Source organism: Vespa velutina, chromosome 11 (genome assembly GCF_912470025.1).
Source record: "Vespa velutina chromosome 11, iVesVel2.1, whole genome shotgun sequence".
In the NCBI taxonomy this organism is placed as follows: domain Eukaryota; kingdom Metazoa; phylum Arthropoda; class Insecta; order Hymenoptera; family Vespidae; genus Vespa; species Vespa velutina.
In genome coordinates this window covers 5,323,298-5,467,476 of record NC_062198.1, presented here as the reverse complement: position 1 = coordinate 5,467,476, position 144,179 = coordinate 5,323,298, and the positions used below count along the sequence as shown (strand labels likewise).

Below are 144,179 nucleotides of genomic sequence, written 5' to 3'. Positions count from 1 at the left end.
AAGGATCAATACCAGCGGTGCATATGGAAGGGACTTAAGCGATAAACCCCTTTTTGCCGTCGCATTTTAGCTCGTACAAACCGTGAATCGCACATGGCCGCGATACTTTGTCACTGACGTATTGCGAAAAAGCGCGGATGACACATGTCGCGATATGTTACTGAAACTCGAACACGTACATCAGCAAAAGTCGAAGTTTTAACGGAGTGTGAAAAATCCTTGTCCTTTTAACCTGTAATCATCTAGAAATATCGAGATTCCTTTTATGTTTTTTTTATTAAAACGTAAGAAAATCGATTTGATAGAAAATTGTTGTTAATAGTCTCTCGCTAAATCATATTCAAATCTTCGAACATTTTAATCGATCGAAATTATTAAGTAATATAGCGATTGGATAAACGTCTATGTACAATTATATAGGATCGATGACATAGCCTTATTATTCGAACACTCGTCTTTCTATTAAAAATACTTTTTTTTTTCCTGTCGACAACGTGTCGATGTCGCAAACGTGATCGAGCCCGAGTTCTTTTACGTTCTTGTCCCTATTTTATTCTCGATTCTTTCGAACCTTATAAAATGGTCGCGTCGTACACAGTTAAACGAAGGTTGCTACCCCTTGAAATATCAGACCTGGATTAAGCTAAAAGTGTGTGTGTGAAAGAAAGAGAGAAAAGAATAAGAGAGAGAAAGAGAGAGAGAGAGAGAGAGAGAGAGAGAGAAAGAGGTCAAAAGAAATAAGAGAATATCAAGGAAGGCAATGCACCATCTTGCGGAATAAATTGACAATCAAGATTGCAAAATGTAAATAGGATTATAAAATAAAAAAAAGTATGGCAATTAAGTGAACGTTCATGCAAATTGAGGTCCTTGAAAACTCTTAAGGATAAAAAAGTTATTTTCTAAGATATCGAGTATAGGACGAGGATTGCGTCATTTGCTCTTGGGCCCTTGAGTGCGCCTCTGCGTTATGACTCCATTGAAAGCTAGCGTGGTAGCGAGTGCTATGCGCGCGGAAGGAGTTAATCGACGATATTCGCTTGGGAAGTTTGCAACTTTCGCACCGCCTGTCACGAACTCAATGTGCATGTGTGCTTGTTTTTCCTTGTAGATGTATTATGTGTGTGAACGTGCGCACGCGTACAGCTTATACCTCGTAGAGAAGGGAAAAGTGTCACGAACTTTCAGATTATTTACGATAGAATTCCTGTTAAATAAACTCTTGCCAGGCTGTTATGAGTTCGCGATAACAGTGTTAATTGTTCACAGTACCTCGTATGTTCCTAAAATTTTCAAGGTAACAATTTGTTTGTTGAAGTATTCTCATTCATTCATTTGTTTTTTTTTTTTCTTTTTTTTTCTCGCGTGAACTATAAATATTGTCTTGATATAAAAAATTATGAACTGACGATATGATTACGATTATTCATTTACTTATCTGTGTTCGATCAACATCACGATTATAGAAATAACAAATTATTCGAAGAGACGTTTACGTAATTATTATAATGAAATAAATAACAGAAAGATACAATGCATCAAGATCCCTCGATTTTTCCTAAAGTATTTCTAATTGTTGAAAAGATAAAATCCCATCGTGGGACCAAGATTAATCGATCTCGTTTATTAATTAATTTAAAGAATCACGCGACTACCGTGAAAAGAGATAATCAAATAGATAGATATTAAGTCGCGACTTGAAGGAAAAAAAAAAGGAAAAAAGAAAAGAAAATGAAAGGAAAAAAAAAAAAAGAAAAAACGTGACAAGAAAAATAAAAAGTAAGAAACAGAAATCTAAGTAGAGAAAACCATCTACATTGAACATGGTGCTGGTAGACAATCGGTCTCGAGATCGTTGCACGATATAGACTCGAAAGAACAAAGAGTGAGATAGTGGGGAAGGGGAATGAAGAGAAAGGGGGAATAGAGAGTAAGAGAAAAGGAACTCTCGTTGGAGAGGTCGTCGATGGGAGGTTAAACATCGTCTCGTTGGGTTCCCCGATGGCACGACGCGACCCGTACAGAGCCACGTACATGCGTGTCGGGCAAGTTCGCGTACAAGCTTGCATACTTACCTAGCGGTATAGGTGGTAGGCTAGGGAGTAAGCGAGAGAGAAAGAGAAAGAGAGAGAAAGAGAGAGAGAGAGCTGCAAGAGGGAAGCAGCATCAGCAGCACCAGTGCCGGGAGCACCAATGTTGCTGCTGCTGTTTGCAAAGCGGTGTATTATACTGTCAGCCATGTCGGGGATTAGCAAACGCAATACATCGGGCTTCGCGATCGTGCTGCGCATCTGTTCGCCGATCCAGCCAGCCTCCATACACTATCACGTACGATTCCTTCCCCCTTTTCCTCCACCTACCCCTCCCCAACTCTCTCTCTCTCTCTCTCTCTCTTTCTATCTCCTTCTCTTCTTGTCTCCACCCCCTTTTCTCTCCGAAGGCACCTAGCTCCGCACTATCGCATGATCCTCCGACAGGAGATGCATTGCAATTGAACCACGCTGCATGTTACTGCCAGCCTGCGATTCGAAATAATCGTAAGAACTGAACGCCTGGGCTGCCGTCAGCATGTTTTTCTAACATAGTAAGTCCCTTTTGCTGATACCGAATCGTCTAAGGTGCATGTGCACGAGTGCACAGTCTCATTGGGAGACTTTAACCGTAAAATTGTTATCACTCGATAGGGATATGGTAATGTTTAAGGATGAACAGTTATTGGAATTGTTATCTGAAAATGAGCAAATGGTGTTAAATGTGTATTAATAGCGAACGTACATTTTTCTTAAACTTTTAATCCTACAGATCATTTATTTTCATTCAAATGGAAAAACAATCTTATCATGATTCGTTCCTTTCTTAACATGTGTTTGGTATATTTTACGTGTTTTGTTCAACTAACGATTCTACATAAATTGGGACATTGAAAAGATCGATTCTCACGACCGTTACAAACGAAATACGTACCATTCTAATAATCACTCGACATGGATTTGAAATCGGCCCTTCAACGAATTGTCCACGACCGGATGATCCCCATGATGTCTAAACAATGCGAACGAACTCCTAAGGAGACCAAAGAAAAGTGAAAAGAAAAGGTAAGGCGTGCGTTGACATAAAAGCAGTGCACTCGAAGAACGAGATCGCAACGTGTGCACCCGATGAGATCTACTTGAAAATTCGGTGAACCAGATCGAGAATCGTGATCGCAAACGTACAAAGCTTACGAACAATATGCCATTCAAAGACAAACGTACCTACAGAATCGAATTGAATACGACCTGCTTTCTATCTCTTTCTTCCTTGGGAGCCTTTATTTGTATATGCGTATGTTTGCATACACTTCATGCCCACCAGTCATAAAAGGGCCTGAATAGAGAACTCGAAGAGAAAGAGATTTTTCCTGGCTCCTACGATAGCTCTTGGATCAGAATAGTTGCTTGATATATACCTATCTTTGCTATAAAAAAAAAAAAAAGAAAAAAAAAATAGACCTAATAAAAATAAGTGGAATGAATGAGATCTCTTACAAAAAAAAAAAAAAAGAGAAAAAAAAAACTAGATGCTTTTAAGGCTTCTTTTGGGATGCGATTGTAAATGCTTAAATAAGTTCTCATTTTTAAATGAACAATCCATTTTTTTTTGTGATGAGCTTTATTCATTTAATTGCTTCCTTGTTAATTATATAACACCTTCGTTGTCTTACTTTTAATTTCTTGTTTTTATCGTTGAAAAATTTTTTAACGTTAATGTTGATTGTATTCGATGAAGCTCGTTCTATTACTACGCTTTTATGAAACGGAGGATGAGATTATTGTTTCTGGTAGAGATCGGTTCCGGGATGATAAAAAAGTCTAGACGTAAGATCGATCTTGAGCAGGATATATTTCCACGTGAGTAAACCATCCCGATTCTTATCAGATCGAGCAAAGCGAACGGATCTCTTGGTTTTTCTTCCGCAATCGCGATCTTCCGCGGGCATTGTCCACGTATCAAAGGCGACACGAAGATGGCTCGTCTTTGAATTATCTTCGGATCGCTTGGTTTCTTTCGTGGAAAAGAGTTTCCGGTCGAGAGAAATGTCAAATAATACGCCAACGAATGGTCTCAGTTTATAAAAGGAAAACTCTCTCCCTCGTTTTGAGGATTCAAGTTAAAATTGTTCGAGAAGGTAGACGAGAGGAAAGGGTGACATATAATTGGGGATAATTAATTATTGCCATGTCTGAATAGTTTTAATGGCCTAAAAGGGGAAGGTAAGGGATTATAATGTAGGAAAGTGAAAGGAGATGCCTGGAAATGACATGGCTTTTATGGAGTCATCCTTTCGTTAGATCAATGGACCACGTGATGTGGCGTACAATCGAATTAACTGTTTTTAATACTTATCCTTTGCTAATATAACTGATGAAAGTAAAAACTTGTACATTATAAGATTGATTCAGCTATAATATAATTGTCAAATATATTTTTATGGAATTAATTGAATAGATCTAATATATATCCAAGAATATATATATATATATCGATTGTCTAAATAAATATTGATAATCTATTTGTAAGACATATATTGTAAAGACTGATCCGCTAATTTGTCTCTAAATTTATATGGCATTCATTAAGAAACGTTTCGACCTGATCAATAAATCGACTAACGAAGATATTTCCGTAACTGCTACTATCACAGTTAGGGGGAAATGAAAAATTTGCCCATTGTAGGCTTAATCCAAGCGCATAACTCTCAAGTTTATCTCTATACCACCTGGACCATCCGTTCAGAAGGGGGTCCATAGAACGGCCCTGAGAACGTTAGCTTCTCTACCGGCGGCGGATTCAGGAAATTACGGAAGCAGGTGTGTACGCGGCTTAATAAACAAGGAGTGATTAATAGGTAGCTCTCGGTCGTGCGTCATCGTCCCTCGAGGCGCCACGCGCGCTGGACGCGGTGAACATCGCGGAGGACGAGGACGACCGCATATCCGCCAATGCTGACCCGCGAATAGGACCTCTCTGCCAACAACGCCCTGTTCAGGATCTCCCTCCTACCAAACACCGGAAATTACATTTCGTCCTTGATACCGTAATAATGCGAATAGAGTCTATGCTTGCGATAAGGGTCGTTGGATAGATAAAGGTAGAGAGAGAGAGAGAGAGAGAGAGAGTAAGAGAGAGAGAGAGAGAGAGAGTAAGAGAGAGAGAGAGAGAAAGAGTGAGAGACAGAGAGACAGAGAAAGAGAGAGAGAGAGAGAGAGAGAGATAGGTGGATGGTGAACAAGATAGGACTCCTTTATGTTTTCCTCGTGAAATCAGGTAATATTTTATCAGTAAAATAAGAAAGGTTTTTTCGCGCCTTTTATTTTTGATATATATCAAAAGTTAATCCATCATATCCAGTACTTGACACTTTGTCGCAATTCCTCTTTGAAAGAGTCAACCTTTCCAAAAGAATTACAACTATGCAAATCTAAGGCGATATCTCTTCAATACTCTCTTTTTCTCTTTTTTTCTTCTTCTCCTAAATATTAATCCTTTTGAGGTATGAAAAAAAATTCTTCGTGGTTTTAATAATTAAGACATGGAAGTTAAATCATTCATGTACTTATTACATATTAATTGCATTTTGTCTAATGATATGATTTATTATTAATGAAAATTTTAAGATATAATAAGGTTTCAATTTGGATTGATAATCTGAACTTTTTTTTACCATCAACATGGAAAAATATTATTATAATCATTTTTATAAATTATTTTGTCGTTCGCAAAGAATTGCGTTAGATTAAACATGTCCATTCTGCAAAGTAATCTTAATTGCTGTTTCAGCTGATGAAAGTAATCCAATTTCTGGTTGGAAAATTCAACTTGGATGTTATCCTCATCAACGTTAGTTTTACGTCGAGCGAAATTTTAAATTGCTCTCGCGTGTACGTCTCTCAAATCAGTGTCCTCCATAACGCAAATTCGTATTAGATGAGCGAGAACTCGTTATTACTACGACTCTCTTGAAAGAGTTCCTCCTCCTCGTAACGCAGACTCTCGAGTGCTCCTTCTTTTCGATATTTGTTCGTTTGTCATTAAAAACTTTTAATGCACGTACATATTTTAGGAAAAATTCTAATGAGACACGAAAAGTAGAACTCGTTATTTTTCTACATGCGATTCTGTGTTGATCGAATAAGACATCGTGTGAATGATTAACAATAGGTATCAAAAAAAAAAATTAAGAAATAATAAATTACCTATTAGTGTAATTAACCAAGGGATTAATCATTAAATGATATTATTTTTTCGTATATTAATCAATTAAACGTTATATAAAAACTTTGTTCGGGATTAACAAAATTTTCTATCCACGCAGAGGTTCTTCTTTTTCTTTTTCTTTTTTTTTCTTTTTTCTTTTTTCTTTTTTTCTTGTGAACACAATCGGCATAGAAACTTGATCTGGACTCTAAAAGGACATCGACGAAAGTACTTCTATGGACTCGCGAGGGGGTTTTCGAGTAGTACATTTTGGCCGTTCGTATAACAGCGATCATCCGAGACCCTACCATTCCTCTTCTTCCTTTTCAAATGGAAAACGAGATGGCGAGGGGGAGTAAGGCAGAGAGGCAACGCGGTTCATCGAAAGACTCGATTCAGCCAGCTGTAAATATGTCGTAACATACAAGAACATTCAAGGGGTACCGTCGTCATCGTCAATGACGACGACGACGATTCGAATTCACGTCGATCGAACTTGTCCTTGTGCCATTAGCAGATTGTATCGCTCATCCTCTCTTCCTGTCTCTTTCTCTCTCTTTCTCTCTCTCTCTCTCTCTCTCTTTCTCTCTCTCTGTCTCTCTGTCTTTCTCTTTCTCCCTCCCACCCCATCTCTCATTCTCTCTCGGATCTTAATTAATTTCCAAGTTCCACTGACCCGCCAACCACTTCACCAATTACGTAAATGTGCTCGACGACGCGATGCGCATTTGTGTAGGTACGGCAAATCACAGAAGTGGCTACGATTATTAATGGGCATCTCTTGTCGCGAGAAAGGAAAGCAGAAAAAAGGAAGAAAGAAAGAAAGAGGAAAAAAAAAAAGAGAAAAAAAGAAAGAAAGAAAAAACAAAAACAAAAAAGAAATGGAAAAAAGAACGAGAGAGAGAGAGAGAGAGAGAGAGAGAGAGAGAGAGGAAGAGAAAGAGAGAGAGAGAGTTAGAAGGAAGGGAATGAGTTTGAACCATTAAAAGCACTGACAAAAGGCTTCGTTATAACGCTAGGAATATGTATAACGAAGTTCCATCATTGGAAAATTTGTCGCTCGCCGAACGAAAAGTTCTCTTCTCTGGGCAATACTGAATACATATACTTCCAAATTCATATGCTCACGGGTATTTCCATTGTTCTGATAGACTGGTATAATCCAAAAATATATCGCCAAGCGTGATCGTAAAAAAAAGAATTTTTTTTTCAGGGATGAAGGGGGGTATGTGTGTGTGTGTAGGAGAACGGGAGGCACGATTATAAATCATGCACGAGACGTAGTCCCGCTGGTGTTTTACCAGACGTAATTACATTCATTTATGGTTACTGACCATTGTGCTGAATATGAGAGCTCGTTATTAGCTAGGATTATATCGAACAGATAACACACATGATAAAAAAAAAATCCATTGCGTGCTTATCTTTGAGCATTTTTCTTTTTACTTTTTCATCCGTAATAATTGCATGCCTATTTAATTTATTAATGTCTATATATAGAATTTACCTATCTAATTAGTTTCCAATGTTTTACTTTTAAGAACTTTCCAATCGACTTTTAACAGACATCGAACTTCCAATTATTTCGACTATAGAATAGATGTTTCCAGTTATCGGATGAACAAATAGAGAAAAAAACATATTTTTTCGGACTAAAACCGATCGCCCGGACATCCTGCGAAATCCCTTACAATGTGGAATAAACGCGGGCGAGTTTTGCCGCAAGGTTAAAACAAAACAAAACAAAGCAAAAAGCATAAAAGAAAAAAAAGAGAAAAATAAAAAAGGAAAAAAATAGAGAGACCGCAAAGCCCGAACGACTCGGCCAGAAATCTCATGGCTCGCGCGCGATTTATAACGCCGCGTTGTAGCGACGTCGTTCGATCCAGAGAGTTAGAGAAGGGGGGATGAATGAGAGAGAAAGAGAAAAATAGAGAGAGAGAGAGAGAGAGAGAGAGAGAAAGAAAGAGTAGGTTCAAAAATCTCGCAAATCGATTACCGGTGAGCAGGAGAAACGGCGATATCACATTCGCGTCATAAATCACCGTCGAATACGAGGTAATCGAGCGCGTTACGTCGAGTGCACTGAGGGCAAGAGCCTCGCGGGGCAATAGCGACCGATATTAATTCCTTTGGCGTGCCGAGAAGGTAAGGATCGAAGAAGCAACGTGAGAGGTTCTTTTCAAGATTCGCGAGCCGCGAAAAGTGCCACGTACCATTCTACAAAAAAAAAAAAAAAATAAAAGATAAAGGCTCGAAAAATCTGCTGAAATCATTTCGTTCAATCTAATATTTCTTCAAAGTATCTTTTCATCCCTTTCGTCTATTATTTAACAAACAATACTGAATCATATTTGTCTCCTTAAAATTGCTTGATGAATCGACGATCGTTGACTTTTACGCGTTTTATGACTCCAATTATTATGGACCGCATCAAGTAATCAAGCATGCATTGCTGGTGCATGAAACATGATGCGATTATACTCAATACGAATAGCCTGAACATTTGTCAATGTGAAAAAATGATAGTATTCCATTAAATGAAATTAAATTAATATTTTATTAACAAAGCGACGTTTATTCATAACATCACTTTCGTTGAAACATTTATGTAAAAAAAGAAAATTGTTTTATATGATATTACTTATTGTATTGCTCGGTGTAATATTACCATTCTAGTATTTTTAAATTGTTCCATATTACTTTAAATTTTATATTACCATTCCTAGATTTCTTTTTCCTTCATTGGTTCGTGCTAAATGCACCTTGTTTTCAACGGGCTCCCTTTAGCAGTGTTAGCAACGATAGCTTTGCACCCTCGATGAGAAATTCCATCCACGAACAGACCCTTCTTTCTCCAACCTTCTCGATCAAAAATAAAAGTTCGCCTTTACGGTTTTTCTTTTCCTCTTTCACGATTATCGACCACTCACTTTACTTTTTCCATTCTCTCTCCCGCATTCAGAAAAGAATTTGGAGTTAAAGAAAATTTCGTGACAATCCTTGAAAGTACCTAAATATATATATATATATATATATATATATATATATATATATATATATATATATATATATATATATATATATATATATATATATATATATAGATTATAGTTTATTCTCGCTGTACTTGCGAATGTAATAGAATAATATTTACGTTTGAACGATAAATCCATTTCAATTCATATTGTTTTTCTATTTGTCCTTTTTACACAAGTAAAAGTATAATGTAACAAGAGAGTTATAACATACCTGGAAACAAATTAAAAGGTTATATTCCTTGGCAGATATAAATAAAGAAAAGCGAAAAGACACCTTTCGTGCGAAGCATAGCACGTACGTATCTCGTAATAGTACGTCGTCGTAGTGAGTTACGTGATCTACCATTAAGAAGATTAGCTATAGCTACGAACTGGTATACATCGAAGAGAAATACTTTCATCCCAATTTCGGTGTCAGCGAGTAGCGAAGGACTATCCGAGTCAAGGTATAAAGGATGGCCGTGGACACTTGGAAATGGTCCAAGTTGAACAGGGTCGCCGTTGTGTGCCACTGCCATCGGGCAATGGGCCGTGCTAATCGCTCTACTCGGAGCTCCTTTGTGACCTCTCTCTGTTCCCCCAACGGCATCACCCTATCTTCACTTCGAACCTGAGTTTCTCTCTCATTTCTCTGAGGTTCTCTCTCGATCGGCTACGATCGTCTCTCGAGGTTTCTCACGTCGTTCGTATCCTAACCCCTCTTATCGCGTGAAATTATATCATAATGTATCTCCGTGGAGAATATTTTTTGTTGTTTCACTTTAATAAGATAGTTCTTAAAATGTAACCGTGTCAAAAATAATTACAATAAATGATGAAAAAAAAAAAGAAAAAAAGAAAGATAAAAAAAGGAAGACAATGTATCAATGTATCATGGTTCTTACATAAAGATGAATGATCATATTGAATTGTTTATTATATATATTGAAATAATTGTGGGATAATAGATATATCGAAAGAATAGTATTTTCTTTGATTAAATATTCATTCGCCAAAGTTCAAAAATCCAAATTTATAGGCTGGGTTTTCTTAACCGATCCCAAGAGTCTAGGTATTATTCCACAATTTATTTCTACCGGAGGCTCCGGAGTCAGTTGAATTTCATAAACCGCTTGGAAAACCGCTGTGGGACACGCCTCTTTCCTTCTTCTAACGCAAAACTTCGGCGTAAACTTTTGTGAATGATAATGGCTGGCCTATAGTGGGATGAGTTTATACGAGCTTTTCGATCGTCGATCAGTCGTTTCTAGTAGATTCAAAGAGATTTATATTATCCGGCCAACCCCTTCGTTTTGTTCGCGAATGAAATCACCAGGCGTATCGGCGGCTCGAGAATTTGCACTCTCCCGTCTCGTTCACTTTACGAAATCCCTTAGCACCCAACCACCCTATTTCGAGATAGCCAAGGAAGAAGGATCTAATCTTGGTTTTGCTGCTTTACCAAGGATAATTGTCGCTTTGACTCTTCGAAGAAGTTCCTCTTCCGTGGCGATCCTCGATAATGCAAGATTCTCAAGGTTGAGAAGGGAAGCGAAGAGAAGGGTCTTTAAGATCCTAGCTGGGGTGTCGTCGATGACGATAAAATCTCTAAGGATAAATCGAATCGTGGGTTCAGCTCGATCGATCTCACCGACACGTTTCTTTGATCTTCAGAAAGGTCGATCCACCTTACACCTTGCTTAGGTCAAAATTTCTTTTAGTTCTTATAGGGAAACGTTTGACAGTGACTCGAGGAAATCGATGCCAATCAAACTGCGGTTCTATTCAAAAGAAAATCCTTCCTCTACCATCCGATTCATCGTAGCCCGAAAGATATAATAGATTTATCGTTCTTAAAGTTCATTAACGAAAAAGTATTCTTGAAATGAATACGTAGCATGGCCATTAACAATCATGGAATTGTCTTTAATTAATTAATTGGAAAATATTGGAAGATTTTTTTTTTCTTTTTTTTTTTTTTTTTTTTTTTTTTCTTTTTGTTTCATTACTTTTTAATAGAAATTATTTATATCTTATTTTTACTATTTCGCTATATCTTTTTAGAGAACAGCAAAGACGCCCATCGATCCACCCGAGTCGCTTCGCCGCTCGAGCTTGAAGATTAGTGTCGTTTTAGGTTTGAGTGCCAACAACGACGAGGCGATCCGTCCCCCTCGAACGACGGCGACGCTTCTATTGTGTCGACTCGAGGGAAGACAGTGGTGGCTTTGATTACGACATTGTGCGAAGGAAAGGTCCAGACGCGTCGTGACTTTGCCGCCTTAAGCCGCATTCACAATATACGACTATACCATGGATTTTATATACGATATATGAAATAAAAATATTAATTTAACGTGATAATATTGCGAACGTTATCAATGTTTTGTCGAAGTAATTAATTTATAATTAGTACATTTATTTATAGTATTAGATTCCTTTCGTATGCAATTTTACGAATTTTATCGTAAATATATATATATAAAAAATATTTTATATATATATATATATAAAATATTTTTATAGTAATAATAGAAAAAGAGAAAAGTCCTATTAAAACAGATAGATAAGTAGAAGTAAAAAAGCAACTTTCTTAAAAGAAAGAGGAAAAAGGGAAAATATGATGAAGATACCGTAGAAAATAAGAGTTAGAGACACAAGATGGGATGTGGTTATATGGAGTGTTGGAGGTGGAGAATGAAACGATCCCGTGGGACGTCCAGGATAATAGACGTGTACCATGGCGTGCCGCAGGACGTGTCCATAGTGTGTTACGTGTCGTACGATGTACACGAATGCCGCCACTACACGCATTATGTACTACATATATAGATATAGTATGTATTGAGCATGCGCTTATTGGTGAGAGGGTTAGAGGATACACGCAGCTTCACGAACGCGTTAGCAGCCACGCAAAATTCCCTCCCACGTAACAACCGATACTATAGAGACCGATACTATAACCATCCACACCTATATCGGTAAAGGAAAACGTGCCTTTCCCAACGGGATTCTCTCCTCCCCCGAATAATTAGTGGGCTCCTTGTTGAGAGGTAGGTTGAACCTTAATTATATCCCTTAAAATATCGGAGTTAAATTGAAAAGTCGTCCCCTTAATTATATTTCGTATACCCGGTATTATGAGCCAAAGAATTTCTTTATGTCCCTTTCGTTTTTTCTTTCATTCGACCTTTCAATATCGATTTCGCGAAAACCTTTAATTATCCTAGTCGGAAAGAAGACTCAAAAGGGGCTAACCACCTTCGACAATTTTTCTATCTCCCTTCTTCGGCAAATCGAATCCCTACGGTGTTCTTCTTTTTCAACTAAAAAGAAAGACAGAGATAGCAAAGCCGATCATGAATCACAAGCTTTCGGTTTAACGAGCCGTGTATTTAAAAAGTCTCTTTTAAGATTATGAATTCGGCGAGTCCTTTGTCTGCGGGAAAGAGACAGTTCCTTTCTCGTTTTTCAAGAAGCTCGATTTAAATAGTTGCTTACTTCGATAAAGGAAGAATAAGAGACAATTCCTTTTTTCTTGTTTATTCCTTCTCGCTGGATCATGGAAAACGTTTCTGAGCTCCAAGCGATAAACGTTGTTACTTAATCTCTTGAATCATTTTTGTCTCTCGACTTTTCATATTTTACGAGTCTGTACTGATGTCCGTTTAAAAAGCGATTCATGAAAAAAAAAAAAAAGAAAAATAAAGAAAGAAAAGAAAAGAAAAGAAAAGAAGTCCATTTTGGCGATGTCGTGGAAGTTTGAACAAGTTTAACAAGATTCCATCTTGTTAAAAGTCTACGAGAAGTTCTCTTGGGGCTTACGAAAAAAACAACGCCTTGCCACCGAAGGGCGTAATAAGTGATTAATCCTGACTCCGGCGTGTGCCTCTCCTAGAGTTTCTAGAAAATTTTATAAAATCGAAGATTAAGGGTAAAGAAAGGGTGAAGAATGGTGGTTAGGTTCGATCGTACGTGCCACTTTAGAATATTCATGCAAAACGTTAGGAGTTTATTGTATGAATATTTTTTTTCTACTTATATTAATTTATCCTTCTTTCACTTTTCTAAATGACTAAAAAGTTCGAAAAATGAATAGCATAAATTCTACATTATATTCATCAATTTCAATGGATTAAATCGTCACCCTTGATTTTATTTATTTAAATACATACATTCAATTATGAAGTATTATTTTATTCATAGGTATATATATTTATGGTAATACTTATTCTCTTAAAGTCATGAAAATCTCTAACTTCGATTTCTTCGCCAATATGACCTTGGGATTCCAGCATCAGCCGAGGAACACTCCATCATAATCGCTTATCACGGGTGGAATTTTCTCGATATCCAGAAGAATGAAAAAGTGGAGAAAAGTGTAAGAGAGAGAGAGAGAGAGAGAGAGAAAGAGATAGAGATAGGTATATAAAGAGAGGGAGAAAGAGAGAAAGGCAGAAAGATAGAGGGAAAAAGAATGAGAAGAAAAAGAGAAAAAGGACTTTTCGCCTTTTTCACCTTTTTACTTCCACCTCTTACAGTTCTTGCATTTCCGTCCCACTGTAAGCGCTTCTGCTATTTCGCGAAGGTATACTTGGCTTTAAAGTGAGTCCCGTCTGCGGGAATTAGTATGCTCGAAAGGAAGGGGGGCTCAGGTGCGTTAACCGACGACTCACTTCCTACCACCCTCTTTTGTCTACATCCTACCTCTTTTAGTTTTGATCCTGCTTTTGGTTGTCTCTCTTCTACCTTTTATTTTTCTATCGTGCTAAAAAATTTTTCTTCAATAAGTATATGTAATAATAACAGAGAGGGAATAGTTTTTATCATCAGGTACTTTTAACATTTGATATCGCCATTTTTATTCCCTCTTTCACTGGAATGTTTATTGAGGTTTTACAGTGTTCGGTTACGTACTCGTGTAATATAAGACGAGGAATATGGACTCCATCTGAATATGTCATTTTCTTTTAGATATCCATGATACGCAGAACGAAATGGAATTCCTTAGAGACACGATCCTGTCTTATTTCTTACTATCCTTCGGGTTGGCAAAAATTGTTATATTTATTCATCCTGTATCATTCAATAAGCTATATTCAATTGATTTTTAAACACCATACTATATGTTTTAAAATATGTTTACTTATGAGAGAAGAAAAAAGAATAAGAAGAAGAAGAAGAAGAAGAAAAAGTATTCTTTTAAATTCCTTCGAATTTTATTAAACTGAAGAAGCAATGGCTCTTCGGGGTTATATAAAACTAATATCCATCGACCAGACGAGAGTTAGAGCTTTGACAGGCCGACAACGATATTCCTTCGTAGATATCCAACGTCGTTGGCAAAGGTGAATATCTATCGGATATTTTATCTTGATCGTCGGAAGTCTTCTCTCCTCTCGACTTTTCCCTCCATAAGAGAGAAAGTAGCAGGTAGTACCTAAGAACGTAGGCGTGACGCGAATACTCACAGGCATTAAGGACGCAAGCCTGTTTCTCGTGAAGCTTATGGTTGATCCACATTATCCGAAATTGTTTGCAAATAGTTCATAAGTTAATCGTGAACGCACTAATTAAGAAGTTAGCGAACATATTAGCGAGCATGATGCAAAAATATTCGTAAAAGTTATTTTGCCTCATCTTCGTTGTAATCTTTGTTCGTTCATGTCTTCTTCTCTTTTTTTTGTTTTTCTTTTTTTTCTTTTTTTTTTTTTTATCTGTATTAGTGCTTTAACATAGAAAATACTTGGATATTTTTTGTTGAAAAAGAAAAAAAAAAAAAGAATTAATTAAATCTTATTCTATACTTAATTAATTAACATTAAACGTATGTAGTTATATTGAACAACGATTAGAGTTCATTTGTTAAAAATATCCGTATTATATTATTTCGTTATATTATTTCGAGAAAAATTTTATTTGTAAAAATCAGTGTGGATTTAACATTAGGTTCAACGAGCGGTTATAGCAGGTAGCAGGTGTCACGTCCTCGTTTCAGATCGTTCTTTCGCGATCTCGAAAAAGAGATACGCATGCTGGAGAACTCGAGGGACATTCTGTCGTCGCTTAGCGCCAGGTAGACGAGAGGAGAACTATTTTTTCCTTTTTACTTTAGCTCCCTTTTTTGTCGGAGATCGAGAACGATCGTCGAACTAACGTAATCGAGCTTGCCTCAGGGAACTATCATCGACTACTTCGTTTTATCGCGATAGGATCGTTCAAGATCATTCGATTCTTACAAAAAAAAAAAAAAGAAAAAAGAAAAAGGAACGCTTGTGTTACCGATATTGTCGAAAATTCTTTAAAAAACGACTAGAGATAATTCGTACTATAAAAGTTAGACGAAACGTTTCATTTAAAGGATTAAATTCGCTTTGTATCAAAAGATTTTTACCGATTCTCTTCAAAAGACGTTAAAAAGCAACGAAGACGAGATGGACACGGCCGCCGTTTAAAATCAAGAAAGACAGACAGACAGGGTGCGTGTATGAGGAAGAGAGAGAGGGAGAGAGAGCAAGGAGAGTGAAGGAGAGAAGAGTATGGCCGGCACGGACGATAAAATTATCGTCCGAAAGGGTCTAGCGTAAGGATAAAGAGGCGAAGGAGACCGCGATGGGAGCACTCGCGAGGCATCAAAGCGCTATAATTGGACGTCAGGTTGTAAGGGGGTCTATATTTAGGAGAACGCCCGCAAAACCGTATGGGAGGCCGCCCGCTGAAGGTACCACCTCGGTGGTAAGGCCTATGGGCGCAAAGGGCAGACCTCTTAACGTCACGAGAGCCACGAATTATTGCGCCATTCCGGTCACTTAGGGTGCGACTGGCCCTTATTACCACTCTACCTTAGTCTCTCTCTCTCTCTCTCTCTCTCTCTCTTTCTCTCTCTCTTTCTCTCTCTTTCTCTCCCCTAATATCCATCTCTTTCTCTTCTTTCTTAGTCTTCTTCTTCTTGTTCTATGTTGAGACTCGAAGAAGATCGACGAGAAACTTGGCTTGTATCAGATCGATCACAAACTTACCTACTACTTGTCGAACAATAGCGTATCTTTCTTGTGTTTGTGACGTGACGTGGAAACATAACATAATTCTTTTGAAGGAAATCGTTCGTTGTAAAAGAAGATCATACAAAGTAGGTAGAATTTCCCGATGATCGAAATCGGATTTTTCTTCACTTGCATAGAACGATCAGTCTGCCTGTTATATGGGAACCATTTTGAAGAAAACGGCTGAGCTATTCAGAGAAAGAGAAAGAGAAGAAAGAAGAGAGAGAGAGAGAGAGAGAAAAGAACTGCTAGCAAGAAATGCATATTTTTTCTCTTGTTCCACGTATCAGACGAAATCCCGTAAGCCCAACAAAATATATACGCTAGTATCCTTCTTTCTTCAGAGAACTACGGTATTTTAAAAGCAGATCAAAACGCGAATGTACCCCTTTCTTTATCACGACCTCTCGCATTACAACCACCACTTATTTTCTTCGTCGTGGTGGTGTGATACCTCTTAACGAGATTTTTCGCGTATCGTTTTCTGCATGAATATAACAAATCCTCATATCCCTCTGAAGAATTCGTCGCGACAAACGTGTCTCTCTTTTTCTCTTTTTTCTTTACGAAACTACATGATCCATTGAAACAGTCTCTTGCCCTACCGCAGACACCGTATTTTTCCTCATTAGAGATATTGTTCAGCATCCCACATCTTTCGTTTGTTCCCGGTAACACTCGAGATGCAGCATGGTAGTACTTAAAATTCGTTGTGATCAGCTATTTTTTAAACATGCTAGAAGTCCTACCGTGTACTCCGATCTGCCGACCTAACCCCTCAACACTTCAAGTACTTATCGTCCCATTGATAAACCCATTGATAATAATCAAAGGAACGGGATCTTTCTTCGCGAATAAAACCCTCATCTCGATTCTCCTATAGAGTAATTCAATATATACCGATGAGCCTACTCATTTTATAATCGTAACTTTGAATTACTACAGTGGTATCGTTCAATTATTTTTTTTTCTTCTTTTTCTTTCTTTCTTTTTTTTTTTTTTTTGAAATAAATCGAAAGAGACGATGGGGGAATCAAATACTTCGGAAAGAAAGGTGCAAGGAACATAAATAACGTAATATAAGAATGAAATCAATAAGAATGAAAAACAGGAAGTGGGGAAGAAAGAAAGAGAGAGAGAAAGGGAAAGAGAAAGAGACATTCGGAAAAACGATGCGGTCTTCTTTTTGTAATAATGTACACTCGCACACCTGAACCTCGTAACTCTCAGCGAAACGCCGAGTCTTTTTACCCCGTTCCAACCCCCCGTAAAATCTTTCTCCTTCTTTTCCAACTCCCACCATTTTCTTTCGCAAGTCCACTTCTGTCGCTCTGCTACCTTTTCCCCTTCCTCTTTCCTTCCTTTTTACTATTTTTATTTCCTCTTTCCCTCTCTCTCTCTCTCTCTCTCTCTCTCTCTTTCTCTCTTTCACTCGCTTTTTTTATTCTCTTTTTTTCTTCAACTCCTTTCCTCCCCAAGTATGCGTGGTTGCTTTTTCCAGCAAGATTCTAAATCCACGAGTACGAATCCGCGGTAAGCACTGCATCACGACGAACGCGGAAAATAAACGTCGTTCCTATTTCCCTCTCTTTTTTTCTCTCCCTTTCTGTCTCTCTCTCTCTCTCTCTCTCTTTTCTTTTTTTCCCTCAATCTTCCTCCCTACGCTTTTCGCCTTCTTCGCGCGGCGAGACTAGAGAGGGTGGAAAAACAATTTCGTTCACAGTCGAATCGCGTAAACTCGCGGATGAACGTTACCGCTCGCACGCTCTTGCTTTTTTTCCAAAGCGTCCTCCGCTTGCGAGGGAAGTAAAAAAAGAAAAAAAGAAAAAAAAAAAGAAAGAAAGAAACCAAAAAAAAAAAAAAGGAGGAGAGAGAAAAGAAAAAAGGAAGGAAGGAAGAATGCTTTTTTCGCTCTCCGCGCGATTATTATCCGGGTTGGTCCTGGCCCTTCTAAATAAAAAAGAAAAAAAAAGAGAACCGAAGAAAACTGAGTTTGCACGGCTTGGACGATGATGTGGCACGAACGACGAACGAACACGAACACGTGCTCGCGCATTTTTTTGCGGAAATCTGTCACGGACCGGACGAAATTTATCAACGCTGTGTATGTCTGTGTGTGTGTGAGAGAAAGAGAGAGAGAGAGAGAAAGAAAGAGAGAGAGAGAGTAGGAATTAAAATGAAAGGAAGAGAGAATGTGCAGAGTTCTTCGAGTTTTTCAGTATCTCGAGTATTTTAATTGTCGACCGGCTGGGACCAATTGGAAGAAGTTCCTCGTATGCGCGACGTATCGCGAATATAATAGGATCCAATCCTCTTAAATTAGATGCCGCACAAGGTTGCCTCAAATTCCCTCCCAAAGCAAATATCTCCTTTTGTATGTAACAAAATAAAAAGATACAAGAAGTACATATACCCATCTACCTAATCATAAATTTCGAGAAAAGCTCCAATAATCTATTGGTCCAAAATTCTATGGGTCATTAGTCACGGTTTGAAAGTTAATAATGGCGGTTGACGATGAGACAAGCTCTTTCCCAGTAGGAAGGTCATAATGCATGATTCATCGTAGAAAATCGCTTCTCATGACGATCGACGGATTCAATATAATTGTACAGGGTGTAACGATTAAAGGCGATCACGAGGCACGAAATTTTCATTGCCAATATTCGTCCAAGTTGGACGAATACATAAGAAATTTTCGTGTGTCCACATTATGTTACCCTTCCCCCTCCACCACTCCCATCTCCATTTTACTCACTCGCTCTTCTCTCTCGGGTTGGGACACGTCGGCATTTCCGATTGTTCTTCCTCGGTATGCGAACACGAGGTACGCGCGTGCTGCTACTAGCAGGCGTGCCCTCGACAATGCCATTGTAGCTGCCGGCTGGCATAATAGTGGCAGCATTATAAATGAAACGTCTGCAACTAATTTGGAACAAGCCGTAGCGGTCGGGGTTCCGCGCTACCGCTTTTCTACCCGTCTCACTCATCTTACGCCTCTACGAATTTAATATTTAACGGACTATCGAACGAACGAGACTGTACGTATAATCCATATGTAATTGAATCGTTGAGAACAGACTGAAGGTACTCATTTTCAAGAAACACATCATTATTCGTATATTTTAATTTTCATATTTGATTAGTAAGTAATAAATACGTACATTCGTGAGAAAATATATACGCGTAAGTAAATAATGAAATTTCAAATAATTTCTTTATGAAAAATAATTTAATCGAAATTATACTTTCATGATTGTCGTTTCGTTCGATCGCTAAACTTTCTCACGAGGAAAAGAAGGAAAAAAGAAGAAAAAAAAAGAAAAAAAGAAAAGAAAAAGAAAAGGAAAAAACAAAAAGTTACATCGTCGTTTAATATAAATAAGCATGCAATGTTTGCCGTCGCACAAGGGATTTCCGTTTCGTGTTTCGCGCGCTCAAAGAATATGGCACGTGATCATGACATCAACGCAGGCGCAAATATAGGAACGATTTGTGTGCGCGTATGACGTTCTAGTACGTACCGTACGATCAGGAAGAAGTACACGAATGACTTCCGTTCTTTGTTCTTGACGCCTCCGCAGGAACATTTTATCTACTCTCCTACAATTTTCCGTCTCTTCCCGGTATATTTCCACGATAAACTCGACGATAACTATCTGGATATTGCCAAGGCTCAACGTAACGAAGTTTCGCGAACTATGTTTTATTCCACTTGACGATTTTCCCCGTAGAAATCTGAAACTATAATCAAAGTTTAACTCTCCGAGGGGTTACGACCTTTGGCCCGTGACAAGGTAGACTTAGAGAGAGAGAGAGAGAGAGAGAGAGAGAGAGAGAGACAGAGAGAGAGAGAGAGAGAGAGAGAAAAGGAGAGATGGTCGTCTTTGGAGACTCCCGTAGACTAGGATAGATAATGCGGGCATACATATTGCATCGTCTTCCACGGAACGCTACCGAGCTCGTTGCATCTTTAGTTCTTGGAGAGACGACCTTTTACAAAGAGGTCTTCTTACTTACTACAACATTTCTCTTCGTTCCTATCTTTCTTCTCTCTTTCTATCGTTCATTCTCTTCTCTTCTCTTCTCTTCTCTTCCTTTGTCTTCTCTTTTATTCTCCTTCACGACAATGATTCGATTCCAGGTACATACTAAAATGTTAATGAAATGGTTGCTGGATAGTCTGCTAGTCAGCAAGATCACAAGAATTCATACTACAGGTTGGATTACTACAACCTACCGAAAATTTCGAATTGCATAATATCACCTTTCCTAGTCTATTCAGAGGTCAAGCAAACTTACGAATCGTCATACGACTCGAGCTATTTGAACTACAGAACATGCACGCGTCAACGGAAAACGTTGCTACGCTAGAATTCTGCAGGAAGAAAACCTTCAAACGTAGATTGCATTACCTACGAGAGAGAAAGAGGGAGAGAGAGAGAGAGAGAGAGAGACAAATCCTCATTACATGGAGTTTGTATCACGTGAGCTCGCAAATAGAGGTAAAGTCTAAATTCAAAGTTGTTTAGTTAGAACAAATAGAAAAAAGATTAATGTCAAACTTGAAAATTATTATATCGTGATTTTGTGTTTATTTTTATAATAAATTTTGAATATTTTTTATTTTCTTTTCTTTTTTTTTTTTTTTTTTCTTTTATATTGTAGAAAACTTTATATATTAGTCTTAACGATGTATTTATCGAAGTCGATTTGAACTGAAACAATGACCGAAATTCTTTAGGACGTTGACCCTTGATGATCATCACTGATAATTTTTCTAGTTAGTCGCACTAAGTGGGAAGAAAAAAAAAGAAAAAAAAAAAAAAAGAAAAAGAAAAGAAACAGAAAACAGAGAAAGAACGAGAAGAAGACTCGTTGGATCCTGTTTACCAAAGTTGACGCAACTCGCTCGCGCGTCTCTTTGTCGCTCATAGACGATTATCGGAAAGTGGAATCGCCTAAAGTGAAATTCGTACAAATATGTACAGACTGCTCTCTTCCTCGTCTAATCTCACGGTGCCGCCCGGCAAATACTGGCAGGGTGTCAATATTGAAATATCTTATCGTGGAAAGCGCCATGCATACCTGAGGAAACATTTTTCGAAAATAAACGCTCTACGAAACATCTTCCCTTCTCTCTTCTTCACTTTTTTTTATCTCTATTTCTTGCGTGACTCACAAAGCTCGATAAATAGCCCGATAACAACGTGTAATTTTAAGTTCCACGAGAACTCTCTTTCAAAGTCTTTGTTGAAAAGAATAATGGAAAAGTTGAGATATAGAAATGAAGGAAACGTTGGGAGAAAATAACATTTCGATTTTGAAATCGCGTAAAAGAGCGCGGAGAAAGGAGAGAATAAATTTTCTTTTTTCTTTTTTTTTTTTTTTTTTTTTTTTGGAGGTAAAAATTGGTCGATCGAGAAAAATCACGCACCAATGAATAAGCATTAAATTACGAAACGGTCAAGTATTATTTCGCGTGGAAAGCCTATCCAGACTATGCGAGCTTTTCAAAATGAGTTTTTTCTTTGGTTTGGAGTTTCATGCGTGAAGACACAAAGAATAATTCGACGAGTGTTATACCCGGTGAGTATTATTACGTTTATGCATTTCAAAGATTATTCTCTTATCGTTATCGTTGTGAACGATATAAGTCTTATTTATTTTGAATTTTATCGATATCCGTAATTATACGTAACATAAAAGAAAAAAGTAAAGTCTACCCATTATCGATCTGACAAGCGATCCGGCTACACACGTTATCACTGGAGACTCACCCGGTATACATATTCACGCAACGAATGAGTACTCACGCAGAAACGTGGGTCCCTGTTTGTCCAACGAACGCGTCCTTTCATATTCGCTCTTTTTTCTCGCTCATTTTTCTTTCTCTCTTCCTCTCTCTCTCTCTCTCTCTCTCTCTTTTTCTTTTTTTTTCTTCTTTTTGTTCCTTTTTTCTCTTTATTTTTCGAACGCACGAACACGCTTATTGGAGCGGATCGTCGGTTTTCGTATAAGAGGAAACCCACACGATGAACAGACGTATACAGAAATAGGAATACAAAGATAGATGAGAATATGAGAAACGCAGCTGCGGTCCAGAGATTTTGGCGAAATCCTTTTCGGACGTTAGAACGAGAAGACGAGGCAAGTACGAGCTGGCCAGTGGGAGTTCGCTCGGTGAGAGCAGCTTACGACGTTAAGCTCGCGGGCTTTGCCACGGCGTTGGAAGATCGACGGCCCGTATTTTCTAGATCCAGGACCTGGTCGACCTTTTGGATGGGCGGTACTGGAGGTTGCCTAGCCGTTCGTATCCTGGTCATCCCTCGTCAAATCCCACAGGACGTTCTCTTGCTATTCCGCGAATACGAGTCTCGCCTTGTTTCGATGTTTTCAAAACCCATAATCGTCGTCCATCTGTGACGTTGACCACGGAAGTTAAGTTTTTCCTAAGAAAATATTCTGGCATGGCCAATGAGCACGTTCAAATTGAATAAACCATATTCTAAACTTGAAAGTGATCGTTTGTCGTTCGAATTTTCTCTTCTGTGATTTTAACTTCAAGATAGATAGATAAAAATGTGTGAGGGCAACGTCACGGGGACAACGATCCCCATGCAACAAAGAAGAAACTCAATGATAACGATATCATCCTTGTACAAACTTACCAAGTTCGATGGATTTATAGTTGTATAAATCGAGGAAAAGATAATCCAAAATGCTTTCATAACAGATAAATAATTCCCCTGTGTTACCAAGTAGTCTTACTCTTATCCCTCTTCTGCCTCCCCTCTCTCTCTTTCTCTCTCTCTCTCTCTCTCTCTCTCTCTCTCTCTCTCTCTCTCTCTATTCGTCTATGTTCGAATTTTTCGTTCTCACGGGGCCTTCCGAAGAAAGGTCAGCCATTTCGGAAGGGTGAAGTCTCTTTTCTTCTAAGTACGCACAATGCCCTTTTTGAGGGAAGTAAACAACATTTCTTGGGGTTCGTGAATAAGTCGGCACGACTTCAAGGCGACATGAAAGAAACGGGAAGTATAAGGGATGGAAACCTTCAAAGGAGATTTCTACGAGACTAGCGTGAAAATCGGCTCTATCGTACAAACCCACACAGAGATATAAATACAAATGTAAGTATAATATATATATATATATATATATATATATATATATATATATATAAGGGTACATATCAGGTATACCTTCATATATACGTCGATATACCTATGTATATTCATAAAGAACATGTAAATATTCTGCCTGTCCGATTTTGAGACTTAAACTGCCGCTTTTTAGATTTCGATCGGGCATTAAGCCGTCAAGGATTGCTTTTTTTTCCAAAATTCCTGCTGTCGACTTTAATCCCATTCAAGAATGAAGCCGTCTTCGAACCCCTGTCAGAGCTCACACCATGTGATCTGCTAAGCACAAACGCGCGCCGGCAAGTCCGCGTGTTTACGGAGAGATCTCCGTGACTCCCATAATCCCAATGTTACAAAGTATAAGGGTAGGGGGATGTGCACGAGAAGGGGTGCACTGCTGAAGATTTTTCTTTTCAAGTCTTCATAAAAGCATAGACCAAGCGATACTACGCAATAAAACTATTCTTTTTTCTTTTTTCTTTTTTTTTTTTTCTTTTTCTTATCTTTCTGAAGAGGTTTCCAATGACATGAACAGATGAAAAACTTATCGGCGTTTTATTTTAATCTGAACGATATATTTATCGTTAATATTGTCATATCATGTTAATGGACATTTTAAGAATTCGTAATAAGTCGCACGTGTCTCTCGTTTAGACCCTTAAAAAACTATCGATGTTCTAACATTCATTTTCTCGTCGACCACCACGAAAGGCTGAACCAAAGGTTCTCTTTCGTATCCTCGAAAGAAAACGTAGTCTTCGAGAGAACCGGAAGACCTTTCCGAAGCGATGAGCTATAAGCGCAGCTTCCTGTCAGCAGCTAACGAGAACCGCTTCCTTCTCGTTTAGCTTTTGTATACCGGCACCGGGCCATTTGCACCCTCGAGACACCCTGCTGTGCCTTGGCCAAACACCGCTCGAATTCTCCTCTTCTTCTCCTTCCTCCTTTCCTACTTCTTTCTCTTTTTCTCTCTGCCAAAGCCTCGACCGATCTTTCTGCCGGGATAGGAAATTTGATTTACGAGAGTTACGTATCGTAGGACTTCTTTTCTTGTTTTTCTTCTTTTTCCTTTTCTTTTTTCTTTCTTTTTTCTTGTTTAACACACTCGAGAACGATTCTTTTGACTTGGCACGAGACACGGTAAAGTAGTTTTTTTCACTCTGAATTTTTTTCCCGGGGCTTTGAAGTGTTCCATGTAGGTCGTTGTCACATTTCATTTTGAGATAAATTAATGCGAGTTAAATCTAAAAGTGGTAGATATATAAAAAAATAAAAGATAGCAGTCTTTTAAAACATATATCTGCGTCCTGTAAAGTACGCCAAAATCGATATACTTGTCGAGGATGGAAAGACATCCAACTGAAAAGCAATTTATTGTTATATCTGCAATAAGACAAGAATGACAAGATAATTTTCGCTAGAGCATAAATTCAAAGAAGGGATTCAATTAAGGAGCGCAAATTATTCGAATGCAAATCGCAGGAAGCGTGTCCGCGAAGTCGAGTACTCGTGTACCGAGACGAAGATCATTCACAGAAAGGTAGAAGAAAGGATGGATGAATAAGGGTTCGCACGATGTGCCTAAAGGAAGATCGCGAAAGAAGAAGTAGAATTCTCGCGAAGGGACTCGAGACAATGGGGTCCGGAGAAACGTTAAAAGGCACTCGACGTTGTTCACTTTATCGCGATCGCTATTATCGCGGTAGGGTGTTTATGGCAGATTCGCAGTGTGCCTTGTGAAAAATCATTGGAATCGTAGTTGTATAGCTCTCCTGTGAGGAAACTTCAGTGATGGTAATTAAAACAACGGTCTGCTTTGGGTTGCGAGAGCAACCCTCGTCTTCATGGAAGGGTCCTTGCGTCCTTCCAGAAAGCAGGGACATTCGATTCCTACGTGTGCCTTTCTGCGTTTCTCATATAATGGTCAAAAGAGAGAGAAAGAGGGAGAGAGAGAAAGAGAGAGAAAGGGTCCATAGCATTTCTTAGATTCGATGGTCACTTCTGGGAAATCGAAAAGCATTCGTGCGTTATTAATCTCCCATCGAGAATCGGTGAAATATGATTTTTGCCTTCTACTATTCCTAAGTATCAGACTCTAGAGCTGAGAAAGCACGCTGGGATGACGAATGATGTTTGTAGGTATTCATCGGCTGAGAAACTTACGTACGTGTACTTTTTTCTAATTCATATAACTCAACGATTCATAATTATTTTGAATGACATTTATTGCTAGTCAATTTTACTTGAAAGATATTAACGAAATCAATTGATAATAAATGCTCGACGTGTAATTACATAAATAATAATGATGTATAATAAATGTAATATAACAAATAATTAGGGTAATTGAATTACTCGTTCATTCTGCATTAATGAATTTTTCATAGGGCGTATCAAAAACACAACCAAAAAGAGGAGTTATGTCGAACCATTTTAATTCTGCGAGCATTTGAATCGGAGCACGAATGTACTTATACAAGTGTGTGGATGTAACGGTACACATTGGACGCCGTACGGAATATAAATCTCAAGGTTCTTTTGCGATGACACTGTCACAGACTACAAACAATATACATATGTCTGCATGTATATAAACGCACGTTGATCTTGTAACATGTGCATTTTATAACATGTGTCCTTTCCCGTACACATCAGCGGATGCCTGACGCAAACGCCATTGATACGAGCGAATAAAGAAAAAAAAAGAAGGACTTTCAATCAACGTTACAACATTAACAAAATCAATGAAAACAAACAGCCAACTACGGTGGGTATACGTGATCAACTGTAAACAAAAGATTCGATCGCGAGACGAAAAAGAAAAAAAAAGGGGGGGACAACGTGGTAAAAGAAAAAAAAAAAAGAAAAAAAGAGGGAAAAGAAAAAAAGGAAGAAAAAAAAGAAGTAGAGAAAAAGAAAAGAAAAAAAAAAGGTAAAAACCTCGAGTACACCAACGATCGACCACGAAATAGGAAAAACACGTTTTATCTCACCATCCTTCGTCCATGTCTTCTTTTTTCAACCATGCCGTACACACGATTATCATCCTCATTAATAAAGGGATTACGCGAGAAAGGGTGCTCCTAGTGGATAGGCTCTAGCGAAAATAAAACACGCATGTGTATAGCTAAGCTTGCCGTATAGGACAGGTAGCACGGGTGAATTATTATCGTGGACAACGTTACTCTAACTCTTTCTCTCTCGCTCTCATATCTTCAAATTCCGTACTCTCAAGTGCACACGAGCAACGACGAGTTTTCGTGTCTCCCACACAGCGTTTCCTCTCGTATCTCTTCGCGTTCCACATGTCCGAGGGACGTTGGACGTTAAAATTTGACATTGCGGGGCATAAACAAAAGGGGAAGAATTCGAGGGTCTCTCTATCTCTCTCATTCTCACTCTCACTCTCTCTCTCTCTCTCTCTCTCACACACACACACATACATACACACACACAGTTTCTCTTTACTTTTCTATCTCTTTTTCTTTTCCACTACACCACGTTAACTCGTTCACATGTGCATTACACGCTTACACGTATATACGTATAGAAATATGTATGTAATAATACATGTCCGTTAGGTAGCCGTGTAAGCGTTTGAACCATCTCGCTCCAGCTTTCCCAAGTGGCATGCGGGATCCGTCAGGGGCATTCAAATATACAGAGTGCTATTATTTACGAGCTCTGGATACATGGGGTGCCACAGATTCTCCACCAAAAAACGACACGCGTATGCTAGGGCTCGGCTCGGTCTTCGACGTTCTTTCTTACCGCGTTTTATCTCGCCCGTTTCCTTGAATCCTGTTTGTCTGTTTGTGTTATAAGAATCCCATGATTATATTATCATAAAAAGTAAAGAAGTTCTTGAAAGAGACTTTGTGTTCTTTTCGCATAATACTTGATGCTATTCAACAAGACAAAAGGAAAAGATTTGGATCATTAAAAGGTTCTCATTTTTCGAAAACATTTATCTAAAAGATATTACGAGGAATGGCAATTTATCTTACCTTTAAAAAGAATTATGATTCGAACGTAAACCCACCCGCGTCAAGAAGAGAAGTCAGGCTTATTCGGATATGGAAGACTTCTGGCTTCTCTCCTTAGCAACGAGCAAACAAATATCCGAGTATTTATGCTCGTTCCTGACGAGGAGCAGGGCAACTCTTCAGTGAGAAAACCCGAGCAACCAACCATTCGACTTGTCCGAGAGTAGAATTTTAACAGGGCGACCGTAACTCTTATGTCGACAACGAAATTAAACGGGCTACCAGGTTCGACATAAATGAGAGAAAGAGCCAAAACGGATGAGCAAGAGACGAAGAGAGAGAGAGAGAGAGAGAGAGAGAGAGAGGGAGAGAGAGGGAGAGAGAGAGAGAGAGAAAATAAAGAAAAGTGGTAGTCACTTTTATTCGTAAGTCAGCTAACATAAGTCCGTCTGAATTTCTATCTCCTTTCCTATATATCCAAGAGGGTCGAGAAATTTCAATAAGCCAATTCGAACAATGGAGGATCGACACGCACGTGCGTGTGAGCTTAGGAGGATCGAGTACTCCCAGTACGAATGTATTGTTCACATTTGTTTCGTCCTGGGTTTCGAATGACGTTTGAGAGGGGCGGAGTGGAGCTAAGGGGAGCATCGAATGAAACCGCTGCCAGTGACGTCGTGGGTGCAACGAAGCGAGGGATACAGTGCATACGTCACAAATTCGTCACGCCTTGCCGATGGAATAAGCGATACCGTTTGGGAACGTGAATCTGCTCTGAACGGATAAACCGGTCGAACGTTATATAGAGGATGGATGATTCAGGGAATATCATGTGAGATATACGATTATCTGTATTTATACCGAATTGGAAAGAACGAGCGGTAATTCGTAGGATTCCTTTGATAAATTGCTATGGTCACTATGTTAAAAAAGTAACATTTGACATAGCCTACAATTATCTGAAAACTTGTTCTCTTTGTTCTTATAATTCTAACGTCCTACCTTTTTTTCTTTACTTTTTTTTTTCTTTTGGATTAACCTTAATAACCAGATCGTCCCTCTTTGAATTTCAGGTTGGTTGAAAGATCATAATGATCGATAGAGAGATAGATTAAATCTCTCGGAGTTAACTCAACGTGAAGTTAGCGAGCAAACACGAGAACTGCTTACAAGACGATCACTTCGGTTCGAGCGACAATCGTGATAATTGGCATGGCTATCGAACGTCCCGGATATGTATCACCGTGAAATCTAGTTAGCAATGTCGTCGATGTTCGGAGAGACGAGAGTACGAGAACCTTTCTGTCGAATAAATAACGTTCTGACCCCACCGAAAAGGATCCTCCGGCTAAATTCTAACGCCACCGGTTTGCCTTGATTCGTAATAACAACCGTGGCCAGTTTCACGGTGAACGATGCTTTTCGTAGCCCATACTCAGCCGGTCGTAACTTACGTCAGTTCCGAACAAAATTCCGGACAACCTATCATTGTTATCCAACTGAAACTAGTCCGGAGTGACTAATCTTTCACTCGAATATTACTCCGTCTATCTGCCTATCTCTCTTTCTCTTCCTTAAGTTACATCTGTCAATATGTTGCATGGTCGATTGCAAAAATATAACATAACATTTTTATAATGAAAAAAAAAAAAAAAAAAAAAAAAAAAAAAAAAAGTTTTCAATACGTTGGTATGAGAATAAAAAAAATCTATGGAAAATTAAATTAAATTAAATCTTATCGAGTGTTAACATTGTTACGTGATTATAATGATTTAAAGCCATTGTATGATATATAATTCGTTTATTATTGCTAAAATTTTTGTTAAGATATTTAGTAATATTTCCAATTTTCTCTTGGTATGCGTAAAGAGATTTAAAGGATAAATTCTTTCGTAGAATCTTCACCGGTGGAGTGCTCCATAAGATGCGCAATTTATTCGAATCCTCTTTCCATGGCATCCACACGAGAGCAGATTTCCGTTTTCCAATAAAATCTAGGTTCGTGTAGTGCCGGTAAATAGCGTTCCACGTCTTATATGGTTCAAGACTATAAACCAAATCAAATTCACTTCTTGTGGTTGAGAAGAAAGATAACATCGAGAGATTGGTGATAAAAAGATTTGAATGATATGAAGTTCCATTAAAGGAAGTAGTAATGTATTATACTTAAAATATAAAAGTTGAAAGCAGAAAGTAATAATCATTTAATGATACTGCAATATTATTATATTGGAATTGTATCTCTATTCGAAGTTTTAAACATTCGACTAGTTCGTTTTCAAAAGGTAAACTAAAGAATGTCAATGAATGGAAGCCATGAGTATAACAATGAACGTTTCAGAACGTTCAGTCCTACTGACATACTTTCTGCATCTAGAAAAGCCAATTATCTACGGAAGAATTTTTCTTCGGAGATTCGTAGACTTTTTTTCTTTGAAAAAAAAAAAAAAAAAGAAAAGAAAAAAGAAAGAAAAAGAAAAAAACCAAGAATAGCATTGTTCAATTCGGTGATCCATGAAAGAATCCGTACGGTTTACCTTCGTAGCATCCTTTGCCTATTTCTTGGCAAAGACAAGATTTACGAGTATTGTTAAACGATAAAACAAGTTGTGCACTTCGGGGGTGTTAGCAGAACTGCTTGTACGGTTTAATATGACATAGGTAGTCGAAAAGCTACCATTTTGTAGCCTACGTGTTAACAATTTCAAGTAAAAGATAATGGAACGACCTTTGCGTACAAGCTCAACCAGTGTGTTTGGTCCATCATAAAATCTCTTCACCGTTAAGGCACAACCGATTTCTCTCCTGCCATGTCTTTATAGCTGGAACGTGACCCGTTCAAGAAAGGTTCCTTTGCGATGAAAGAATGGAGATATCGAGATTTGCGAAAACTAGCGACGACGTTAGGACGACACAGTGACCCAGTGAACTTTACGAAGAATGACAACATTTTCTTTGCCATCTTCAACCATGGAAGATTTATGGATGAGACGATAAAGTAATGAAGAAAGGTTATCTATTTTCAAAAAGAAATGTCGAAAGAATTGTTCTCGAATTCTTTTACGATCCTGTTGACTATTTTTTTCAAGTATTCTTTTTTTTCTTTTTTTTTTTTTTTTTCGAAGTTCACTTCACGTGTAAATCTCACTTGCTACTGTTTGATAAATTAACAAGAAACAAAATTCACGAAATAAAGGATGTAACGTGAGCCAAACTAAATCATGAAAGTAATTAAAAATAATTTCTTTTTCGGTTTTCTTTTTCTTATTTTTTTCTTCATTTTTTTTTTTTTTTTTACTAGTCATTACTCGCGGTCGAAGTGGAAGGCGTTAAATTTTACGAAAGAGCAAAATTTCTCGAGTGTACCGTTGCTGTGTCGGTTTCTGTCGTTAATGAGGCTGTCGGTTGATGAAACCTACGTCATGGCAGAGCCGCAAAGTGGTCCGACGTTGGCGAATTTGCGGTTGGTCATAGAACTCACATACCCTCTCGCGCTCTCGCGCTCTCTCTCTCTCTTTCTCTCTCTCTCCCTCTCTCTCTCTCTCTCATTCTCTTTCTTTGTCGTGCCGTAACACGAGTACTACGATTACGATAAAGCAGCGTCGTTTTGCTACCTTTGCTACCAACTTCCGTTTTCTCTTCCCTTATTTCACCCCAACCCTACACCTTCACCTTTTACTCTCTTGTGCAGTCTCTTTCTCTTCGTTCGACGTGTTCTCGCCTACGGTGGGTAAGATAAACGTATACCTACGAGGCTCTGTTCGAGACTTAAATTAAATCCGGCTAATGTAACCGACGGGTATATTAGATCTCTTGTCTGTGGCCTTGAAAGAGAGACAGAGAGATCTGAGGTTTCCTTTAGGCACCGTTTGCGTCGAATCCAAGAGTATTTCATCAATGAGAAAGATAAAAAAGAAAAAAAAAAAAAGAAGAAAAAAAGGAAATGACAAAGACAAAGTAAAAGTCAAAGAGACGATGAAGGTAAAAATCGAGTGTTATAACGAGAAGACGAAGGATGAAAGAAGGTCGGAGTTGCATTTACAAAGTTCAGAAGGAACTACTCTAAGATACTTTGAGATGAAAAACTTGTCTTGACTTTTGCCTTTCCTTATTTTCATTGATCCCTCCGCAAAAGCTTACAAAGGTATATTTTTCAATATTACCATGTCGAATACTTTTACAATAAGGCTATTGACGTAAATGAAATAATGTATACATCTGTGCCTACTATAAAAATAATAAATTGTATTGATCGTCGTAAAGTCCAAAATGAATGTAATCAAATCGAGATTATTTTTGTATTCACTTTGTCTCAACAGAAATTACATTACTAACGATAGTAATATTGATTGAAAAAGTGTTATCCGATCATCCACCGACATTAATCGAGTTCTTCTCAGCATGATTTATCATTATACCGTTGAAAGCGAGAGAGCGAAGTTGGTAAGTCGCGAAAATCGTGAGATATCGCGGCTCGTCACTTCGAAGCATCGAATCGTTCGATCGCGTCGAGCTGTTATATACCATCCAACATTCGGATTAATGTTTATGGCACCCAGTGTATACCAAGCTATCCTTATGTGCCTAGGGGATACGACAAACTGATAAATATTAAGAACCAACGGGTTGTCATTTTTCTCCATTGACTTCACACTTGGCCGATATTTATCGTTACTTCGGCACTCCTACTAAAAGCATAGTCAGACTTCTTGCCAATGTTCCATAGAACATGTTCCACGGATTGTAATTCAAATGAAAAAACTCGTTAACTTTTGTTAACTTGGACGTTGCTTTGTTAACGTCATCGGTAAAATTAGACGAATGAATCATGAGTAGAAATTACAAAACAAGAATTGCGTATACGATAAAAAAAAAAAAAAAAGAAAAAGGAGAAAGAAAAAAAGAAAAAAGTTCTCTCTATCCTGAGTCTGATGGGAATAGAAGAGACGAAAAACAGATATCGAACAAGTGAGATTAAAAAGAATATCTGATTACATGTAGTCTGACTGAAAGAAATAAAGAAATTTCGAATTATTTTTATAGGAAATTGTATACCTGTTGGTAGAAATTATTAATCATACATTTGTGAAATATTACTTTACAAACATAAATGTCGGCCTTTTTTTTATTTAGAATTTTACAATTGCGTTATAAAAGTTGATTATAATTAATTAATTATCTTCGAAGTTACAGAGATATTTTAGAAAATATTTTTAATTAAATATATAAATATTTGGAAAATTTACATAACCTCAGAACGCGTTCTCAAAATTCGAAGGAGCGAAAGAAGGTGGGAGAGGTTCGTCTCGTGCCAGCGGTCGCTTAATTAAGCGGGCGCGCGTATACGCTCTCCTGGGGTGGAAAAAAGATCAATAAAATCCCTAGTCTACGGGCGACCGCATTCATCGGCCACCCCATTTCTACAACATATTTTGCAACCTCACCCCATTTCGGGTCGTACTTCTCCCTCGTCGCCTCTTCTCCATTCCCTTTCTATACGTCCTGTGCCCACGTGCTCACTTCCACCCCTCTATCCTCGGACGGACAGTTGGAGAAATGTCGAGTAGAGGGGATGATGCTGTGCGAGTGTCGTTTGCCGATGCCAGAGAAAGATAAAAACCGAAGAAAAAAGAAAAGTGAGCGAGATAGAATAGAGTGAGAAATGAAAGCTTATTAATCTGTATGATATAAAATTAATAAATGGATAATAAATAATAATAAAATAATAAAAATAATAATAATAATAATAATAATAATAATAATAATAATAATAATAATAATGTCGATCTTACTGACGATAATTGTAATAACAATAATAATAATATTAATAATAACAATAATAATAAAATATGTAAAATATTACGAGTAAAAATAATAGATATTATGATAAAGGTGCATTAATATTATTAAAAAAAAAAAAAAAAGAAAAAAGAAAAAATGTTTATGATTATACAATATTTATTTTTTAGATTCATAAAGTACGCGATGAAATTGATGTGTCCGTTTGTATGCGTGCGTTAAAGAGAGAAAAAGAGAGGGTCTCGTGCCAGAGAGTGAGGTTTGCTCCCCTCTACTGGCGTTATCCCTACTCCTCACGGCACGAGTCTCTCCTCCGAGGTCGCTTCGACCAACCGGAGATTCTCGACGGGCTGTCAGTTAGTGCCGTGGCGCCGTGACGGTACGGTGACCTTTTGCGTGTCATTCTATCTAATCTTTCTTCTTCCTTCGCGTTGATCTTCGATCTCGTGCCGTCGCGCCGTCGTAGAAATATTTACAAAAAAGAAAAAAATCGGTGGAAGGGGAAAGGGACAGCTGCTCGAAGAAGGGAAAAAAAAGGAAAAGAAAAAAAAAAAAAAAAAGAAAAAAAGAAAAGAAAAAAGAAACAAACAAATAACAGCCAAGATTATCGCACTGTGAGATTTATTTTTCTAACAATTTAGAAAACTACATATGGAGAACAAGCTAATACTGTGTGCAGTTATCTTTTTTTGGAAGAACTTCGACCAGTGTAATAAAAAGAATAATTGTGATTAGCTTAAGTGTTTTATTCTACTTGCAGAAAGTGAATTCTTTTTTTTTTCTTCTTTTTTTTTTTTTTTTTTTTTTTTTTTTTTTTACATTGCGTCGAACAAAAGAGAGAGAAAAGAAAGATAAACATATAAAAGATAACACTCGTGTGTTCTCGATGATCTACAAGTTCGTGTCCAATCGTGTGTGTTACGCCTACTTTTGCTGACGGCTCATGTGGATAACAATTAACAAGGTGAGCATAAAGAGTTGCGTTAAAAATGAAAGTGCTACGAGTGATAATTGAAAAAAAAAAAAAAAAAAAAAATTCTTAGAATCACTTAAGGCTTCGTTTTTATTATCTTTTATAGTGATTACTTTTTGGAATGGGAAATATGATAAAAGTTATACTTTTCCCCGTTAACGGGTTTGCAAAAAAATTCAGTCTACGGATTCCTAAAATCCTTCCTCATAAATTCGTATAATCCCAAGTTATAAAATAATATTCCCTTAATCCTTCGATTTTTAAATTCGTCGAAAGTGCCACGAAATAACCAAACGTATATTTTAATGCTCCGATGAAGAAACGATCGTTCTGATAAAGCGACAATTTTATGAGTTGGATAAGATTAAAGTATCCCACGAGTCACCCTTCATGGCAGAAGGTGATTGAGGAGAGACGGAAGAAGAAAGTCAGAAAAAGAAAGAAGGAAAGGGAAATGGAGTTTGTTTGGAAAAGCCAGTCGAGGTGTCCCAGAGGGATCGTAGAGGGAGAAGCACATTGGCGATTAGTAGTTTGGATCTGTTCCTAAGACTTGCTAATTTCCTGCTACTAGAGAAATCGGTGAGGTCATGTGGAAAAGGAAGAGGCCATCTATTAGTGAGAAACGAGCTGTAGGACATTACGTGTATACCCTCCTTTAAATCTTTCTCCCCTAAAGATGGATATTATTCTTGCTTTCCCGCGGAAGTGTAGGTATACCGCCAGACGGGCAAAATAACGCAACAGGCAATGACGAATGCGAAACGGAAAAGGAAGAGAAAGAGAGAGAGAGAGAGAGAGAGAGAAAGAGAGAAAGAGATAGACCGTGGTGAGAACTGGAAATGCTCCAAGCGTATCTCCGGATGTGAGCCTGACGATTTTCTAGGACGATAGAAGTGATAGTGGTACTTCGAGAAAAGAACCTTTGAATTTTCCTTGAGTTTCTTCACGATCTCAGCCTTGATCGGATCGCACGGCTAAACGGATTACTTCGTTTGACATTCCGAATGATCTTTTTTACTTCATTCAGACGGCTCCTTGGGATAATCCAAAGAAACTTATTGGATTAGTATCTTTAAGTTACCCTTGAATTTTCAAGTATCTATTCCAACTAGACTAAATATTCGGAATAAGAAGTCGAAACGTGAATTAGGAATTGATGTATTAATATTATCTCGTAGAAAGATCTTACATAAACGAATAAATAAGTGAATAACTTCTAACGACGTTATATAACTATGGCATTACATTTTGATAAATCGGAAAGGTCCAGCCACAAATATGGTCTATGTCATATTCGTGATTTCGGATGGGATACGCGAGCGATAGGAAAAATAGATCTTGAATATTGATGAAAATATCATGAATATATTCATAAGTCTAACAGTTTATTTTTGCGATAGGAAGAACAATCCTTTCATCGTGTAGATCCTATTTTTTTCTTTTTTTTTTTTTTTTTTCCATAGGGAAAAGATATTTCCCTCTTTTATTTTTTCTTTTTGAAAGGTAAATTTAAGCGAGTTAATCATCACGATGAGCTAGCCATTCGTTATCCAAAAAGGTAGAGGTGGAAGATCGTGATCCACCGCTTAGTCGCAAATTGATCCAAGAATGAGAGTCAATGCGATACTCATCTTGATTACGAGCGAATATTCTTCGAGAGATTCTTCACTCTCGGTTCCGTATAATATCTTCATTATGAAAGAAAGACGGTGTACGAGTTTTACGACGTCTCTTGGACTCTCAGTCCCCATCAGAAAGTCTTACCTGCCTGAGGACTGGCCCGTCGAAAGACTGCCGTCGTAAATTATCATCTAGTTATTATTAATCCGCGCAACGACGACCGGAGTCCTCGCGAACGATCCTTTATAGCCCCTCGACGATTTCTTATCCTTCTCTTTCTTTCTCTTTTTTTTTTCCTTTTTTTTCTTTCTCTCTCTTTCTCACGTAGTTGAAACTCATCGAGAATAAAGAAAGGAATTAAAGAGAAAGAGGGAAAGAGAGAGAGAGAGAGAGAGAGAGAGAGACAGAGAGAGAGTGAGTGAGAGTAAGAGTAAGCGGAAGTACCGAATTATTCCATAAGTGCCATCAATTTTTTTTTTTCTCTTTATACGAATCGTGTAATGAAATAATAAAAAGTAACAGTTAGAAGGATCGTCGTGCAATGTAAAGAAATATAATGAAATTGTATGAATTATTAATTAATTTAATAGATTAGTAAAATTGTTAATAGGATCAATAAATTTTTTTTTTGCTTTTTTAATAATTGTGATTTCATTTTATAATTATCTATTATTGATTATTAATTGTAGGTTATTTCCTTGTCTTTATTTTTTCAAGTTTTTAACTATTATTGCTTTATGATCAAGATTCCTTTGTATCATCTCTCTCTATCTCTCTCTTCTCATTTTCTTCCCCTATCTATTGTATCAAATTCCAACAATATCCTCATACGAATAATAAATAGGTATCATCATTCCTGCGTAGGCGTAGGATGTCATCGAAGTAATCGAAATATTAATTATTCGTTTGCATAATTAACGCGGACGCAATAAAGCGAGCTCTACTCCCATATGCCATCGAAGATTAACGGCAGCGCGACCGAACTTGGATCGCCGATGTTCATTTTGAATATTAACTTCTCGGAAATGAACGTGTACGTGGGGATAGAGTCGAATGGATACGCTGAAGTTTAACGCGACCGACACAGAACCGCGCTTTCACAAAGGGAGAGAACACACATTTCTCATGCGAGTAGATCCCATTGTCAGTCATTTGCTATTTCATTCTCTGTTTTACGATCTTCAGGACGTCTAAAGATTTTAAAAGATACGTAAGATGGAAATGTTAATTATTTTTTCCTTATATTGTTCTTTGATTTATTTATTTAATACATTCATTCGTTCATTTATTTATTTCTTTCTCTTTTTTTGATTTTCTTTTTTTTCTTTCTTTCTTTCTTTCTTGTTTCTTTTTTTTTTTTTTTTTTTTTTTTTTAATTCATACCTACCCCTTTGTATATTTACATTTAAAAAAAATATTTCGATGGACGAAGATAAAACAAGTATATCGATATTTCTTTAACATTATTACTCGTTTTATCTTTATGTCAGAAAATTCTTAACATCGAATTTTGGACTCCCCTTCGAGTGTCGTTTATCCACGCTCTTTCCAAACACGAAAACGAAACAGCAGGTGTCCGAGTATCGGCACGATGACAACTCGACGTCAACGAAAGAGAGAAAGAGAGAATGAGAGAAGATACGTCGGTCTCTACTGGCGACGAATTCAAAGTCAGTGGGTATCTCACTGCACCTGATCGCCGGACATCCATTTCTACCCCTCATGGGAAGGATATCCTTTTCTTCAAAAGGTGTAGAAACTCTGTGGGAAGCTTACCGCTTTTCTACCCTACATCAGACATGCTTCATTGCGCATGATCGAAAAGTAATGGCTTTCTAATTGCTCTGCGTGGACAAGACGATTTGATCAGGTACATGTCGAGTGTTATTTATCGCGCCTGACAGTACAGGAGTATTACAAAAAGAAAAGAAAAAATCATGGGATATTATTTAAAGGAAAACCATAGTAGTAGATATATGTAGAGTTACGGTAATGTCAGATTGTTGAAAGATAATTCATTATTCAATCAGCTTTTTCTTTTTTCTCCCAAGAAACAAGTTAATAAGTAATATTGTGAATAAAGAAAAATATAAGATATTGTCAGATGAATGAGAAAGATAATTGTAATGTGCATAGAGAAACCAGTGATGTTAATTAGGTTTTATTGTCGTCATATTATTGATTACTCATCGTTATCCAATTTTCAATCTTTCTATATAGCTCCGCCGTACGACATTCCATACAATAGCTAATATAAATAAATAACTCGTTTCGTAATAAAATATCGAAAGATTGAAATCACTTTTATAATTTTTAACAGGTGCATTGGACATGCATGAGTTAATCGGTTTCCGGCTAGGTAATAAGCACCTTCACTTTCAAACTTCTAACTGGCATAAACAGCTGACGAGCTTATTCGAGGTATCAAACGTACGAATCGTCGATATTTTATTTGTAATGAGGATCGAAGTAAAGGAAAAAAAAAAAAAATAAAAAAAAATAAAACCAATTTCTCTTGACGTAATTCAATGTGAAAAAAAAAAAAGATTAGATCGAGATAACTCGGTAGAGTTCATAATAACGTAGGAAAATGATGAAGTCGAGTTAACCATAGGATAATAAGGGAAATGGTTAACGAGGGGTTCGTTAGCGTCAAGGAAAAGGTCATTGGTATGGGAATAAAAATCCTGTTCTCGCGAAAAATAGAAGCGCCATGTTATACGAGATCGTTTTCCAAGTATGTTCGTATACGTTTATCTCTGTATAAGTGTACATCGTGCGAACGCAGCGACTCGGAAAATTACGACGTCAAAGAGTAGATCTTACGCTTAGGATCCTTTCCCTTTAATAACAAACGACGCTATAGTGACGACGACGCTTCGAGATCGCTTATTATCTTTCTCTCACTCGTTCTCTTATTCTCTCATGGATAACGTGTAGCACCATCCAATATTTTTTTTTTTTCTTTTTTTTTCTTTTACCACGATTCACGGTTAAAATCCCCGGGCAATAATGATCAAGCTATCCCTCCTCGTGCACCTCCCTCACCCCTACTACTATTCAACATCACCATCATGAAGTTCGGATAATTGATAGAATCGGGAAGGGGGATGAAGCCGGTAATTGTTTTGTGAATCCCAATAAATTCGATATTCAAGCGTTCGTTCGATAAAAGCATACCTGAAAGTGGTTTGATTTTCTGTAATTGGTGTTCCCTCACTTCACTTCCGCTTTTCCAAGTCAGTTTTGATATCGGTTAAAAAAGCAAATTGAAAGATTGAAAAGGACCTTTGAGTGGTACGTCCATTTAAATCTGGTATTTTTATCTGACTATTATTTTTTAACAGAAAGGAATACATTTGTCTCTGTATCTGTATCTGTTTTTTTTTTCCTTTTGTTTTTCTTTTTCTTTTTTTTTCTTTTTTTTTTTTTTTTTTAACCAGAAGATTTCATTGGTACCAAAACGATTAAAGAGCAAACGAATTGTATTAATTATCATATACAAAATTCTTCAGAGAAGATAACGGTTAGACTATATAAGAGCTACTTCGTTGATGTCTTTTGATTAGGTGGTATACATATTTATATGATATAGCATTTATCCTTAGGTTTCAAATCATAAATGTCAAGAAGACAGGAATATATTTCTCCATTTATTCCAACCTCATCGATTTTTATACCTCTTTTTTTTTTCGCTCGAACTCTTTTCGTCTTTCTTCGCTCGACACAAGCAAGTCTGCGAAAATAAAATATGCGGGAGGACATAATGCTATCTCCTTAGGGATACACCTGACATGGGAGAGTCGCGAGAACCCTGTACCAAATATATCCACCCTCGAGGATAAGCGGTCTCGCCCATAATTCATTCTAAATACTCGTATGCTAATAACGGCGCTACGTTGCAACAGAAATTTACTATTCCCCAGGTGTTCCTCCTACTCTTTTCCCTTTCGTTGTTATAGTTCCTCTCTTTTACTTTTCCCCGATATCTCTCTTTTTCTCCCTTTTTAACACCCTCTACTTGGATTGCAACATTTCTCTCTTTCATCAATCATAGATTTATTCGTTTTTATATTAATCTTTTGTAATTAATACATTGTTCGTTCGGTTAACGCTTTTTATTATCGATCAGTTCATCACTTTCATTAATTTTTTTTTTTCTTTTTCTTTTAAATAAACATTTTAGAAAATTATTAATAACGAAATTTGAATGACTAAATCCATCGTCGCCATATATCACAAATAATGAGGTTGATTTATTTTCTTTCCTTTGTTCTTTTTTTCTTTTTTTTTTTTTTATACGTCCAAGGTTTACTCTTTCTTGAATTTTGTTTGAATTTTTCTTTTGCGACAAACTTCCTGGGAATGGACCACCGGTAGACGATTGTACCTTTCCTTCTTTTATTCTTTTTTGTTTCGGCAGAAGAAAAAGGGAGTTGAGGTACTAGGGCGATGAGAACTGTTGCAAAGTGGAGATGATATATCAACAGGCAGGTCGAGATGACGACCCGCTGTGCCGCGGTTACCTGCTCTGTAGTCTCACCCAAAGCACAAGAATATTTTTCAACGTTTTCGATGTTCGTTCTTCGGTTCCCTCAAGCCGAGCATGATTATTCATATTTCTAAGGTCGTGAAATGTTCGAGTATTAATCGAACGCGTTCCTCTAGCTTTCACGTAGTAAGAGGATATTATTGCGAAATTTATTTGGAATTCTTTCCCCCCTTCTTTTTTTCTTTTCTTTTTTTATTTTGTTTTCTTTTTTTCTTTTTCCACTTTTTCGTTGAATATTCATACGATCCAAAGTCAATGGGAATTCATGTGGGATGAGAGGAATGAAAAATATATTCTCGAAACTACTCGGAATGACAGGTAACATGCAAATCGATGTTTTCTTTTTTTCCCTTCTCTCTCTCTCTCTCTCTCTCTCTCTTTTTTATTTATTTTTTTTTCTTTTTTTAAATAAAGATCATATTTTAGAGAACTGGTATAATTCGAATGAAAGTAGTTAATCGACAGCAATATATATGTGTTCGAAAATATTCATATATTTTTAATATTCAAAAGGGAATTCGACGATTGAACATTTTGAAAAGATTACAAGGGTACAATGACGATTTACATTATAATAAAGAAAAATCATTATTTCGCGAAGTCAATTAGAAAATTTTGATTTGTCAGTCCGAAAAGGTTACCGTCGAGTAAGTTTATCGAGCACGTAACCGTGGCCGAATGTATCACCTTGGCCATGGCATAATAATCACTTTGAAAATTGCGGAAAGCTTTTAGCAACGTTACCTCTTCTCTTCCCATTATTGTTATCCAAGTTCGAGAGAACCAAAGAGAGTAAGGAAATAAATTGATCGTGAAACGTACGAGCTCTCGGGAACAGATCTCATTCGTGGCGTTTTAACGTAAACGATCTCACGGGTCCCGAGTCAAGAGAAAGAAAGGATTTCGTTCGACCGTTCGAAAATCAGATAAAACATTGGGTTTAATACCCGCATGCAATAGCGATCTCGATCTTAACGTTTCTTACGTAGTATTGGGAAGAGGAAGAGAGAGAGGAAGAGAGAGAGAGAGAGAGAGACAAAGACAAAGACAAAGAGACAAAGGTACCAAAATTGGATCTTTCGATTCTGTCTGTTTTATTCTTGTCTTTCTTTTTTTTTTTTTTTGCTCTTTCTGTCTCTCCAAAAAGAAAAGAAAAAAAAGGAGAAGAAATAAAAAAAAAAAAAAAAAAAAAAAAAAAAGAATTGGTGGCAATACGATCGCAACCATAGGATTTAACCAGACTCTTTCTCTTCTTCTTGCTACGTTTCCCGTTCTCTCCCTACTTCTGCTCCAATCTCCGCCCTCCCACCCTTCTCCTCGCCACGCTTTGAATGTCACACTAACGAGTTCGGCCGGTAAATTATTTTGTAAAGGGGCGTTTTACACGCCTCAGCATGGCACACGAGTTATAATTTCCGCAATGGCGACTTTATAGAACTGGTCGGTCTGTTGCTTCGGTAACGCAAATATGCGCTCTAAACGTTAGCCGTAAACCGTAATCAATTCCGCGTTTGGTGTCGGTATAAGCACCGAACGGTTTAAAAGACGATGAAAAAGAAGATGGAACTTGGTTCGTGAGCCTTTTGAAATACCACAGATTGGTTTCGAGTGTAAAACTTTTACGTATGCGATGTATTTTTATGAAACAGGATTTATAATTAAGTGTATAATTTGTGGATTAGAAACTTGAACGAAATAACTTGAGTGAGTTAATCAAAGGTATATTGTATGAACTTTGATAAATTTGTTCGCGATCAATGGTACCTTAAATAAACTATTCATTTCAAATATATAACATATCGATGTAATACATAAAATTTTCTACATTTCGAGTCTTACAAAAGAATAAATTGAATATCCATGGTAACCTGTAACTGAAATAATTTAGATTGAATTTTCTTTTTTTTTCTTTTTTTTTTTCCCCCTCCTCCCATTGAATTCACCAAAACGCGACGGATTAATTTAAAGGAAGATGAAACGAGAAGGATCGAGGAGTATCATTTAACGAGCCGCGAACCCGTTTTTCTTTCGGACGAACGTCGTCGGGCAACTCGTCGCTCTCATCTTTGCTCGTTCTGTCTTTGCTCCGGTTGGAAAGGCAATTAGCAACGACGCTCAAGCGGCATCTTTGATCGTTCTTTATCGTTCAAAGAGGAGACAGTCGTGGATTCATTAATTCAATATAAACGTAGTCGCTCTCGCTGAGTTTACGTGTGCCTTAATGGAACGTAAATCGCGTGAACGATTAATAAAGGCCGGTGTAGCGAATTAATGGTGCCGAACGCGCGAAATGTATTTTCTCGCTTTAACGAGCACGACGATCGAAGTAAGTACCGTATCGTATACACCTTTTCGATGTTTCCCCTCCCCGTAAATCTGTGATTTAACGTAATATCATAACATGCCTGCGATACATCAGCATCCTTTGTTATAACATATAACCTGATATCTTCTTTTCTTTTTCTTTTCCTTTTTTTTTTTTTTTCAGTTGCCAGATAATCTGGCTTGAAGGGGGGAAAAAAGAAAAAACAAAAGATATTATCTTCATTAACTCTTTAAATACAAGTAGATCAAGATATTAAGTTCGTGTTAAGAGCATATATTCGAACATATAAAAAGAGAAAAAAAAAACAAAATAAAAAGGACTTGTCCAATTAACTCCTTACATCTGAATCTTAAGGTAACAAGTATTAAGTCTTTCAGAGAAAAGTTGAGAAGAGAGATAGCATGTTCGATGTAGTATGTCGTTACATTTGATAAGGGGATGGAAATAACGTATATAAAGGAGTGAGGTTAATTAGTGTGACGGCGAGGGGAGGCAAATTGGAATGTCGGAGTCTGAGAGAGGATAAGAAAAAGAAAGAGTTAGAGACAAAAGAGGAAAAAGCGAAAGAAAGAGGAGTCCTTTTTTTTTTCTTTGAGAAAGAGAGAGAGAGAGAGAGAGAGAGAGAGAAATTAGCATGCAGGAGCCAACGTCCGGTCGTATACGCCGCGTGCGTTAAGTAAAACATTGAGGAGGATAAAGAGGAGTAAGAGGTAAAGGGAAGGTCAGTCGCGTGGCGGTACGTTCACCAACTTCGAAACGGTAGAAAGAGAGGAGAATGGGCTTCCAACACGAAGCAATAGTTACCCTTTAATGCATGCGGGTGTCCTTTGTGCCTTTGGCTACTGTCCTCTTCCATCTCTCTCATTCTGGTTACACCTCAAATCCTTGGACCCTTTTCGTATTGGTGTCTCTATCTAGGGATGGTTCCTCTCACATACAAAAATACAAAGTAGAGGGACGTCCAGGCTACGCGTGCCGATTCCTATACCAAAAAAGAGAGAAAGAGAGAAGATCTGTTTGTGTGTGTGTGTGTGTGTGTGTGTCATGGTAGTAGAGAATATTGTACAGAGAGGGGAGAGGGATCCCAGGTATCGTCTACGGACTTCGTCGTAGGAGGTGGAAACCACCGTCATGACAAACGCCATGTAACGATGGACACAGAAGAGCCACCCTTCATTTCGTATTCCATTTCACTCTCCTATTCTCTTTTACCTCGCTCATCGTCCTTTGTTCGAATTTCCTATAGCGGTGCTAGCCTTACCACTTTTATTTCACTAAAACTTTTTTTTCTTATTTCGATGTTAAAGCGTGGATTAATGATGACCATCGTCCCTTTTCTTTCTTTCTTTTTTTTTTATCTTTTTCTCTCTCTCTCTCTCTCTCTCTCTCTCTCTTTCTCTTTCTCTTTTTCTCCCCTTATGGTCATACGTATCGTATTAGTTTCTCGTGGCTAAAAGATTTGATAGGTTAGTCAATTTACATAGTGAGAAGAACTATGTGTGAACAGGGTACTTCAATTTGAGTTCTCATACGCGTATAGAGTAGATAGGTTAATTTAATTCTCTTGTAGGATACTCGTATCACAGTGGAATTAACCGACGAATCTTCGAAATTGCTTTCACTTGCGAAGAATCTGCTCCCCAACAGGAGCGTGAAACATCACCGCTTTTTCCTCGAGGACAATGAATTATTTCGTCGGGGTGAACGTTTTCATTCGCTTCTCGTGCGTTCAGCGAAGCAAGAGGAAACGGTCGAGGCACAGAGAGAAAGAGATAGGGAGGAGAAGGAGAAAGAGAAAGACGAGAGGAAGAGAGGACATACACCATACCCTTTCAACTCCGGATTTTACTCGGAGGTCGCGCTGAAATCGTCGCTTAGTCGGACAGTTTTATCTTGCGGTTCAACCGGACGACTCCCTTTCTCAAGCTTATTTCCTACCCCCCCCCTCCTCCTCCATTATGCTCTTTGTACGATAGTGAAAGAGGATCTAGTAGATTGTAGAGTACCCGAAAATTGCTAATATGACTTGTTCTCATATGACCCAGTCCTATTCTTTGAAAGAAGAATTTATAATTATTGCTTTGTCGTTAATTACATCGAGGATAAGTAAATATTAAATATCTATGATAAATAAGAAAAGATAAGAAATAATCGTAAAATAGTTTTTGGTATTTTATGTAAGTCAAGTATGGTGGAATGAGAAAGATAAAAGGAATCAATCAACAAACTGCTTACGAATTCAATTACGTCAGTTTATAGACTCACTATCTTTCCTCGCTCCTTTCTTTTTTACATCCATCAACGAAGATTAAAAAGATAAAAAGTACCTCTGTTTTTCTTTCTTTCTTTTCTCGTGCTTCCTAAGCCGTACACGACGTTTCGGAAATCGATAGCTTACGACGAACGACGGCTTACCTGATGTGAAACTTTCAAGATCACGAAGCATTTGCAAAACGTTCGAGCGTTTGGGTACGATAAAGCGCTTGAAAGCAACGTCGTCGCCGTTTCGAAAGAGTCGCTCGATCGGAAGTAATCGACGCGACGTATCGATCCGATTTTCTACGACTTTTGTCAAACTGCGCGTGCAGTAAATTGGCCGACGTACTGCAACGAGTAGTACGATTTCAGGGCCATTGTTTTACGAGTAATTAACGTTCCCTCTGGCGTATCGACGACGAATTCGCTTGCCGGATTGAACTCAATTGTAAACCGAGCGGATTATTCGTTTATGTTTTGCTAAGAATAACCCGGGATCTATATCCTTTTACAACATCGGCTAATTAACACGGTGTGTTCGATAGGAAAATTGAATTATTTCATATCTGGCGTATCAATGAATGGATTAATTAGCTGAAATAAAGAATTTATGAAAGAAATAATAATGTGATAGATCGTTAGCAATCCATCGTCGTGACTTCTCGGTGGCTTATTATTATCCCGTCAAATCTTGATGTTCCGATAAATTATGTAGAGGTCAATCAATAGTAATTACTTTTTTAGTTCGAAAATGTCTCGTCTAAATAACAACTTGACCCTTGACTCTTCATTTTCAATGTTAATTTCAAAGTTCGCAAATAAAAGGTACAGGTTATGGGTCAAAACGTTGAACGACCTTGATCATTCATTCTTTTCCGTGTCATCGAGTAATCAAGGCGACAGACATTCCTATCTACCTCCGTTGCTTTTTCATCAACTATCGAAAGTTTCGCCTGACATTATTCGGAGTCAGAATGAACGCGCTTTTACGAATAGCAGTACCGTCCTCTTCACGCTCGATCAGTTTCTATCTTTCATCGCGATCACAGGCTGTGGAGATAGCGAGGAAAGAGAGAAGAAGAAAACGAACAGAAAAAGGAGGAAGCGGAAGCGGAGGAGCGTTAAGCCCTTGAAGGGGCTGGGCTACCCCTGTTCAAATAATAAGTCCGAATGGAAGTTGGATTCCGGTGCAATTGCCCGGGGCAATTTCAGCGCGAGTCGCAATATCCCAGCCTTCGTTCTCTCTCTTTCTCTAGCTCTTTCTGTTCCTCTTTCACTCACGCACTCACTCACTCACTCACTCACTCACTCACTCATTTTCTCTCTCTCTCTCTCTCTCTCTCTCTCTCTCTTTCTTTCTGTCTCTCTTTTCCTCTTTTACCAAGAACCAACGCTATAGCAAAGAACTCGAAAAGCTTTCCATTTCACTCCCTCTTTCACTCGATGTCTCTGATATCTCTCCTTTTGCCAAGCTTTCGAGATCTTTAATCGTTTTAACTGCTTTTTGCAACGACCACTGCGAACGATTTCGGTGAACGAAACGGAAGAAATGTGGAAGAGAAAAAGTGTATATTTCTGTTTCTTCCTACCACGATGCATTTCGTGTTTAAAAAGAATCCAACGAGCGCCCACGAAAAGGAGAGAGAGAGAGAGAGAGAGAGAGAGAGAGAGAGAGAGAGAGAGAGAGAGAGAGAGAGAGAGAGAGAGAATGAATGAATGAATGGGGAGTTGTCATTGTCCGTCGTATCGCGAAAGGAAGAAGCGTGTTTTATCCCTCAACGGAAAGGACTCTGTGCAAGATCGCGTCTCGCCTTCTTTTCACTTTGCTCGAGAAAAAGGGAGAACGGTGAAGCGAGCCGCTGCTCGTTATTACACCGTGGAACCCTCTAGAAAAGCTCTTCCTAAAGTTTCTACACCCTCGTCCAGTACTCCGTGATGTCCCATTGTCTGATCGTGCCGAGCAGTGAATGGAAACGAAAAAGTCAAGAAGGAAGAGTCATCGTTGCTACTTCTAAAAGTGTTCAGCGACCTAGCACGTTGACTTTTACGTGAATAAGTACACGGTGCATATTTAACAGGCGTTTATTTAGGTGTCTCGGGTAAGGAAACTTTACAAAACGAATACGGTTAGATGCAACATAATAAAGATTGTCCTTCATTTCAACATTTCATTTTAAATTATAAACGTTAGGAACAAGAGACATTTTTAAAGCTTTCTGACAAAAACTTTATTTTTTATTGCTACGTCATTGTATATTTAAAAAATATCTGTCTGTCGAATCAAAAAATTTTCTCAATGTCAAAGTCAATGTGCAAAAGATCGTAGTAGGTGGTCGAGAAGAAAACAGAACACCTGTGAAGTTGACAGAAGACTTGTTAGAGTTGATCAGCTACTCATTCTTGTACCTGTAGTCCTATCCCGGGGTGAAGAGATCAAACGGATATCTAAGATAATCCACTTACTGGAAGTAGGCAGGCTAAGGAAGTAAAAGAGGGTGAGATTGAAAGAGATGGAGAGAGAGAGAGAGAGAGAGAGAGATGCGATGCGGAAGGATAATAGGGTCTCCCGCGGAGAGGGATTTGAAACGCGCAAATGGCGCTCTATGCCGAAACTCGGCGAGGCATGGGCTCGCATCGGCCGCTTGGAATAAACCGTAAGAAGGAGTTTTTATTTTCTTCCTTTCCTTCTTCCTTCCACTCTCGTCTTTTTTTTTCTCTTCTAGTCCCTCTCACCCACCTCCAAAAAAATCGTTGATTCCCAAAAGTCAGAAAGAACAGACTGTATGGGTCCAAAGGCCCCGGGGGCTTTTAACAATGGCGTTGAAACGCCTCTCGATTCTACCTTATTTGGTCCTTTCAGCTGCACCGAATTATAAACGAGCCAACGGTTTTCTTCGCGGCACGTAGTACCTATACCACGGGAAATCTCTTTACCGTTCTTAAAGGCTGCTTATTAATTCGCAGCGTGCTTTCTTTGTCCTCTATCGAGCGCAGGCGGACATCGGGGGATAGAGAAATGGATCCTAGTCGAGAGAGCGTGACTCAGTTATACTCGGTTATACTCGGTTATACTCGGTTATACTTGGTTATACCTACCTAGAGATCACGAGTTAGGTTGATATCGAGATAGGGGGAGGAATATTCGTGATCGAAACGATTCCACGCCGATTGGACCCGCCATGTTTTCATATCACGAACGTGCAAGATCGCCATAACGTAGGTACCGTTCGTATCGAATCGGTTCGCTCCAAAAATCGTGATGGGATCTCTTGCGGCTAAAGAGAAATGGAAATCAGTTTGGTCGGACTTCGAATAGAAACGATAATCATAAATAGTTATTTTAGTTATCTTATTTGTATGTTATGCTAAAGAAGGATAAGAATATATTTTCTTTATTCTCAACTTTGCATAATAATTCTTAAAGTTATCGTTCATTCATACGAACTATTAATAATATTGATAATCCTTTTTCGCTTCGAATGAATCATTTTTAATGAGCATTTTCTCATTATAATGTCTACTTTAGTAAAGATTCTTTTTTTCTTTCTTTTTTCTTTTTTCTTTTTTCTTTTTTTTTTTTTTTTTTTTTTCTATATTTCCGTAATCATAAGTTAGTGGATATTGCAGGATTACCATCAACATAAAGATCATTTCTTAGAAAAGTATACGAGTTATTCTAAATCCAATGTCCATCTAAATGTTCATGAGAAACAAAGAGCATGTTACTGCGTTTTCCTTCAAAATAGAGATAAAAACGAACTAGAGTTTCAATCTCTACTCAGAAACTAAAACAACGTGATTTCTATCGATCTAAGGATAAACGTTTCCACTCCGCAGTTAAATTCCAGTCTTGTCTCCATACGTAGTTTAAACGATAGAAATCCAAGTTTACTCTTTCTCTCTTTCTCTCTCACTCTCTCCCTCTCTCCCTCTCTCTTTCTCTTTATCTTCCATTTACGATCGTAGCATCAGTTCTCGATCGTCGTAGAAGGAAATCTTACGTTTCAAGTTAAAGTCCAAGAAAAGAGTGGTTGTACAGGGCAACGATTTTATCGACAAATGTATAACGAGAGCAAAAGAAGATACAGAAGTTTTTCTCATGGGATATCCCTCTCTTTTTCTCTCTCTCTCTCTCTCTCTTTCTTCTCCCCCTTTCATTTTCTCTTTCTCTCATTCTGATTCGAAGAGAGCTAAAGACTCTAATGCTCCCCGAAGTGTGTCTAACATCCCAAGCCAGCTCTGCAAAATCGAAGGGTCCACGAAGAGATTTCCAAAGCCGCGTGTACATTTGTATGTGTATGTACGTATTATGTGTAGATATATGTGTGTATGTGTGTGTACACTGAAGGATACGCATAGGTACTCGACGAGTAGGCAGCATCTGCCTTTGAATAGATGAAGATCCATGAAAAGCATACCCCGTGAATCGAGTCGATATGGGATCCCTGAGCTATTATTAGAATTAAAGCGAGCGTAGCATCTAGTTCTGTCCTCGTTTAGTCCTTTTTTTTTCTTTTTTTTTTTTTTATTCTTCTTCCGTCCTGTTCGTTGTACACACGACCTTCGGAATCAGTCTACAAGGCACGATGACGTACACCTTGATCCCTAAGGCTAGGTTCGTCGATTGAAAATCGCTGACACATAAAGTACTATAAAAAAAAACTAGTTTTTTTTTTACGAGAGCTTAATTTAAAAAAAAAAAAAAGAAACAAAAGAGATCTCTTGAGATATTCTTATAAATATAAGATCAGCTCGACAATGTACTTGTATGAATTTTGTCTAAGTAGCTTATCTTGATTTTTTTTTTTTTTTTTTAACCCACTAATAAAATCATTTGTTATTTCTTTGTTTACAATATCAAAATTAGTTCTATCACATTTGGCATCGGATTATTTTGTGTATTTCGTTAAAAAGTGTTATAAACGCAAGAACAAAATTTTCATGTTTCAAACGAGGTCATGAATAATAGTAGACCAATTCTAGTTCAATTTTGTCGGTGCGTGATTTTGCTTGTATCGAATTGTTCTGTCAACGACGGCGAAACAAGTTGAAGCTCGTTTAAACTCGTGCGGTTGAACGCAGCTTGCGTCGAAATGACGTCGAAATTCTGAGTCCATTATCAAAGTCTGAGCGAGCCGAACCCGTATTCGATGCCGTGCGGCACAGTGTTACTCGAAAATTAACTGTGGCCTGCTTGGATGCGGTTTCACGGTAGGAATTCTATGTAAACAGCCTTCGATCCGTCTCTCTACGAAGCTGCAAGGAAAGAGGATGGAAGAGCGAGATCCAATGCGTTGTGTTGGAGACTGACAGGGAGAGTACGAGGGACATTTGGTCGAGTCGTTAGCGGAAATTAATATTATCAGTTCGATAGGATGGAATGGGAATATCAATTGATACAATTTCGTCGTTGCATTTAATAAATTCTTAACGAACGGATCGATAGCTTGACTTAATCTTTTTTACATCTTGTCTTTTAAAATTTTAATATCAAATTTCGAGTTGAGACTCGAACAAGTTACTACAGTGAACAATTGTTCTTATATTTGGTTATTAAACAGTCTAAAGCTTTAACTATTCGTTTTGAACAAATTACGATACTAATTAGTTTGACAATGACATTATTAAACAAATTTTACTTATTTTCAAAAGAAAAAAAGGTGAGATATTGTGAGCCCAAAATGATTAGTAGTTTCAGAATTGTATGGTTATAAGAAAGAAAGAAAGATGCATCAAATAGCAAAACCGATAGAACTACGTTTCTCTAACGATGATGGATGTTCTTGTTTATCACCGTCCATGAAATGACCATTATACGGAAGATGAATTATTTTACGGAAGTAGGAATGTTCCTTCCTTCTTGACGAAGTATTTTTAGCCTGAGTCCCGAGTTTAGCCGACGCTTACTTTGTTTCACGTACTAACTCATGAGGAGAAAACTATTACTGTCCTTCTCTCTCTCTCTCTCTCTCTCTCTCTCTCTCTCTCTCTCTCTCTCTCTCTCTCTCTTTCACACATACTTTCTCTCTGTCTCTCTCTGTCTGTCTCTCATTCAACGAACCGTGCAATTGCTTCACTGCTACATGCCATCAGCCTACAGATTATTGGCACTTTGATTAGTTCGAAACAACGTTACTCGGCCGCAATTTTAATAAGCTATCGCGCACTCCAATTATCCGGCGTATCGAGCTTGAAGTTATGAGCGTTGCTGGACGGCTGACAAAATCGTCGACGGAAATGAACGATATTAATACAATACCACTGGCAGAGGGCATATGAATTGATACAGGCTAGCCACTCGACGAACCGTTCACGACATTTTGCACCCTTCCTTCTCTTCGTCCCCCTACCCTCCGATAAGTCCCTCTATTCCAGCTTTTCGAAGGAGGGAGATGAATGTACCAGCAGGCTCGTTCGTAACAACGAGCTCGATTTCGAGTTCACAGTACTTTCTTCTTTCTTTCAACCGCGCGTCCCGGCAGCTGTCCCATTTAATAGAGCAATAAAGAAACGAGTGTAACTTTGATTTATGCCACAGCTATTATTTAACAGTACAGAACTTTACGTTATATCGAAGCGTATGTTGCTTATAATTTCGAACCTTCGATATCCTCTTTTTTATCTTTTTTTTTTCTTCGATCCGTCGAATGACAATACTCCCTGGCGTCCCGATTCTTCCTTCTTCTTTTTTCTTTTTTTTTTTTCTCTATTCTTTTCCCTTCTCTTTTCCCTTTTAGGCTTCAACCTCTCAGTGGTCTTTCATAAAACGATCGAACCATTCGGCACGGTTGGACTAACGCGCTACCGTAAAAAAAAGATCGTGTAAGAAATCGTCGATCATAAATATAAGAGTATACATGGCTATGTATATAGGAGTATAAGTTGATACTTTATTCAATATATTTATGACATGGAATATATTCTAAAAGTGGATAACTCCATAGACGAAGAATATTTTCAGAATATTTTCGATTTTCTTACCATCTTGTCGAGTCAGCTCGATAGGATAGAATAGAATAGAATAGGATAGGATAGGATAGGATAGGATAGGATAGAATAGGTTTGCACGATGTTTAAAGGGAAAACTCCTTTGGTGGATTTGGTGTTTCTATAAATATGTGACGAGCATTTGGTCGATGTTTCGGTAAAAGAAGTTTGGTCTGTTAATGATCCACTTGACGGCTCCTTAACGTTTCTCGATCGTAAAGTTGGTTCGTTCGTTAGAAATAACATTTCTGAGAAAGCAAATATAATGTCATCATTGTTTAAATAAACCATCCTTAAGGCAAACTTATATGTAATAACACGTAGAGAAAAGAGCGCGGACATTGGCCAATAACGAGGAAGTCTTTAAACAAGCAGCTAAAATCCGTCAATGAGATGAGAAACCATGTCTTATAACTATAGATGTCTAAAGTTTTAAGTACCGACTAAAGTAGCAAAACAAAACAAAATAAAAAAAAAAAAAGAAAAAAAGAAAAAAAGAGAAAAAAATGATTACAAGAGCCTTAACGAGCTTTTAATCGATCCTTTCGATCTATTTATCGCTATTCGTTTAGCATTCTTGTATCGGTTCTTGAACGTCCTGAACGGAGAACTTTCCCTATACAGGTTGTTTTCTTCCTTCATCCGGTCTCTCTCTCTCTCTCTCTCTCTCACTCTCTTTCTCTCGGCTCGTTTACACGCTGGCGCCACTCTTGGAGAGATCGCCCGAGACACGACCTACTCGTGGAAGCGCACTTGTACGTGCCTATCTGTATGTTTGTGTGTCTTACCAAGTGCCTCGAACTACTCGGTCAAGTGTACGTCGATGAGAGAATGAGATAAACTCGAGAGAAGCACAAGAAACAAATCGATCACTAACACGCTAACAACGTGTATTTTAAATAGGTATACAAACTCATACACCATAGGAATCATTTCAAATCATTAATCACGAATGAGCCGTATTTTTTGACTAAGTCAAAATGTTGATAGAGCCTAAGTACCCCGAGAAATAAATTGGCTTGGTATAATCCCATATTTGACGTTATGTCATCACGAAATATTCCTGTTTGGTGATAGTTCGCACGATTATTGCGCCATTTGAATTCGTAATAGTCTGGTAATTTGAAGGTTTCGCTTGCTCAGCTGCAATCGATCGGAAGGGGATGAAACTAGGTAGGAAACGAGGATGGGGTAGAATGTTCACGATATATCAAAAGCATCCCTCTTTCAAGTATATTTGTTAAAACCTAATGTAGAAAATAAAACTTCGGATAATTAATCGTTGCCTTTCTAATCTTCGTTCTTTCTAAATATTTTATTATTTTCCGAGCAATCGATCTTTCCTAAGTAAGGTCGTTAAAGCGTATAGTTGTTGAACAAATTTATAAGATAAGAGGGTAAAAAAAAAAAAAAAAACAAAAAAAAAAAAGGAAAACAAAAAAAGAAAACCGTGCCTTCTGTTTTCCTCTGTTCACAGAGGGAACCGTATGGGCAAAATGCAAAGTGCACTTTTACAAGAGGGTCGATCATCCCTTATTATTTGCTCCCGCATTATGAGCTTTCATATAAAAAGAGACTGAGGGATGAGGAATTGAAGAGAAGGTAGACGTTAGTTAGGGGAGACCAGTACCCAATGATGATGGTTAATTAAACATGCATTGTGTGCGAACGAATTTAATTAGCCTTATGCGTAATCTTCGTCGACTCGCATAGGTTTCAAATGGAAATTCGAGTAGGACGGGAGACTCTTCTGGACTAGCGTACAAACTGGACTTCATCGGTCGAGCAGTAACATTGTACTTGTTTCATTAGACGATTGTTTCCGCTGCTAAAAGCGTACCGTCGTCTGTACGAAATGTTTTGTAGCGCTTTCTATGGAAAATATCATTTCATGGGATGATTGAGCGAGACAATGAGAGAGTTGAATGAGAAAAATTTGCGCGTTCAGTGAAACGAACCAATTTTTCGCGTTTTGAATTTCCAGAAGAAATCGATTTTATTCACGTTGAATCTTCGTGAATGAATCAAAATCCATTTATTACAAACGGCAGACATATAATCGTACTTTTTCGATATTTAAAAACATCATCGTCGTAATTGTTTAACTTTTCCTATCGTTTGCTTTTACATAATAAAATAATTGAAAATCTGAACACGTATCAGTCACGCTTCCTGAGTCTACGCCGTTCGTTCGCAACAATGCATTTCTATTCCACGATGACACGTGCCAGCCTGCTTGAGTTTATTCCAATCGAACGCATTAAATCGCGATACAAATGGCGAAATAACATTGGCGAAAGGTGAATTTCGTTGAATCCACTGGAATTCCGATCGTCAAGCAGACATTATGTCACGTCAGCGCTTTAACGTCGATTTAAACGAATTCGATTTTCGCATTCGCGTCACGTATCGGCCACGCTTCCTGACGAAAAGAAAAACGACGAAAACAAAGGAGGTAAGAAGAAAGATCTTTTTCTATATTCTTCTTCTTCTTTTTTTTTTTCCCTCCTGTTTTTATCTTCTCTCTTTCTTTTCTTTTCTTTTCTTTTCTTTTTTTTTTTTTTTTTATTACTATTCTCCTTCTTCCTTCTCTTTTTCTTTTTCTTTTTCTATAATACCATGACGTATATACGCGCACGCCGTACAGCGAGCACGTGCCGACCGTTATGACTTCCTTGGCAGCCAAATTTAATTTACAGCGCTCGCCCGCGGTGCTCAATTTTCGACTCCTCCCCTTTACTTCTCTACCCTTTCCTTCCCCTCTTCTTTTTCTTCTTCTTCTTATTCTTCGTAGTAGTTGTCGTTCGCGGGAACGACTTCCTCTTTTTCGTACGTCGCCTAAGTGCCCCGTTCTTCGAACTTCTTTTTTTGTCCCTCTGCCAAGTAGATTGCCTTTATGATCACGTCAAGAATTTGCATCCGTATCAAGAATCTTACTTCAACCAAGTGACGTTGACGTTGACGAATTTGAACTTCCTGATTTTGAAGAATTAATTTATTGATATGATAATCAAATGATTCTGGATTCTGATGAAATGATAATAGAATTTTAATAATGTATTCATTAAATGTCTCCCAAGTAGACATATTAATTGATAAAATTATTAACTAGTTTGGTAACATTCAAAATTGAAATAATCGGAGTTTCAGGACTATCGCAGTGATATTTAAATGTGAACGACCGATCGCAAGATATTCATCAGTTGGGTTCGGCAAGGGGATGGTTCAGACGATCGCTCGCGTGCGTCTGGGGGCCAAGTTAGACTGTAAACGTAGCCACGGAGTCGTTCGAGCGTACCCTCGACCGGTTCCGTATACCCAGGATCGATTTCCAATAATCGGAAAGCGAACACTGCTATCGAGGATTACTCGTGATCACTAACAGGAAAGAAGTTAGGTAAAGGAGCTAGACAAACTACATTGATACGTCAATTAGTTTCTGTTTTTAATTAAGGACAGGTACCTGCGTCAATTTATTTTGGAATCAATTTTGTTTTTGTCAAAGGTACGAATAAAAAATTGATCAAAGTCAATGATAAGAATGTAAAAAAAAAAAAAAAAAAAAAAAAAAAAAAAAAAAAAAAAAAGAAAGATAAATACAATATCTTTCAATTTTTCTATCGTAGTCTGAATCATTTTTGCAAATATGAAACATTGCTACTAGTTATGTTTGATATTCAACAAAACAAGGGATACGAAGAATGTCCACAAAACAGTCGCGGTTTCATGTCACGAACGACAAGAGTCAAATGTTTGTTTATCGATGCTTGTGCAAGCACGCTTTCCCAGCCAAGTCGAAACGACTTCATTCAACCGGGCTCTGTCTAGGATAGTGTATCGTGCCCATATGTTTCGTGCACATAATGGAAATGGCCTTTCGCGTTTCTCTTCTCTCCAGCTTTATCTCTCTTTAACTCATGTTAACCATTTCGTTCTAAATAATGATCCTTCGCGGAAACAGAATTATATTTAATGGCTATTTGCACTACGCTCATCGTATTAAAAGTAAATATTTGTTTGTATTTTATTTCTATGTATTTAACCATTATAACCAATGATACGTCGGAGACCATTATTCATTTAGTACAAATAACGGGTAAAGGGAGTACAATTCTTTTAGCCAGAAGGTTTTAACCGAGTTGATGCGACAAGTGCTGATAGTGTGTTCACTCAAGTTTTATTACTCTCTCTCTCTCTCTCTCTCTCTCTCTCTCTCTCTCTCTCTCTCTCTATCTCTCTCTATATATATATCCCCCTCTCCCTCTGTTTCTCTCTCTGTTTCTCCCTCCACTTTCACGAACAGATCCAACGATACAAGCGTGCCCTTAACGACGTGCCATGGATCGATTTCCAATAATCAGAAACCGAACACCGCCGACGAGTTGCTCCGCAATCAGAAAAATGTCGAGAGAGAGAGAGAAAGAAGAGAAAAAGAAAGAAAAATGTGAAGCATATGAAAGTCGGCTGTTTGAAAGATCCGCCATATTTATTCTTGCTTGCGACGCAAAAGAAATGCGAGCTCGATTCGAAAATTCACGGGCTAGTGAGCCACGTCATATTTATATTCAGAAAATTCAAAAGTTTCAGTACGATTCGTGGCTTTAATGAAAAGTCATTCGAGTCCGTTTGTTACGTCGTAGAAAGGATAGAAAATATTTTTCATAACTGAGAAGCGAGAGAATAATATGTCATTTTGTTTTTAGAAGCATAGATTTTATCCTTTATCCCTTAAATTATCTTAGAAAAATCAATAATCATAACTTTATCGTAATTATCTTACAGGAAGATAACGCGTGATTTTTTTTTTTTTTTTTTTTTTTTTTTTTTTTTTTTTATTCGATTCGAAAGAGAAAATTTCGAGGAGATGTATCGTAATGTTAGAGTATTCGCTTGGTGCCGTCCATTAATATACGTAGATTAAAGAGAAGCTAATGCTTCTGACTTTTCGAACGGGAACGTTATCGCGAAGTATGAAACAGCGTCGACATTAAAGAGCGGCTTGTTCGTAATTTATCGTTTATTGCTTTTTATTTACATCGATCGACCGGCACATTTATCAGTCTAAAATGTACTTAAAAAGGTTCGCAAAAAGCGATAGAGAAAAGGGAGAAAGAGTAGAGAGATTTTACTGACCAGTACGGATGGCTTTACGAGTGGAGTATGTTATTTACGATCGGATTGATTCAGCTAAGCGCAAATGTGTGTATACCTACTCGTCCATTCGCTCGAGCGCGCACTTTCTCGAGATGTATTCTTCCGCATTTGAATCACGAATCTCGGCGCCGTCGTCGATTCTTCGACGATTCGAGGAGTGCCAGCCAGTGTGGTTCATAAAATTGTTCGATGTAGAGAAACAAACTTGAACGACTATATGTACGATTCCGTTACCTGTATACGTTTCTGATCAGCATGCCAGTTTATTCTTTCAAGAATGAAAATTCAATAATCGAATGTCAGTATTTAATATAAACACAAAGAATAGTTGTTTCATCGTATAATTATACCATTATCATGTGCGAACAAAAATATCAATTAAAAAATTAACCATTGAAGTATATAATAACAATTATTGATCTTCATTCATTTCTGCATAAATTTATTTACGAAACGTGATAGACTCCGGGCCAACCTTCTCGATTTCTCAAAAGTAAATCGAATCTATCAAGACGATCGAGGACTTTCTCGAAGGATTTTGAGAACGGAGGCGGAATAATCGAGACGACGTTGCTCCTCACGTGCATGTGTGCAATGCGGCTGAAATTCGACTCTCCAGCATAATATGATCTTCGACGCGCTCATTGACTTCGAAGGGCCATCAAAGAATGTTTCAAGGCTCGTCTTGTTGAGAAATATACGCTCTCTACCAACAAACCGTTTCATGTTTTCTTTATTTTTATTTTAATGTTAATGCATAATATACCGTGATGGGATAACGCAAATATAATTTTAATATATCGATAATAATAAGTTAACTTATTATTCTTTTCTTTCTTCTTTTTTTCTTTTAGAACAAATTATAAATAATATCTGGTTATGAGAAAACCCATTAAGTTTTTATTAAGCGTTGAACGTAACTTGTAGATTATTAGTATTAATTTGAAGGCCCGTGTGAAACAAATCTATTAATAACGTTAGAAACAAACGCACTTACTATATAAATATATAGCTATATAAAGTTCGCCGAAAGAAGTTTCGTTAGGTTAGTCGTTGCAACGGCATCGTAAAACATTGCGAACATGGCCGTTCGTCGTGGCTTTATGAGACTTTTTGATTAACACAACTGGAAGAATGATACGGGCATGGAACGTCCAGTAAATTCCTTTGGCATTTCCCAGACGTGACTATGCCTTTTATTTTCTATTTCTTTTCTTCTTTATCTACTTCTTCATCTCACCCCCTTAGCTTTTCTTCTGTCTCTTTCCAATACAATGACACCGTTGGGTTATTAGCTCCGACGCTTTCATGATTAATGTCTCGTGGACTTTGGAAAATTGGCCTTGGTTGACGAAAAAGTGAACGGATAAATGCTGGTCACGTGCGAAGATCTTCGTCGTTGGTTGGTGCCTTGACTTTTGATAGGTCACTGAAAAAAAAAAAAAAAAAAAGAAAGAAACTCTTAAAAATAGAATACGGATATGAAGTTTAAAAAGAATTCAATATCACGCTTCTTCATTTCTTTCTTGATTATATTTATTAGTTCGTTAATATTCTTCAAGATCAAGAAATAAGTAGTTTAGACGTTTTCCCAAAATGATTATATACTAACAAAATTATCCGATCTAAAGTTGATCATCAGATTTATTTCTTACATATAACATGAACTCCTAGAAGGCTGTTGATCGTTAAGATCGATGGTTAAAAAGCGTGACTCGTCTGATTCGTCAAGTTGACGCGAGAAGGTAACGATAAGTCGAGAGATGTCTGAATTATTGATTTCCAGGATATCGACCGTCAAGGTGGGTAGCATTTCTGGTGATTAAATATTGGTTCGTTGAACCTGACATTGATTGTGTGGAAGATGGCAAAATGAAACTTTAATCACTACGGCGGACAGATTTTCGATCGCATCGAATGGAAATCATTAGGATAATTTGCTTTCATTGACGTATTACTCAGAAAAAAAAATTTCTATAATTGAAATAGATAAGTGACGTTTGAAAAAGAATTATTCCTTATTCATTATTCATTAATATTGGATTAGATAAGAGTTTCTTTTTTGTTATATTTCTTGTCATATCCTCTAATTGTTCAGTTTATTCTTTTATCATGAAACAAAACGTAGCTACTATCGAAACAAATAAATATGTTCGTAAATTTTAATCATTTCTGGTTTGTTTGAAGGTACTTTAACTTCTGAGGGCGTGACCGAGCTAGTGCCTCATGGGTGCAGTCTCGAAGTACACACGTACAGCAGGTCGATATCGACGACCCGATATCGATCCCGTCTTTGGATAAGTCGCCGTGGCGCGAGGGAACTTACATTTTACCTTCGACGACTTCCAAGTCGAATTAACCGGGTCCTATGGGATTATCGATCAAACAATAAAACGTTTTGCCATGATTTTCCCTAACTATTCTATTCCCTTCTTTGAGGGATAGATATGTCTAATGAACGAGCAAATAATACGCCTAGACAAATATAAACGAACACGAATGATATTAACTATAAAAAAAAATCATTTATTTGCTTTATTTCTATTTCAAAAGTTTATATATATTCATATATATATATATATAAATAGATTATTTGATCTTCTGATAAACTGAATACGATTTGTTCTTTTTTATCAATAGAAATATCGTTTGTATGAGGCGATAGGAATTTTTGGTCTTTTCGTTTTGTAAATTCAATCGAATAGCGTTCTCTTTCTCACGTTACCGTTCGAATGTCGAGAAATACGTTTATCTATACGCGTACAACAAGAAAGAGAAAGAGAAAGAGAAAGAGAAAGAGAAAGAGAGAGAGAGCGCGAGTTGGCTTGGAGAGGCAAGTCGTATCAAGGGAATTTCTGTGCACACGGAGGTACGATGCTTGAGGCAGCCTCGTCGAACAAACATCGAAAATTCGATTTGTCGATTCGCACGCTCGCAAAATCGAGTAGTCGACTTTCGAAGCGGGAAGTCGACGTAGGACAGGGAACCTCGCGGGAAAATTCCTTTATCGCGAGACGTCTACAGGTCGGCTAGCACCATCCAACTTCGATTAATAACTTTCATTTCTCCTTTATTTCACATAAAAATAGATATAAAAGGGTCTTTCTATGAAGTATATCACGTTAGAAATAAATTAAAAATATCATGAAGTTGAGAAAATAGACAAAAACAAAATATAAATTGATGATAATAAAACGATACTTTTCTATCAACGACAAGTAGATAATATGAATATCAAATAATAATAAAATATCTTAAATCGAAAAAAAAAAAAAAGAAGTTAATTCGTAGAAAAGATTAAATATTTATTTAATACAATCAACAGAGATTTTCAGAAGAACACATAAACCACCATCAAGAGAAATGTTCTTTATCTCTTGTACGTATCCAATATACCACAATCGTTCAAAAGAGAACTCCATTTCATTTTCTCTTGTACCAAGAATCTAGCTAGCTTCTGAGTAAAAAGAGGGAATTGGAAGGCGGTAAATTTTTACGTTCGCGGTATGAAGCACGTAGATTGATATAAAGATGAAGGGGGTGAGGTAAGAAGGAAGGACGAGTAGATGGAGGAAGAAAGTAAAGAAAGAAAAAAAGAAAAAAAAAAAGAAAGAAAAAAAAAGAAAAAAAAGAAAGAAGAAAAGAAAAAAAAAGGGGGAAAAAAAAAGGAGAGAGAAGCAGAAGAAGAGGAAGAAGAAACCTTTTCCCGAAAGCGGAGTTATAGTGATAACGCAGCGAGGAAGCCAAGTTTATTTTCATTCCTACCTTCATCGCGTTTCTTCTTCTCGTCTCTCGTCCTCAACTATGGACGCTTCAACCTGTAGCTTTCCCCCGTTCTGTTTGCGATTTATATTTCGTTGCACGCTCCGAGGAGGACGACGAACGCCTCCCAAGCAAACTCATATTTTGCGATTTCGTTCGCGTCGAAGGTACATTATAACATGGACCTCCCTTTCTCTGTAATTTTTTTTTTTCTTTCTTTCTTCTTCTTCTTCTTCTTCTTCTTCTTCTTCTTCTCTCTACTGATCTAACTCTCCTCAACTCATTGATAGAATTCGCGATTTAATCATTCGAATATGAATGAAATTAATAGAAACAAATTTAATAAGTATAGATACGATGCGAAGATCTGAAAAATATTTATTATTTTATCTTAAAGATTTATTCACGTTTGTGATCGAATTATTGAACTTAGATCTTAAAATGATTGATTTCCTCTGTTTTTTTTTTTTTTTTTTTTTTTTTTTTTATATCGTAAGTAAGATAAATCTAATTGTAAATTAATTTAAGTTAACATTACGTATAAATTTTCAATCTAATTATTTGCTGACTAATCGAACAAGTATACGTATCTTATTGCATGTTATCTGATATTTAATTTCAATTATTCTAATCATATTATTTGTATCAACATACCCTAGCTCCTGTTACAATAAACTCTATCTCTCTCTCTCTCTCTCTCTCTCTCTCTCTCTCTCTCTCTCTCTTTGTCTCATCTCGTAGGCGTCTCTTTCTACGGAACGAGAGGCGAGTGTCGGCGATGTTAGAAGGACCATTATATCCATCTGTTGGTATAACGAGGCGTAATTGAAATCTCTCGCATGGACACGAAGGCGCGAGCGGGCCCCGTTTCTCACGTTGGGGCCACAATTGGCCTTAATGTTGCCTCTGTCCGGTGCGTAGCACGATTTTCTCTTTCTCTCTCTCTCTCTCTCTTTCTCTCTCACCAGACTCTCTTACTAGTCTTGAAGAAGATGCTCACGAAATGTTTCAAAGATCGTCCTAGGGGAAAAAAGAAAGTAAAAAGAAATTACGAAAGTTCTTCTTTCCCTTCTACTCAAAAAAACTCATTCATTCGCGGGAGGAAAAAAGAGAGATGCAGAGAGAAGGAGAGAGAAGAAGAGAGAGAGAGAGAGAGAGAGAGAAAGAGAGAGAGAGAGAGAGATAAAGAGAAATATAGAAAGGTTCAACCGGTACATAGCTCGAAATCGTGATTGGCATATCGACGGGTAGCTCAGAGCATCCACGTCGAGGCGACAATAATCTCGTTAAGAGCGTACACTGTACGAACTCGGCTTACCCTAGGGAAATAAATGACCGCACTACGTGAGTCTAGGGAAGGATATCTCGTCCGTTTCTAGCCAATCCGATTCCTACGAATTTCTCTTTCTCTGTTTCGCTCGCTGACAACGTTTCGTTTACTCGTCACGTGAACTCCCGACCTTTTCTGCTTACAATTTAATCACCTTTTCTTTTCTCTCTCTCTCTCTCTCTCTCTCTCTCTCTCTCTCTCTCTCTCTCTCTCTCTCTGTCCAAGCTTGTTGATCATTTGTTTTCTTTTTCTATTTTTATCTTTTTTCTTTTTTTCCTTCATTTAGTTTTGTTCGGTATACCTGATGATTCCTATTTAGATGGAGATAAGAAACGAAGAACTTACGAACTCTCGTTCTCTACTTCCTTCTTTACTATGAGTTTGGATGTTGATGTAATCGTAACTGGTGAAAATGTTAGTTTAACTTGAAGCACAGCTAACGAGTTTTAGTAGCTACTAAAGTTACTTGAAAAATGAGTTAAATTGTACGATTGATTCGATGGTTATATTACAAATTTAAATAAGCAAAAAAGACGACCAAAAAAAAAAAAAAGAAAGAAAGAAAAAAGAAATGAGGAAAAGAAAATATGCGTAAAGTTTGAGAGTATATGTAGATCAGTTCATATTGTGAATGATCATAATTTTTTTTTCTCACTCTAATTGTTTAAAAACTAATAATAATATTTATTATTTAAAATCAAAGATCTATCTTCTTTATCATAGCACGAAAATCATGTCATTAACTAAAGTACATATTGTTCAATTCTAAAGGCATCCTCGAATCAAAAATCCAAGAACAATGAGTTATTCATTTCTTTCCAAATCTTTAGAATTTCTTAACGTAATCCATAGAATTAAAAATTTTTGAGAAAAATTTTGAACATCATCTAAGTGAAGACAAAAGGAACAAATTGGTAAGTGAAAAGGATTGAATGTTTTTATGCTTGTAAAACGAATGCCCTACCTCTATTATTACATTTTACCACTCATTCTCATCCCACTTCACTTTTCCTAACTAAAGCGTTTTCTTTGAACGAGCCTGTTCTCGAATCGGATGGGCCTTTCCTCGTTCGTTTGGGAAAGCATAAAGTATGGAAATGACGTTCGACTTAATCCAACGTTAATCGTGTTCGCTTCTATATGAGACTATAACTATCCATCGCTTTTATCGCCTCTCGTGGAAATCATCTTTTTGATCGATTTAACGAACTAGCTCTCTCTCTCTCTCTCTCTCTCTCTCTCTTTCTCTCTCTCTCCTTCTCTCTTTCCCTCTCTTCTTCATCTTGTGGACCAATAAACCTCTTCCTTCATTTATTTTACCTCTTTTAGTGCAAAAATTGACTATTTATAACGTCCCATCCTTTTAACTCAACCCTTCAATCTTTATGATCCAATGCTTTTTTAATACTTTTTTACTTTAAATAATAAGTACGATAGTGCTTTAGGTTCATTCATTGATAAAAAGATATAATATATTATATATATATATATGAAGTAGATCATTTTAGTTAAAAATATCTTTAACATAAACTATCATATATCTTTAAAAGCTGCTATGTTACAGTTTTCTTAACACTCGGATCGTTTTATAGAACATGGACGTGCTTAAAGTGCGACAACTTACACTTCGGTCCACGCAGCATCTTGATCCCGTGCCAGAACAGATTGACGAAGGAAGAACATAACCGCGGGTGAGGTAAATCGCCCGAGGAATGTTAACCAGATGTCGTAACTCTCGTTTATCGGTACTCGATGTTATTAGTTCCGCGATGTGGTGATATTCCAAAGGCTATTCCGCAGATGCTCCGCTTCATCGTTCATTTTATATCTATACATAGTATACACGCAAACGAGTACACATACATACATACATACATACATACATACATACACGTACACGTACACGTATACACACATACGCGTTCATACGTAGCAATCGTTTTAATTGTTTGCCATCGCCTCTCGCTAAATTGGAGTTTACTACGAGCCAGTGATATATACCGATAATCCTCCAGCATTTGCTGTGAAATCTCCTATCCTGAGAGTGGGGTAAAAAAAGCTTTCATAGCACGATTCCTTTAACGATTCTTCTGCAATGTACTGTAATAAAAAAAAAAAAAAAATGACCATTAAATAATAATTTATTTCCGTACCTTTAACGAATCGATATAGAATAGAAATATTTTTTCCTTTCCATTAGTTAATACGTTTTAATTTCTTTTCTATTTGATCTTTTCTTCTTCCTCTTTTTTCTTTTTTTTTTCTTTTCCTTTTTTTTTTTCTTTCGCAAAAAAGAGAACAGAAATTTATATGACAAATTGAATAAAAACTTTTGTCATTATTAAAAGAATCGAAATCTTTATGGTTCATCAAAGTCAATCTATTTTACTCGAGAATAAGACAAATCCGATATGAAAAAGGGAAATCGTGAAAATCCATAAAGGGCTCTCAAATGTAGGGTGCTCGAGCTTGTGCTCCCAAGTTAATCCTACAGTACTACCAGCCCTTTCGTCGATTACGCTTCGCGCGCATTCCGCAATGGATCGTCGTGCACGATGTCCATTGTTTTGTAATTAATACTCACGCGGGGAGGCGCGTTGACGGATCGTTTTAACGCTCCGTCAAGCTTCCCGTTAAAATATAGACGTGTTTCGGGTGTGTCTCTGTACCCTCCCTCCCCCCTCTCTCTCTCAACCTATGTATCTCTATCTCTATTTCTCTTGTACACTCCCTCTTGCATTTCCTCTGTATGCTTTCTCTCGCTCTCTCACTCTCTCTTTCTCTCTCTTACCTGCATGCTGACTCATCGATCAACGAGGCTATTCTCCCGCTTATATATTTCTGCTTTATACACCTGCGTTAGCAGCGCGACTTGATCGATGGAACGAAGGTGTAATCATCTCTCCTCGTTCCGCAACCGAATACCGAATATTCTTTATGAAAAATATATCTATGAACAAAAAAAGAAAAAAGAAAAAAGAAAAAAAAAAAAAAAGAAAACAAAAATAAAATGATAAACATAGGATGTATTCTAGTGCCATCTGAGATCTATCACGAAATATATCTTAAATTTAATTACAATTACTATTGCCAAGTAGAAAACTATTGAAAGTTTCGTTAATTCATTTTTTTTTTTAAAGTAATCGCCGATTTTCGATAATTAGTACTTTTCTTAACGGACATAGTGTATTAAGTCCAGGACTTAGCGCGATACGAGTAGCGCGCTACCTTACTGGTTAACAGGATTCTTGTTTTATCGTAGAAGCCCTGTGGCTGATTAGTCGGCAGAAGGAAGCAGGAGTAATTTCGAGCCTGTTGGCGCGGCTGAACTCGGCAGGGTAGATAGCTATGACAAGACGAGAGTTTACACGGTAGACGGGAGTAATTACATCCAAGTTTTGGTCCTAGATCTTTCTATCTCTCTCGCTATCTCTCTCTCTCTCTCCCTCTCTCTCTCTCTCTCTCTCTCTCCCTCCTCAGTTCCATCCTTCCTTATCCCTTCTTCCCTATCTCTGCTCTCTTCTCATCCGTCTCAGTCCACACACTTCTATCGCTATTCCGCACCTCGCTTCGCTCCCGTGGATTTCCGTCTTTCGGCGATGTATCGTTCATCCTCTTCAAACCCCCCTCTAACCCCTTTTTCCAACCCTTGCTTCCAGTGTTTCTACCTACCCGAAACGACGAGGCATTTCCAACTACTTCTATGCATATGTTAATACTCATGTATTCCAAGCTTGTCGAGAGTCTGTTGATGACAAGACGCGCTGACATTATGGGACAGGAAGTAGTGGACCTTAAAATACTTTCACCAAACTAAATTCAACTTGGCTCGGTACATAACGTAATATGTTTTCTTTTTTTTATCCCCTAATGTATGACAAAACGTAAATTTTATTATTTAATTATCTCTTATTATCTTTATTTAATTTTAAATTTAAATGTTGTATTTTATAAATATTAAAATTATGAATATGTCTCTGAATTATCCATTGGAAATATGGTATAAATGATTACAAAATCCGATTTCATGTATGCTTTATATCTCGTCCCGATTATATTATTATTAATGGTACTGTCTATTTCGATTTTATTACTAGCTTAGTCTTTAGATATATGTTTCATCGAATAAGCTATGTGAAACGTGTTTTGCTTGAATGCTAATTACATTGTTTTACCGGTATATGTATGATGAGACTCGTACAGGCTATGCTTCAATTTTATCTGTTTTTTGATCGCCAAGCGTAAATGATTATCGAGCGATGCGGATAACGTGTTCAGAGCATCGAAACGTATCGAGATTCAAGGTCATTTATAAATGGAATATGCATCCCCTCGTTCGAAATAGCATGTCAACGTCAACGATATAGATATGACATATTCCTGAACTTGAAAACACGTGATTATCTATTGAAATATATTTGATAATATGAGAGAGGAAAATAGAGAGAAAGTGAGAGAGAGAGAGAGAGAGAGAGAGAGAGTAAGCTAAAAATTCCCTATCGATAATTTTAAAATTTTTTTACAAATTTTCCTTTTCAGATGATTGATTGATCAAAAAAGAAAAAAAGAAAATAAATAAATAAATCAATCAATCAATCAATCAATAAAAAATAAAATTAAATAATTTAATATTCCTTATACGTCCTTAGATATAAAGTGACGTATATTTATTCATTTCATAGTCATTGCTCCAGTTATTATAGAACTATAGAAGTAAGGATACTAATCGGATCGACGTAGCTTCGAGCAGCGTTCAATCTCAATGCGCGTTCGTGCGTCAAGATTTCTCGCTTAAATCGAGCCCTTTGCCCTTTATCGAGCTGCCATGCGAGCCAGCAAAAATCGTTCCTAGTCATAGCTTTGCCTACCGTTTCATACGATGGAGTGGGCGTACGTAGCTTCACACGACGATGCTCGTTACTCCCGTTGCAGTACGATTATGCAGCCACTTAGCATAATTATCCTCTTGTATGGCTTCGTGCACACACGTATAAATGTATATACACATGTAGATATCGAATCGAGCTCGGTTCTCGGCGATATAATCGACGTTGGTGTCAGCGAAAAGAAAAGAAAAAAAAAAAAAGAAAGATATAGAAAAGAAAAGAAAAGAAAAAGAAAAATAATTCGATAATATCGAGTGAATCTTTTTATGGATTTTATGGTATGTATCGCCACATTAAATTATGGTAGACTTAATGATAATTATAAAGTGCAGTTATAATCAAGAGATTTACATTCCGATAATCAGTTTGCGATAATAGTCATTAAGACTAATAAACGTTCTTTATTTTTTGACATTCGGAAGTACTGGAATTGAGATTTCTTCTTTTTCTTCTTTTTCTTCTTCTTCTTCTTTCTTCATTTTATTCCCCCCTTTTCGTTTTTCGTTTTTTTTTGTTTTTGTTTTTTAAGCAAATCGTAAAATAGCGTTCCTCATAAAATACTTTTTCATAAATCAAAAAAGGAAGGAGTCTTTTAAGGTCCTAATTTTAGATAACCAAGGCAATATGCGGGAGGTTTCGGAATTGTATGCGCGCTACAGGATGCACATTTATATGAACTCTTTTATTTGCTTTGACGTTCGCGAGTTACACCCGAAGAAAAGAATGCAATACATAGTTGGGCTCATATATAGGTATGCGCGTGATGCTTTTTGGGGTAATAAATAACCAGCTTTCAGAACGAAAGGAACGCAAAGGGTCGATCTGTGAGAGCTCGGTGACGAATGAACGACGCGACGTGCATAGACAACGGCGATACGAATCGTGGGATCATTAATCTTTTTTACATGGTACACGTGAATTTAATGTAATCTCGTTTTCCCTCTCGTGAAACGCGCTTCTCTTTCCCTTTTCTCTATCCTTCGACGAAATGAAAAAGACATCTTTGTTCTTCGCTTGACATCCTAAATTATGTTTCTCCCTTTTTTTTTTTTTTCTATAGCATTGTAATTTATTTCAGCATGGTATATAGAATCATATTTTATACAGAACAATATAATAATACAATACCATTGTAATGATTTTCCATTGAATAATATCTCTGATAATAGCTTCGATATCGATGGTAAGAATTACTTTTAAATTAAAAACGATGAAAGTGATTTTAATTATTTTATTCGACCATTTACTTTTAAGAGTTCGATAGAAAAAAAAAAAAAAAAAAAAACAAGAAGAAAAAAGAAAAAACAAAGGAAAAAAAAGAAAGAAAGAAGAGAAAGAAAAAAAAGAAATAACCGAACCGTAGATAGTGCAATATAAAGCTCTAGATTGGCTTAACGAGTCTTCCAATAATTCGTGAGGAGCATAAAAGTGCGGTATCAATTCTCTCACGAATGGGAATTCGTAAAGAGTATTACTTGGGCCATCATTACGATCGGGAAAGTAGGCTCAGTGGCCGTAATTTTGTTTAATTCCGGTAAAGTGCATTCGGAAAGAGTAAATTAACGAGGTAACACGAGTAAAGTAGTGCGTTCCTTCGGTGTGCCAGGAGAAAAACGAGCTGGCGGGGGGTGGGGATAGGCGAGGAAAGGAGTGAGGGAAATGGGAAGATTGCGACTGACGGAAAACCCGATTCTCTCTCGAAGCAGACGTTTCCTTTAGCCCTCGTAACGCTTTCTTTTTTATTATCTGCGGGAGAAAATTGAGTTTTGTTTCCTGTCCTCGTGTACTCGAGCCCGGCTATGTATGAGCGGACTTTGTCTCCTTTCTTTTTCTCTTCTCCTTTCTTTAGCGCGAACCTTTAACACCTTACTACTTTTCCTTCGAACTTTTCGTCAACGCAATTCTACACCCTTAACCTCCCCCTTTCCAAACCCACCCGACAGAGGTAATGAGATTTCTTTGATTCTTCGTTCCTTTCTCTCACTCTCTCTCTCTCTCTTTTTCTCTTTTCTCTCTCTCTTTCTCTCTCTCTCTCTCTCTTTCTCTCTCTCTCTCTCTCTCTCTCTCTCTCTCTTTTCACGTAATAAGAATTCTTCGTAGGAGTTCCGAGTAAGAGCGCGATAAAAGATCTGTCCTATCTTTTTTCTTTGGAAGAGTTCCTTTGGCTTCTGCGGATCATAGCGAGTAACTAGAAGAGAGAAATAAGAGAATGCAGTTTATTATAGTCCGAGTGAGAGGACTTTTCGAAGAACAAGTAGTGCATCGAAAATTGGAAAAGTAAGAAAAACGCAATCAAAATGCGTGGATGTGCTTGTTGAACTAATTCGTTTAAAAGAAATTCTTGATGTTAGTCCAGACGATGTTCGATCCGAGCCAGGACTGCCATTTTCGATGGACGGAGCAAGATAATAATTATGCAAATAGCTATGTCCTACACTAATACAAGCAATATACAAGATGAAAGAGAGAGAGAGAGAGAGAGAGAGAGAGAGAGAGAGAGAGAGAGAAACAGAGAGATAAAATCAAGCAACAGATGTTTGGAACTGTTTTCCTTCGTTCGCGAAGCTATCCGTGCTTCTTGTGGAATCACCGATAGAATACAAGGTGGGACACACGGAGGACGAAGCATCAACCAAGAAAGGAAGACTATTTTCTATCTCAAGATAACGTGAAGGAGTCCAAAACTTCCATTTTGAATTCTTCCATATTCCTCGACGTCGACAGGTGGCACCTATTGCAACGGCACGTCGCCTCTTTTCTCCTCTTCTTAAGAAAATTCCAAAGAAAATTTGACGTGATAAAAAAAAAAAAATTCACGACGTGTTCGTTTTTCACCGATACGAGATTCAAGAATTATAACCGAAGTCTTAGGCGATTCTAATCTTTCCATTTAGGGTGAAAGTCGAGGGATACGTGTTGAAACTCAGACTCCTAATTGGAAGTTACGAGTATCAGTTATGAGAACATTGGAAGGTATTCGCGATGATTCTAGCACGTTTATAAATCATTTTACCCTTCTACATGGATCCCACGTATAATATCTCGAACGTATCTGCCTTTATATCTTTGAACTATCTCTATCTATCTTCTCTCTCTCTCTCTCTCTCTCTCTCTCTCTCTCTGTCTGTCTCTATCTCTGTCTCTCTCTCATTCATTCTTCATCTTCATATTTTTATTATATCTTCATATCAAGGACATGACAAATTGATTCTCAAGCGATCACTCGTAAAGAAAAGAATAAAAATAAAAATAATATCATTAAATTCTTGTGAGATCAGACCTGAGAAAAAGATAAGAATTTAAAGAGAAATGCATATGACAATTGATTGAGGGATGATTGTTTCTTTAACACTACCTTCAATGCTATTGAAAGTCTTCTATAGAATTTTGTGATTCCATGCTTGCAAGCATTCGTTTTCAGACCAGAATAAAAATAAAAAATAAGGGAAAAGAAAAAAGAAAAAAGAACTGAGATAAATACCGGCGAAGATATTTTTGCGAGGATTTGGTAGAACGTCGAAACGCATCAAGCCGTCCGTTATATCGAGAAGCAGACGAAGGGAAAAGAAGGGAAGTTTGACCCTTCCTTGGTATGAAAAGACGAATAGGAAGAAGCTTTGGACGGTTTTCTCATGGCTTTCGAGGATTTCGATCACCTAGAAGAATTTTTCTTCTTTTCCTAGCAGAGTGCCTCAGAGCCCTCTCATTTTCCGTCGCTTCGTACAACCGTGGACTCGACAATGCCAGTGATTTCTATCCATTCAATTCGTCCTGCTCTCTTTTCTCTGCCGACTCTTCTCGCGTTTATCGGGTGTCAAAAGATGCGCGTGGAATGGACCAAAGAGGATCCATTATCGATCTGTGGCTATCGATACTACTTCGAAAGAAGTTCGAGGTAAACGTGTGGGTTGCAGCGAGGAAAGGAAAGCCTAACCTCCTATGAGCACCCTTCGTAGACGTCGTGCCTTGGATTTCGTGCCACTCGGTGATAAGCCGCTCCAACCAACGATCCAGCCCTTAAACATCGCCCTGAGTTTCTTTCGACTAGAATGAAATCGCTTCGGGGTTTCGTTCCGCGAATAGCTTCGATCGACGAAGACCCTTTTGGCTTGTTCCTCCTGTATCAGGAATATAATTGGTCCTTCCATGAAAGCTTCGGTAGAACTGTAGTTTCTTAATGGGATCACGTAAGGTAACATTTAATGGATGATGGCGAGTCGGTGACATATAAAGAAAATAATTTTGTTAATTATTGGGTTCAGAATATAAAGAATTATATTTATTACAAGGAATAAAAGAAATTTCATTTTTATAATAACATCGGTATACAACTATTTATGAATTTTCAAATTTTCATGAATATCACCAATATCATTAATACAATTTCAAATATGTCTCGACCTCACTCAGATTTCATTTCAAATTATTAAAACTTTCATGCATATCTTATAAGCTGAATAAATTATGTTCTTTAACATGCATTAGATTTTATTCTAAGCAACGATCATGAAGGTTTATTGTAATCATACACGAGCTAAAATATTCTCGTGTACGTGTATACATATCCCAATGTTTTCCAACATCAACATAGCCCCTTATATTTCTGCGGCAATCCGCAATGACCGACCGTGATTTCCATTCGACGTTGTTGCGTGCTCCCCGTCGGTTTACTCTGAGAAAACATGCGAGCACCGCGACGAGACCGAGGCATTTACATTCAAATTTCTTTCCCTAGACTGAGTCTCGCGATGCATGTGACGTGGAACCAACGACGATTCCTTTTATCGATCGATCCACCAACCTCCTCTAAAGAAAGATTCTTCCGGAAGGATGCGAAAAAGTTGCCGTACCTATCAAAAACAAGTCGTTCCATGAGCTCTAATGTTTTCGCTTTTGCTGAATTCTTTTCTAGGAAAATAACTTCAGTCTATCTTTTTACGAATACCAAAAAAAAAAAAACAAAAAAAAAGAAAAGAAAAACGTAACAAAAAAGTTTTGCTGTATTAGCTTTCCTTAAAATGTAAATGCATAGATTTGTAACTCTGATTCATACATTCGAAGTTCATCGTTCAATGAAACTTTATACCTGAATTGTCTAAATTAAACGTTTCTACTGTCTAAATTATAACAATTGCTCATTCTTCGATCAAAGAAAGACTCTATTGAAGGAAATAGGAAGTGCAATTTTATTCGTAAAACATACTTCGAATTCTTATGGTTCGACGAATTAATAGAAAGAAATACGAGTCCATGCTGCAGGAAGAAGTGAAGCGAACACGCAATATCGATAGAAGAATCCCTCGTGAGTTTTAATCGAGATGGGTAAGAGAATAGAAGCGGTATCAAGGGAGAAGGTGATTACTGGGGTGGGTTGTGGGGTGAAAGTGTTCGAAGGAGCGGAAGGAGAACGCAAAGTAAACGAGCGCTAATTGGAGCTGGAACGGTTTTGTTTACTATGACTACTACTGTAACTACAATCAACTACTACTACTCCTTGGTAGTAGGTGGTATAGCGTTTACCAGATGTCTTCTCGTTGCTTTCTTCGCGGACCAAATTGTGAGGGAAGATTTCCCCGTAGACGCAATAAAAAAAAGTGGTTCGGGATGAAGTTAGGCGATGTTCGGGATTAACAAACGATTGGTATTCGTACGAATTCACTAACTGTACTCCGCCACAGGGTATTGGGTATATATATTGGATTATGTAGATATCCAGTCAGTTTCCTAAGGGTATTCTTACAGTCGAGTGAGTTTCATGTGGGGTGAACGGTTTCTTGCTGGACCCAACGTAGTATTTGCTTGCCGTGGTTAAGGTTATTCACCACCTTCCGTTCGGATCTTGTTTAGAACTTCAGCAATGGATGCGGAAAAAAATAAGAACTAGAAGCACGATAGGGGAATACTCTTTCTTTAAATTTTATTATCTCGGATCATCGTGGTATCGTAAAAAAAAAAGAAAAAAAAAGAAGAAAGAAAGAAAGAAAGAAAGAAAGAAAATCAATTATGTATATATATATACATAGATATTATAAACGTGTATACTTAGATTCAAGTATCTACTATGAATGTGGTAATGCAAGGTTCTAGAGCGTTTTTATAAAACGATTTCAAACTTCTTTACGTTCACTTTGTATTTTTCTTACGAAGAGAACGATAGATAGCATTCTTACTTGTGTTCCAGCACGTATTTTCTGAACGAGGCTATCTCAAAACCAACCGCATCACGTTTTTCGATTTAAAGCCCCAAAGGCCAAGAACTACCGACCAACGAATACATTTCCACTAGTTTGGTAAAACATTGGTATCGCATGGCAAACTCCTGTACCGAACGAAACCCTACTTTTGCCGCTTGTTTTTCCCTTCAGTATATACGTGTGCTTGCTTTACCTTTGCTATTTGCATAGATCTTCGTAGGAGGTGTACGACGACACATCCTGCTCTGCCAAATTGAATTTCTGATGGTGTTACCCGAACGACCTTTATACTTCTACTCCCTTTGGACCACTCTCCGGGATACTTACATTCGCCTATATTTTATTTATCATTTCGCGATGTGCTCTCTCTCTCTCTCTCTCTCTCTCTCTCTCTCTCTCTCTCTCTCTCTCTTTGCTCGATAGAGAAAAACATTATTGAAGAATATGACGGTCTCGGTCTAAACGGAATAGATACTTTCGTACGGTGGTATCGATGAAGCTTTTTTTCTAACTGAGATATATATATATATATATATATATATATATATATACACAGGATGACCAGCGTTCATGCCGGAAATAAAAGTGGCAAAAAGCTGGAATAGGGATTACACAGCATCCTCTTCGGACGAGTTTATTCCTACGAATCATTTTAGTTCTTTTAACTTTTGCAGCGAGAGCGGAAATCGTAACTCCACTCTAGTCTTCTTACTCGCTCTTATCGCGATCGGAGAATTATCTTTCCGATTATATCTTCACGCTATAATAATACGCGTCGAAGCGGATACGGAGACTGATGATCGTTAAAAGAAATTATTTCTTAACGGTGTGCAGCTAAAGGCATTCGAGAGCACTCGTACCAATATCCAGAAATATTTTTGACGTTTCATAAACTATCTCTTATATTTGAGTTCATATGATAGTAATCTTAAAAATGGTTATTGCCCATAAACGTAAAAAGGTCGTTTGAACGTTCTGGTTCAAGAGTTAACTTATTTCTTCAAGGAACGTACGGATTGTCAGGTGTGTCACCGATTATAGACACGAACGACTAAAGGTATAATTCAAGTCATCTTTATATCAAAAACGAATCGATCAGAAATCTTCTCGCTTTGAAATATTTTCTAGCAAAGAGAAAAATATAAGGAAGATTTCATCATGCAGAATGCGTAACGTGTACTTAGTGGGAATGTTCGGTGGCGCGAGAAAAAAAGAGGCAATACGTGGCTATAGTATTCGATCGGACGAGGTGCTTAAGTGTGAACGCAATTACCAGCGTAACCACCTACGGTGGTATCGAATAACACGTATTAAGTGAGGCCGAGGAAAAGGAGAGAGGAAAGTGTTCGCGAAGGAGAAAGAGAGAAAAGGAAGGTTAGGTGGAATACGTGGTAGTGGTGGTAAAGTCGAGAGGCTGGGACTAACGAGCAAGGCGTGATACTGGCTGGTGAAGGAACGGCTAGCCCCCACTGTAGTAACATTGGGCCCACCAGCGTCAGGCCCACGAGCGTAGCCTTCTTGTTCCCGCGTCCACGCGTTCGTCTTCGGTCATTGATCGCAATCTCTCGCTAACGAGCTTACCGCCGGGTGCGAAAATCTTACCCGGGGCATACTACAGCCCCGACCTGTGCCTTCTTCGGTTTCTCTCTCTCTCTCTCTCTCTCTCTCTCTCTCTCTCTCTCTGTCTCTCTCTTTATCTCTCTCTCTCTCTTTTTTTTTCTCTTTCTCTTCGCTTTCCTGTATTCTCTTTTTCTACATCTCCCTTCTCATCCTTTCCTTTTTTGCTTTCTTCTCTGTTTTTTCCATCTCGAAGATTCCTCGAGTGCCTACCTGCGTGCTCGATGATAATCGAGCAAGATCCACCACTGGGCTTCCTCACGAACCAGCCAGGATCTTTATTTACAAAATCGATCAGCCCGTTAAACGTGATCGTTATTTATGACTGTAGAGCATAGGGTCCGTCTCTACCTGCAGGTATCTCTCGTAATTCAAACAGCGTCCTGCTATGAGTACGAAAGAAAAATATCGTCATAAGCTGGGAACAAAGTTTAATGACCCTAAGGATCGATTCTAATCACGGAAATGTGAACGTCCGTTTGGAATGATTGAAAGCGTGAGGATGAGACAGGGGCCCCAATGGATCAGTTTCGGCACTGAATTACATTGGCCTCAAAATCTTAAGGGGGTTGGCTACGACATTGAATGTCGTGCACGCCTACGCAGATGGTGCGCCCGGGGTGTAGCAGTTAATTTCCTCCGTCCAAACAGCACTAATCCCGAGTGACATAAGCCAACTGACGGCTAGAGGAGAGACTATTATATCGTTCTAGGAGAGAGTCAAAGAGAAATATATATATATATATATATAGAGAGAGAGAGAGAGAGAGAGAGAGAGAGAGAGAAATGTTGGTGAAAGACTAGGGAGGAAACAGAGAAAGAGATAATAAAGTTCGGACGAACTCAACTACGTACTCAACTACGTACTCCGTTATGTTTCTTTGTCACTTTATCTTCTCTTTCTCTTCTATCTCTCTTTTCTCGTTCTTTCCGCGAGTAGGTACATGTAACCAGTGTGGTGCTTCGCGTCCGTGCAAGCCGAATGAAACACGTAGCCAATTAAAGCGAGTTGTATGTTCCGGTTTTGCTTGTGAATCAAGTTGTAAGATACATCGTTCTCCAAATCCTTTGTACACATATACCGGACGTGAATGTCTCGCCAACGGGAATTCCTATAATCTCCAACGTTGAACTTGTAACTTGAGATTGAACGAATAGAATTGTAGTGTACAAACTTGTTCGTCGATCTTAGGTGTTCTTTGCTCTCTGTATAATCGATCTGTTATTTTAACCTTTCGTGAAATACCATTCCGTCGCCTTAACCTGAAGGTGTAAATGTTCTAAGATCGGATATATATATATATATATGTGTGTGTATGTGTGTGTATTTTTTCTAGATTCATATTTTTTTTCATATCCATTAATCAATCCGAAGGTTAAAAAAAATATAAAAGTCAATGTTTCAAGGTAATAATTTTCTTCGATGGAAACAACAAGTAAGCCAAAAACATTAGACCTTCCTTCAACTTGGGATTTTTCGCGATGACACTGACGACTCTATCGGCTTCCTTCGGATTTATTTTCGATCTCGGTTCGTTACGCTCCAGTTTCCTCCTACCTGCTGCAGTCCCTTCTACGACAAGGAAACGTAACGTAAAAGGATTTATACGAGACACTATGTGACATGCCGTCATCCCATTACGGATCATCGTAAGCCTATTTGTTTAGGATAGGAACGGTCACGAGCTTAGATCGTCGTCTAATTGTCTGGAGTAACGTGTGTTTCAAAGTTGCACCAACCTGACGTCCCCATTGGCCAGGTTCACAAGCTTTCTTCCTTCGACTTGTTCAATGACGAACCACTTTTGTTAGCATCGTGAGAAGCAGATGCACTAATGCCAAACTATTCGATGCAATATTTACTTTACTAACAAGGCGAAAGTAGTCTTTCTAGGCAGTAGAATAGAGATAATACGAAAACTAGGGACGAATGGTGCCCAAAGGTAAAGAGAGAGAAAGAGAGAGAAAGAGAGAGAGAGATAGAAGAAGGTGAAGATAGGGAGAAGAAACGAGCTATGGCTCTGCTCTAAATATATATCTTTGAGCTTGTTGTATGGGAAGTGACGAGGGAGAGAAAATATCTCTCCCTCATTCCATAACGAGCGGGGAAAAACGATGCCACCTGCTCTTCTTGCCACGCGCATGAACTTTAATTAATAGGCTCGAAAAACGGCATTTAATAAAGTACATTATCTAAGCTGAAAGAACGTGGTCAGACATCTCTCTCTCTCTCTCTCTCTCTCTCTCTCTCTCTCTTTTTTCTCTCTATCTTTACTTATTCATACGTCAGAATTTAATCGTCAACTTTTAATTGGATAGCACGAAATGTCGTAATGATTATGATTGAAAATTAAATGAAAAATCAGAGACATGTTTGGTCAAATATTTTAATATCGATGTACGGATATGTTCAGGATTGGTTGCGAATTAAATCTTAAATAATAAAAATATAAAATTTAACTACATCAATTATATATCGAACAATATAGCTAATCATAAAAAGAAAATAAAAAATAAAAAATAAATTATGAAGATTGATTGGAATTGATTATTGCTTTTATAAATCGTTTTAGATGGCATTGACATAACATTTGATTTTATTTTTCTCGTGTCTTCTTGATGTTGATGTGAAGATAAAAAAAAAAAAAAAAACATGATCCTGACTTTTACTAGACGCGGTGGTATTCGAGCGAGATGTCGATGCTACTCTACGTCTTGGCAAGATGTGCGTTCGACGCGTCGTTTATGTTCCGATCACGAAGCATGCCGCGAAACTGACGTGTTCCTACGGCATCAGCCGGCTCTCGAGACTAATTGATCGTGTGTCTAGACGCGATCGTTTGTCCCTTAGTCTATCGATCTGTCGATCGAACTCAGGTGATCGTGATATACGCACTAACAGCTTCATACTAGATCCATCTTCTAGTTGTATCATACGTATAATCTAGTCATAGAGGATATCTATTGGTTATTTATAGGATATACAAATTTCATTCGAAATTGATCTATTGAATGATACATATATTAGTTACTGATTCGCATATTTCTATCCGATACTATATTAATTATTTTACATCAATTCAATATCTTTTTCCATTAATATCGTGCTCGTGTTTAATAATGAACATACGAATCATTCTGGATTTCGTTGACTTTGAAAAAAAGTCACCGCAGTTACTAAATCAGAATAATTCGTCGGCGCCACCGTTATACTATTTATTCAGACGGACAGATAGCTGGGACAGTTCATGGGTTTGAGCCAAGGTCATGTCGGAAAAGCCGGCATTAGCAAGTTGTTACTAAATTTAAGTATGCACCGTCACTCACCGTTCCTCAAGTTTACACGCTTGTCTTACGTGTATTCGTGAGTCTTGCTCTGACGGACCAGATAATTGTCCCCTGTCGGATTAGGGAATATCGTTTTCAAGCTTCTGCCGAGTCGGCTTGCCAATTATCTTACTCCTTCGTCGTGGTACAGTCGTCGTAGGCCCTGGTAGTTTCGACTACGAATTCGAAGAAAACATTTGCCTGAAACGATTAGCGAAAGTGTTGGAGGGAACAAACTCGAGATATTTATTACATCTAAAATTACTTTTGAAAAATTCGCCGAAACGGACGAATCTTTGTAGGAGGACGTAGAGCTTGCGACGAGTGTGCTGACTCTGATCTAAATTTACTGCTGTGTTTCATGTAAACGACAGAGAAAGCCCTCGACATAGCGTAACATTCACGGGCAGACGATTCGCACGAGTACCGACAACCGCGAACGCTTGCTCTCTCTCTCTCTGTCTCTCTCTTCTTCTCTTCTGCCTCTATCTCCGTTTCTCTCCCTCTCACTCCCCTGTGGTTGACGGCCGGCTTATCTATGCTCCAGTTTCCTCCCCGCGAGATATCTATTCGTCTCTCGAGTTCACGTCTCTGACGCGTTCAACGAGCCTTTGATCGAGTGCTTATCGCATTCCCAACCCTCTAGCTTCGACCCTTTGCTATTTAAAATCGCGTTTCTTTCAAGAACGGACTGTTACTGTTCAAGTGATATGAACTGATATTTAATGGAATTCTTTGTTTGATAAACTGATATTTAATATATAGAAAAATTATTAAATATGAAAGATTTTATTTTTGGATATTAATAAATAAAAGTTATTTATGCTAAAAATGATTATAAAATAATGGTGATTCAATGATGAAAGTAAAATCAATAAAGAAACAGGCAAGAATTGTCTGTCCTAAATCTCCCCTTTACCACCTTTATTCTTCTTTTCTCCCTCTCTATGTTCGTTCATGCGAGAGAACGCGAATGAGATTGCACCGTAGCTGGTACAGGAACACCGCCAATTGTTGCAACGTCGAGGAGCGTGGCCCACACCTTTTTACTCTCATCCCCCACGTCGCATAGCCACCATCCACTCGTGCCCATTGTGTTCCCATTGTATCCTCCCTTTTCTATTGCACGAGGCATTTTTATTGCAACCGCTCGTCGAGCTCTCCGTGGCTCGCAATATCCCTGCAAGGTGAGCCTCGCGTCAAACGAATCGCAAACGTTTGTTTCCGTCTATGCTGGACTCGTCATCCCTACCACCATTATTTTTCAAATCTTTTTAACAATGAATATGAAATAGTTGTTACGAGATAGTTATACGAGTTAAAATAGCATAATATAAATTTTATAATAATAGTATTAATTCATCGTATACATTTTTATAATTTAATATTTATAAATATATATAATCTATAATCATTTCGAATAATGAACAATATTATTTCAACGTGGATAATTCGAATGTTTTCTTTTCTTGAAGAATATAACTTTTCAATTTTCCTAGTCTTAAGGGAAATTGAAAAGTACGACGGAGAAAGTAATTTTCTACAAATTACGATTTTTCCTTTTATTTTATTTTGCGGCTGTCTTTTGTATGGAAAAGAATTTCACCGTCGTCGAGGATTTGCCTTATTTAACTAAGAACTGTTACTGCTCGATTCTAGCATTTTAATAGTCACCGAGTGTATCTTATTTGGACTGGAGAGAACCATTAACAAAGAAAAGAGAATCTCCCTGTCTCTCTACAGATTTACATTTTTTAATCGGGAAAGAAAATACATTGATAGAAAAGTTGTTAATGGGAAGTTTGTCGAGCCCTTCGTAACTTCGAGAAGACCTAGCCGTTCTCGTTTTTCTTTTAGACAATCGTCCGTATAATATTTCAGGAGATTGAACGGTATTGTCCATCGAAATCGCAGTAATACATCGACACCTCGAAGTTCGCCAGTCTGGCAAACTACTGCGCTTGTCTAGTAACTCGAAACTCGTCGCTTTATCCCTCGACAGAACCCCTAGACATTTCACGTTCAAAGTGTTTCTTTCCTTTATATAGAACAGTAACGTGAGATCGACAGGATTCGTCTTTCCAAAGGCGCGTCAGAAAGAAAATAAAGCGCGCAAGTTAAGGACAAGTAAATAAATTAATATATTTATAAATAATGCGTAATGTGACGTTAAAAAAAAAAAAAAAAAAAAAAAAAAAAGAAAAAAAAGAATTTAACAATTTTATAAATTCACAGGTATGAGTTTGATTTGATAATAAGCACCATCTCGTGAAAATTCTAAAGATTAAAAGTTATAAAACGTTGGTCATTCCAAGTCACACTTACTTTCTAATTCGACGTTTCCTTTAAACGCTGAACGTGAAGTTATAAATAACAAGAAACACTTTTAACAGTGCTCTTTCCACGAAGTATTCTCAGGAGTACATCAAAGTATCTTTAAGGTGCTTACGATTATAAATCGTTTAAATATACTTTAAGTACTAGAAAACTCGCAAGGTATTACTAAACAAACGGTTAGTTAGAACTAGAAACATTTTAGATCTTTATAGATTTTAGTAACTAGAATCTTCTTGATTCCTGTTACTTGAAACTTCATATCTTACAAGTAAAAATATTGTCATTATTTTTAATGTCTAACAATTATTTTGCTGACTTTAAGAAATATTATTTTTATTGAAAGATATTATCACATTTCACATTGTAACATTTAAACAGACATTTTGATCAAATATCAGATCTCAATAAAGTCCTATCGAAAAATAAATAGAGAAGTTAAAATGAAGAAAGAAAAAATGGATATCGAGAAAAGGTAAATGAGAAGAAGAATAGAAATACGATCTTTTTACCATTTATAGTGTGACGCGCTTACAGAAAATGCAATCGTTCTGGCGTGGCGCCACGCGATGCAATTACCGAGGGAATTCTAGGCACGCGGAGGGTTTGATACCGTGAGCACTAACCCATACACACTATAGTAGACACGTCGTGCCATTGCACGAAAACAACCCCTCTGTCTCTGCTAGCGCTAGCCCTTTCTCCTCTCTTCGTCCCTTTTACTTCTCTTTCTCCAACCGACGAAAGGACAGTAGGGGTTGGCAGAACTGAAATTCCAGTTGGATACAGCCTCCAAAAAGCGTCTGTCTCTCTCTCTCTCTCTCTCGCTCTCGCTCTCGCTCTCGCTCTCGCTCTCTCTCTCTCTCTTTATCTCTCTATGAGAGACTTCCCGTCACACAGATTATTATAACTCTCCCTTTACGATCGATACTATAAACGGATTATTAACGTGTACAAACTCGAATCATTGTGTTCGAAATCTGCAAAATCTTCTGGGCTCTCTCTATTTCTCTCACCATCGAATTGTAACTTGATTCCTCGATACGACGTTTCTCGTGCCAACGAACTTTTCTGGTATCTCTTCCGTTATCGGTTTTGTTTCAGAATTTTTTTTCAAGTTAGCATGAAAATTTAGACGGTTGATAAAGGAAGTATAGTGAAATACTATTAGTCGAGCATATCACAAGAAGAGGATTTTGCATTAATGAACATGATCTGTTATTCTAACGATGGTAGCACTTTTCTAAATCCTCTTATATATCGCGAAATGGAACGAGGAAGACAAGGGTAGACGGAAAATGAGGAAATAGAGGCAGAGTAGGGAAAACCGGAGTCCTCCTAATAAGAATGCTACTTGCAATAAAGTAGGATTTGCGCTTGATAAGAATCATGAAAAAAACGCCGCGTAAGATCATTTCGAATACATCAGTCCTCAGAATTCTTGATTTTCTCTTTTTATTTCAGAAGTTTTGAATTTCTTTGAAACATTTCTTTCAGTTGTTAAGTAAATTTCAAATAAAAAAAAAATATTGTATAGTACTTGATTAGCCAGATCAAATCTTTATACATACGTATATATATATATATATAAGTTTTTTTTTTTTTTAAATAATTATATTTAAATCAAGTCAAATAAAATGACAATCTCCTTTTTAATTTTATACAAAGGATTTATAATACCTGAAGTCAACTTAAAATATATTTTTATCAAAATCATTGATCGGATAAATGAAATTCGACGGAGGCACGAAACCGTATCAAGAATAAAAAAGCCGTGTGATCTCTTCTGACACGTAATAAACCGTCGGCTCTGAAGGTAAAAAGAATAGGAATAAGAAGAAAAAGAAGAAGAAGAAGAAGAAGAAGAAGAAAAGGTAAAGGAATTATTTCAACACAATGCCCTGGGCTTTGTGGTGAAGATATCACGGATGAACGTTAATCGTGACACAAAATTGGAACGCGAATACAATAGGTGTGACGTTCTTTTTTCTTTCTTTTCTTTTTTTTTTTTTTTGTTTTTTTTTGTTGAAAAGACGCTGATCCAAACGGACCAGTTTCGGCATCCTACTGAACTGAGATGGGTCGAGTATTCGTTGCTCTCCTATGTTCAGAGTCACGACCAATCCTTTTTTCTTTTTTTTTTTTTTTTTGTTTCAATAAAATCAAGGCAAATTTTTTGCTTTCCGCATGACTAATATATAGCATTAAACAAAGTGAAAGAAAAAAAAAAATACATCATATGTCAGGCAATTGAAAAATTAAATACAAAATTTGACTAAAAGCTAGTGAACCGGAAATGAAACATCATTGACTAAGGAAGATTCTTCCGTTTAACCACGACGAGATGTCAGTTATAGCAGACGTTTCGGTAGATGGACCGGTTACCCTCTAGACACTCCTTTTCGCTAATAGCATGCACGCGACCATCCGGACCACACGTGCGCAATAATAGGAACGACGTTTGAGTAGAGAACTGGTACACGTGCAAACAGACACACATATACGTGTACCTATGGTTGTACATCGGTCCACCGATCAAGCGTAGTGCGGAGCGTCTGTTGCTAGTCGACTTTCTACCGTTCCATCTGTTCCTTGTTACCCGGGGTTATTAATTAGCCGCTTTTTGGTACTCGGTAAACTTGGGGTTGTCGAACGCGACTCGAGTGACATCGACGAGAGCATTTGAAGCTATCCAGCATATGCGATAAAAATTAAAAACAAGAGAACGGATGTTAGGAAAAAAAAAAGGAAGAAAGAAAGAAAGAAAGAAAGAAAGAAAGAACTCTAAAACGAGGGCACCTTTTGTTGAGCGATATCCAGAAATGCATACGCATCAGTAATATTCGTCGAAGTGCTTTTCTGCATCTCATCTACTTCGAAGCTTTCATCGCTCTGGGATTTGTACAGTACCATGTACACCACGATACGTTATGTCTATGCTAGGTTTCAACATTCTCTCCGAATCTCCTGGTGGCAGCCTCAAGCGGCCCTCACCCGCAGAAATGTAAATACCGCTCGGCCAATCAGCCTGATTGGTCCCATTCGCTCGAATGCTCGTCATTCAGCAGCGTATATATCGTGCCTTACGGGCCGGCTCGGGCGGGCCTCCTGGATCCGCGCATTGTTCAGGGAATTGGTGTATAAGTGCGTGTCTACGAGCACGCACGCAAACCGCGATTCCACCCAGTCTCGATCCATCCAGGATTTCGTCCTGGTAAACGAGAACGTGCATTAGTCATCAAACGCATCCAATACTCTCGTTCCTCTGAGATCAAAATCTTTCAACGATGCTCAAGCTTGAAATTATGATAATTCGTGATCGGACTATCGATAGGTTTAGTGGGTTAAATGTTTTGCTGAAGATCGTAAGACCTATAATTTATCTTGGTTCTGAAATTGAGGTTTACGCTTGGGATGCTGTATTTATAAAGTTTTACTCGTTAGAATCATTCGAATTTAAATATTACGCTCCACTGGAACAGATTATTTCAAACGATACGTATTGAGACGTATGTAAGTCGATCGAGAGTACGATCTTTAAAAGAAAGTGAAGCAAGAGAGATAGAGAGAAGGCGAGAGAGAGAGAGAGAGAGAGAGAGAGAGAGAGAGAGAGAGAGAGAGAGAGAGAGAAGATATTCGAGATTTTTTCCTCGGGGGCACAATGAAAAGCAACGGTCCAAAAAAAGCCAGAAAAGAGAAAAGAGTGGAAAGGGTCGAGCAATCGGCGATGCGCACTTTGAGCAAAGAGGAATTAAGTGAACCCAAAGCCCAAGGTTGAACGAGCAAAAGCGGTCCGGGGAATAGAGAGTTCACTGTACGAAGGTAATATCCTTCATTCGTCGAGATAACGTGTTTGAGCGAAGGGATGTTTACAAGGGTGGACCGAAACGTAACGTGGAAGCGAAGGAAAAGAAAGTAACGACTCTACTTGAGAAGATGAACCTCCATAGGTTCCAAGTCCTCTTTCTCATCCTCGTTGTAACATCTTCTTCCTGCCTTTCCTGTGCAAGATAAAGAGGAGAAAGAAAGATATATATATATAGAGAGAGAGAGAGAGAGAAAGAGAAAGAAAAAGAGAAAGAGAAAGAAGCCGAAGACGAATGGAGTTCAGAGAAAACAGCACTTACGTCTCACGTTTCTAATCTGGTCCTATTCTTGTTTACTGGACTTTCGATAAAGGAGCAACGACGGGAAATCTGCACGTTGTTTTCCATCTCGGGAAATCTAACTCGTAATTTATTATACTGGTAAATATAGTATGAGATTTTGGACAAGAAAGAAAAAGGAAGAAAAAAGTAAAGAGAAAGAGAGAGATATAGCGCGTGGTTAGGATTAGTAAGTTCAAGCTCAGAGAAGTCGCATCTTTTCGCTTTCTCGAACAGCTGGCGCTTCTATGAGGACGAAGGACAAAGATGGCGGTCGGTATGGTGTCGCGAGATCCATTTTAACGAGACACCCACTCCTCGAGGGAGTTCATTGAGACGCCGGCTGCTTTGGCAACCGTCTTGCTTCTTCTTCTTCTTCTTCTTCTTCTTCTTCTTCTTCTTCTTCCTCCTTCTCCTCCTCCTCCTCCTCCTCCTTCTCCTCTTATTTTTCTTCTTTTTATTATTCTTCTCTCAGTTACTCTTTTGGCTTCTCCGAGTCTTCTTCTTTTTCTTTCTTTTTTCCCCTTCCACGAATTCTCGGCATTATTCAACGGGCGCGCGACTTTCATTGAGGATGCGCGCACGTATTGACTGATTCGGAGTCGTTCGAAATCAACGATAAAAACGTTGCTTCTTGGAAGACAGAGAGTACCTCCTGTAGTGCCACTAAAATTGTTCCTAAGGAGACTCCTTTTTATTGAATCCTTCATCCTTTTATATCGAAGATACGACCCGATGAATTCAAGGACACTATATCTTTCTTAAGATCCTTTTTTTCTTTTCAATTCTTTTTTTTTTATTTTTTTTTGTTTTTTCCTTTACAATTCACCATAAAAATTCGCTATTAAATTTTAGTTACGAATTTATGATATAATTTATTAATTTTAATTTCTCTACGGTGCGGTCAAATGGAAAATCGTGAAAGCTATTGCAATTAAAATCCAATAAGAGCAATCGATGAAAGCTATGTGAATACCCGTATCGGTCTAGTCGCTTGTGAATTTCATGAACGAAAGCGTGACCATTCGACGCTCAGTGAAACTAAATTTAGATTACGAGCGCGTTACTAATTGCACGCACGGCATTATAAAGCTTAATCGCTTTGATTACTTATTGCACGTAATTAAGCGTTTATTGCAGTTACTCTGGGATCGCTCTCGATGATTTACACCGGCGACGATGCTCTATATCAGCCTATCACTCTTTCTCTCTTTCTCTCTCTTCCTCTATTTCTCTTTCTGTCTCTCTTTCCCTCTTTCTATTCGATCTCTCGCTTTCCCCTTTTCTCTCGTGCGCAATCGAAAGCTTGAAACCGTGCAGCTGCGAATAGAAAATCGATTTGATCATAAACATCGAGCCAATTTTAAACTATTTGCTGGTTGTCTCGTCTCTATTTATATCCCATTCGATCGATCGGCATGATCGAAATTTCATTCGTCTCAACGTAAAAGATGATAGCATTGAATAGACCAGCAAGAAATTCAGGAAAAAAGGAAAAAAGAAAAAAAAAAAAAAGAAAAGGAAGATAGAAAAAACCAAAGAGAGAGAGAAAAAAAATTAAATTAAATAGATACTCTATAATACTCCCCTTTAAACTAACGTATCACGAAACAACTGTGGCGTGCACTGCAAATGCAAAAAAATATCTATCTACCCCAGTAACAAAAAACCGGAATTCGTTTGTTGCAGGTAAGCCAGTTTGGAGATCCCTTCCACGTTGAAAGATCAGTCGAGTGGAGGAACCCAAGGAACGATAAACACGAAGCGCTTTAGAAAAAATAAAAAAGGTAGGAACGTAGGCCGATCTACAAAAGCTTTATAGGGAGTCAGGAGATAGGATAATCTTTGAAGGAAGCACAACACCCCACGTGCGTCCCCCTTTTTTTACTTGTTCTCCTTTCTACCACCCTTTCTCCTCCACGCTCATCTACCATTTTCAAATATTTTTTACACGCAAAGGCGCACTGCCAACGGCATAGTCGCGCAGCACACATCGTGGCCATTTGACAATGACGAGGAAGGATTCGAGCTTTCGAAAAGTCGGACTCCCAAGCGTATACGTACTCAACGGTGAGAGGGAAGGATCCCTCTTTCCTACGAAATAAACTGTTTTCTTAGGCACTCCGGGGCTCTTGAAAAATTCCTAAATATTTACTCGAGTGGAGGACCCCCAGACGGACGACACTTAAACGGTATTCTCCGAGAATGGTACACGAAGACGGGCTTAAGCTTCCCTGAAGGACGGATTAGAGCCACTCGTGCGCATTTCCTTCTCTTCCTCTCTCTCTCTCTCTCTCTCTCTCTCTCTCTCTTTCTTTCTTTCTTTTCCTCTTTCTATTATTTTCCTTTTCTCTTTCTTCAATTTCCATACCTTCGAGAGTCTCGCACAGAGTATTTGCATACGGGGTAGATCGGTCGTTCCTTCCAATTCCATGAGCATTTTGATTCTGTACTCGTAAGGCCGATATAAGTCGAACTTTTTCAAAGATATGATACCTATGTCTTGTTGAAATCATTCTCCGTCCTTTTCTTTTCATATCATTTTTTACTCCTGACTCAATCGTAATTTATTCCACGTTTATTCAAAGTCGATGCCGAGGTTGATCGGAACACATCGTCGACACGATCTTTCAGGGAAGGCAAGAGTTTTCCCACCGGCTTAGTCAGCTCTACCATTCACGCTGCTAAAGAGGCCGTGAGACTTCGACCCAATTTATCCTGGTTAGCTTAACTCTTTCTGTATCTCTCTCTCTCTCTCTCTCTCTCTCTCTCTCTCTCTCTCTCTCTCTTTCTCTCTCTCTCTCTATCTATTTATCCCTGTATTTTTCTCTCGATACTTCTCTTTTTTATGTCTCACTAGGTACTTGATATTTTTCATCATCATAGAAGTATTCGAATTAGTTATAGATGCGTTTCTAAAGTATTCATTCTTTATTTCATTATAAAAGCGATACCGAACGTTCATTGATAATTCTTAAATTTCGAAATTTAATCAAGTAATGTATAATCCAATTGTATAGTAATTAAAAAGTCATTAATAGCAATTTAATCGCGTTACTTTTCAATAAAAGCTTGGGTTTGTGAAAAAGAATTACGTAAATATATAACTCTGGAACTCTTTCTCTTTCCTTATTTCTTTCTTTCTTTATTTATTTCTTTCTTTCCTCCTTCTTTTTTCGGATCTCTTTCGTTTCTTTCTTTCTTCCTCTCTTTTTTTTTTCTTCTTTTCTTCTTCTTCTTCTTCTTTTTTTTTTCTTTTTTCTTTTTTTTTTTTTTTCAACGACGTTGTAAGCGTCGCAATGCAAAAGCATTCCCTTGTACGAAGTTGCAGTGCTTTGCCCATCGGTTTTTCTCCGAAGGTAACGCCTTTCGTCTGAGAGCTTCGAAAAGTTTCGTCGAACTGTCGGGGCTCCGTTAAACACGAATAAACGATTTCTAAGGACAGAAGAAAGAGAGAGATTGTTGAAGAAAAAACGAAGAAGAAAGAGAAAAGATCTCGCTAAAGATATCGAGTTTCTCCGGTTCTCATTTTTTTTCTCCCTTCCTCTCTCTCTCTCTCTCTCTCTTTCTCTCTTTCTCCCTGTCTATCTTTTTCTTTCATTTCCTTTTTGAGATATCAACGCACCTTGCTCATTACTCGGCAATAATTAATCGGCCAGGAGCAAGAATCGAACGAGTTCTTCGAGTCTTCCTATCTCTGCTTTGTCATCGCACCGGATAATAATTCTTCGGCGATCGGTGTTGCGAACGAGCAACTCGTTCCATTGGGTTCGCTTCGATCGATTGGTTTCTCCTGGTGGAACACCGAATAACGGATTAATCCCTTAGGCCGTTTCGCTTCTCCGGATTGTTTGATTTTCGTCTACGGGGGATTCGTCGGGCCCATGCAGTTTACCTTCGACGTCGGTCTTACGACTTCAATTGGCATTCAACTATAAGGGTTGATCTTTGTTTTCCTGGAGAAAACATTTCAACCTTAATGTGTAGATATTTAGTAATGATACTCAAAGAGAAAGAGAGAGAAAGAGAGAGAGAGAGAGATTTTGTTCAATAAGACAGATGATGTACTTGAATGCTAATCATTTTCACTCTTTTTTTTCTTTTTTCTTTTTTCTTTTTTCTTTTTTTTTTTTTTTTTTTTTTTTTTTTTTTTTTTTTTTTTTTTTAAGACTTTTGTTCTATAAGACTTTTGTTCATAAAGATATAACTTCAGGAAGAAGAATGGTCGGAATAATCTATATTTTCTTCTCATCTCACGTTTTCCTCTTTGTATCTACGGAACACCTCTCGAGTATTCCAAGAAGAGTCTAAGATTCTCGCGTAGAGTCTAAAAAGCAGGAGAATGTACTTTCTAGGATGCAAACTTCAACCCTATCTCTTTTATTCTGCACAATAAAGCGTGGCGGGAAAAAAACAGACACAAAATACAGACGAGAATAAAGAAAGAAAAAGAGATAGATGGAGAGGAGAGAGAGGGAGAGAGAGAGAGAGAGAGAGAGAGAGAGAGAGAGAGAAGCAGACAGACCAATCCAAGAAAAGTGCAAAGCAAGGAGGTAAGGACGTCTATAGAGAAAGAAGGCAAGAAAGAGAAAAAGAGTACGTGAAGTTGCTATAAGTGTCTGCGGACGTGCATTTCAGCCCTATTCGAAACATAAACTGGGCCGGCAGACGTATCGGTATGAAAATTTCAATCGGCCGAGTCAAAGTGTCGGGTTGGAGAAGAAGTAAAAGGGGGAATGATGGGGTCGGACGTGGTCGAAAGCGTTGGAAGCTAGAGGCGCAGGTGGAGTTTGTCGGGTAAAAGAGCCGAAAGGTAGTAGGGAGAGTGGTAAGGGTAAAGTGGCTCTGGACCGAGTAAGTATAGCCTCCACTTTTCTATCTTTCTCTTTCTCTTTCTCTCTCTCTCTCTCTCTCTCTCTCTCTCTCTCTCTCTCTCTCTCTTTCCCTCTCCCTTTGTACCAACCTTTTGCTTTCTGTCCCTCTCTCTTCCTCTATCTCTTCTATCTCGTTCTCAACGTTTCTCTCTTTCTAACAACCCCTACCATCACAGCATGGCCTCATACCTGCCCCCACCCATCCCTCAGTCTATCCTCGTGCGAGGCCCTAGCCCGCGGCGAACTGCATAATTCATGGCCCTACTACACCGACCGCCTCCCCAGCCGACCCTCTTCCAGAGGGACACCAACACCCAACCCTCGTTACCTCTCCACCACTACCACCACCTTTCTTCTCTTCTTTCTCCTTCTCCAGGGTCAGCCTTGGAGTCGCGTGCATTGTACGTAGACGTTCTTATAACCCGCATCTGTAAGCTGGCATGTGTTGGTAAGAGAGGGGAAAAGGGAAGGACAGTATGCTAGAGAACACAGAGACTCTTATGTGATAAAGTTTGGCCCACAGACAAGCTCACATACACACTCATTGTAGCTAACCTTCTAAAAGCGACGGTGCAAAGGAATGTAGGCGAATATTTGGGTTGAATTATGGAATGGCTATGCTGCCGTTGAGCTAAAGAAAGAAAGAGAAAGATCGTATGAAAGAGTTTCTAACGATTTAGTCGAGAACGTCTGTTCGATAAATTACCTACAACTCGAAGTACCGACTTTTGTGAAAATTAATACGAAGGAGACTTTGATCTAATGCTCTGCGCCATACGGTGTATGTGAATCTAAAAAGAGGGATGGTAGAAAGGGAGTTACTATCCTCCGGCTGGATCATGGACTACTGCGTTTTCATTTTTTCGTCCTGACGGTGGACAAGCCGTACCGGTTTTGCGCGAGGAATAAATAGGAAAGACACGCTCTGCCATCTTGACCATCCCATCGCTCGTGCTTGAAGATAAACATCAGTGCCAGCAGCGGTACTACACCATAGTATCCGTACCTATGCCATACGGTAGTCAAAGGGACCACTCGTAATTAGACTTTGCGGTTTTATTCTATGTCTCTTTGAATTCTTGACAAATTACGAATACTAGTAAATTTTATTTTCGTTTATCAACATCGATATATTTCTTTTTTCTGTTTTCTCTTTCTTCTTGTTTCTTTTTTCCTTTTTTTCTTTTCCCTCACCCCCCTTTGAAAATCTCCAAGTAAGTTCACTTGAACATATATCCAAAGTCTTTTATGCGTTTTTACTATGTAAGTAAGAGCCTTTTGGTAAAAGGTTTTGTAATCTCCAATGTTGGTTGGTAGTTGCGATGGTGGTAAAACGGTAGAGCAAACGGTAAGACTTGCTCGAGCGGATGAAAGATGGAGGTATACGTTTCGTACGAAGCGTGCTACGAAGCTCGAACAAACGGGACTCTAAATCCACGTAATTTCTTCCTCACTCTTGAAGCATATCGCGTGAACGTTTTACGCTAGACGTAACGTCGCCGCCGTTTCAAGAGGTAGCATTAGGAAAAATTCTTTCTCTGTTCCGAGTACTCGATCTTGGATATTTCTGAAAGTGTCGTGTTTTCGTTGAAATGAATGGAACGCATAAGTAATGGCAATGTGACGTAGCAATTTCAACGATCGTAAAAATCTCATTTTAATGTTCACGATCGTGATAGTATTCGGTAAAATTTCATCAAAGCAAAATTGTCGACTGGTTTCTTCGATCTTGATAAAATGATAGAGAGAAGAGTCGTAATTCAGTCGTAGTATCGTTAAGTTAACAAGAACGATATTCGCAGAAGCAAAGGATCGATCGTCTACGAGCTGATTCAACCGGTTCCAAGTGGAACGCACGTCTCCAACAGAGGCGACTAGTCTACTCGAGTAGACCTCTAGGTTGGATGAACCCTAGGACCTTAATTACCGTGTCGGCTAATCGATCTCCTTCGCATTGTGATCGCGCCATCGTCGACACTGGTACCGACGCGAGTAACCACCACTGCGAAACGATATCTCAATCGACCGTCTCAGAATATCATAGAAAATTTTCTACAAATTCCAATAAAATCTATATCTAGAATCTTGAAAAAAAAAATCATGTCGCACATGTTAAAAAGTTCAAATTTACTATCGTCACTTAACGATATGTGATTTAACGATCGTGAAAGATTTTCTCTACTGACTATTAGTTCGTTTCTCGTAAATCTTTGCTTTCGACGAATTCGCGATCCAAAAAAAGAAAGATCACATCGTCTGGAACATGTTTTTCATGACACGTTAAGTAACAGAAACATATAGAGAGTGGTTTCCTAAACTTAATGGATAAGCATCGGAATGAACGTGGCCAACGAAACTGAAGTTAATTGGTCAAAAAGTGAGACCTCTTCCATTCCCCGTTGAAGGTACCTCCCTTGACTAACCCTACTACTTCGTGACTTTTTTCTTAGTCCGCGCCAAGACGGCACCACCAAGAATAAAATACAGTTTGGCCTTTCCTTCTTAAGTTCTCCATCTTTCTTCTCCTTCTCCTCCTCCTCCTCCTCCTCCTCCTCCTTCTTCTTCTTCTTCTTCTTCCATTCGAATACATATAAGCTCGTAGAAGAATTCAGGCTCTACTGCAACCCGCAGTTCTTCGACTCTCTCTCTCTCTCTCTCTCTCTCTCTCTCTCTCTCTCTCTCTTTCTCTCTCTCTCTCTTTCCTTTTCTCGAACTGGTGATCCTAATCTCGATAATGATGCGTAATGGCTGTTGGCGTGAATGTAGTTCTTTGTCCATAGCTCCTACGCCGCTCGTATATCTGTCCGATACCGAGCGTACCATTTCACCCTGGCAAAAGTACGAGGGCTGCCGAAGGGGCCCCTTACCTTCTTTTTTTTTTTTTTTTTTTTTGCCTCAAGAAACTGCTAAACTTTCCCTCTTCCTTTCGGTTATACAGGAAGAAGCATCTTACTCGTTTAATTGTGCTTGGTTCCTGCGAGTAATAAAGATTATCGATAGACAATATTATAATTTTTCAATAAAATTTAAAAAAGTTTGAACAATAATGATATTAAGAAAAAATCAAATAAATAATCTACTTTCTTGGTCAGAATATAGAAAATGATCATATAAATAGATTCATGCTATATAAGCTTACATGTTTTTAATCTTAACTTTTCTTTTTTCAGGAGTAGCGGTTATGAAGGTTCGATGACTACGAGTTTTAGTGACATCAATATGGACTCACGTTATCTGAGAACCTGGCTTCTACAGATTTTACTTCTTATTTTGTCCTGTTCACCTGGACGATCTATAGACATATGTAAGTAGTGGAAACGTAAGATTTTACGACTGATTACTATCTTTACTAGAGTTCTCCATTTTTAAACAAATTTATAACACCGTGTTTATCTTTAAAGTCATAATTTCGAAGCTGCCTTTAACGTTCTCCTTCGATTCGATAAAAACAGGCAAAAGTGGCTCGTTGTAGGGTGATCCTTGTGGGTTGCGTTTAAACCTCAGCTTCGGGCTTTTACACGCTTTCCATTCCATTGACTTCATGGGCAACGAGAACCTTCCTCTCACTGAACCACCCTCGTACGCATTAAGCAAACAACCTGGGAAACTTGTAAAGTATTCGACGGGCATTCAGTCAAGTCGCACGTGAAAAGGGCTTTTTAGATTCTTTCCATCACAAAATCGTGCTGGAAACTTAGATATCGAAGAGTATGGAGATCGATCGAGTTGAAGTTGTTCCATATGCCTAACATTCTTGAAAGAACAATTTGAACGACTCAAAATCTTTCATATGTCGATTATTTACATCCCCGTTGGACTTAAAAAAAAAAAAAAAAAAAAACAGAAATAATAAAAGAATCGAAATTATTTCATTTGAATATATAGAAATAAATGGAAAGAAATATATTATATATTCTTTTTTTATTATTTATCCTACGTTGATTACTCATCCAATTTTACAGATAAGAATTAAGTATTATTCATTGGAATAAATACAAAACGAGGTCTATTCGTAAAGATATCCTTCCGTGAAATTTACATCCCTATAAATATTTTCAGTATCAGTTCCACAAATAAAAAAAAAAAAAAAAATGAAAAGGAAAGAAATGTAAAGGAAATAAAAGAAAGATCGTACTTCTGAAAGCCTCGTTCAGCGACGAACGAAACGCGTCACGATTATCGTCGCCGGCGGCGTATTTCGGTCGAGGCGAACGCTTAACAGGACAAGAAGAGGGCGGGGGTGGAAGACGAATTAAACGAACTCTCTGTGGCACGCGCGTATGCCGAAATATAAATAGCATCGACGAAACGAATTCAAAGGCTTTGCGAGAAGAACCGAAACACTACGGGACAACCCAAAGAGTGTGATTCTCGCTTTTCACCCTCCATCCTCTGTCCTACCCCCGTTACAACCCACGCCGAGTAAAGTTGTACGTTGAACCACGTTAGTAAGTTCGCGGTCGTGTTAAGCAACTCAGTTCAGAAAGAGACAGAGGGAAATCGAGCAAAAGTGAATACGCCTATGCATATATGAAAGAAAAAGCCAGAGAGAGAGAGAGAGAGAGAGAGAGAGAGAGAGAGAGAGAAAGAGAGAGGGAAAGAGAGAGAGAGAGACAGGAGAATGGGTGAGTTTGGGGGAGAAGGGTACGCAGTTAAAGCGCGCATAAATTGCAATGTTAATGTTACTGGCGATACATAAACATGTTGTCCGTCGGTTGGATTGCGGTCTGCAAGCGGCGAACGCGTTCTGCTATGCATGTACATCGTGCAGAAACGTTTCAGAGGGGTTGTTGCTTTCGGGGGGACACGAACTGCTTCCCTCTACGTGCTTGACTAATATGAATTTATTGCTCATCATTCTCTGTTGTGAATCTTTCAATAGAGTGTTCGATTTCACAATTATTTAGAGTAGATATTTTTGATAATTTATCATTAATATTTCGCGTTAAAAATTATTATTTATGTTATGCGATAGTTAAAAATAACATTACTTGGATATATTCTTTCTTATCAAATAAATAAAAAAAAAAAAAAAAAAAATAAGACGGCCATCAGAAATATAGATCTGGAACAAGTTAAACACGAAATACAAATCAAATACTATGATGGTCGACAGTATGGAAAGGTTTAAGCGAAGTTCTAATCGGATCAAAATCTAACACGAAAATTCAATGGTTCTTATTACTCTTCGTTAATCAATGAAACATGAAATGAAATTCATTAGAGTCCCAGAATGTCATTTATAGATTTATATGTGTGCGAGAACGTACGATAAATATTAAAATAATTGTGTAGGTTTTCATATTCGTAAAAGTATTTGTTCAGCATGGTGGTACAACCAAGTAGATCTCAATCTAGGCGTAGGTTAGATAGGAGGCGCGTAGGTTTAGATTGAGACAGAGCATGTACTTGGGCTAACAATACGCATACACATACATACTTATGTTTGCTTGTGCACGGTACGGTGGATGATTGCACAAACGTGCACAGGAGTTTCCATCGCGTCGACAACACGCAGCCGGACTGACATGACGAGCGCGTGTCCTGGATGGAGAACCGTTACGCGAAAAGCCCTTTCTATCTCTCTCTCTCTCTCTCTCTCTCTCTCTCTCTCTCTCTCTCTCTCGCTTTCTCTTTCTCTCTCGCACGTACGCACGCGTACATTATGCTATTGTCATCCCTCGAGTCGTCGTCCTTCCCATTCCAACTCTCCCCAGTCTCCTTCCTCAATTATTCGCAAATCCATTAGATCCGCAACCGTTGGATACGAAATTATCAGCTTGCTCTTTGACGCATTAACATAACAACCTGACGATTATAGCGTTATCGTTCGATCGTTCGCTCTGACATTATAGCAGTTTGATTCGGGTCAACTGGTCGATTTTAACTTTTAGTTGAGTTTCTTGCATTGGGAATATTATCAGTAATCATAATTAAGAAAGTTTCCAACCTAGACCAAGTAGTTGGATTACTATTTAGAAGACTCCCGAGACTCTTATGTAATTACTTGATAACAGTAGGCCTAATTTAATTGTGAAAGTTGACTATTACCATTGCCTTTGTATTAAATTCGAACTTCTATTAACTTCCGTTACTTTTATGAGCACAATTTTAGTGCAAACTAATTTCTCATATATTATAGAACTAAATAAATTCAACAATTTCAATAAAATAAACAAAAGAGATATATTCAAGAGAATACCCGAGAGGAAGATAGAATATCTCGGTATTCTTAATAAGCACGATTTACGTCGCTAGTAGAGCGAGTATTTTCATAAATCCAGGCCACGAAGGCAAACGCAAAACACATGGTACGCTCGGCACAAAGGGGTTGGCGTCTCGCGTCCCCTCGAGAGGTAAGCAACGCATGCAACTCGAGACGGTGATTTCGAGTCTGGCGAGGGGCGGGTCGGTTCGCCCAAGGGATCTTGTGGAGAAGGGTGTAAAAGGACCGATGGAAGAAAAGGCTCGGGCAGCAGGACGCCTGAGGAGGGACGGAAGGGTCGCGTAAAAGTAGTACTTCCGTTTTTCCAGCCGTCGCGGCGCCAGAAAGAGAAACGACAAAGAGCATGCGCTTTCGGTTCACCACCTAACGCCACCACTACCTTTCCCTTCCAACAACCTACGGCCGAGGCTGTTTGTTTTTCCTGAAAGAGGCGAAAATGGCTCCCTTGGACCTCGACAATGGGCACGAATAGAGAGAAAGAAAGTGAGGGAAAGGGACACACAGAGAAAGAAAAAGAGAGAGAGAGAGAGAGAAAGAGAGGAGGGATGGGGGAAGTAGAGAGGGAGGGATAGCACTACAACACGACCACGTTGCCCAAAGGGAAAGCATGAACTTCTTTTGAGGTCATCGCTCTTCCAAACATTTATTCTAATTTCACTGGCCCGCACGAAAGGGGTTCCGTGTTCTCGGTGAAACAGAAAAAGATAGAGATAGAAAGGGAGAAATGGAAAATACAGTGCAGCAGGTGGGCACCTGCTAATTTTGTTAAGCGAATAAAGTGTTAGACAGTAACATAATACGACCGAGGAAAAGCCATTTCGTCTACTATTCATATTAGAAAAGGAAAACGTTCGTGTCTCCTCTAACAAAAGATTTTATTCCTTGTTTTCAAAAAAGTATTTTTCCCATTCTTTCTCATTTTTGAATTCGTGTTAATACATCTTAGTATGTTAATACATGCTAAGAAGTTGAATTCAAGAAATTTTTATCCTTTGGATATGGAAAACATATCGAAGTTATTTTTAATCTTAATGAATTTTTTTGAAATGGTGAAAGCGCATTATCGTAAAGAACAGAGTCGATCGATCGTGCACGTTTCGTGTCTGAGAAACTTTCTTCTGTAGTTTAAAAAAGAAAAGGGAAAACATTTGTGGATAGTATTTAAAGCAAGACATGATTTATACGTTAATATCACGGCGTAATAAGGCAGGCCGCTTAATATGTTTTTCGCTAAGATCGAGAGAGTAGGTAATTAATTTACATTCACGCCGTTGAACGAGGAAAACATGTAAAAGGAGGAAGGGTGAAAGAGACGGAGAGCGAAGACCACGGTCTGGACCGCGTACACAGTCATTAATAATAATCACCGGGTTAACAAAGGCAAGGGGCCAAGGCAAAATTATTAAATCCGCCTGAGATAGAAGAAACAGAGAGAAACAGAGAGAAAGAGAGAGAAAGAGAAAGAGAAAGGGAAAGAGAACCCAGGACGTTGTGAAAATTTTCCCTCACTTCATTTCCTTCAGCCATTTTACTCTGACGCAAGCAGAAAAAGGGCACCTTCCTTCGTGGCATAGAAAACGCAAGGCCGGCGATCCTGTTGCTTCAAATAATTAGCACCTTCATAAACGTTTTCTTAGTATACCGCATTCCTGACTTCGTCATTTCTGAATTTGTTCAAAAGAAAGGGATATTTTGTACCGAGATATTTTGTTCAGAATAATATATCAGTAAAATTATTTCATTTCTTTTTAAATATTGAACAATTTAATAATAGACTTAACAATTAGCAATGATTGACTTAACAATTAAATTTGAATGAAATATTGTCTCGAAAATATTGTAGATATATTTTCTTACTTTACGATTAACTTGCGAACTGAAATTGATCAATTTTTTGTAGAACAACAAAAAAGAAAAAAAAAGAAAAAAAAGAAAAAAGAAAAATGAGAAAATAAAAAAAAAAAAAAGAAATAGGGAGTAAAGAGTGGGTGCTCTTGTCTCATAGAAAATGCCTTCTTCGAGAACATACGAAGATTCGAAAAGCCTTCTTCAGAGGGAAGCGCTTATCAGTTTGACAGCGGAAGGGAAAAGATGAAGAAGAAAAAGAGAAGTAGAGAAGTAGAGAAGAAGAGAAGAAGAGAAGAAGAGAAAGAGGAAGAAGAAGAAGAAGAAGAAGAAGAAGAAGAAGAATCTCGCGAAGAGGGTTGCAAGGGCATTCAATTTCCCTCTTCTCGCGGATGGATGAGGGCGGTGCCCACCCTTCCGTTCGGAGCTGTCACTTCTCGAGAGTTATGGTGACCGAACGAGTGGCTGAGGCGGGCCAAACGTCGCATAACTTACTTCTTCTTTTTCTTTTCCTTCTAGTACTTTCTCTCTCTCCCTCTCTCTCTCGCCCCCTCCCCCTTCCCCTTCTTTCCTCCTTACCTCTTTTCCAGGATGTCTATAAATACAGGAATCGAACCTGTCTTTCATAAGGAGACACGAGTTCGTTTGTTATCCCTAAGCAAAATCCCATTTTTGTACGAAGGTTTAAGAAAATTGTCTACGAAGTAGTATTTCCCTTAGAATTTTCAATCGCATAAAATACATCGGAATAATTTTAATCACGTTAAACTAAGCAATTTCGTAATTAGGATACTTCTCTGTCGTATTAGGATACTTCAGAAGTTGTACTGTTACCGATTGCCTTTCAAAGGAGACCAAAGTTTTTATTTCTCTTTCATCATTCTTATCAAGAATTTTAATACTGGATTTATTTTTTCAGCGTCGTTTAAAGTAAACCGTAAATAGAGCCTTCTCTGTAAAGTAAACGTTGGAAAATAGAGAGAAAGAGAGAGAGAGAGAGAGAGAGAGAACTAATTCAAAGGGTTTTATTAAATGATGATACTTCCTTTTGCAAAACATGAAATGTTATAAGTGGCAATGAAATTTTATCTCTTCGCATACCAAGTTTTGGACGAGTCTTTTAGAGAAAGATGAAAAAAAAAAGACAATTTACAAGCTCACTTATTTACGTGGTCTCGGCAGCCTTCCGTGACGGGACAGAAAACTCAGTAGGAGAAAGTGTACGGTAGAGGGGTAGGTGGGAGGAGGGAGTAGAGAAGAAAGTTTGTGGATTTAAGGTCGTTGCACGAGTAAACGAGCTCGATAATCGTTGACGTGCCTGGCGATGATTCAGGAAACAGCTGTCGTTACAGCCCAGTCGGAGTTGGATTTCCTACTTGAATTTATTGAGTTTACGAGAGCGAATTGAGCCGACGCCACCAATATTATCCGTTTTTCTTGAGAACTTTCTCGCGCTGTAATCTCGACGTGCGGAGCAATCAACATCTCTTTGATGTACTGAAAATTTGGGTCTAGGATAAATGGCGATTTAAAACTACCGTTAAAGAATCAAACTTCTCTGATCCTTCTCGAACGATACCATCTATAGAAATAGTAACTATTTTTAGAATGGGATCGATCATAGGTATCGCGTGTTATAAAAGTCTTTCAGAAAATCATATTGATCAAAGGAGGAGTATCGTAGAAGCGTACGTAACCGAATCTCCCTTTTTTTTTCGTTTTCAGCACAATGCATCGCACCCTTAGGAATGGAGTCCAGGGCGATCCCAGATGCCGACATTACAGCCAGCTCGAGTTTTGATAGCGGAAACGTTGGACCCCATCATGGCCGGTGAGTAGAGTAGTACATTCTTTTTTCCCTCTTCGATACTTTCTTATAGAACGCTCACGTTGCTCGGAGCAATACAATAAGATATAAAAAAAGAATGTCGTACTATCGATCGGCCGTCAAGATGTACTTCTCTTCCTTACTTGGTCCGTGGTTAGCTGTGGTATAGATATATGAGAAACGATGTCGCTTCATCGATGACATGTTCGTCATACCCCTTCTAACGTAGTCGAAATAGGTAAGGATCTATCTTGAGAGTCGGTTATCATATCAATCACATACTAGTAAACTGCACGTCTACTGTGGCCGTCAGCTAGCAATGAGGATTAATGACGCCTGGGATACTGAGCCCCGCATGCTGAATCATTTGTATCGGCCAGCTTCAAAGCCCTTTAGACGCCCTAAATGCATATACCCTCTTCATACCTAGTCCTTTGATTATACGTGCGAGTTAATTACCATTGAAAGGAAAAAAAAAAAAAAAAAGAAAAAAAGAAAAGAACGCAACGGAGTCCGTTATGTGATACAAAGGATCGTTTGGACCACCTACGGTGCGATGTGTTTTCTCTCTCAATGGCTCGTACTATTATTTACATCGACCATTTATTTGACCATTTTTTATTACTAGATTTTAATTTATTACATGAATTAATCGTGGACTATGTCACTCGTTTTTTTTATGATTTTTCAAAAGACTATATATTATATTCGTATTTTGTTGTAAATATATTATTAGATAAATGGAATTTTATCTTTTCTTAAGTCCATTTTATTACGCATACATATTTGCATGAATTTCTTTTTTTTTTTTTCTTTTTTTTTTTTCGTAAACGAGTAACATTTTTTATCCGATCGTTAGAAAGCTCGTCGATTTTTATTCGAAAAGCTCGAAAGCGCATTAGTAGGTTATGCGGTAGCGCTAGAAAAAGAAGGACAAGACGTTTTTTGTGGCACTCGTATTGGCGACACGAAGAAAGCCCCGTGAATGCAATACCGATATCGTTCGCTCCTACGCAGTCTTTTCCTAGTAGACCCGTCTAGACCTCCTTCAACGAGCCCTTATAAGGCTTCTACGATGCTACGGGCTTCCCGGTGAATACCCTATTTACCTCTACGCCTTCCATTTACCTTAAAATACCCATATTTAAACTTTGTTTGTACACACTTTAATGCTATCTCTTGATCACCACACCGTTTTACCAATACCTCGTTCCTCCATTTCTCCCATCATTTTTACCCTAAACGAGTCCATAAAGGTAATGATTTTCATGATAAGGAAAGATGTCTTCATTAAAGTTACATGATGCTACGAGAGCAACCTTAACTTGTTAACGAGCGATAGTTATTGCATAACGACCGGATTATTCATGTGTTGATTATGCTGTTTTAGTTAAATCGAAATAATTCATGAATGAGACGATACGTCATAAAACGATATCCTAAAAAATATATAGAAATTAAAATTTTACGATCTAACTTTTTCGTTTATTCAAATAAACGAAATCAGAAGGATTCAATGTTATATATTATATAAATCCTTTCAGCTAGAAACGTACCTTCTGTTTTCGAAAGTTCTCTCTCTCTCATACCTTGTCTTTCTCTTCTCCTTCGTCAGACGGATTCGAAGTTTTCGCGACTGGTGGAGAAACACGTTGGATTTCGACGTCCATTATATATCCTAGCGTATGCTCGACTTCTGGCACGTTCGTGCTTTCGACAAACAGTTTCTCCCGATAATCGAGTAACTCACTCCACTCTTCTCTTTCTCTCTCTCTCTCTCTCTCTCTCTCTCTCTTTATTTCTCTTTCTCTCTCTCTGTCTCTCTCTCTCTCTCTCTCTCTAGTTCTCTCAAAAGCTTCTCGCACCGAATTCGCCAACGTGGCAGCTCCAGGCAGAGTCTACTCGCAACGTAATCGTCCGTTCTGAGATTTATCGTGGAGCGGGTGCCGCGTACGCGGAATGTCTTTGATGCCCTGGACTGTATCAAAGTGGCAGGCAGACAGTTCGAGCTCTCTTAATGGGCTATGAGTTATGGTCCTTCACGGTGGTGCATATTATCTATCTCTCTTTCACTCTCTATCCTCAACCTCCTTCCTCCCTTCACTTTTACTCTCTCTCTCTCTTTCTCTTTCTCTCTCTTTTTCGTTCCCCTTCTTTCCTTCCCTCTCTCTTTCTCTCTGTCTCTTTTTCTCTCTTTCTCTGTATCTCCCTCTTTTTCGTTCTATGCAACATCCCTTTCGTTTCACCGCTTTCCTTTATTTCTTCTATCTTCTTTTTCTTTTTCTTTTTCTTTTTCTTTTTTTGTTCTTTTTCCTCCTTCCTTTCCAACTCCGCGACTTCACGCCGTGTATTCGCTTTTACTGCCCTTCTCGTCAAAGCAAAATTTCAAGTTCTTACATTTCAGAGAGAGAGAGAGAGAGAGAGAGAGAGAGAGAGAGAGAGAGAGAGAGAGAAAGAGAGAGGGAAAGTGAGAGAGATAGAGAGAAAATGAGAGGGAAAGGATGAGAGAGTTTAAGAAGCAGAACGAATGATGGTTAATTTCTTCGGAGCAAAAGAATTTTACGGTGAATAATTCGTCTAATTCGTTCTTGTCTTCACATTGTATTTTCTTTATTAATATCAAAAAGTTGAATGAGTATATATTTGTCAATATGTACATATATCTTATAAGACTTATTGTAAACATATTTCTTGATTTTGAATAATGAAATTCTTACGAAGAGATACTTCATATGAGTATCTACTGATTATTCAATACTAACTTCACAAAGGACATTCCAATCGTTTGTCAAAGGATTATTCCAAAGGTACTCGAATCGTTCGAAGGATTCTTTGGTAAAGAGCACGCTCCTCTGAGTGTCTGAGTGTCGTGAAAGGTATGTGCGAATACAATTATTAGCCAGCTCGAAGTGGCTTCACCATCGTCGTCGTAGTCGTCGTAGTCGTCGTCGTCGTCGTCGTCGTCGTCGTCGTCGTCGTCGTCGTTGTCGTCGTTGTCGTCGTAGTCGTCGTTCTCGCGATGGTGCCACCTCATCTTTAATTCATGTCATCCGGTGGCTCGGCACGATCGATAAATTATAATTTCACTCCCCCGTATCAACTCCACCTCATCCAGCAAGGTGACGGTTATCCGTCGGCCAGGAAGACGATCACGTATTTATGCGACTTCCTCTTCTCGATGATGCACACATCGCTTCCGTTCGCAATTCTTTTATTTAACCTTTTCTTTTTCTTGCTTTCTTTTTCTTTTTCCATTCACGATTTCTCGCAAAAAGTTACATTGTCTTAGACCAATCGATCAAACGTTTAAGTCGAACAAGTATCGAGAAAAGGAAACAGAGGAGATGAGAAAATAAGAGGTTATCTTGATCTTAAAAGAAAACATTTACTTTTTCCAGGCTACGACAAGAAAGTCACGGTGGTGCTTGGTGCCCGAAGCAACAGATCACAACTGAACCACGTGAATGGTTGGAAATCGATTTACATACGGTGCATATGATCACGGGTACTGGTACTCAAGGTCGATTTGGAAATGGACAAGGCGTTGAATATTCGGAAGCATATCTTTTGGAATATTGGAGGCCTAAACTTGGCAAATGGGTTCGCTACAGGGATGTTCGTGGCGAGGAAGTGAGTCATTTTTTATATTACTTAATAGATCATAGTTTAAAACGATCATGTAGAAAAATTGTTTAAATTTTATATCATTTTTATTATTCATTCATTTATTAAATGTATAATTTTATTGAATATTTCAAATATATTTATCGTCAGTCTTCTTTATATCCTACTAGCATTACCATCGTTGACCCTCTGGAGACCATTCGGTAGCCATACTTCGAATAAGTGACCACAGGCTTTTATGACGAACGAATAATTCAAATCGATCGGCGAAGTTATAGTAATTTATCCGAATAGAGTCACGTTAAATGCGAGAGGGAGCACGATAGAGGTTAAATTTAGTCGAGGGCAATGTGCATAAAATGGCCGTGCGTACGTACGTGTGCGCGGATTATGGAGAATGATTTGTAGCGTTGTCCACGAGTCTAAAGGCCGACCACGGGCAGCAACTAAAGCGTGACATTAACAAGACGTAAATCTTCAATGTAATACGCTATTTTCCAGAGATGTACGCTTTTCCTTTATCTCTGTCTCTGTCTCTGTCTCTCTCTCTTTCTCTCTCTCTCTCTCTCTTACACACACACTTTCTCACTCACTCACTTTTTTCTTTTTTTTGTCTTTCAACATTTAACTGGAATAGATTTGTAACTGGGAATATACTAGCTCGTTAATGAAGTAGACAATGCAATATTCTCTGATTTTAAAAGTACTACTATTCAGCAATTTTAAAAGCACTATCTGACAAATAAGCTGAAAACTTCTTGAATGATTTCATATCGTACTAGAAATAACGATTCCTTATTGTATTTTCTATAATACCAAAGGAACGATACTTCATATCGATTTATTCGTGGGAAATTCTCCAATGTATCATGAATATATTGAAGAGATCTTATCAGCTTTTGGTTGGACAACGCTTCAATCTCGTAGAAATGTAGTGGACTCACTGAGCCGATCTTGCTCTACTCGAGCTTGTAAATGGATCCGATTGTTTCGCAATTCTCACTGCGCTTAATCTACATATTCGCTCTACGAATGCCCATATTTGTAGAAGGAAAATACGTCCATTACATCGATAAAATTTAATTTATACATCGATATCGAAATCAGACGAAGGATTGGAAAATTATTCGAGTTAAATTTTACACATAATCGAACATTTCAAAATAATACTATTGTACGCTATCACATTATATACATTATTCTTATCAAACAGTAAAATAACAAAGAAACTTTATTAGATTAGATTCATGCTGGTAAGAATTGTTTCTTGCGCATGCGTAAGATTCACGAGATATCTCGAAATTCGTATCGAAAGAAAAAGAGAAAGGAAAAAAAACAAGAAAAAAAAAAAAAAAGAAAAAACGTAAAGCGTCCGATCGTTGAAGAGGTTTTCCTCGGGAGTTAGTACGAAAGAGGGGCTGCCTCGAGCTTATTTGTATAGGAGGGTGGATCAATAAAACGAGGGAAGGGAAGGTCGTCGCGTGCACACGGGTCAGACGATATTCAACTCACCTATATAGAACGTACCTGTCTGAATAGGCGAGGCCATACCGAAGTACTCTACGAATCTCACGAACTGCGAAATTCTAAAGGGATCATGGCTCTCTAGAGATGCCCTTTATACTTCGATATAGATTTCCTTGTTTCTACGACCTTTTTTTTTCTCATTTATTCATAAACTCGGTGAAGGTCTTTCATTCGTCGATTCAGTTAAGCCGAATTTTATTTCTTTTTTCTAAACTCATATATTAATTATTTTGCAAAATAATTACTAGCTTAAGTAATGTCGAATAAATTTAATCAACATATAATTAGACATTTATTTTATTTAAACGTTATTTCATCAAATAATTATTCTACATGTTCAATGATTCGAATCGTTAATATTTTCAGATCCGATATTTATATTATATTACGTATCAGATCATTTCTATGAATGAATTCTATCGCGCAACAATTAACGAGAATCCAATTATCGTGTATCTATCTTTTAGAGAATAATAATTTCTTTTAAATCATAAAGATACGATTATGCTTGAATGAAAAGCAAAAATGTTTCAAAATAATTGGAAATATTTTTTTCTTAAAATAGCAATATAAGAATTGATTCTTTTTATTATACGATAAATAGTACAATGTTTTCTTGGAGTTAGGGGCACGGTCTCTATCAAGGATCGATACGACCTGCAGGAGTCCATAAGGTTTTCTCGAGGACAACAGTTCAAATGGATAAGAGAAGGTTGGGCCCACCCAAGTGGTTGATATGAGAGAAACAGAAAGAGAGAGAGAAAGAGAGAGAGAGAGAGAGAGAGAGAGAGAAAGAGAAAGAGAGAAAAGTGCCAGTATAAATCCGCAGAAATTTGCGTCCCCGCGGTACGTTCCCTCCCGCTGAGAGAAACATCCTTCTCAGTGTGTGTGCGTGTTTCTCGTCGCTTAATTACAGAACGACGTTCGTCCTTATCGTACGTACGATCGTCGAGCGTTCTTTCGAGGACGCTCGACCTTCGTAGAATATAACCGGTACGGCTGTCAGCGAGTCGTGTTCACGGACTATTAAAGGAAATTAAGAAAAATCTACGAGGCAAGGGTATGTGCTTGTGCACATACCTATATACGCAAATACTAATATACGTGCGACAAAGGCAAAGTAGAAATACAGAAAACGACTTCATTCGTGGCGGTCCGCATGTAGGCGTCCGAGACGGCAATTCGGTAATTATTTTCTGACACGAGTAAAAAACTTTGTATGTGCGTCTTCACTCAGCGAGTACCTTCTGAAACATTCATTTAGACTAAGTACATTCATGTCGCGCGATATTGATCCGTACGCCAAGTAAAAAAAAAAAAAAAAAAAAGAAGAAAACATATCAAAATAAACGAACGAATCTCATTGAAACTCGTATGAAATATGATTTTATGTATTATATAAAAAATGAAGGGGAGAAGAAAAATAGAGATCGAGTTGAAAAAATAATTTTTTCCATTAAATTACAATGGAAAAGTTTAGACGTAAGTACTGTATGCATTCTTTGTGCGCGCGTGTGTGTGTGTGTATGTGTGAGTGTGTGTGTATGTTCTTCTGACATTCTAATAAGTTTTTAAAAAATTAAATATCTTATTTTAAAATATCTAATTATTATCTTTAAAAAAAAATGTTTATTTTTATTAATAGATATTTCTTTCAAAATCGATATTATATTTCTTCTCTCCATCTAACACAATTTAGAAATACAACTGTAGCTTTATATTTTTAGTTTTACATGTTTATCAATGGATGGAATCGGACGAGAATCGATAGTGGATTCTTTGAAAGAAGAAGAGTGCTTCAAAGGACCGAGATACGTTTAACTTGTTTTATTTTTTTCAAGCCATTACTTCGTACCTGTGGGATATCTCGATAAGATACCAATCGAGGAGTTTCACTTGTCCCTGTATCACTTTTCTTTTCTTTTTTTTTTTCTTCTCTCTCAGACACACACACACACACACACACACACACACTCTCTCTCTCTCTCTCTCTCTCTCTCTCTTTCTCTCTCCGTTCCCTCTCTGCTTCATTCTTTTTTTTTCTCCCGGAAGATAATTTCGTAAATATCAACCGCGAATTCGGAGAGGGTGGACTTGCACGAGAGAGCAAAAATACGACGGCATTTACGAGTCGTCGGGCCGTTCGCGCGGCCGCCAGGAAAAATAAATAATCTCGATATTTATCTTCCCTCCCACGCTATAAGGAGCGCGAGAGCCAGAAGAAGAGAGAAAGAAAGAGATGAAAAGAGGGAAGCCGCAAACGGATTCAGAGTAAAAGACTTTCCTCTGATATCGCTTCTTAAATTATTTCTTCCTCCCCTTTCACTCCTCATGTTTCTTGACGTTTCTTCTTCTTCTTCTTCTTCTTCTTCTTCCTCCTCCTCTTGAATCTTTTATTCTTCTTTTTTTTTTCCTCTCTCCATCTCCGACAAGATTTTCGGTAGACAAATTCCAGAGAAAAAGAGAGCCGATGCGACAAAGAGGTAGGCGTGGCTCAAGACCAACGCCCATTTTATGTTAATGTTTTCCTCGCGTTTCTGCTGCATCGATGAGGACAGGTAGCTGACGGTAGCTCCTGTCGTCGACTTGTTCGGAATTTGCTACGTACCAGTCTCGTGAGCACGAAACACCTTACACGAAACGAACATCGAGTTATGAAAAAGGATCTTTATCTTTTTTATTAACGTTAGGAATATAGATTTTTTTTTTTTTTTTTTTTTTTTTTTTTAATAATTATTCATTCCCTTTACATTCATATTAAATTAAATGCAAGCATTATTTATAATAAGATACGAATGAACTTGTACGTGTCAAGTGTCCCCTTTTCAAGATTTAACATTTCTTAATAATTTTTTAATAATTCATAATAAAAGTGTTCGATTGGATTGGACGAAGTTAATTAAAAAAAAGAAAAGAAAGAAAAAAAGAATAGAAATTTGAAAAAGAAAAACGATAATGTTTTCAAATAAATGTACGAAACGTTTCAATTGGAATCTTATCGAAATGTGTTACATGTACGAGTACGAATGGCAATGTTAAAAGGAGAAAGAGAGAGAGAGAGAGAGAGAGAGAGAGAGAGGAAATGGTAGAAATACCGATGTCTCGCGAACGACGATAATAGGGTCGTTAACACTGGCAAAGAGAAAGAAAAGATACGAACTAAAGGGAGAAAGAGAAAAGAGAAAGAGAAAGAGAAAGAGAAAGAGAAGAATGAGATAGAAATAGACAGAAAGATGTTCTAGGAGTAGGTGGAAAGAAAGCAAAAAAGGAAAGGACAAAAAAAAAATAAAGAAGAGAGAAAGAGAAAACGAGAGGGAGGACACTTGTGTACGTGGTTGTATACTCCTCGTAATGTGCAGTACGCTCACGTAATTAACCATACGTGAGAAGGTTGTAGGTATTACGCGAGAGCCGAGAAGCGAGTCGACGAGTCGTCCGTAAGTGGGAAATAAGAGAGCCTTTGTTTCGAAGGGTCTCTCGCTCTTCGAGAAATTCTCGATATTCCCTCCTCGCTCTAACCCTCTCTTTCCATCACTATTTTTATCTCTCTCTCTTTCTCTCTCTCTCTCTCTCTCTCTCTCTGTCTTTCTTTCTTTCTTTCTTTCTCTTTATATCTATCTCTTTCTTTTTCATTCTCTATCTTTCTCTCTCTCTCTCTCTCTCTCCCTCTCTCTCTCTCTCTCTCTGTCTTTCTATCTCTCCCTTTCTCATGTAGTGCGAGGGCGAGTCTTTTCGTCGTTGCTCGCGGTCGAACGGTCGAATAGAACGAGCCTTGTTTCGAAGCAGCTCGCCGCCAACTGGACAAATCTCCTCTCCTTCTCCTCCTTCATCCTCCTCCTCTTCATCCTCTGTAAGAAGACAGTGGGTGAGTCGCGAACGCTCAAAGAATATTACGAACGGGTCTTGTCTCTTCTAACGATGCGTTATCCTCAAAATGAAATAACCGACATAGCTCAGAGAACCTTTTGCAATGCCGCTCCGATCTGAGTCTCTCTTTTATATATATGAGATATGTCTGATCTTTTTGCTCTCAAATACACTGTCACAACATCGTAACTCAATCGTCCATATCATATCGAACTATAATGATTAGTAATTAGTATGGAATAGGATATACGTAATAATGTCTATGGTTAAACAATGAATTAAGTGGCTAATTGAGAAAATTTTAACAAATTAAATATAAGTAATAATTATAAAAGATTAAGAGAAAATATTTATATTGAGAAAAAAATAATTTCAATTAAAAAAAAAAAAAAAAAAAAAAAAAAATACAGATTTAAGACTGTGTAACGATGAAATTTTATTTATATTTTTTTAGGTGATAAAAGGCAACACAAATACATACCTGGAGTCAAAGCACGAGCTAGATCCACCAATGTGGGCGAGCAAAGTACGATTCCTACCGTATAGTTATCATCGTCGTACAGTTTGCATGAGGGTCGAGTTGTACGGTTGTCCTTGGAACGACGGTATCGTTTCATACTCGATGCCTCAAGGAGACAAGCGAAGTAACTGGGAGTTCTTTGATGCTACTTACGATGGTTACTGGGACGGTCAGCTACTACGAGGATTAGGTCAACTAACCGACGGCAAGATCGGCCCGGATAATTTCAAGATGAGCTACTACGATTACGATCGTGGTCAAGGTTGGGTCGGCTGGAGGAATGATACTCGTTCGGGTCATCCGCTTGAGATCAAATTTGAATTCGACCACGTCAGAGAGTTTTCAGCCGTTCACATTTACTGCAATAATCAGTTCACCAAGGAAGTACAAGTGAGTTTAATAAGAAACTTCATTACGTGCTTGAAGATTAACATAAATTTTAAGAAGATTCGAAATTTTATAAAATACTTAAGTAACTTTCTCACAAAAATAGAAAATATTATAAAATTGTTATCCGTAACAACAAGTTGTTTGTTAACGTTAATTAGAACTTTAATGAATTTTATCGTTAAATTAATAATCGGATTATATATTTCCCAAAGTTATGTAATTAGTGGAAATACTATAAAGAAAAGTTAATAACAAAACATCTAATGATGTCATATACGCAACTATGAAATATTACAAAAGTGATCGTCTATGTATTAAATTTTCCTAGTCGCGTTAATATACACGATGACTTCATCGTTCTTTCCAAGTTCTCGCATGTCTGCCCCGCTAACTTTCTTTTCGATCGATAACATCGCGCATAACATACACGCGACTCATGAACATATAGTGAATTCCTGAACGTATAGTGACGATCATTGATGTACTTTGCCTTTCTTTCTCGTATCAACTTGCTGCCTATTTCTCCCCGCCATTCTTTATACTTACCAAGAAGAACGAACAGTATAACTCCACGTAGTCGTATTTTCTCCAATATTTTTTTACGAATTTTCTCTATCAAACGCAACATTTCTTTGCTCGTTCAACAATGAACACTCGGGTACATTCTCACACTGGTTACTAACTTATTAAAGATATTACTTGCGTCCGTCTTACCACCGCCGTACACAGAGAACCTATTATTTCCATGACTTTCACGAAACTTTATCGTTAGACGAAGTTACATGCTCTTCGTCGTTGCTTCGAACAATCCTCGGGAGTCTTGGAAATATCGAAAAATTCGAACGATGAAACTTTCCGGATAACAGCAGGCTCAGAAATGTCTGCAGACATAGAAGTATATAATATGCGCGTGACGAAGAGGAAATTGGAAGACCCTCGGGCGACTTTCCGTTTGCACCAAAATGGCGACCAAAGGAAAACGGACGGAGGGAGAGAAAAGAATAGAGAAAGAAAGAAAGGAAAAAACGTGAATAGGAGGAGGAGCTTACGCGAGAATGATAGTTCGAGGAAAGGAAAAAGGTAGTGAGAAAAAAGAGAAAGAACCATAAATATAGACTCGGGTTGAAAACCCATAGGAGGGAGATATCCAGCGCAAAGCTTTAATCCGTGCCCGGAAAAGACGAGGGTGGTATGTACGGCATAGAATCCAGTTTTCACGTTGGAGTCAAGGTCGAGGTTGTAGGATGGTTAACGAGGCGCAACAACGGTTAGCCTCTGGCTTTGCTAGCTGGAATGAGATAGAATGAGATAGAATGAGAGAGAAAGAGAGAGAGAGAGAGAGAGAGAGAGAGAGAGAGTGAGAGAGAGAGAAGCAGAAAGAGAGAGATAGGGTGAGTCGTAGTTAGGAGAAAGCTTCTTTTGCTTGTTGGCATTAACGCGTAGGGATTCTCAGCGACGGTGTTTGGCCCTTCCGCGAAAATTTTCCAGCTCACGTTGGGATCTCTCTATATAATGGGCCGCGAAACACTCTCCTACCGGTATCAAGATTTATTTGAATGGAGCGCCTCATTACCCAGCCCGGGAGCCGATTGTATAGCCGCGACCAAGCGAGCGAGAGGGAACGAGCATGATGAGTGGAAGAAGAGAGGAGGATAGCTAGTAGCTTGGGTAGGCAGTAGAAACGCTCAGCAACGTAGATTCAAGAAGGGTGGAAGAGTAGGTTCGAAGGGAGCAAGGTAACATCGCGAGAGCTTTTTCTCTCTCTCACTCTCCCATATACACAATGGTGGCAAGCAACGATCCGGAGAGTACAGATACGCCACGTATTCGAATACAATACCGGTAGTCTGGCAAATCGGCAGTACTTAGATGTATAGGAGAGCCTAGAGGAAAGAGAGAGAGAGAGAGTGAAAGAGAAGAGTAGTTGGCAACCTTCTCAACCCATTCCACTTTTGAACAACTCCTTCTATTAACAAGCGAGTGCCCACTTGCACGGATAGGACACGTCTCCTGAAAGACATTGCACTTCAAAGCGTAGTCAGTAGTCTTCCGTCTTCGTCTTTCTTTCTTCTTCAAGTTGGTGTTTCTATCTCTCTGAGGAGAAGACGAAAATCCATGAACCTCATCTTAGACGGAGTTTGATAATCTGGGTTTTGTAATCTTCGCTTTCGTGTACCACGTACCAGCCCTAGTTCTCGTGCTATCTCTCTTCGTTTATCTGTCGGTTCCTCCTCTTCACGATCTTCTTCAACTAGTAAGAGACCCGAATTAGCATTCCGCGCGTATTCGCTTCTTCGATCCTGATGCATCAGCGTTAAGGTCGTTATCCGTTCTCTCTCCTTCTTTCTCTCACTCACTTATTCACTCACTCACTCACTCACTCATTCACTCGCTCTCTCATTCATTCCCTCTCTTGTACGATGGTGATAACGATAATAGCCTTTGATTATATCCATAATCGAGTGCGCTTTAAGCGCTCGTAATAGCGTTAATAAGCGATATTTGCCGATTTAACGAGAGTTGAGATTGACTGCGTTAACGCGACGAGACTGCTAACGTCCTTGCAAGCGACGTAGGCGGATTACAAGCGAATAAGAGAATTCACCAATGTTTTGTTCTTTCTCGCTTAGGTATTCTCCGAAGTGAGCATCATGTTCAGCGTGGGTGGCAAGTATTACACTGGCGATCCAATCGTCTATTCATATATGGAAGATAAAATTTTTGAACAATCGAGAAATATCACGATCAAACTTCATCATCGAATTGGAAAATTCGTCAAATTGAGGTTTAGCTTCGCTGCTAAATGGATAATGATCAGTGAAATCACTTTTGATTCCGGTAAGCTTTTCAAATTCTATTCTATACGTAACCTCAAAACTTTTACGATCTTTTAATCACTTTATCGTCTACCTCAAATGTTGCAGATATCGCGCATGGTAATTTTACTCCAGAAGTTCCGCCTACAACCGAAGCTCCACGAAGTCGTGATCGAAATTCTGCTCGAGACAATCCCTTGCAAGCCGAAGTTCCCGTCGCTAAACAAGATGATCCTACATATATGGCCGTGATCATAGGAGTTTTAGCAGCAGTCATTTTGCTTTTAGCAGTTGCTATTTTTCTCATAGTGTCGCGTCATCGACAAAGAAAAAACTTTGCCAGTCCCTTAGGTGCGAAAAGTGCAATTCCTTCGAGCAACCATCAGCATTTATCACCCGAATCAGCTTATGGAACAACGGAGAAGGATCCTTCTTTGATGACGTATAGAGTAGAGGAATTAGACGATCGGTATGCTGGAACGAAATTAACGACCCTACCACGTGATCTCAATGATCGATTATTGGGAGATGTTAGATTGGACGAATATCAGGAACCCTTCCACGAGAACAAGTATCGAGAGCCTCCTCATGCTGCTTATTACGGATACAGCACCGTCGTTATAGACAACAAGGATCTTCACGACAGCGTTGAACAATCTGGTAAGTGGAAACTTTTCTTCGTCGGCAAACATACGTTCTTGACTTCAATAGAATTTTTTATATTTTATTGAAAAATATTGCGAATAAATTAAAAAAAAAAAAAAAAAAAAAAAATGTCACTCTAACATTTGCTCACTTTTATTTTAATCCTTAAATAATTTCTTATTGTATTATTTTTCTTATTAATAATAATTCATAACTATCAAACGATTAATTTTGCCGTGTTCGTGATACTCTTTTTCGAGTCACTAATGTTGATTCGTGTGGTCTATATCGTGCAGATGCCACCTACGATTACGCGGTACCAATGCCTGTGCCTAGCGTGAGCAGCGATCAAGATAGCGTATTTTCCAAGTCGTCATCCAGAGGCAGTGCGAAGGTAAGCACTCGGTCTTTCCGAATTTTAATCTCACAATAGCCGACGTTGTTTGATAAAATCGTGCAGACATACCAGACAGTTCAATAAAATTTCCTTAAAAATAAGATAATTTTAAAAAATATAATATAATATGTATTAATTCATCTTAATCTTCAATTTTATTTGAGAGATCCATATTTTTACTGTTCAAAATAATGATTTACACACAGACACACACACACACACACACACACACACATTCACTCTCTCTTTATTATTATTATCTGAATAATAATTTTTTTTTTTCGAATATGTTTACTTTTCTCGGAATATTTCGATCGTATAGATCAAGTAAGTTTCAAAACAAACAGAAGAGAGAATTCTAATGAATCATCGTTGTCCTCTTAGGCGTGTTTACAGAGCTTTTTTCCACCTCCCCCACCACCGATGAGTGCTCCACCACCACGCGGCTCGAACAATCTGACATACTCCAATCCGCCGAGTCCAGAGCCAGTGTGCGAACGCGAACGCAGAGGAAGCAAACGCAGAGAACACTCTCTTCATAGATATGCGTAAAATCGCACGACACATGTTCATCCATACATACATACATATACATAAACAATGAAGCACACGCGCGCGCATTCTTCAGGGATATACGCAAAACGTGTCGAAGGTTACAGAGGTACGTTAATTACTATACTTGATTAATTACACTACTCTTTGATCTTCGTTTAATTTCAACTTATTAAACGATATTTCTTTTTTAACTTTCAAGTAATGGTTCAAGTAATCTGTAATAAGGAAAATACAAATATGTGTATATACTATTCTACATCAGTGACCCGTTGATCATTCACACATTGTTATATCATTTTTAATCGTCATTATTATAAGTTAATTAATATTGCGTAATTATTATAGAATGATGAATTCTTATATGAATATAATTGAAATGGAGCAAATTTAACACGTATAATAACACGACAAAAGCAATGAAGATCAAGCAATACGTTTTACTCTATCAAATGCGTCCTCGCACGATGAGTCTATGGGAAACACACGAAATCGTATGTGTTCGCATGAAAGATCTAACAAATTTCAAATTTATTTCGTTTTTCTTCGACGTGCACTGCCATTGACGCACTATAAACAATGTAATCGTAGTTAAGCGTTAATATTCGAGAATATAGTATGTGTGTAAATATATATATATACATATATATATATATATATATATATATATATATATATATACATGTATATGTATATACATACTATACAAGTAGTTAGATAAAACGGGCGTAATTCTCACGGTTGTATTACACGAAATTAGCATATCAGATTTTAATAATGATAATCGCGATAATTACCGATCCTTAACTCTTCTGGAAATTCAACGTCGCGACAATTCAACGTCGTTTCCTTTATAAATGGAGAAATTTTGGGGGAGAAAAAGAAAAAAAAAGAAAAAAAAATCCAATGATTTATGTAAGAAAAAGAAAGAAAAAGAAAGAAAAAGAGAAAGAGAATAAGATAATAATAGATGTGCTCGTATTATCGACGGATCGAACGAGGAACAGCCAATCAAGATCGAACGTAATTCATTCGAACTACTCGAATACTTAAGACATATCTTTCGTAGAATGATAATACATACTCGTATTATAGTATTGGTCTGCTTCGATTTTTTATAGGATTACGTCGTTTCTCGTTACTCGTAAAGATCTCTCTCACTCTCTCTCTCTCTCTCTCTATCTTTCTCTCTTTCTCTCTCTCTCTCTCTCTCTATCTATCTATCTATCTCTCTTGCTCACTGCCATTGTATTCCGGATGTCACACGATCATTTTTATTATCGTACAATCCTTACTTTTGTTCCTAATCCTCTTTCTCCTTTATCTTAATATTAAGACGATCGGAATACGCTTGATCTTTAACTTCGAACGCTTTAAACGCGTCGTTAAGAGATACGCGAGAAAGGACGTAGAACATTTGTATATATTTTACGTATCTACTTTGTAAGAAGGAAAATAATAATAAAAGAAAAACAAAGGAGAAAGAATGTTAACGCGTAATAAAACTAAACTGACGGATTTCCAGAACGAGTAAAGCTAATGATTCGCTCTATTCGGCACGCATGTGCAACAAGATCGAGCTCACTATCGATTCGAGTCCGACCGAAAGATATACACACGCATATATATATATATATATATATATATATATACTATATTCATATATATTCATATATGTATAATATGTGTATATATATGTGTCTACAATTACACAAAGAAAAGAGAGAAAGAGAGTTAAAAAAAAGTAATGTCGAGCTTGATTAATCGAATATTTATTCGAAAGAACGTCGGCACGAGCGAAGGATAATTAATCGCTCGGTTTAGAGCGCTTTTACGAGCGTTGTGGACCAGATCGATCCATCGAAAAAGCGTCGGGACAATATAGCGAGCTTTGATCTCGAATCTTAGCTAAGACTGACGTTTGGATAAAAATAATGAATATGTATATTATATTAAAATAATGAACTTTATCCGATCCTCTTCCCGATACAACGGGCTGAGACGCTTGCGCGCGCGCTTCCTTTATCGTGTTATATACAGGATGTCCTATATAAAACGGAACAGTTAAATATTAACATAGACAAATATTACAGGACAAAGTTGTACTGTTTGAAATATAATAATAATAATAATGTGGACATTTTACGTGACACCCTGTATATACATCCATACATACATACATATATATATATATATATATATATATATATATATATATATTATAGATATTATAGATATTATAGATATTATGCTGTATATTCTTTTGCAAAATCCTATAAATGTATGTAGTGATATTTCCCCAATTTTGCAATTCCCTGAAAGACCCTCTTTATTTATATACATATGTATGCCCACGAGAAATGAAAATATGAATATAAGTATGTGTGTTTATATATATATATATATATATATATATATATATATATATAAAGATTGAATGAATGATTGCATATTATCCAAAACGAACTCTAAACGTACATAGTACATATATGCATAATATACATATATTAAAGACCCAAGATTATTTCTCTATCTGTACCAAAACGCCTTCAAGCAACGAGATTAAACAAAATAAAATATACAGACGTAAGGAATAGACAATACAGGATGAGACAACAATAATAATTGCGTGTGTATTAAGTAACTAACAAAGATGATAAGAAAGGGTTAAGGAATGAAAAAAGAACAGGAAAAGGGAATTCGAGTACAGGAAAAAAAGAACGTTAACGCGACTTTATTGTGATATAGAAAAAAAAAAAATAAATAAAAAAAGAAAAAAAAGAGGAAAAAAAAAAGGAAAAAAGAAAGAGCTTGCGGCTCTCGCGAATAGCACTCTCCCTCTCTCTTTCTAACACTCTTTTCCTCTATCTCTATTTCTTCGTTTAGCGCGCGCGCGTGTATGTGCTTTAACACGTCTCGTCGGAGAGAAGTTTCCTTTTTTTATTTCTCGATTTTTTTTTTGTGGTCCAAAGGTGTGGAGGGAAGGAAGAAAAAGGAAAAGAATTAAAAAAAAAAGGAAGAAACAAAAGTGCACACGAAAGGATTTTAGCGATGTATAATTAAATTGTTTTCGTTACTACCTAGCCAGGATTCTTTTAATGACTTTGAAATCATCGTGAGAATCATGCTCGAGAAATAATACAATTTTTATAAATCACAAGAAAACTATATGTTCCTTGGACGCGTATGTCCATTATTTTTTTATTTTTGAATTTCTTTTCTTCTCTTTTATTTCCTTTTTTTATTTTTATTTTTATTTTTTTTTTTTATTTTTTTTTTCTTTTTTTTTATTTTGGAGGGGAAGGCACAGAGACGCGTATATATATATATATAAGGTATATATATATATATATATATATATATATATATATATATAGTGTTTTACAACGATCAAAATCTTAGCAATGTATATCTCTAGTATATAATAATCGTTGACATCGTCGCCTCATAGGATATATCGGATGAAGGAAAAGTTATTAGGAAAATAAAAAAAATGGTGAATAATGATAAGAGTGCTTCAAAGTGCTTCGACGGAATGTAAATATTAATTGTTAGGGGACCGCGTAAATGTAATACATAGATATATACATATATGTATATATATATTACACATACATACATACATACATACATACAGACAGACAGACAGACAGACAAACAAACAAACAAAAAACATATACAGATCTTCTCAAGCGCCTTAAGTTCATAGGAGGCACGAGCAAATAAATAATTTCAATCGCAATAACGGCGTGTATCTTTGTTACAAAACGAAGTGCATCATTTTTCGTGATTCGATACGGCGAGGAATCGAAAGGATCAATTTCACTAGAACTATTCGTTCCAGGACTATTCCTCCTACACTTCCAATAAACCTGTCGATTCCTCTCCGACGACAATCATCGATTTATATTTAAGAACGAGCTATAAGACGCGAAGATGTAAGACTTATCTCGTTATTATACTTTCCTTTTCTTTTTTTATCCAAAATTTTTCCATGTATCATATACCGTAACGCTGAAATTAGTTGTATCCTTTGGAAAAGAGAGAAAAAAGAAAAAACAAGAAAAAAAAACAAAAAGAAAATAAAAGAAAAAGAGACAACTAATTTCTTTCAGACAAATCTGTCGCATTAGTTGTTTATATGATATATCGGAAAAAAAAAAAAAAAGAAAATGTTAAAGGTCTAACCAGAATGATAAAGTGTTATCGAATGTTAATGTGAGAGGGAAAATATGTGAGTGAGGGCATGATAGAAAGCAATGAAAAAGAAGAGGGAGAAAGAAACAACGAAAAATATAACTTGTAATTGTACGTCGAGAATTCATGATCTAAGCTCTCGAAATAAAGAAAGGCATTTTGCTTGAGTTTTGCCATATCCGTTCGCGAGTATGCACTTCGTGCATGCTACCCTTAAAATGGAACGTAGGAAAAGAGAGAGAGAGAGAGAGAGAGTATGTGTGTGATTGGGAGGGAAGAGGAGAGGTTAGAGGAAGGGTTAAACATCGCGTCGACCTCAGCGACGCGACGTGTCTACGACAATGCGATATATCGTAGCGATACGGCACGCTCCTGACGGATGGAATATAACGAGAGCCACTGTACTGAGGGCGAGCTTACGTGAAAAATATAAAAAGAATGACAAAAAGAAAAAGAATACAAAAAAAAAAAAAAACAAGAAGAAAAAGAAGAAGAAGAAGAAGAGAGAACGAGCCGGCCGTATCGAGGCAGTCACGATGTCTGCCATGCTCGAAACTCTTTGCATGCGATCTTCTAGTGGCCCTCGCTTCGAAGAACACCCGTCTGCATTTTTTAAGTCCTTCGGCCGTACCACTTTCACCATTTACTCCCCTTCCTCCCTTCTTCCCTCTCTAACCCTCTCCCACCCTTTCGCACTCACTCGAATACCTCTCGAGAGATTCAGTCGGGGAGATTAACTTTTTTTTCGTTAACGCTCGCTCGGTGTTGAACTCGTTCCATTGTTTCCGAAATTCGTGTTAAATTTTTGTCATTCATAATATTAAATTCGTAAGAATTTTGTATTAGTATATTATCATTATTATAATAGAATAATCGTGAAAATGATACGATACGTCGTCTCTCTCTTTTTCTCTCTCTCTCTCTCTCTCTCTCTCTCTCTTTCTATCTCTCTCTTTTTCTCTCTCTTTCTCTCTTTCTTTCTTTCTCTCTCTTTCTCTCTTCGTGTATATAACGTTGTAATTTATACATAATATGTATGTAAACGTGAAAGATCGCTGATATGTTCGCCTAAGGTAAAAGCGAACAGTGACCATTTGTACATAAATTGTATATTAATAATAATAATAACAACACAACAACAACAATAATAATAATAATAATAATAATAATAATAATAATAATAATAATAATAAAAATAATAATAATTATTATAATAATAATTATATCGTAAAGGACGAGAGGTACCACTATGAATGTAATTATATTGGTCGACTAGTATATAATAACAAGTACCGGAAGCATATTTGATATCTGTGTGCCTGTATTCTTTTGTATGCTACCGAGATAGACACTACTATATATATATATATATATATATATATATATATATATATATATATATATATATATATATATATATATTATATATATATATTATATTATATTATTGGGATGTAGGAGATTGCGAGTGTGAGGTCTAATGTATCACAAATACACACGAATATACCTATACATACACAGAATACATACACATGAAGACATGCAACACAGAACGTACACATGTTATACATATACAGACATAAAACTATCTCTGTCCGAATGGACGAAAATAAAACTTTTAGCGAAGTGAACAATTTGATCTCCCCCTTTTTTTTTTCTTTCTTTTTCTTTTTTATTTGAACTCATAGAATAAGCTAAATCGTTCTTCCCATTCCCATTTGTCATCAGAATGGAGAGGAGAGAGAAATATATAAGAAAGATATTCAAGATCGCTAAGATGCTGTCCAATTACAAGGCTCAATCATCAGGTAGGTTATTTTTATCAAACGATTCTGATATCTTTTTCTTTTTTCCCCTATTTATTTCAAAGTCCCTAATTAGTAACGACATCGTTTATTATTTGATTAATGCAACAACCGGTTTTATTTATTTTATAAAACGACTTTTAAAAAGACTCCCAGTTTCTCAATTATCGTGAGTCATACTGCTCAGACTTTTTTCATTGAGGACATTGAAATACCAAGAATACTTGGAATTGTTTAACTCAACTAAGAAGAATTATTAATCTACCGGTAGTCCCAATGGGAACCCCCGACGTAGACTATGCGGCCTCTTTTAGCATGGACTTTTCACGAGTGGTACCAACGTAAGCTAGCTTTCGCGATGGCTGTCGTCCTTTCATCGTACTAATTTGGCGCCGTCAACGATGTCATTTGTCATTCTAATAGCCAGAACGACGAGCGCGTTTTTAATGACTCGAGGGTTGAGACCGTCATAGCCTTTACCCCCACTAACCAGTGTACCCTCGTTCATCTCTTTTTCTCAGTTTCCCTCTATACCTTTCTTTCTCTCTTTCTCTCTCTCTCTCTCTCTCTCTCTCTCTCTCTCTTTCTTTCTCTCTTTCTCATTCACTCACTGGCTCCTTTTTGCGCGAGTTCCTCTTTTAATTTGTCCTCGACACGGTGCTTTACGTTCTATCGTCCGTTTCCCCCTTTTTTTCCTTACTGAGAAGGCCGGTTCACCATTTTCTTTTCAAGAAGGCTAATGCAAAGGCAGCGGGAGAACCACCCCGACCATTCGAACGTTTTCTTCTCTAAAATGTTTCCCCACCCCACCCATCGATTCGGACTTCCATTAGACAGGCACGATCCATTAGGCCCGCCAATCTTGGCTCTATCGAAATTACTCAAAGTTTGACATACCGGGACAGTCCTATTGTGTTCCCATCTTCTATCCCACGGGTTACTTTCTCTGTACCACTTTAAGTTTCCACGTAAAACTATGGATCGACGTCTGGCAACTGTTTTTGCAGTTTTAAATTAAAATTGGATTTATAAATCTTGACTTTTTTTCTTTGTTAAAGATCTTAATTATTATGAGAATTATAGAATATGTAATTAGCGTAAAATAAATAGATATTAACATTAAAATTTTTTACGATCGATCGATTAATTATCAAAATGCTGATGGATTTAAGTTTGATCCTTCGATTTGACATATCGTTACTTTCAATTATATCGGCTTTACTCGACATCGATCTTAATTAACGATACGTCCAAATCATTTATTTAACATAAGAAAAAAAAAGGCACTACTAAGATCATTTCTAATTAATAATCAGTTGATCAGTTAGCCCTGTGGTCAAGATCATGAGTATGTCAAAAGAAAGAGAAAGGTATCGCGTTAGGTCTAACGAATTGTCCTAGTTTTCATTTTCCACCCTCTTAGGGAACGACACGCGAAAGGTGTGGGCTAGCTAATGCGCTTCCTGCGAGAACCTTTAACCTGTGCCATTATTGTTTCCCATCCATCACGGTCGGTCTGCCGTGTGAGCGCTGTTGCCACGGGAAATATATCTCACCCTCTGAAAATGTTGCCGCATCACATCCGAAATTACGGTCGAATCCCAACGTTGTGAGGATGGTTGTGAGGTGGTGTGTTAGTTGGGGTGCGGAGGCTTGCTTTGTACAACGTCGCTCTGAAGTTCCGCTTTTGGTCCGTGCTGTGGTAGTTATCGTCCGCCCTAATTCGGCCCACGATTAGCTGTCTGCCCTAGCTTTCTCTCTCTCTCTCTCTCTCTCTCTCTCTCTCTCTTTCTCTCTCTCTTTTTCTCTCTTTCTCTCTATCTCTAACTCTGTTTCTCTCTTTCTCTTTCTCTTTCTCACTGATCATGTCCCTCGCCAAATTTCCAGCTCGACAGGAATTTGATTTAAGGATGGATATTACGGTGAGTACATTTTATGAACGATTCGATTTATCTCACCTTTCGTTGTCCATTGTTCTATAGGACATAAGCGATGTCCGGTCATTTTTGTAGTACGTGAGAAAGAATGGGAGAATTGAGAATAACTATATAATAAAATGTCTCTTTAATAATAGTATTTTTTTTATGTTACTTTATATGTAGTTAATACGATATTGATAATGCTTATGATATTATATTATCAAAAATCTCTTTATAATATTTGAAAATAATATAATTTCTGGATAGAGATATAAGATCGGTAGCGAACGTAAATTTATTTTCTGAGCGGAACTCAAACGGACATTGATAAGGTTTTTCATGAAGAAACGATAAAAAAAAAAAAAAAAGAAAGAAAAAACACAAAGAATACTTTTTAACGATCGTAATCGTTAAAACAGTCCTACATGAAAGTAACATAAATGTAACATGAAAATAACAAAGCTCGTTAGAAATATATCCATTTCTAATGTCGACGACGCCGACGTCGAAATTCCAAGAACCAGTTGTCAAGTCAGGAGTATAATGATCGCGTATTCGCGTGATATCGCGTTATGCTTGTCTACATAAAGGTAAATCAGTGTGTGAAAGCTTCGAAGCAACGAAGGCTAATGTGATACTTTTATATATATATATATATAAAAGAGAGAGATGATTTGAAAGAAAGCCAATGTCACATCTTTTTTTATAGAAGCGTCGTTTATCGCGATAACGTGATTCGTATATTAAACTCGAGAAAATGCGTCAAATTAAAATATTCGTGAGTTAAAAGAATAATCGTGTTTCACATTCCTTGGTTTTTTTTTTTTTTCTTTTATCATAAATTATAAAAGTAGAAAATATAGTTGGTCGATTAATCCCTTGGATTTTTTTATTTATCGTTTTTGAACATTCAATCGAACGACGACATCGTTAAGTAAATGTTGTACGTCAAAAAGTAAAAGCCGCGTAAGCGAATGCTTTTACATATATACCTACTGTGCTACGGTTCACGTGAAATGAATGCAGGGCTTCATATTTTATTCGTTTAAAACAGATAGAATCGTCATAAATCCGAGAGTCTGGCGACATCGAGTATATCGACGATAAAATCTCTCTATTCATATATTTCCAAATCATATTTATTTTAATCTTCTCGTTGCCGATATAGTTTTAACGAAGTATTAATACCTCGTTCTCGAATGACATCTACGCAATTCATGTACTTTATTTCTAATGAAACCTCGTAATCCAAACGAACTGATTTTATCTTCAAATTAATATAGTATTATTTTTTATTAATCGTCCGTTTTATTTGTAGCATTGTATGTGTATATGCATATTGTATTATTGTTCAAATGTTTCATTGAAAACACGTGAATCCATTAATTCTGTGTTAAAAAAAAAAAATAATCCGTTGATCTAAAGATCGCGTTTAGCAAATTCATTTTCTCCCTTCTTTTTCGAACAAAAATAAAATAATGCTCGTGTTGCTTACGTTTCGAGAGAAGGAAAAAAAATGGATGGCCATTCAAGTAGAGCACGTTGTGTATCGTCATAAGCTCTGGTAATTCCTCTGGAGTCCTGATGTCACCCGGTATCGGATGTCAAATGGGCAACGCTCGAAGACAAATAATCCTGTCGCGATGCCACCGGTCGAGAAACTCGCTCGCGCCTTGCTTCTCTTCTCTTCTCTTCTCTTCTCTTCTCTCTCTGTTCTTCGCTTCGGTTTACATCGTTAAAGAAAAGGGGAAGAGATGGGACTTATTTCGAGTCATACTTTCGCGCTTCTTCCCCTCCTAATTGCTAACAGGAAGTCACTACTCAGCGTTACTCGTAAGATCTCCCACTTCGATATTTCACCGGTTTACGTATGCAGTTACATTCTCAAAAAGAGTCAAATTATCCGGCAAATTCATAATAACTGTCATTTTAATTGCACGTAATTTCTTTTGCTTTGTCCATCATTCTAGATTTACCAAAATGATCCATGATATCTCTTAATAAATATCAAAGGATAATAATATTGGAAATATATTTTTTCCTTATGAATTACAACTATTCGTATTTTAATGTACGATGTAAATCAATGATTTGTTATCAGTGTACATGTCGTTATTAACATCATTACTTATATAATACTAAGAAAACAAGCAATAATCGTAAAAGGACAGAAACATAAAAGCGAAACACGTTGATATCATCGAAGGAAGATCATTTTATCGCGGATACATTTTATTACCTGTATTATCATTCCTGTGCGAAGAACATGCAAATGTAAAGTATTATGAGAACGTAAATACATTTATGGTTAGCGAAACGATGAGAAAGATGGCGTAGAACGTGTCCGTAATGGAGTTTGAACGCGAGCCAAAAGATGAATTTAATACATCAGGAAGTGAATCGTTGAATTTGTTTGTTCGGAAAGAAATGGATCTTTAGGTGTTCAATATTTTATGAAAAAATATCTGAATATTTTATATTTGAGTCATTTTCTTTTTTAACACTTTTTTTCTTTTTTTTTTTTGCAATCGATTAAATTAAGCCTATTACAAACATTAAAGCGTTAGAAAGTATCCGAAAGAAAATGCATTGCCATGTTGAACTATACGTATTGCTAATCCTGACAATTACTTTGGAAACGAGAGGAAAGATTTCAAGTGTTCTCAAGCGAGAACACTCGTTTCTTCCTGAAACGGAGGAAGAAGAGGCATCGAGGAAACGACGTTGATCCTTTTAATCGAACGATCGGATTCGCGTGGGAGCGAGAACTTGGTGGTTAATCGCTCACCCTTCGTTGGGCTTGGCCCTTCCAAAGAGGCTGCCATTGAAATGGACAAGCAAAGTTGAATCAGTCCGAGAGTACTTTCGATCCGACAACCGCAAGTCGCGCGACTGTGGCTGCACTTGTGGTCTCTTCTCGAGCATCTAACTGGCCAATCGTCAAGCCTACCGCTGCGACAATGAGCGTTCGTTCAATCACGAGTGGTTCTCTATCTCTCTCTCTCTCTTTCTCTCTCTCTCTCTCTCTCTCTCTCTCTCTCTCTCTGTCAGAAGCATTTAAGCCTTTCCTTCCATTCACTTGCTTTCGATCACTTCCTGCGCGTTTCACTGGCCGCTTAATCGTCTATTAACCCTTTCCACTCGATGCTCATTCAGCCTATGAACGATCACCAATTCGAGCTCGTTGTTATGCACATATTGCATCGAAGATGGCGAACTCGTGCGAGAAAGATTGACAACGATGACAGCTCGTGTGCGAAATTTGGCTCGATCGCGTGGAATTGACGATTTATCTGTAACTTTGAGATAATCACTTTGATCCTGTTCTAATATGTTGATATAATTTATTCATTCTCAATGTACTTCATCCTTTTTAAGAATAATTATTGAACACGTGTGAATTTTATCTATCGAAATGTTTAAATGATTAGTTAGACAATGTAAAAATCATCGATAAGAAAATGCGACAATAGCAAATAGCATTGCAATGAACTTGTTTGAAATCTACCAACGCACATTGAAGACATTCTCAACATTCTTTCTGTATATTTATAATAGACCGTAAGCGATTGAAAGAAATAAGAAGAAAGAAGCGGAGAGAAAGAGGGGACGACGCTGACGACGTTGAAATGCCATCATAGAGATAAGACTTTTACAGGCCCATTAATATGCCAACGTTAATTAGCACCGCTTATGCTTTATAGGATTCCTCGAAAAGGGTTAAATGAAATCTTACGAACCTTTAAGTCATGGAACACGATTAAGACGTTGCTAGAAAGAGTAAGAAAGGAGGGGAAATCGTTGAGAGACTTCCGCTTGGAACGAAGAATTCAAGAAGGGCCCTGAATTTTACGATTCTTCCTGAGGAAACGAAAGCTCACTTGGGTCTTATGAATTCTTCAGTCTACGACTTACATAAGGGGTAGGTTCACATAGAAAGAGTAAAGAGAAGGGAATGCGAAAAAGCATTTTACTTGAACGGAGAGGGAAGCGCAAAATTTATTTCGTTTCGCTCGTTCGACCCCATCGCTTTGCAAAATTCAACGTAACACACCGGCTTTTACCTCGCTTCACTAAAATAGTATAGCGATGTCGAATTTAACTTTGAGTTATGATTAATTTCAGAGGCCACGCAATATGTAAGTCCTAAAAGGGACAATATTTGAATTGTTAAAAAATGATACGAAAGATCTCGTGAATTTTTTCAAATATTTCTATTAATACATATATATATATATATATATATATACACTCGCACATATATCAAAATAATTAGAGAGATCTTTTCTCTTCGCAAATGCATACTCCATTGTGAAATATATGACAAAAAGTGACGAATAAATCAAACGAAATTACCATAATCTTTTCGAGTCTTTCGAAATGCTTTAGGGGAAACTAAAAAAAAAAAAAAGAAAAGAAAAAAGAAGAAAGAAAAAAAAACAAAGAAAGAAAAAAGAAAAAAAGAACAAAAAAAAGAACATTTGGTACATCGCCAAGCAATTTTAAAAGCACAAAAACGCGCCATAAATACGATAACGATCGTCAACGTCGGAATAAGAGCTACCGGCTTGAGGAGGGCCGCGAATTTTTCACGAAATTCGAAGTCGTTTGCCAAGATCGTCGGCTCCTTTGATCTCCAACGCGTTAGAGCCCGTTGCCTTGCACGAGACGAATACACGTCGTTACGTACGCGACACGTAGCGGGAAATCGCGTAGACGACGGAGGGGACACGCTCAGCATCCGGTGCGTGTAAAACGTATGTGAGCGTGCATGCTTGCTTGCATTAGTGTGCGTATACGTATATATATATATGTGTATGGGTGTGTGTGTTAAAGTATATGAGTGAGTGTAAACGTGTGCATGCCTTTACGCAAAACAATGCAGACAGCCATTGCCATATATTATTCATCGAACAAAGCCCGCGTTCGGATAGTGGCTAACGCGCGAAGGAAATAAGTTGTCACTTCGAGCCACGAACGATCCCGGCTCGATATCAGCGCGTATATCCTGTCTTTAACTCAACGTTGGTTCCCTTTGGTATTCCTGGAACTTTCATTTCATTTTTATTTCTAAATCAAAGAATAACGTCTACATAAATATTTTTATTCCTTTTAAAATCTTTAATCTTAAAAAGTGAGAATACAATGGACACAAACAATTCTAAATAATCATTCAAAAAATTCCTTAAAGTTTTTTTTAATAACTTAATACTGTCTAAAATATGTCTTAGGAATAATAAGTGACAACTGGGTTACTTCAATTTCGAAGTTTTTAAATTTATTCGATCGAAGGAAAAAAGAGAATAGTACTATTTTACTATGAAACTCTATTGATCGTGGATATTTTACGTTTGAAAAAAATTTAGAGAGAGAGAGAGAGAGAGAGAGAATCATGTCTGTTCAGAAAGTAGATAGAGTTCATCGTCTGAAAATCTTCTATAACAGACAACTTTCGAGGGTCGAAAACATTGAAAACTCATCCCCTCGAAAGAGAAACGTTCGTACGGTAACTACTGAAGAACCGGCTAATCGTCCTACCCTTCACTTTCTCCTTCTCTTTTCTTCTTCGGAGGACTTCCTTCGTATAAAGAGAAGACGAAAGAGCAGTCGAACGAGCGTCGCGTTTCGTACGCTCCAGCGAGGATAAAGACAAAGAGTGAAATCGGTAAAGGATGAAAGAGTTGGGTAGGAATAGGACTCAATAGAGAGAGAGAGAGAGAGAGAGAGAGAGAGAGAGAAATTGAGAGAGAAAGAGAGAGTAGACTTTACAGACCATCGAACTTTATGGTAGACGCAGATGAATCGTGGGAATAACTAAACGCGCTAGATTTACCACCGTTAAAGTTATTTCTCATTCGAATGGAGGAACACGTTAAGTGTTCAGTCAAGAATCTTTCTCCTTTGCGTTTTTATTCTTTCTCTCATTTATATTCGCCAATATCAACGTTATCATAAATTAGAAATTCATAGACGATAATCACGATGAAATATTTGTACAGTTGCATGTACATAAAACTTTTGATAGCTTTTTCTTTTTTTTTTTTTCTTTTTTTTTCTTTTTTTGAATTCAGTAGATTTTTAATTTAAGACCTGTAAGAATTCATTTTTTGATGGTGTATGTGATCAAATTTATAGAAACTCTTTAATATTCATCGTACATTATACGAATGTACATATTTCAATAACGTAGTTAAGATCGTATAATAGTAATAATTTCTACAAATATCTATGGAGTTCCTTTCGTTGGGAAAAGTCGGAGGAAACTTTTAAATTTGATTTTATATATGAAATGTAATTGAATATTTTAGTAACGAATACGACACGGCAATGTTCTATAAGTATGTATGTATATATTGTATATATGTCTCCTACGCGAAAATCCGTCTTCGTATATGCGAATGCATAACATTAGTTTTTCTAGAACCGTAAAGGAAAAACGAAATACGTTCTATTATGTTTTATTCATATTTCTCGCGAACGAAGAAGATGCGACAGTAAGGATACAATATTCTCTTTGTGTGATCCAACGTCGATGGATATGTAAATCTTCGTATTTATTAAACGATCGATATTTCAGAAAGAAGTAGTCTTTATTTGTAACGACAATTTTTGTATTTAAAAATTATATTAAAAATGTATATTAATAATCTATATTTAATCTTAAACTTATTTTATTAATAAGAACATTATATTCTATTAAAGAGTCACAGTTAAATTATTTTCTAATAATTTCACTTAGCTCATCTCTAATTCGAGTTAAATGAAAATAAAAAAAAAAGGACGTGAATTTATTTAAACAATTTGAAACTTACGCTAAATATAATAAATTGATATTTCATTAATTTTGACGATTGATGGATCCCTCTGTGTTAATTTTTCTCTGTTAATTTTTCTATGATACGCAATTCCATCGCAAGTAATATCAAGCTAATGGCTACTTAAATAAAGTAATTGAAAAAAAAAAGAAGTATTATTCGTATTATTTTGGGATCTTCAAGTATCAATTGATTTTATTAAATAAGAAAATAAATTGAGTTTATTCAATGAGTCATTGATTTTATAATTAATTTTAGTATTAAAAGAAAAATATAGTTACCAGTCATGATAAATAACATTTAATTTTTTTTTTTTTTTTTTTTTTTTCATATTGTACAATAATATTATGAACCTAAATAGTTTTTCGAAAAAAAAAGAGTAATTAATTTTGAAAATCATTTAGGAACTTTAGTTCTATAAATATACAGTATTGTAAATATGTAGTATGTAAGTGTGTTAACATATATATATATATATGTAGATTGTAAATTGTAGAATGTAATCAAATGGTTAATATGAGCTGATATGTTGCACGTATGATAAACACGATGGTACAACATGAGACTGATGAAACATTAGTTTGTCGAAGATGAACTAATGGATAGAAATTTAAAGAAACGAAGGAACCTGTATAGGACGAAGAAGTAGTTGGTCGTCAAAGTACAAATTAGATTATGCGCAGTGTCGCCGCAGGGGAGCATCCTTCGTAGAAAACTTCGAGTCTCGTTTCGTTTCGTCGAACTTAGTGAGGTTCATTCCCTTCTAGATATGTGTATGTTCATGTATCTGTATATAAATGTAGAAGTGTGTTCGAATATACGTGTAAAAAGGAAAAAGAGAGAACTCTCTTCGTAGGTCGAAATATTTCAATATTTACTTAAAACAGCCGCGGGAATTATTTTTCTTCGTAAAAGGGGAGGAGTACGATCGATCTTGTTGTTTCTTTTTTTTTTTCTTCGGAGAAGAAGAAAGACAGAAGACACAAAGGGAGCCGCTTGTTACCGGTCGAGTCCTCTTCGGCTTTCAAAAAGATCCTTTAAAGAACGAGAGAGACGCTACTCTCTGCCAAATCGGGGTACTCTTGCGAGGGAGGCCGCTTTCGAAACTTCGAAATAAACTTCCTGCTTGAAATTCGATCTCATTAGCGTCGAAACGATTGAACGCGATGAAATATCTTTCTTCTTTTCTCTCTTTCTCTATCTTTTCTTTTTCTTTTTTTTTTTTTCTTCGTCTTATCGTGCTTTTGTAATATCGAAACATTTCTATGTTTGAAAGTTTTAAATGGAATTGGTTTTCTGAATTTAAAAGAAAAAAATGATATACGAACGAAATTATACGAATGAGATTAAAAATGATCAATTAAAGAAAATAAATCGATGATAGAGCTGAAAATAATTGGATATATCTATGATATCAATTGAGATCAAGGAAATTGAAAAAATCAAAACGCAAATCGATTCAGTATATATGAATTTTAACATTACGATTCATAGAGATCCCAGGAGTATGCCATAACGTATTTGATTAACGAGAGTGGGATTCATTGGGTGGCAACGTCAACAACTAGGCTAAGAGTTAATAATTACATCATCGTGCGAGTCGATTAAAATCATTTTAATTTTCAATTTTCTCATGCCTCGTTAACTTTACAATCGATCGATATTTATTATATTCAGATATCGACTAAAGTAAAAGTATTGTTAACTTATTAATATGTCTTATACAGATGAAATATAATTAATTGTATTAATTCTAAATGATATTCATCTAATAAAAATACATTCAGTGTTATCGATTTTTCTATAAAACAAAAAAAAACCTAATTGAAAACAAATTTTTCGATCATTGAAGAAAATTGAATTTCCCAAATACGAGCTAGCGAATTGATTAGTCAAACGATTTTGAGCGACAATTAATTCTCTTTTATTTGATATTTCTAATATCTTATTGTCAATTTCTAACGTGCGATTAATGTTAGTCCAATTCGTGAACAAATTATCCGTCGACAGGGATAAGCGCATTTTTCTTTTCATTATGTTTCTGCGCGATTGAATTTTGATATTAATTAACGATGTTATCGGGGCCCATATCTGCAAATTCTACGATTAAAACATAGCGAAATGATTTTATATGCATTAAGAAATTGCATCGAAAAAACGTTGCTCGTGTTAATATATATATATATATATATATCTGAATCATTTAAATTTGAGAAAGGAAGTGTAAATTCATTACTTTTTTTTTCAATTTGTTTCGATATTACATTATTGTGTTTTAGATGAATTCTTGCTTATTTTTGCTTTTACTCGGATATATGAGTAAAAAAAAAAAAGGAAAAAAAAAAAAAAAAAAAAAAAAAAAAAAAAAAAAAAAAGAAATGAAAAATTTTATTTCGAATAATACTCGTTGAATATCAATCATTTCGATGGGAGGGGAAAAACACTGTTTTGCACTCTCTACTTTTTTAACAATAATATCGTTTTTGGTTTTGAAGCGGGCGCATTGAAATATGTATAGAACAAATCCGCATAAAGGTAATTAAAACTGCATTCGTGTTTTCGAAACAATATTTACTCGAAAAAAAGATTTACTCGGTTGAATCGAAATTAAGCGAAATATATTTTAAAAGCTATAGTAGATAGGTAACGAACGATAAACGACCGGAAAACTACAAGAGGTATTTGTGTATTTTACTGGGAATACAGTAAAGCGTTAATTGTGTAAATGTCGATTAACCGAGGGTCCGATTACCCGGATACCAAATGTCCAAAATATCGATTATTTGAAGGTAACATATAGAAACGTAATATCGATAGAGAGTAACGAAGGCGTAAGCGCTTTAAAAATAGTATTAATTGTCAAATACTATTGTGAGGAAATACCAAAACGGGTGTGGATTCATTTGCATTATGTTATTTGCATGTGTTACCACACGTGCGTTAGTTCGAGTAGCAAGTTCAAGCATTAATTTTCTATTTATTCTGTCACTAAATAAATCCTTATTTTTGTAATTAATATCTTGTTAAATGATTATTATTATTACTAGTATTAGAAAATATAAATTTTGCCTTTGCCAGTTAATTATATCTACTCTATTTATAGACTAGAACGCGCGACGTAATAAAGATATTTAAAAATTGATGCACTATAGAACAGTTTATGGCTGTTGCAGCGTACCTCTTATGAGCCAACGTATGCACCGAGAGACTTTCTTTATCTCTCTCTCTCTTTCCCTCTCTCTCTCTCTCTCTCTCTCTCTCTCTCTCTCTCTCTCTCTCTCTCTTACCCACTCTTTCGCATAGCAAAAGCTAACGGTAAGCGCTTTGCTTCCAGTGCGCATTCCCCTTCTACCTCCCCTCCCCTCCCTGCCGTCCCACTTCCACCAACTGAAAGCACCAACACCACCACTAACACCACCATCACTAGTACCATCCCTCGTTTTATAACCTGACGAGTTTAATGCGCGCATCAAACTTTTAATTACCCGACTCGTCTTACAAATTACTAACAGATGGGCCAACGTTTATGCGTCGCGGCCCTTTTCCTCGTAAAAAATGGCTCGGCGCGACGTTCGTTACAAAAATGTCTGGATTTCATTGTGGAAAATCCAAAGTTCCTTCTTTACCATATTGTTTCTTATCCCCTTTCTCTCTTCTATCCCTTTTCCTTTTCCATCTTTAACTCACCCTTTTAACTATCAGTCAGTCAGTTTAACTAACCATTCCGTTTCTTCTTGTCTTTCGTCCTTCCTTGTATTTTTTACACATCCATAAGGTACCCTCGAAGAATATCATAAAATATGAACTGTGACGGTCGATGTCTTTTCATGGAATTCCAGCAATTTTCGAGTTTCTAGTTTCTAGCGTATGACGGGAAATGATTTCGTCGTCGTGTCGTCGAAAATAAGTTAACGCTGACGTCCTGAGTTCTTGAACTTCTGCGTAGTATATCGTTACCAAGAGAATGGCCAAGTTCATGCTCGTACAACTGGGATTTTGTTGGCCAGAGATCGCGAGTGTTATTAGAAAAGAAAATAGAAAGAAACTATGGAGGAAAATGGTATGAGAACGAACGTTCGGTATACTTGTTTGTACCGTCTAACTTTTTGAATGACTGTAGAGACGTCTTAAAAACGACGACTTTCATTTTTATTTGAATAAGTTTCTTCGATAACGATCGCATTAAAATCAAATATTTTTCTGTTAAATTTGACAAAAATATCGTCATGGCGTTCCGTGAATTTGATATCGCAAATTATCGACGTTCTTTCAAAATGCCGACGCTCGCCACCTACACGATTAAGACAATGACAACGACGAGGACGACGACGGTGCGAGCTTTATCGTAAATTAGAAACACCGTAGGGAATTCCAATATGGATGAGAGGAAGCAACGAGCGATGTTTAACAAGAAGAAAATATACAAAGACTGTCATCCGAGATAAGTTGTCTTTCTGTCTTTGAACGTTATAACTTTTTTTTTTAAAAGTGAATATAATTATTTAAAAGAAATATGAAGGATCGATGCATTGAAATTATTTGAAAAATTTGTTAAAAAGATTGAAAAACGAATGAAATATTTTGAATTTATTCTCGTCAGTTTTCAACATTTCAACATTTAGCAATCTTATTTTTGGAGAAGGATTAAAAATCTAGCCAAATGGGATCATTTCTCGCTTTTTAATTCAGTACTAAACGGAGAAAACGACCTCACGCACGAGACGCTCTGAAAGGATCTCAATTACGTGTATTTAACGCGACGAAACCAGAAAGAAAGAGGAGAAAGAAAAACGAGAGAGAACTTGCATGGAGTTTCTTGTATTCATATTCGTGAGCCAGGTAAATATCGAAATGATATATAAAAGAGTTACTCGACCATCGCTAACAACTTACATACACGAGATATTATTTTAAAAATGTAAAATTATATACATTTATATTTCTGTCATTAAAAAATCTCTTTAAAATATTAATTTACATGAAACATAACCCGCATAAGGATATTATAAAATGCTTGCCAGATATGAAAGTAATATAAAATTTGCCACGTATTTCTTATTATCTACGGCCCGTTCGAGATACTAAAATTTCATCATAATATGAACGTTCTCCTTAACTATCCTATCGTGCACATCTGCTTTAAAACAAGCGAGTCCATGGAGACCTTCTGGAATAAATCGAAGTTCGATATCGTGATACACATTGGACGGCTTCGAGGACCAACTATGGCCTTCACCCTGCACCCTTTTAAAACCGTTCGTTCATTATTTCTTCTAATGAATATCATTTGCAAAAATAAAAATAAAAATAAAAATAAAGAGAGAGAGAGAGAGAGAGAGAGAGAGAGAGAGAGAAGCTCCAGCTGGTTCACATTGGCACGCGAACAGATCGTTATGTTCGCAAAACTCGCAAAGAACCGACAGATATCGTTCGTTACCTCGGGCTTTTCTCGATAAGCTAATTAAAAGAGAGACACGAGAAGACAGCAAACCCGTTCGCATAATTGGATCAAGTTGTGCAGCAAGATAAGCTAACTTCCGTAACCGCCTTCGATGATTTATCAAGAATATTAATAAATTAATCTTGATAGATATTAATTTACTTACCTTAGGTATTATTTGCGGATACGTCAAATGTACAATTTTGATTTTTAAAATATATTATATTAATTCTATATTTCGCTGACAAAGACTTAGTTCTTAATAATTGAATTATTAAATGGGGTTTCTAAAAATGCAAATTGAATATTATAATTTTATAAAGAATTTCGAGATAATTTAAAAAAGAAAAAACATTTTTCTATGTTACTTTAAGTATATTTTTTTATTATCAATCTAAAACTGATTAACCTTAAGCATATTTCATTTCTGTCTTCATTCAGAACAAATGAAGACAAGATAAACGAGCGGATAAAATTTGCGACGAGTTCATTTACAACGTGGATTCATTCCACGATGTTTCACAGGGGGTTGTTACCAACGATCCATGACGAAAGCGAGAGAAATAGAAAGAGTGAGAGAGTGAGAAGGGGAATGGGTAGACCAGCCTATTCGCCCACTCCTTTATTTAGAACGCGAGCTCTGTGGTGGGCCGCGAGGTAAATTGCATCCTCAATTTTTAATAAAGCCCCGGAGGGGCCAGAGGCTTTGTTGAACGTAGATATAAAGTGAACTTCGACGTTGGGTAAGTCAAGCAGCAGTAGCAGAAGTAGCAACATCGTTGCAATGGCGGCTTCGAGTAGAAGAAAAGAAAGGCAAGAAGGGATAAGGGAATTCAGAAGAAAAAGACCGACGAAAAGAAGAACGGGAATCTTTTTCTTCGTTTCATTGTGAACTTTCAGTCTTCAGGATTTACGTTCATATGTCCATCTACCTACTTGTAATATTCATTCTGAATAGTGGAGAGCAGATTTGAAGATGATGTACTAAAAATGGATTACATCAAGCAATGGATCAATAAATTTACGGCGTGAGACTTAACAGAAAAGGATCATTTATAAATAACATCGAATGCGTTTACTTTGGGTGTTTCTTTTTTAAAATACGAACGATTATGCTTTTTTCAAGTAAGAGTAGATACATTGAAAAAAGAAAAAAAAAAGGAAAGAGCGCAAAGTCAATAGAATAAAGGGACAGAAAATGAGATGGGTAGGCAAAGGGAAAAAGGGGAGAGAAAGAGATAGTCGAGGGTGGGTAGATCGGAGATATTTTACTACGATCGACAAAACAATAAGTACGACTGGAGAAAACTTCTGTATATTTTAGAACGGTCTGAGACGACGGAACTTGGGAAATAAGCATCGACGTAATGGCAGTTTTATAGGAGATTTATTTCTAGGAATACGGGCGCGCAATGATGCGCAGCCAGTAAACAAGAATCAACCCTTACTATTTTTAACATTTCGAGAAATCGTGAAATAAGAAGCCATTAAGAATTTCTTTTCAATTTTCATTCGACCCTGATTATCACAATTTTTACGATTCTCTTGAAATCCATTTCGATTGCTGTTATTTTTATACTGCCTTTTGAAGAAACATTTAATATATTCAAAAGATATCTTTAACGTAAAACAAATAGATTTATTAAAGGAATTTTTTATTTTGTCTAAAAATAATTTACATACGATCTTATGATAAATAGATATTTAAATCAATGGTTGTGATAATCTCCGGTTCACACCGTAATAAATTTGATCTTTGATAAGTAGACATTGGTAGTCCACACATGTAAGACCCTTTCGGCTCTTCAGAAAATGGATACCTATCATCGTGCTTTATCTACGTTTATTAATACGCTAAAATATGTAATGATCGAAAGACAACGATATTGGATACCAAGAGCTAACTCAACAGCCCTTATGCAATATACGTCATTGCAAGAGGCAACGATGCCCAGTAACTAACGAGCAACTTGATAGTCAGCTTCATTAAAATCATATTGATTAAGTTGTTAACAAATAATAGATATAACACAATATTTCATTGTTATTAAAAATAATTTCAATCGATAAAAACGCGAATGGTATCAAGCGTAATTATCCTTTCCCTTCTCTCTCTCTCTCTCTCTCTCTCTCTCTCTCTCTTTCTCTCTCTCTCTCTCATCATTCCGTACTTCTTCTCTAACTAATATAAAGACGCGTTTCGAATAAATATAACCGCATTACGAATGCTGACAGCGAAATCCCAGGAAAGAAAAATACGTTTCCAAAGGATACTATCTCTCTCTCTCTCTCTCTCTCTCTCTCTCTCTCTCTCTCTCTCTCTTTCTTTCTCCTTCCTTTCCTTTCTCTTTTCGAGCGTATAATTTACTCGGTAATTTAGGGGTCACGAATCCGACGGGAGTTTTTGTCGAAGTGGCAGGAAGCAGAAGAAGAAGAGGAAGAAGAAGAAGAAGAAGAATAAAAGGAGGAATAAAAGGAGAGGAACGAAGTGGAGCACTCCAGGCTTGTTAAGAATTTCATTCTTAAAATCGGCGGCCACTTACCGGCAGGTGGCCAGCCGGCATCAAATCAGACGCGTTACGCTAACTGAATTTAAATCGTCCAAGAGAGAGAGAGAGAGAGAGAGAGAGAGAGAGAGAGAGAGAGAGAGAGAGAGCTACCGCCACAGTGCCACAGGCTACGCGGATTATCATAATTTATGCGCCCTCGCGCCTTCTCCAATGTGCCGCTGTAGCCGTGGCCTTACCTACGATTCCAAAGCTCTTTATTATAAATCCAAATCGAGCGCATAATTCCTTGAGATATAAGCATTCTGTGAGAACTGTATAGGTGTACGTGTAAAAGAGAGAAAGAGAAGGAGAAAGAAGAGAAAATTGAATTATGCTCGATGAAAAGGGTCACTCGCTCTCAGGCATAAACCTAACCTTCTTTACCTACCCTCGAATTCATTTCAGAGCTTTAGAGATTCTAATTAGGAGGAGTGGATCTTAAAAACACGAATTTCGAAGTGTCTTCCTGTTTTCTTTCGAGTTTGTTGCGTTCTTGATAATGGAATGGGATTTTATCGAAGAGAATCAAGATTCAAAATGTCTTAAAATTTAGATCAATGGAAGTACAGTGAACTCGTTTCTTAATATATTTCATTACTCTGATTATATTGGATATACTTGAATCTATCTTTTATCTTCAGACTTTAAGCAAGGTTTTTCTGTAACTTTTTATCCTCCTCTTCATTATCTTCCTTTATAGTTGTTTTATTTTTTTATGCCCTTTTTTTTTTTTTTTTTTTTTTTTTTTTACAAAATGAGATATCGTTCGAAGAAAGTAATAAAAAATTGCAGTCACATATCGAAGTTCGAACAGCACATTGTTCGAGCGTCCTCGACTCTTTTTCGTTCCCTCATTCAGTTAGCCAATTATCCGTGAGAAACTTTTTACCGTGGTCCAGTCGAACCTTTACTCGGCATCAATTAAATTAGTTTCAAAGCATCGCGAATACAGCTACGCAAGCGCTACCTCAATTCTTTCGACACCTGCTGGCTCTCAAGTTTTCTTTCGAACGGACACATCGTCATTGTCCTATCTTCTCCAAACGATTTATTATTGGTAGTATCTATAGTATCAATCAAAAGACGTTTATATATAGTTAGACGATAGATAATCCATACATTGAATAAATTTTGCTGAATCATCATGGTGAGAAAAATAAAAGAAAATCACTAAGGGCGGTCTGTAAGGATTAAATGACCAGAGTTTAGAATCTAAGGTTACTTTTGCCTGTTGAAATACGATATATTTTTACGTTACTTCCACAATAACAATTTATTTTTAACATAGCGCCAGAGAATAACTCTATACACACAACTCTATACCTTCTAACCATTCTCCGTCCAAAGAAGTTCAGAGTGACTAATGAGGGTTACGTATCCTCTCGAAAAGCGTGAAGATCTTTCGCCGTTAGGCCACCATCCGACATCCCTTGTTATTATCATCATCATTTTCTTTCGTTCCACTTCGAAACTCGATTTCGACGCCTCAACACCCCTCGCTGTGTTTTTCCTTTACGAAGTTGATTGCTTTTATTCATGGAACGTTTTGTCTTCTACCTACGACGTTACTACTGCTTTTTTAGATATATGAATAATAATAATAATAATAATAATAATAATAATAATAATAATAATAATAATAATAATAATCGAGTAAGGGTATTCTGAGTTTTGATCCGGTTTGTCCTACGTTATCCCTTCACGTGCCAGAAAGAAATGGGCATGTTGGTATTTCCTGCTTTCCAGACGTTCTCCGCTTTATCTCCACAGATAGGGTAGTTCTCTGTCGTTCTGAACGCACGCATTATGCGAAGTGTATACCCAGACGAAGATAATGTTCGAACGAGGAATGAGAGACTCCACGAGACGTTCTATCAGGAAAGAGAAATATATATATATATATGTATGCTTACGTATGAACATACATATATGTGTTTGTATATGTATATATGTGTTAGATTGGTGTAGTCAAAGAAGGCACATTGGTGACTCGCGTAATCGCACCGGATATCCTGAGTGTCTTCTATATGGTGTGACTGGACACGACTAAGGGAGTTCCTCATGGATGTTTTTCTTTTGTTTTAAACTTTTTATATGTAGCCAGAGAATTCTCTGATGTGTGATATTATTTTTCCAAAACATAGATCCGTATGAATTGTAATTCATAATGTGATTTAAGAGAGAGAGAGAGAGAGAGAGAGAGAGAGAGAGAGAATAAAGAAAATAAATAAAGAAAGAAAAAGAAACTTGAGCATTGGATATACTTATAGACTATTTTTTTCTTTATCAGCCAAATATCACGATAATACCCATTTCAGATATAGCGAAACTTTTACGAGAGATACAATAAAAAATCATTTACGTCAGGTACAAATCATTATATCGCCGGTAGAAATAATTTGCAGGAGGCCGCCTTGAAATTTAGTAGGGTCGACGGTGAAAACGACGAACAACAATGGTTACTAAGGGGTAAGGGTAGATGCAAGGGACTCCCTCCCTCTCTCTCTCTCTCTCTCTCTCTCTTCTCTCATGAGACCATTCCTATTTGTCCTCCTGAGAGCCAAACCGTGTCGCAGCTTCCGACGGCACGCGTTCTCCGATGTTAGAGAACACGAAGAGGAGGAGTGGGCTTTGGCCATTGCTACCACATTGGACGTTAAAGGACAAAAGTAAACGGGAGGTTGGGAAAGTGTTGTTCTAGAATACGTACGATACTCAATCTTCTACTGATTTTCGTTTTATGACTCATTGAAAGCCGCACTCGCGCTTAAAACGTTAGCCTGCTAATACAAGAACACGTGCGTTAATGGGAACGATGTTCATTCAGCAAAATTGAGAATACAAAATGAGAATAAAAAAAATGAGGGGATAAAAAGAGGGGAAATATTCTGATTAATCATGGTGTAAAATTTCAACATGAAAAAAATATATACATATATATGATGTCGGATTAGATCGTCGCAATGTGTGAATTTTTTAAACATTTTTTTGTACCTATGTATTAGAATAGATTTCGCAGATTTTAACTTTATCGATTAATTCCTTCTCGTTTCTCCGTCGGAGTAATTCTTTATTTATAAGAAAAAATGTCTCCTCGGGGGATGATGTTCTTTAAGGGATGTTTTCCAGAGTCGTCGCCTATAGTCGTATAAACTTAAATAATTCCATTTTTGGTGAGGTATATTTCTCTTCCCTAGGCATGTTTTCTGTAAATGTATATCTCTTAAATTCGTGTTCATTCTAAAATACTATAGTAATTTAAAACAATGAACGTATTGTAATTCAACAAGAAGTAATATCTATAAAACTTTTCCTTCGCTTCCATTGAATCTATAATATATCTTATACTCGTTAATTTCTCTACTTATCTCGAATCGTCAAAGTATCGTCTACTTAGTCTATTCCCCGATTAAGATCCACCTTAGTAAAGGCAGTGACAAAGAGTCTACGAACTACCTCAAGGTTATAAAGATTTCCAATTAACCAAGGTCAACGACGAATTAGTAAGCGTTAAACGATGATCATTAGATGCACGGACGAAATACTAACGAGCGAGCCTGTTTCTCTACCAACGGGAGAGAAAGAGAGATAGAGAGAGAGAGAGAGAGAGAGAGAGAGAGAGAAAGAGAGAGAAAGAAAGAGAGAAAGAGATCGTCGGGAAGCTGCTTAGCTCGCTTCGATAAGCAGAAGGCACCAATACAGGGAGAGTGTCTTCTAAACGTGTGGCGATTCGCAATCGCGACACGGTCGTGATTACCTGATTGAATAATTCATCGTCGCCGGTCTTGTCAAAGAACGTACCGATGGAGGTATCTACCCTTTCGCTTCCTTCATTCTCGATACTCATTCTCTTTCTTTCTTGATGTCTTTCGACTCCTTCTTCTAGTCTCTCTTTCAAATTCTACCAAAGGTAGAATCATTCTACTCTAACATCTAACAGAGAAACGAAAGAGTTGTATAATTTAGCTAGAAGGTAGGATGAACGAGTGTCCTGAATTATCTTTAACGATGGCTCCTCGAACCCTCCTTTCCTTTCCAAGAATCTCTACTTCTTGCAGGTAACTTTTTGCCGGTTCTTTTGTCTACCGAACAGGATGTCTCTTCCTTTGTGGATCCTTTTAGCAGCATGTCGTACATGTCTACAAGAATGTCATATCTTTTCTTCGATTTGGGAATTCAGGTGGAATCCCAAATCGATATATATATATATATATATATATATATATATATATACTTTCTACCAATCGAAAAGATACATAATCGATGAGCATCGTAGATATTTTATCATGAGATAGGGTCAATGAATCTTCCTTAGTACCATTTCATTTTTCACGAAACACATTATAGGCAATATCGAGGACATGTAATCGAGGTAATGTAGAAAACAAGAGTGGGAGACCATCTGAGGTCCCTTTGGATGAGTCATCGGTCGAGTTGAGAGTATTATCGTATGCAAGCTGGGTCCCGTCTGCCAGAAAACCCAGTCTCTAATCTGTGCTATACCGTAACAAATACTTCCCGGACTTACTTGGTTGAATGTTATCCTTAAACCGGACTACTGGTTACAGTATTATGGAACGCAAAAAATGTCGAAAGAATTTGCCTCCGTATCTGACGAAGTCTCATGGCCCCTTCGATAAGTCGAGCTAAGAGTTACTTTCGAAGGGCGACCATCGTTTCTGAGGGCTTAAGTGGTAAATTGCCTTTGCAGTTTACTAGCCGTAACTCGGCATTTCTAAAGGGAATTTTTTAATGCTCGAAGTTAATGCAATGTCGCTAATGGAATCATTTCTATCGTATCAAATGACGTTAGGAATCTATCATGAAGAAGGAATCTAGAATAAAGTGAAAGGAAAAAGAATAAATAGATACTCATAAGAAGTAGATTGGATCAACTGTTATATCAACAATTTATCTAAAATTGATCATATGTTTTGTATCCAGAAGATAAAATGATAATCATCAGTGAGATAAACTTTAATGATCATTCAACAACTAACATACGTAAAAAGAATAATAGAAAAAGAATTAAAAGATATCAAGTCCACTTACATTGAGATCGCTCGATTTTGTCCTCGTCAAAAGTAGCCATGTCACGGTTGACACCGTTGGCACTTTGCAGTTCGTAAAGCTAACAACGAAGAGAGACAAGAAGCCATTTACCATATTATTATAGCGCACGAGGCTATGAATATTGACGCGTACTTTCATTAAATCGCGCGAGCCAGGTTGTCCGGTAAGAACCTCATCGTGCTTGTCGTCCTTACTCGTAGTGCTCGTTTGGCGCCGCCCATAAGGATTCCCTGACACTTCTTTGAAACAGCTCTGCGCGTTTCTCATCTATTGGGCACGCTGATTAAACCGAGTTGGCATTCCCCGAAGAAGGGAGAAGTTATTAACGATACCACCATCTTCGTCTCTTTCTCGGAGGAACAGGCTTGAGATTAGATCGATTTTCATTCTCTCCCACTCTCTCCTCGCCATTCTCACTTGTTTTACTGTCTCTCTCTCTCTCTCTCTCTCTCTCTCTCTCTTTTCTCTTTTCTCTTTTTTCTCTCTCTCTCTCTCCCCTTTCTCTCTGATTCTCTCTCTCTCTCTCTTTCTTTCTTCAACCGGTCGAGACATTCTCCAAGCTATTTATCTCAACCGTTTCCATTATCCATCGTCCAAGCGTATATATCAGATCGCTTTTCTTATAAGCCTTCTCGATTATCGTCGTTTTATTGCTTAGCAAAACAGTGAATCAACGTGTGCTAACATTTATCACGCATAATCAAATTGAAAGGTAATCGACGTTTCTTGCGAGGAACGTGGATATCGGACGACAACGGTGATTTTCAATCGTTCATGCATTATGATTTCTGGGTTAGGAATTTCATAAGACTCTTTAAGATAAGCTATGTGACATGGAAATTCAATTACCGTTTTTCCAACGAAAAAAAAAAAAAAAAAAAAAAAAGAAAAAAAAAATATTCTAAAAATTCTCATATAATTTTGATTTTCGACAATCTTATAGCAAGACCAGAGAAATAATTGTTACACATGGTTAATTCAGATACGAACAAATTCGTTCGTCCAGATGGCCGAACACGTAGTAACTCGGGCTTATCGTACGAACGATATATCATCGTAGATGTCGTTGTTACTCTCGTGGTTTTCGGTGAGTGGTCCAAGAGGAGATAGTTGAGATTCCACCGACAGTTTCGGCGATTTGCCAATTACGTACAGGCAAACACATACATACATACGCACACATACATACCAATCCGCCAATCTCGAAAATCTCGTACGCGTGGAATGCATTAGGTCTTACGATGCGCGTTGTCGTTCTAAAGCGTGCGACCTATCGAATATGTGGTATCCTATGGTGTCCACAAGTTCTATCTAAAATAAGGAGACTCAGCGATATTAACCAAATGGTAAGGAGAGAGGGCTCGAAGGGAGAGAGGAGTAGAGGTTAAGGGATAGAAGGAGAAAGAGGAAGAATGTTTCGCTCGTTGCTACCTCCCTTTCAATCCGCGTCCCCTTGGTATGTTGGTAGCGATGGCGTAGGAGGAGGTCGTTTCGTGCTTTCTGGAATTTGTAAGGAATTTCGTTGGAAGGATCTAAACAATATCCTGGGGTTGGATCGTAGCTGGAGACGTTACGCGGATTAGGGTGCGGTACCGTTCTGTCTCAAGACGACAAGAGAAAAAGGAGAAAGAGAGGTAGAAGCATCTGTTGCGCCTCCATGAGTAACATTTACATAATCGTGAAGGCTTTAGTCGTAAGACGTAGCCTGTCTGTCGGCCTACCGTTTCGTGCCACGCGTCGAGCGAACGGTATTCGCCATTGTTATTTCTAGAATCAAGTAGGACCACTTGCAATTACTTAGAAACGCAACTCTTCTTTTTGTAAGATCGTAAAAAGGAAACCTTAAAATACCGATGTATCGACGCAGGTATACAACCATTATTTTTATTCATTCGCAGTTGAGAAAAAACGTCCCATCAAAAATATCCTCTTAAATGAAAGGGGAAAACGTCTCGAGACATCCATTAATCTCGATCCTTATTCATCTCTTTAGATGTCCATGGTTTTGTTGTCGCGAGAGGCAGAAATAACCAAAATGATGGATTTGTAAAGAGAAAATGTTAGCAATTTCAGGATTACTTCTTTTGATTCAGAAATTTCTTCGTTTCAATAATATAAAATTATTTCTTTGAAAAATTCAACGATCTTTTACACGGTAGTGTATAAATAAAATGGAAAAATTGATGAGATAGTAAACGACTGACCTTCTACCGATATAAAAATTCCAATTTATCTGAAACTTTCAATTTCAATTTTACTGTTCAAAATGCCTTCTCGTTTGAAAGTCATAGACGACTTGCCAACGTAATAACACCGTCGCGTAACACGGAATACGACAATGAGACAATTCCAAGCAAGTTCTCCCATCCCAATGTTACAACATAGCATCCCAGCTAGTGTTCTGGTGAAGTCTATGTACGGTAGACGGCAGTGATATGATTTGCATGTCGTAGAGCGACGACCCCATTGCCTACCAACTCGCGTCTCCTTCCATCAAGAGAGAGAGAGCGAGAGAGAGAGAGAGAGAGAGAGAGAGAGAGAGAAACAGCGAGATGGATAGATAGAAAGAGATGGGTAAAG

The 144,179-nt window shown here is 37.5% G+C and overlaps 1 protein-coding gene across 7 annotated transcripts; it reads left to right on the top strand.

Moving 5' to 3' along the window:
- The first annotated feature begins 33,458 nt into the window (after nt 1-33,458).
- LOC124953120 (discoidin domain-containing receptor 2-like) lies at nt 33,459-118,232 on the top strand. 7 transcript variants are annotated; one of them, XR_007102124.1, is made up of 12 exons: nt 33,459-33,936; nt 34,064-34,191; nt 86,380-86,477; nt 92,735-92,868; nt 99,361-99,466; nt 102,862-103,093; nt 108,936-109,391; nt 112,022-112,229; nt 112,316-112,867; nt 113,149-113,246; nt 113,634-113,910; nt 114,150-118,232. XR_007102124.1 is itself a non-coding variant. In XM_047504052.1 (11 exons), the coding sequence occupies exons 4-11, from the start codon at nt 92,757-92,759 to the stop codon at nt 113,799-113,801; spliced, it is 1,932 nt and encodes a 643-aa protein (XP_047360008.1). In that variant the 5' UTR covers nt 33,459-33,936; nt 34,064-34,191; nt 86,380-86,477; nt 92,735-92,756; the 3' UTR covers nt 113,802-118,232. The 7 variants fall into 7 exon arrangements, 5 of the variants coding, with proteins under 5 accessions (XP_047360008.1, XP_047360011.1, XP_047360009.1 ...); XR_007102123.1 differs by having other exon boundaries at nt 33,460-33,936; nt 114,004-118,232; XM_047504052.1 differs by having other exon boundaries at nt 113,634-118,232.
- The last annotated feature ends 25,947 nt before the right edge of the window (nt 118,233-144,179 follow it).

What these genes read in the sequence shown, in the direction of transcription:
- LOC124953120 (XM_047504052.1), top strand. Translation starts at nt 92,757, where the DNA reads ATGACTACGAGTTTTAGTGACATCAATATGGACTCACGTTATCTGAGA. An exon ending in GTTGGACCCCATCATGGCCG is followed by an intron (nt 99,467 to 102,861) that starts GTGAGTAGAGTA and finishes TACTTTTTCCAG; the next exon opens with GCTACGACAAGAAAGTCACG. An exon ending in CATCCAGAGGCAGTGCGAAG is followed by an intron (nt 113,247 to 113,633) that starts GTAAGCACTCGG and finishes TTGTCCTCTTAG; the next exon opens with GCGTGTTTACAGAGCTTTTT.